We start from the raw sequence: 144,179 nt of genomic DNA, 5'->3' as shown, positions 1-144,179 counted from the left end.
ATTTTTTTTTTTTTACATTCCTTGTTCAAGGAATTAATTTCTCAACCATCTGGTCAAATATAGAAAAAAGCAACGCACAAAGACAAAAAAAAGTAACATGGAGAGTGAGTTATATTTGACATTCCTCTCGGATATGTAAGCCTTTCCATTTTCATTGCTGGCATAGGTAATTTGCAGTGGATATCTTGTGTGTGTATGTATATATATATTTATTTGTATCATGGTCACTATAATGTCATGCATTATTTACTTTAAATAAACAAAGACAAAATGTAGAAGTTTTAATACTTACACTTTAACATCTCTATAAACTGTATTAGCAACCAAAACAATAACATCAAAAAAGAAAGAAAAAGGAAACAGAAATTTAAAGGGAGAGGCCTTGTTCTTCTACAGGGTGCCAGGGTTGGTGATGTGCAGAAAGATCTATTATATTCCCTCCAGATAGCACACACAATTACATTCATGAAGCACATATTCTTTTAAATGAACTTGACTGGATAGAATATTCAACAAAGCCTTTGTATCCACAGGCGCACCTAGGTGCTTAAAGACGTCCTCCTGTGTCATGGGTAAAACCCAGTCAATCAGTTGCTTACAAAGAAGCCCCTTATTTCATTATGTCTCAATCACACAGTGCCATCAATATCACATGAGCAATTCTTTAAAATCATTCAATATAATCACTATATTAATATTTTGCACATATTCATCCAGATACTGAAATGCTCTGGGATCAATATTAAGCATAACTTTCACTTTTAGAAAACATTGTACCCCACCCAAGGACTTGAAAGTCAAAATTAAAGCTTTATAATTCAGACAGAGTGAACAATTTTAAAATACTTTCCAACTGAGTTCTATTATCAAATGTACCTATCTTTTTCCTTGTATTCACAAGATCATTCTAACTTAGGCTTGGGAGCATGTAATATTGTAACAAACAATGCTGATAACACCCTCCTGCCATATAGTGCTCAGGACACACACATGGTTACATCTAATCATAATTTATTTTATTTAAATTATATGTTGTATCAAAATTATGAAAGTTTAATTTTGTCTTTGATGCTAATGCCTCTTTAACGTAAGCATAAATAACAAATGTAATGTTAAATGGTAACACTTATATAACACTCCTGTAACCCTCATATTATGTTGCTGGGATTTAACATTGCTGCTTTTACTTTTTGTTCTGATTCTGCATGAATAGCTACAGAAAACAATGACAAGCTCAAGTTCAGAGGTTTCAGAATGTCAAACTGCTTTTATAAAAGGACATAACAAGTTATTCTGTTTATGTGTTATGTTTTGTATTTTTCAACAATTAATGGTGGTGTGACACAAAAATTTATATAAAAATAAATGTTATAAAACTAGTAATTTTAGAGTATTTTTATAATCCTTTAAAAAAAAGGATCAATTATATTTTTCTACACAATTGGCCACATTACAAGTGGTGGGCAATAATAGATATATACATATAGATAGATGTGTATACATGTGTATTTATGTGTTTATATTTGTATATGTTTTCTTCTGTTGGACTCAATGGGGGGTAGTTATCAACGCGTCTACTTTTCCTGCCTTCGCCGGCCCAATACGCCCGCCTAAGCTCGCCTCACATCGCCGCCGCGGACCTGCAAAAATTCGCCTAAGTTATCAAAAAAGCTGTCAAACAGCCGTGCACCAAGTACGGGGCGATGAGCAGCGAATTGTGAGTTATCACTCATCCGATCTCGCTGCTCTTCGGCTTTTTTACAGCTTTCTTGCTAGCCTGTCACTAAGCACCCACACTAACTACTTCTACTAACTGTTCTACCCCCTATACCGGTTCCCTCGGAGCCCCCCGCAACTAAATAAAGTTAGTAACCGCTCCTAGACCCCGCCGCAACTCTTATAAATGTATTAACCCCTAAACCGCCGCTCCCGGACACCGCCGCAACCTACATTATACCTAGTAACCCCTATCCTGCCCCCCCTATACCGCTGCCCTCTATAATAAAGTTATTAAGCCCAATCCTGCTGATCCCGGACCTCGCCGCAACTAAATAAATAGTTTAACCCCTAAACCGCCACTCCCTGACCCTGCCGCAACTATAATATATGTATTAACCCCTAAACCGCCGCTCCCGGACCCCGCTGCAACCTATATTAAATTTATTAACCCCTATCCTGCCCCCCTACACCGTCACCACCTATAATAAATTTATTAACCCGTATCCTGCCCCCCACTACACCGCCGCCACTGTAATAAAATTATTAACCCCTAAACCTAAGTCTAACACTAACCCTAGCACCCCCCTAACCTAAATATTAATTAAATAAATCTAAATAATATTTCTATTATGAACTAAATTAATCCTATTTAAAACGAAATACTTACCTTTAAAATAAACCCTAATATAGCTACAATATAAATAATAATTATATTGTAGCTATCTTAGGATTTATTTTTATTTTACAGGAAAATTTAAATTTATTTTAACTAGGTACAATAGCTATTAAATAGTTATTAACTATTTAATAGCTTACCTAGCTAAAATAAAGAGAAATTAACCTGTAAAATAAATCCTAACCTAAGTTATAATTAAAACTAACACTACACTATCATTAAATTAATTAAATAAATTACCTACAAATAACTACAATTAAATACAATTACATAAACTAACTAAAGTACAAAAAATAAAAAAGCTAGGTTACAAAAAAATAAAAAATAAGTTACAAACATGTACAATTACAATTGTACAATTACACTATTACACTATACTTTAATAAATTATTTCTATTTAAAACTAAATACTTACCTATAAAATAAACCATAAGATAGCTACAATATAATTAATAATTACATTGTAGCTATCTTAGGATTTATATTTATTTTACAGGTAACTTTATATTTATTTTAGGTAGTTAGAATAGTTATTAAATAGTTATTAACTATTTAATAACTACCTAGCTAAAAGAAATCCAAAATTACCTGTAAAAGAAATCCTAACCTAAGTTATAATTAAAACTAACACTACACTATCATTAAATTAATTAAATAAATTACCTACAAATAACTACAATTAAATACAGTTACATAAACTAACTAAAGTACAAAAAATAAAAAAAGCTAAGTTACAAAAAAATTAAAAAAATAAGTTACAAACGTGTAAAAAATATTACAACAATTTTAAGCTACTTACACCTAATCTAAGCCCCCTAATAAAATAACAAAGCCCCCAAAATAAAAAAATTCCCTACCCTATTCTAAATTAAAAAAGTTCAAAGCTCTTTTAGCTTACCAGCCCTTAAAAGGGCCTTTCGTGGGGCATGCCCCAAAGAATTCAGCTCTTTTGCCTGTAAAAGAAAAATACAACCCCCCAACATTAAAACCCACCACCCACATACCCCTAATCTAACCCAAACCCCCCTTAAAAAAACCTAACACTACCCCCCTGAAGATCATCCTACCTTGAGTCGTCTTCACTCAGCCGAGCAGCGATGGAACCGAAGAGGAGATCCGGAGCGGCAGAAGTGATCCTCCAAGGGGCGCTGAAGAAATCTTCCATCCGATGAAGTGATCCTCCAAGCAGCGCTGAAGAAGTCTTCCATCCGATTAAGTGATCCTCCAAGGGGCGCTGAAGAAGTCTTCCATCCGGGCGATGTCATCTTCCAAGTGGGGTCTTCAATCTTCTTCTTCAGGATCCATCTTGCAGACCTCCGACGCGGAACATCCTGCTGGCCCGACGGACTACCGACGAATGAAGGCTCCTTTATGGGACGTCATCCAAGATGGCATCCCTCGAATTCCAATTGGCTGATAGGATTCTATCAGCCAATCGGAATTAAGGTAGGAAAAATCTGATTGGCTGATTTAATTTTTCCTACCTTAATTTCCGATTGGCTGATCGAATCCTATCAGCCAATCGGAATTGAAGGGATGCCATCTTGGATGACGTCCCTTAAAGGAGCCTTCATTCATCGGTAGTCCATCGGGCCAGCAGGATGTTCCGTGTCGGCGGAATGAAGATGGATCCTGAAGAAGAAGATTGAAGACCCCGCTTGGAAGATGACATCGCCCGGATCGAAGACTTCTTCAGCGCCGCTTGGAGGATCACTTCATAGGATGGAAGACTTCTTCAGCACCACTTGGAGGATCACTTCAGCGATGGAACCGAAGAGGAGATCCGGAGCGGCAGAAGTGATCCTCCAAGGGGCGCTGAAGAAATCTTCCATACGATGAAGTGATCCTCCAAGTGGTGCTGAAGAAATCTTCCATCCTATGAAGTGATCCTCCAAGCGGCGCTGAAGAAGTCTTCGATCCGGGCGATGTCATCTTCCAAGCGGGGTCTTCAATCTTCTTCTTCAGGATCCATCTTCATTCCGCCGACGTGGAACATCCTGCTGGCCCGATGGACTACCGACGAATGAAGGCTCCTTTAAGGGACGTCATCCAAGATGGCGTCCCTTCAATTCCGATTGGCTGATAGGATTCGATCAGCCAATCGGAATTAAGGTAGGAAAAATTAAATCAGCCAATCAGATTTTTCCTACCTTAATTCCGATTGGCTGATAGAATCCTATCAGCCAATTGGAATTCGAGGGATGCCATCTTGGATGACGTCCCATAAAGGAGCCTTCATTCGTCGGTAGTCTGTCGGGCCAGCAGGATGTTCCGCGTCGGAGGTCTGCAAGATGGCTCCTGAAGAAGAAGATTGAAGACCCCGCTTGGAAGATGACATCGCCCGGATGGAAGACTTCTTCAGCGCCCCTTGGAGGATCACTTCATCGGATGGAAGACTTCTTCAGCGCTGCTTGGAGGATCACTTCATCGGATGGAAGATTTCTTCAGCGCCCCTTGGAGGATCACTTCTGCCGCTCCGGATCTCCTCTTCGGTTCCATTGCTGCTCGGCTGAGTGAAGACGACTCAAGGTAGGATGATCTTCAGGGGGGTAGTGTTAGGTTTTTTTAAGGGGGGTTTGGGTTAGATTAGGGGTATGTGGGTGGTGGGTTTTAATGTTGGGGGGGTTGTATTTTTCTTTTACAGGCAAAAGAGCTGAATTCTTTGGGGCATGCCCCACGAAAGGCCCTTTTAAGGGCTGGTAAGCTAAAAGAGCTTTGAACTTTTTTAATTTAGAATAGGGTAGGGAATTTTTTTATTTTGGGGGGCTTTGTTATTTTATTAGGGGGCTTAGATTAGGTGTAAGTAGCTTAAAATTGTTGTAATATTTTTTAAATGTTTGTAACTTATTTTTTTTTTATTTTTTGTAACATAGCTTTTTTTATTTTTTGTACTTTAGTTAGTTTATGTAATTGTATTTAATTGTAGTTATTTGTAGGTAATTTATTTAATTAATTTAATGATAGTGTAGTGTTAGTTTTAATTATAACTTAGGTTAGGATTTCTTTTACAGGTAATTTTGGATTTCTTTTAGCTAGGTAGTTATTAAATAGTTAATAACTATTTAATAACTATTCTAACTACCTAAAATAAATACAAAGTTACCTGTAAAATAAATATAAATCCTAAGATAGCTACAATGTAATTATTAATTATATTGTAGCTATCTTAGGGTTTATTTTACAGGTAAGTATTTAGTTTTAAATAGGAATAATTTATTAAAGTATAGTGTAGTGTTAGGTGTAATTGTAACTTAGGTTAGTTTTTATTTTACAGGTTAATTTCTCTTTATTTTAGCTAGGTAGCTATTAAATAGTTAATAACTATTTAATAGCTATTGTACCTAGTTAAAATAAATTGAAAGTTGCCTGTAAAATAAAAATAAATCCTAAAATAGCTACAATATAATTATTATTTATATTGTAGCTATATTAGGGTTTATTTTAAAGGTAAGTAGTTAGTTTTAAGTAGGATTAATTTGGTTAATAATAGAAATATTATTTAGATTTATTTAATTAATATTTAAGTTAGGGGGGTGTAGGGTTAGTGTTAGACTTAGGTTTAGGGGTTAATAATTTTATTACAGTGGCGGCGGTGTAGGGGGGGCAGGATAGGGGTTAATAAATGTATTATAGGTGGCGACGGTGTAGGGGGGGCAGGATAGGGGTTAATAAATTTAATATAGGTTGCGGCGGCGGGGTCCGGGAGCGGCGGTTTAGGGGTTAATACATATATTATAGTTGCGGGCGGGGTCAGGGAGCGGCGGTTTAGGGGTTAACATGTTTATTATAGCTTGCGGTGGGCTCCGGGAGCGGCGGTTTAGGGGGGAAACACTTTATTTAGTTGCGGCGGTGTAGGGGGGGACAACTTAGGGGTGTTTAGACTCGGGGTACATGTTAGGGTGTTAGGTGTAGACAGCTCCCATAGAAATCAATGGGATGTCTGGCAGCAGCGAACTTGTACTTTCGCTATGGTCAGACTCCCATTGATTCCTATGGGATCCGCCGCCGAGCGTACCTGCTAGTTTTTTGATAACTAGCAAAAGTAGTCAGATTGTGCCACACTTGTGTGCGGAACATCTGGAGTGACGTAAGAATCGATCTGTGTCGGACTGAGTCCGGCGGATCGAAGCTTACGTCACAAAATTCTACTTTTGCCGGTATCTAGGGCTTGATAACTAAGGCGAATCAGCCTTGCCACAAATACGCTGCGGAATTCCAGCGTATTTGAGGTTGATGGCTTGATAACTACCCCCCAATATGTGTGTAATTAATAAAGAGTAACATGTAAATACTAATAGTGTTACTGTTTTTATTGGTATAACTGAAAAAAGGGCAACAAATATACTGCTTACATTTAGAAACCTCAAAAGTATTTGTGAGCTATTTTTACAGCATGTGATTTTGATCACCGTATGGAAGTTCAATCGTAGCTATCCAAGGTGAGCACAGTTCAGGTAAGAGCGTCTGAGAGTCCCAAAGAAGCGCACTCACACTTAAACGACAATGGTTCGGGTACCAGCAAAGGTGAATACAAGGACAATGAAACAAGCACTCACTGATCTTTAAAAAATAAGTGACTTTTATTAACGTGACGCTTTGGGGGAGGAAGGGGAGAGTTTCTACGATATGTGACGTTGACACTGAACCCAAATTTTTTCTTTTGTGATTCAGATAGAGCATGCAATTTTAAGCAACTTTATAATTCACTCCTATGATCAATTTTTCTTTGTTCTCTTGCTATATTTATTTGAAAAAAGAAGGTATCTAAGCTATTTTTTGGTTCAGACCTCTGGACAGCACTTTTTTATTGGCCGGTTAAATTAATCCACCAATCAGCAAGAACAACCCAGGTTGTTCACCAAAAATGGGCCAGCATCTAAACTTACATTCTTGCTTTTCAAATAAAGATACCAAGAGAATGAAGAAAAATTGATAATAGGAGTAAATTAGAAATTTGCTTTAAAATTGCATGCTCTACCTGAATCACGAAAGAAAAAAATTGGGTTTAGTGTCCCTTTAATACAAATTCACTTATTGTTTTAAAGACCAGTTCAAAAGTTTGGGGTCATTAGAAATTTAATTGTTTTTCAAACAAAAAGCAAATTTTTTAAAGTAGCAATAAAACTAGTTGAGTATCTGGATCATCAGCAATTGTGGGTTCGATTACAGGCTCAAAATGGCCAGAAAGAAAGAGGTTTCTTCTGAAACTCATCAGTCTATTCTTGTTCTGAGAAATTAATTCTATTCCATGCAAGAAATTGCCAAGAAACTGAAGATCTCGTATAATAATGTGTAGTACTCCCTTCATAGAATAGCGCAAACTGCCTCTAACCAGAATAGTAAAAGGAGTGGGAGGCCCGGTGCCCAACTGAGCAAGAGGATAAATATATTAGAGGGTCTTGTTTGAGAAACAGTTTTGTCAAATCATATAAAGTATCATGACTGGTACAGGTGAGGGTCATCAATATCTACAATGTATTCCTGTTTCTCTATTTTAACCCCTTAATGACAGAGGACGTACCAGGTACGTCATAGGAAAAAACTCCCTTAGTGACAATTGACGTACCTGGTACGTCCTCTGTTGTCTGAAGTGCTGGAAGCGATCACGATTGCTTCCAGCTGCTTCCAAGGGATTGTAGTGATGCCTCAATATTGAGGCATCACTGCAATCCCCCATTTTACATGCCGATGCAGAAAGGGCCACTCTGTGGCCCTTTCTGAATCGGCCCCTGATACTAACAATTTCGTTGGTTGATGGTAGCAGCCTTTATCTGTACTCGCCTTAGTTTTTTACCCCAGCCGATCTTACTTCTTTTCATGTTAGTACCGGAGCGGCGATTGCGGCCGGGGGGCGGGGGGCGGGTGCGCGCGAGTGCGCGTGCACGCAAATTATGCCGAAATTTAAAGTAAAAATAAAAAGACCAATGTGGAAGCAGGGGGATCTTAGCTCTTTAGTAAGGGATCTGGGAGGGGGAGGGATGTAGATTGTTTAGGGGGGCCAGCTACACTACAGAAAACAAGTATTACATAGAAAAAAGTAAAAAAAAAAACTATTTTGGGGGGCAAATTGGGTACTGGCAGACAGCTGCCAGTACCCAAGATGGCGGCAAATAGTTAGAGGGGGAGGTTTAGAGAGATGTATTGGGGGGGATCAGGGAGGTTGTGGGGTAAGGGGGGATCCATCACTGCAGGCTGTATGAAAAAATAAAAAAAATAATAATACATTATTTTTATTTCAGTACTGGCAGACTTTCTGCCAGTACTTAAGATGGCGGTGACAATTGTGAGGTGGGGGAGGGAAGAGAGCTGTTTGAGGGGGGTCAGGTGGGGATCAGGGGGTGGGATGTGTCAGGTGGGAGGCTGATCTCTACGCTAAAGCTAAAAATTAACCCTACAAGCTACCTAATTAACCCCTTAACTGCTGGGCATATTACAAGTGTGGTGTGCAGCAGTATTAAACGGCCTTATTATTACCAAAAAGCAACGCCAAAGCCATATATTTCTGCTATTTCTGAACAAAGGGGATCCCAGAGAAGCATTTACAACCATTTGTGCCATAATTGCACAAGCTGTTTGTAAATAATTTCAGTGAGAAACCTAAAATTGTGAAAAATTTAAGTATTTTTTTTTATTTGATCGTATTTGGCGGTGAAATGGTGGCATGAAATATACCAAAATGGGCCTAGATCAATACTTTGGGATGTCTTCTAAATATAAATATATACATGTCAAGGGATATTCAGGTATTCCTGAAAGATATCAGTGTTCCAATGTAACTAGCGCTAATTCTGGAAAAAAGTGGTTTGGAAATAGCAAAGCGCTACTTGTATTTATGGCCCTATAACTTGCAAAAAAAGCAAAGAACATGTAAACATTGGATATTTCTAAACTCAGGACAAAATTTAGAAACTATTTAGAATGGGTTTTTTTTGGTGGTTGTAGATGTGTTACAGATTTTGGGGGTCAAAGTTAGAAAAAGTGTGTTTTTTTTCAATTTTTTCCTCATATTTTACATTTTTTTATAGTAAATTATAAGATATGATGAAAATAATGGTATCTTTAGAAAGTCCATTTAATGGCGAGAAAAACAGTATATAATATGTATGGGTACAGTAAATGAGTAAGATGAAAATTACATCTAAACACAAACACTGCAGAAATGTAAAAATAGCCATTGTCTTTAAGGGTAAGAAAATTGAAAAATGGTCCGGTCATTAAGGGGTTAAATCACCTTTTCCTCCATTAACATCTCTCATTTTTCTAGGTAAATAGGACACACTAAAAGTGACTATCATATAGCCACCTTGACAGTTTTAATATTGAGGGCTACAGTAATACTTGTGGATGCTTAGTCCGCAACGCACCCATACTACCACTACTCATCTCCCTAACTTTGTTTTTTTATCATGTACAGTATACCCAGAAATGTCATCTAAGATAGAGATACTATGGGACATATGTATCAAGCTCCGAATGGAGCTTGATGCACCATGTTCGGGCTCGCCAGAAACATCAGTTATGAAGCAGTGGTCACAAAGACTGCTGCTCCATAACCAGGCGGACAGAGATCTCCGCAATTCAACCCGATCGAGTACGATCGGGTTAATTGACACCCCCCTGCTGGCGGCCGATTGGCCGTGAGTCTGCAGGGGGCGGCGTTGCACCAGCAGCTCTTGTGAGCTGCTGGTGCAATGCTGAATATGGCGAGCGTATTGCTCTCCGTATTCAGCGATGTCTGTCGGACCTGATCCGCACTGATCAGGTCCGACAGACATTGATAACTAGAGGCCTCTATATGTATTAGTTATTTTGCTTTTCATTAATATAATTTTCTTTCCACTTTACTTGAACGTAAAGAGTGACCTATAACATGCAGAAAAAAATTGCATGCTCTACCTGAATCACGAAAGAAAAAAATTGGGTTTAGTGTCCCTTTAATACAAATTCACTTATTGTTTTAAAGACCAGTTCAAAAGTTTGGGGTCATTAGAAATTTAATTGTTTTTCAAACAAAAAGCAAATTTTTTAAAGTAGCAATAAAACTGGCCTTCATTAGACTAGTTGAGTATCTGGATCATCAGCAATTGTGGGTTCGATTACAGGCTCAAAATGGCCAGAAAGAAAGAGGTTTCTTCTGAAACTCATCAGTCTATTCTTGTTCTGAGAAATTAATTCTATTCCATGCAAGAAATTGCCAAGAAACTGAAGATCTCGTATAATAATGTGTAGTACTCCCTTCATAGAATAGCGCAAACTGCCTCTAACCAGAATAGTAAAAGGAGTGGGAGGCCCGGTGCCCAACTGAGCAAGAGGATAAATATATTAGAGGGTCTTGTTTGAGAAACAGTTTTGTCAAATCATATAAAGTATCATGACTGGTACAGGTGAGGGTCATCAATATCTACAATGTATTCCTGTTTCTCTATTTTAAATCACCTTTTCCTCCATTAACATCTCTCATTTTTCTAGGTAAATAGGACACACTAAAAGTGACTATCATATAGCCACCTTGACAGTTTTAATATTGAGGGCTACAGTAATACTTGTGGATGCTTAGTCCGCAACGCACCCATACTACCACTACTCATCTCCCTAACTTTGTTTTTTTATCATGTACAGTATACCCAGAAATGTCATCTAAGATAGAGATACTATGGGACATATGTATCAAGCTCCGAATGGAGCTTGATGCACCATGTTCGGGCTCGCCAGAAACATCAGTTATGAAGCAGTGGTCACAAAGACTGCTGCTCCATAACCAGGCGGACAGAGATCTCCGCAATTCAACCCGATCGAGTACGATCGGGTTAATTGACACCCCCCTGCTGGCGGCCGATTGGCCGTGAGTCTGCAGGGGGCGGCGTTGCACCAGCAGCTCTTGTGAGCTGCTGGTGCAATGCTGAATATGGCGAGCGTATTGCTCTCCGTATTCAGCGATGTCTGTCGGACCTGATCCGCACTGATCAGGTCCGACAGACATTGATAACTAGAGGCCTCTATATGTATTAGTTATTTTGCTTTTCATTAATATAATTTTCTTTCCACTTTACTTGAACGTAAAGAGTGACCTATAACATGCAGAAAAAAAAATGTGGGTGATGCCATTTGGGAACTGTATTTATCTACACATTTTTTATTGGAAATTGCATCCATGCATCCGTCATTAAATGCCATCTATTAATATGTATAGAGTTCATAATTTAGGTATTTTGTGCTGCTACATGTATTTTAAGTCTATAGACAGAGATTCAGATTAGATATTTTGATTACTTTTTTATATGTTTATATTGAGCTGGGAATTACTATCCTCACTTTTGAGAGTTTCAGTGGGCATTAACATTAATATGTGTATGCATATTTCTTTTGATTTGCTGTCACATAGGTGATGGTTTGGAGACTGAATATATCTTGATTTTGTTGTTATTAAGTTGTTAGTATGGGGGATATATTTTTGTAAATTTGAGTATAATGTTTACAGCATAGCATAGATTAACCAAATTAGGTGAGATTGTAGTTACTGTATAACTGCCTCTTATCTTTAGTCTCAAACTCAAGATATTGAGGGCCCGTGTTTCTGGTGAGTCTGCAGGCTCGCTAGAAACAGCAGTTATAAAGCAGAAAAGACCGCTGTTCCATAACCCTGTCCGCCACGGACAGGAATCACCACAATTCAACCCGATCGAGTACGATCGTGTTGATTGACACCTCTGCAGGGGGCGGTGTTGCACTAGCAGCTCTTGTGCGCTGCTGGTGCAATGCTGAATACAGAGAGCATATTGCTCTCCACATTCAGCGAGGTCTTGCAGACCTGATCCGCATTGTCGGATCAGGTCCGCAAGACCTTTGATACATAAGAACAACACATTGTGTTCCTCAGGGCTCATAAAGTGGAGTTTATTTAACCTTACCTAGGTTTAAAATAATAATAATTATCATTTATTTGTAGATCACCAACAGATTCCGCAGCGCAAAATAATAGGTTCAATGTGTAAACAGCCATAACCCATGCAGTATTAGATACTTCAATGGATTCAGATGCAACTGTTAATGCTCACACAAAAATATTGCAAATTTGTTTCCATTCACTTATGACTTACTATATTAGCTCAACTAATAAATCTCTGTTACATATGCCTTTGTAATCACATACTTCTTAATCGCCTACAAATTTACATGATAATTACTATTTGGATGGTCAATCATTCTGTACCTCTTTTAAATATTTATTTTCTGACTTTCATATGGAAAACCTAGGACCACCAAAAACCTGCCTTGGAATGGCTAGACCCTAGCCAAATCTCTAAAACTATTTACCTTAACCACCTAGAAAAAGACAATGCAATTACACTGACTCTGAATTTCAAATGAGCAGTACCATTCCCATGCTCCGTTTATCATCTGACAGCCATCAGTGAACTGTTGCATCATAAAGTGTGCATATAAAAGACAGAGCACAATTCAGTAATGGAGTAAATTGGATTTAAAAAAAATTGCTTGTTCTATCTGAACTTTGAAAGTTCAGGTTTGACTTTAGTGTCAGTTTAGGATTTTGTTTCTCCTGGACTGCAAAGCCCAGGTACAATTATGGAAAGTTTTGAAAGTATTAAAGTTTTAAGGCCCCATGCACTACTCAACTTGAGAACCTGTCCACAATGCTTAGCATTGAACGGGAGATGACCTTGTGCGTCCCCCTTCTCTCCAATTATGCAAGGGAATGGCCTGTCAATTACTCCAAGCAACCGTGTTTGGGGTGATTTCAATACGCCATCTCGGAGGTGGCAGAGAGTGTAAGATGCAGCAACCCAGTGAATTCTGCTTCTTTCATTGTGGGAAACTGGCTTGCAAGGGCAAGCCTTTACCACAAGGGCTCAAAAGAAGCTAGCGCTGCTTAGTACATTGAGCCTTTAGTTTTTACACTGCTTCCAGAGAGAAAATGAAGGAAAGATAAACATTCCTAAAGGGACACTGAGACCACATTTTTTCTTCCGTGATTCAGATAGAGCATGCATTTTTAAGCAACTTTCTAGTTTACTCCTCTTATAAATTTTTCTTCGTTCTCTTGCTATCTTTATTTGTAAAAGAAGGCATCCCAGCTTTTTTTTGTTCAGGACTCTGGACAGCACTTTTTGGTGGATGAATTTATCCACCAATCAGCAAGGACAACTCAGGTTGTTCACCAGAAATGGGCCGGCATCTAAACTTACATTCTTGCATTTCAAATAAAGATACAAAGAAAATGAAGAAATTTTGATAATAGGAGTAAATTAGAAAGTTGCTTAAAATTTCATGCTCTATCCGAATCACGAAAGAAAAAATTTGGGTTCAGTGTCCCTTTAAGGAGCATGTCTCTGGACTATGAAAAGGTTTGCTAACAAAATTATTTTTAAATGTTGTTAAAACATATTTGCAATTCATGTGTTTTGCAAGGCAATGCTTCATTTTTGATACATATAAAAAAGAAATTAAATTAGATTTTTTTTTTCTATAATGCACATAAAATATCATAATTTAAACACGTTTAATATATGATGTATAAGGAAACATTTAAAACCTTTTAAACTGATATGCAAACAGGAAATGCATGTTTGTTTATTACAATTCTTCACAATATATATTGTTCCACTGTTGATAAATACATATCCTATCCCTCTCTTGGTAGACAAAAAATACTATATCTGTGGACAAAAAGACAAAACAGCAAAACTTATTCAAATATCCTCTTTTATATACAACAAATAAAAAATATACTGTACTGTCCCTTTCAAAATTGGAAGGTCCCATTAAATGAAAATGAGCTCAGCATATCTTCATCTGCAGAATAGTTTAACATAACAATGATTAGAGTGACAAATTAATCATTAGTTGATTAATCAGTGCAGCAGATCAAATAGAAATAACATTTATAAAATAGTGAAATTTGTTCTAGCTCTAACGTAAGTTAATAAATCAATTTCTTTGATAGGGATTTTAGTTTCTTGAGTTATAAACAAAGTGCTGTTTCCCTGGTGACTAGAATTGCTATATTAAATTGTATAATGAAAAAACAATCCTGAAATAGAAAATCAAGTGACCCTTTTGAATTAACTGCTTTATAAGGGCCACACAAATACAGAGAAATTTATATCCCTTCAAATCAAACATTGGCTCCTTTCCAAACTATTGCAATTTGTAAAATCAACCCAAGTATTTATAGCCTAATAAGGCTTATTAAAAGTTACCCTATTCACCAAAGAGGCTATGTAGTTAGAAAGGCACTGTTCCGCCTCCAACAGTATCGAAATGACTTCAAATGAGAGTGTCCAAAGTAGCAATTTGTATATATTAAAAGTGTTTATTACAACACATTAAAAACACAGCAATGCGTTTCTCAGTAACATGTACTGTTTCCTCAGGCTGAATTTCAAATTGAACTTGAATCTGATTGGCTGATTCAATCAGCCAATCAGATTTATCTACCTTAATTCCGATTGGCTGATAGAATCCTATCAGCCAATCGGAATTCGACGGACGCCATCTTGGATGACGTCATTTAAAGGTACCTCATTCGTCGGGAAGTCGTCGTGCCGGATGGATGCTCCGCGGCGGAGGAGCGAAGAAAGAAGATGCCGCTTTGCTTGAAGACTTCACTGCCGCTTGATTGAAGACATCGCCCGGATGGAAGAAGACTTCACTGCCGCTTGATTGAAGACATCACCCGGATGGAAGAAGACTTCACTGCCGCTTGATTGAAGACATCGCCCGGATCGGATGAAGAGTTCTGCCCGGCTGGGTGAAGACAAGGTAGGGAGATCTTCATGGGGGGTAGTGTTAGGTTTTTTTAAGGGGGGTTTGGGTGGGTTTAGAATAGGGGTATGCGAGTGGTGGGTTGTAATGTTGGGGGGGTATTGTATGTTTATTTAAATGCAAAAGAGCTGAATTTTTTGGGGATGCCCCACAAAATGCCCTTTTAAGGGCTGGTAAGGTAAAAGAGCTGTGAACTTTTTAAATTTAGAATAGGGTAGGGACATTTTTTTATTTTGGGGGGCTTTATTATTTTATTAGGGGGCTTAGAATAGGTGTAATTAGCTTAAAAATCTTGTAATATTTTTTTTATTTTTTGTAATTTAGTTTATTTTATTGTATTTTAGTTTAGATATTTGTAGTTTATTTAATTTATTGATAGTGTAGGTGTATTTGTAACTTAGGTTAAAATTTATTTTACAGGTAAATTGGTAATTATTTTAACTAGGTAGCTATTAAATAGTTATTAACTATTTAATAGCTATTGTACCTAGTTAAAATAAATACCAAGTTACCTGTAAAATAAATATAAACCCTAAAATAGCTACTATGTAATTATTAATTACATTGTAGCTATCTTAGGGTTTATTTTATAGGTAAGTATTTAGATTTAAATAGGAATATTTTAATTAATAATATTAATATTAATTAGATTTATTTTAATAAGAATTTAGTTAGGGATGTTAGTTAGAATGGTTTATTATACTTAATCCTATATTATAAAAGACAAGAGTTTGTCTGAAGCCGTCATGCGCAGTTCAGACAAACTCTTGCCGCTGATCGCACGCGCACCCTTGGCCAGCTGTTGATACTTCGCACGCGCAGCTCACAAAACTGATTTGAGCACTTTCACCGCACGCAGATGACCCCCCTTGCAGATGCACCCTCGCACTCACTTAGCCGCACGCGCACGCGAACCCTAGCCGCCTATCACACCCTCGCACTCACTTAGCCGCACGCGCACTCGCACCCACCCGACAGCAGCGCGAGGAAAAAAAATAAACTAAGGGGGACAGTTAGAGGAACGCTGCGGGGCAGCAGGATGTAAGGTTGATATAGAAAGGGTTAACATTGGGGCAGTAAGGGGTACACTGGTGAAGGCAGTAGGCTGAAAGGTTGGCGCAGTGAGAGCTGCACTGTTGGAGGTCAGCAGACTGAGTGGCTGGGGCAGTAAGGGGAGCACTAGGGGCAGCATGCTAATAGGTTGTGGAATTAAAGCAGCAGGATGTGAGGCTTATATAGGAGGAGTATGGGGGGGCATTATTCTGATCGCATGGGGCAGTAAGTGGAAAACTAGGGGCAACAGGCAGAGAGGATGGGGTAGAAAGTGGTACACAGACAGTAGGTAAAGAGGTTGGGGCAAAAAGGGGGGCAGCATTATAAGAGGCTGGGAGTCAGTACTGCATGCCCAGAGGTGAGAGAGAGAGAGAGAGAGAGAGAGGGAGAGAGAGAGGGAGAGAGAGAGGGAGAGAGGGGGAGAGGGGGAGAGAGGGGGAGAGAGAGGGGGAGAGAGGGGGAGAGAGGGGGAGAGAGGGGGAGAGAGGGGGGGGAGAGGGGGAGAGAGGGGGAGAGAGGGGGAGAGAGAGAGGGGGACAGAGAGGGGGACAGAGAGGGGGAGAGAGAGGGGGAGAGAGACAGACAGAGAGAGAGAGACAGAGAGAGAGAGAGAGAATTTAAATTAAATATAACACAACACGGCCCGTGTGAACGGGCTTTAGGACTAGTATATATATAATATAATAACGATATTAACTATATTAATCCTAATATAATTAGGGTTAATATAGTTAATATAGCTGGCGGCGGTGTAGGGTGATTAGATTGGGGTTAATGTGTTTAATATAGGTGGCGGCTGTGTAGGGGGATTAAATTAGGGGTTAATATTTTTAAAATAGATGGCGGCGGGGTAGGAGCTCACTTTAGGGGGTAGGTAAGGTAGATGGCGGCGGTGTAAGGGGCTCACATTAGGGGGTAGGTAAGGTAGATGGCGGCGGTTTAAGGGGCTCACTTTAGTGAGCCCCTTAATGTAGATGGCGGCGGGGTAGGGGCTCACATTAGGGGGTATGTAATATAGCTGGCGACGGTGTAGGGGGATTACATTAGGGGGTTATACTTTTATTGTAGGTGGCGGCGGGGTCCGGGAGCGGCGGTTTAGGGGTTAAACACTTTATTAGGGATTGCGGCGGGGGATCGCGGTTGACAGGTAGATAGACATTGTGCATGCGTTAGGTGTTAGGTTTTATTTGGCAGGTAGTTTAGGGAGTTACGGGGCTCCAATAGACAGCGTAAGGCTTACTACGGTCGCATTTTGTGGCGAGGTGAAAATGGAGTAAGATTTCTCCATTTTCGCCACATAAGTCCTTACGCTGTATATTGGATACCAAACTGCGCTGGTTTGGTATACCTGTCTATGGCCCAAAAACCTACGGGCGAAGGCAGAAATATACGAGCGTAACTTCTAGGTTACGCCGTATATAGGATACCAAACCAGCGCAAAATTCGGTGTTGCCGGCTTTTGTGGGCGACGCTGCATATCGGATCGGGCCCACGATGGGGTCAAGAAAGGTTAGATAGAGCAGGAACAGAAACACCAGGGTCTTCATGACAGAATAACCAAGGACATAATTACACTATCAAAGGTTTTTTAAAACTTCCTGTGTAACTTTTGGTTCTAATTATAACACGGAGCTACTACTGACATTGGCATTACAAATAACATCATCTTTAATATAGGTGCAATAGTCATATCCATCATTAATTCAAGCATGGACATACAAAGCGTTAAGTTTAGATCACTCATTTTCCATAGTGGCTCTAACCTCAGACCTCACCTTAGACATTGGACCAGCAATTAAAACTAATGAGCCGCTTTTTTATTGCAAAACTGTAATATCTCACTGTACTGACCATTGTTTTTGCAATCCCAGTTGGTACAGTATGAAATTACAGTTTTGCAAGAAAGAAGCCGCTCATTAGTTTCAATGGTGGAAATCGTGAATTTTTACAAAACCTGTTTTACAATGTTTAAAAGACCCGGGAAAAGCTGCAGATATTTTTTTTATGAGCGATAATAATATTTTATCTAGAATAAAAAGTCACTGAATTAAAAAACATTTTTTACAATAAATAAACTTTACAAAAATTTACAATATAACACATTTACATTATACATCATACATTTACTATATACCCAGAATGTCCCAACTCAAATGTAAGGCTAATACATTATCATGTTTTGCTATACATTTGGAAGTGAAAAGGTTAATTTCACACATGTAAATTGTCCTTTCACACTGTACAATGGTACAGGTGTGAACACCTGTATTGTAAGGGATATTCATGCTGAATAGCCATTGTGTTAATTATTTTCATAACTGGTAGGTTTCATAACCTGCTAGGTTGTGCTCAAAACTTAATCCTGAGCTAGGAGGGCGCTTACTAGTCCAGCAGAGTGGTTAGGGACCAGAAGGTGTCTGTAAAGGAGCAGGCAAAAGAGTAGTAAAAGCCAAGGCCAGGGGTCAAATCTATTAGGGCTGCAGAGGTACCAGTGGAAAGGACAAAATATTGGGTTAAGATAACAAGCCTTGGTCAAAAGTCCATATGAGCAGAGAAGGTACCAAATCAGAAACCAGCAGATAACAAGAGTCCAAGCCAAATGTCAAATTAATAATACAATCAGGAACAAGGTAAAGCAGAAAAATAATCAAAGGAAATCCTGAGTTCAGCAACATAGGTTAGAAATGGTAAGCCAGACAAGCCAGAGCTTAGCTATAAACAGACAAGGCATTGCCTTATAAGCAAAGCTCTCATTGCTCTATTAATGGCTTGTCTCACAAGCATAAGAAGTTTTTTTCAGTTCAAAGACAGATTGTATTCATTAAAAAACAAACAAACCTTTGCTACATATTAACCTGTTAAATCCCATCTTGATACTTATATGCATCACACAGTCTAGGGCATCACATTTTTGTTTTTTGATTTTCAAAATATCCCTTGTTAAGAAGTTAAATGCCTCTTTTTAAATATTAAAAAGAAAAAAATGACTTTAAAGGGACAGTCTAGTCAAAATTAAACTTTCATGAATCAGATAGGATATGACATTTTAAACAACCATCCAATTTACTTTTATAATCAAATTTGCTTTGTCCTCTTGGTATTCTTAGTTAAAAGCTAAACCTAGGTAGGTTCATATGCTAATTTCTAAGCCGTTGAGGGCTGCCGCTTATCTCAGAGCATTTTGACAGTTTTTTTATAGCTAGACAGCGCTAGTTCATGTATGCCATAAAGATAAAATTGTGCTCACTTCAATGGAGTTATTTATGAGTCAGGACTCTGGCTAAAACGCAAGTGTGTCAAAAGCACTGAAAAAGGGGCAGTCTGCCAGACCAGTCTGCAGAAACCTAGATAAAAGGTAATCACAGAGATAAAAAGTATATTAATATAACAGTGCTGGTTTTGCAAAACTGGGGAATGGGTAACAAAGGAATTATCTATCTTTTTAAGCAATACAAATACTGGAGTAGAATGCTTCCATATTGAGAGATATATATAAACAATAACATTCAGGTGGTTGAGTGAATGAAGGTATCTGCATTATCCATTTCTGGATATTGTCATTCAACGTATACAATGATTTTTCTAGGACATTTTGTCTGATTCGAATATTTGGCAGTTCCTGACAATTTTCTAGCGTCCTACATGCAAGTGCTAAATTGGAAAACTAAATGCATTTTTTTATAAAAGCCAGAGAGCATCTAGTATATCTGTGCTTTCTTTTTAAATATATACTGCAGAATTATACTGTGCGGGAAAAGAGAGATATGCCATTATTTCACAGTTATTATTAGAGACCAGCATATCTGCTTAGAGTCCAGGAATCAGAAACTGGTAATTGCTATGCTAGTCACTAAGACACTTCTAGAAGTATAGTTTGACAATGTTGTTAGTGAAATGGCAAAATTTAAAATAGCAACATAAAAAGTCACAGTGCCAAAAAAGGCATCACATATTTATTTTAAAATTTCCCCTTTTTATAATTAGAGAATGTTAGTGATATTTTAGGTGGAGTTTAATCAGTTGTAATGAAGATCCGCTGTAACTTACTTTTTAATGTAGCACTGGAATTGTAATAACCCCGCTATGGCCACCCACTTCAAAAATATATTTTTTTGTCTTGGTGAGCTGTTTGAACTATTCTCCTATCAGCGCTGTAGCTAGAAATAAAATGCCGTATGGCAGGAGTGCTGATTGGAGAACAGTTCCAACCCTTATCTCACAGAAAAATGTATCTTTGAAGTGGGCGGTGGCGTGTGGGGTATTTGAATTTCATATCTACATTAAAAAGTAAGTTACAGCGCATCTTCATTACATCTGATAAATTAACTCCATCTAAAAAAGCATTTATATTCTGGATCTTATAATACAAAGGGGAAAGTTTACCATCATTTTAAGTAATCATTTCTCATATAAGTATTTTCACGGCCTGATATAAAAAGTTCTATACAGAGCAAGAGAACAAGGGACTGAAGAGCATGCGAAGCATGTGAACCTTAGCAAACTCCTGCACAGCTATAGTGTGTGCCAGTTTTAGGCTTTCATTACTTTCTGATTACAGGCACACTAGTGGTGCCACTCATGTTTGTAGCTGTTAATGACATCTGCTCCGTAAGGAGCATACTCTTCCATATGGAGATTCAGTGCAGACAGAATTACATAGCAGCATACCTTCAGCACTTTTACCTTCACTGTTAAAGGGACTTAAACCCCTCCAAAAATCTTTAATGATTCAGACAGAGCATACAATTTTTAACCGCTTTCCAAGTTAGTTCTGCTATCTAATGTGCTTTGTTCTTTTGGTAACCTTTGTTGAAAAGCACACCTAAGTAGGCTCAGTAGCTGGAAGCTAGCTGCTGATTGGTAGCTACATATATATATATAATTATTATTAGCTTACTAACGTGTTCAGATAGCTCCTAGTAGTGCATTGCCGCTCCTTCAATAAAGGATACCAAGAGAATGCAGCAAAAATGATAATACAAGTAAATTGGAAAGTTGTTTCAAATTGTATATTCTATCAAAATCATGAAAAGAAAATTAGGGGGTTTTATGCCCCATTTAATATCCCTGTTCTAGTAATATTTGGGATATTTAATCCACATCACTAAAGGACATAACTCTGCCCTCGGACTGCCTCATTCTGCACACAGGCTGCACAGACACACCTATGGACGGCCCCAGAGCAACCAGTCACACAATCATACAGATTGTGCCAAATTAACTCTGTCCTTTTACCCAGCATACATGACCCCATACCCCCATGACTAGACATTTATACCACCCTGGCTCTGCTTCCACCTCCTGGTCATTTGATTGCAATACAAAATTTTGGGAGCTACAGAAACATGGTGAGCATCACAGCATTTCCTCCCACCTCTTCTTCTTGCGCCCTGTTCTTCTGCTTCCTACCTGCACATACAGGTACACATAAGTCAATAAAATTCATATATATGTGGAATCGGCTTAAAAGTCACCATTTCTAATATCAATATTCTGATTCTGAATATTAAATAAGAATTATTATGAGCATTCATTACGTATGTTTATCTAATCCACACCTACATTTTATTGACAGATATACCTATTGAGTGTATGACTTACTACAGGTTACAACTAGATGCTGATAGCTCTTTATCTCAAGTCATTTTCCACTATACTAGCCCTCCTCCCCTTATCAAGAGTGGCTCTGGCCCACTGATTCCCCTACCCCCCTTTAAAGGGACAGTATACTGTAAAATAGTTTTTCCCTTAATGTGTTTACAATTGCTTTTTTTACCACCTGCAGAGTAAAAAATGTATGAAAATTAGCTTTTTAAGGCTTATTTGTGTATATTAAAGCTCTGATTTTGTGTTTTGAAGCCACAACCTAATAAAATGGGTTGAGCTTGTAGGTATAATCAGATCTCATTACTGTATCACATTGTGCACATATACCTGCTTCTTTATCTTATATCTGTCCTTAATACAATCACCAGTACTTTGAGAGAACAATGGAAAATCAACATTGTATTACCTTATCTCTGCTATAACTGACTGGGAGTGTCATTTCTTCTGCTGGCTGTGTTTACAAAGCTGGAACGCGCGGCCACAAACTTTCAGAATAGGTGGGGATACCACATGCTAAATCAACAATTTCAAATGCCAATACAAGGGTAAAGGAGCTACTTGTAAACAATTTAATACACTCCAGCAGGTAAAGTGGATCATTGGGAACAAATTAAAGGGGAGAAAATGTTTGAGTAAACTGTCCCTTTAATCCACACAGTTGCTTGTTCTGATATTTGGTGTTTTATTAGTTTGTGTCTGGATTACAAAAAACAAAACAAAAAAAGAGGTCCTTTACACCACTGCACAGATTGCATTTCAATAACATCATTATTTCTTTATCACTCGTAGCCATTTGTTTTTGAATTGGTTAATTTATGTCTATTCATACATATCTAATGTTGTTGACTTCTGTAATGGCATTGCATAGTATACCTCACCTGTGCAGACGGATTCCTGTATGTTAAGTTTTTCCTTTTACCTCAATAAAAAACTATTTTAAAAAAAAAAATATGAAATTTTTTTGTGTGTAAAATGTGAAAAATATGTGTAGATCACTAATATTTGTCAAACTCATATTTAGTGAATAATACGACTCATAAAATTATGATATTTAATTTTGGGGACTAAACATAAAGTCCAAATAAACTTTTTATGTGATAAATAAATAAAGTGAATATGTGAATACAAATAAATGTGTAGAATGGTCCGGTAGATACGCTATAGCTTTATGTATCTGACACTATTTACAATTTAAACCAATATAATATTCTCTACATGTGTCATCTTATATAAAACAAAAAGAACCTAATTATTCTGAGGATAAAAATTATACCTTTTCTTTACACAACGATACTAAAAATTAAAAATTCCAAGACCAAAAAAGCAAAGTGCGGCCGCACAAACATATGCTAATAAAAGAACAAATGCAATTGATACAACTGCTAAAAGCACAAATATATACAGGTAGCCCTCAGGTTACGTTAGGTTCCAGAAGGAATGGTTGTAAATTGAAACCGTTGTAAATTGAAACCCAGTTTATTATGTAAGTCAATGGGAAGTGAGGGAGTTAGTTTCCGGGCCCCTCTCAAAATTGTAATAAGTAACACCTAATACATTATTTTTAAAGATTTGAAATGAAGACTTTAAATGCTAAACAGCATTATAAACCTAATAAAATAATCACACAACACAGAATATATAATTAACCTAAGTTAAATGAACAAAAACATTTGCTAAACAGCATTATAAACCTAATAAAATAATCACACAACACAGACCTCACTTGCATTTTTCTGCAAACAGTTCTTTCTATGCATGCCAATCTGGACTGATTTATAGACAGGAAGATCTTGTTGCTTTGAAATCTGCTCGATAGCTCAGGTCTGGTTAAACTGATTAATTTCAGCTTGCTTGGCTTTGCTGCAACACAAGTGGACAGCTCCACCTACTGGCTATTTTAATAAATGCACTGCTTCTCAATGCTTTTCAATAGCAGTCACATGACTGGAAGAAAAGGTTGTTATTCTGAAACGGTGTAAATTGAACCGTTGTAAAACGAGGGCCACCTGTACTGGTACATGAACAGATACAATTGATATAAATAAAACAGGATAACAATTAATATACAGTACTATATAACAATTAATCTGTGTTGATCATTAAAAAGGATAAAAGTTCAATTGAGAGTCAAATGTTAAGTATACAAATCTTGTTCGTTAGTGAAGGAAAAGTTCCGATATCTGTGTCAGCTGGATCCGAGGCCTTTGAGTACTGTAGGGCTCCCTCAGAACGGACGTTTCCAGGTTATGTTAATGGGAGAAAGGACTCCTTAATGCAAAGTCTATAGCTGTAACGCTTAAGCGTATATCCGTACTTACATATGGGTTAGCTTTATCCAGAGAAGATCTACAGTGTAGATACGATATAACATGCAGACCTCTCTTCATAACTGTGGCAGACACTCTTCCACTGAAATGCAGACAAGCCAAACCCGTGCTGAAACCTAGAAGCAGAGGTATCGAAATGAGAGTTTTGTAGAGCTCCCTTTACAGGGAGTGCAGAATTATTAGGCAAATGAGTATTTTGACCACATCATCCTCTTTATGCATGTTGTCTTACTCCAAGCTGTATAGGCTCGAAAGCCTACTACCAATTAAGCATATTAGGTGATGTGCATCTCTGTAATGAGAAGGGGTGTGGTCTAATGATATCAACACCCTATATCAGGTGTGCATAATTATTAGGCAACTTCCTTTCCTTTGGCAAAATGGGTCAAAAGAAGGACTTGACAGGCTCAGAAAAGTCAAAAATAGTGAGATATCTTGCAGAGGGATGCAGCACTCTTAAAATTGCAAAGCTTCTGGAGCGTGATCATCGAACAATCAAGTGTTTCTTTCAAAATAGTCAACAGGGTCGCAAGAAGCGTGTGGAAAAACCAAGGCGCAAAATAACTGCCCATGAACTGAGAAAATTCAAGCGTGCAGCTGCCAAGATGCCACTTGCCACCAGTTTGGCCATATTTCAGAGCTGCAACATCACTGGAGTGCCCAAAAGCACAAGGTGTGCAATACTCAGAGACATGGCCAAGGTAAGAAAGGCTGAAAGACGACCACCACTGAACAAGACACACAAGCTGAAACGTCAAGACTGGGCCAAGAAATATCTCAAGACTGATTTTTCTAAGGTTTTATGGACTGATGAAATGAGAGTGAGTCTTGATGGGCCAGATGGATGGGCCCGTGGCTGGATTGGTAAAGGGCAGAGAGCTCCAGTCCGACTCAGACGCCAGCAAGGTGGAGGTGGAGTACTGGTTTGGGCTGGTATCATCAAAGATGAGCTTGTGGGGCCTTTTCGGGTTGAGGATGGAGTCAAGCTCAACTCCCAGTCCTACTGCCAGTTTCTGGAAGACACCTTCTTCAAGCAGTGGTACAGGAAGAAATCTGCATCCTTCAAGAAAAACATGATTTTCATGCAGGACAATGCTCCATCACACGCGTCCAAGTACTCCACAGCGTTGCTGGCAAGAAAGGGTATAAAAGAAGAAAATCTAATGACATGGCCTCCTTGTTCACCTGATCTGAACCCCATTGAGAACCTGTGGTCCATCATCAAATGTGAGATTTACAAGGAGGGAAAACAGTACACCTCTCTGAACAGTGTCTGGGAGGCTGTGGTTGCTGCTGCACGCAATGTTGATGGTGAACAGATCAAAACACTGACAGAATCCATGGATGGCAGGCTTTTGAGTGTCCTTGCAAAGAAAGGTGGCTATATTGGTCACTGATTTGTTTTTGTTTTGTTTTTGAATGTCAGAAATATATATTTGTGAATGTTGAGATGTTATATTGGTTTCACTGGTAAAAATAAATAATTGAAATGGGTATATATTTGTTTTTTGTTAAGTTGCCTAATAATTATGCACAGTAATAGTCACCTGCACACACAGATATCCCCCTAAAATAGCTATAACTAAAAACAAACTAAAAACTACTTCCAAAACTATTCAGCTTTGATATTAATGAGTTTTTTGGGTTCATTGAGAACATGGTTGTTGTTCAATAATAAAATTAATCCTCAAAAATACAACTTGCCTAATAATTCTGCACTCCCTGTACAGTTCTACAAAACTCTCATTTCTCATTTGTGTAAATAAAAGGTATAATTTTTATCCTCAGAATAATTAGGTTCTTTTTGTTTTATATAAGAGGACACATGTAGAGAATATTAGGTTTTTAACCTCACATGATATTTATATTGGTTTAAATTGTAAATAGTGTCAGATACATAGAGCTATAGCTTATCTACCAGACCATTCTACACATTTATTTGTATTCACATATTCACTTTATTTATTATCACATAAAAAGTTTATTTGGACTTTATGTTTAGTCCCCAAAATTAAATATCATAATTTTATGAGTAGTATTATTCACTAAATATGAATTTGACAAATATTAGTGATCTACACATATTTTTCACATTTTACATACAAAAATGTTTCATATATTTATTTTTCATATACATATATTTTTTCACTATCACCTTTAGCATTCATTTGCACAATCTATATGCACTTTTTTTCATTTTTGAAATATCACCTAAGTGACTTGGGGGTCACCTTTTTAGATTGTTTGTGTGGCATTCTGCCCTGATCAAATCACATTTTTTTCTAATCACATCAATAATTGTCCATAGTCTGCTTTGTAGCTTCAATGTCAGCTGTACCTATGTGTTTAATCCCTTTGTGTGGGTTGAGCACACTGTTAGCTAGGTTTAGTAATATAAAAATGATACGCTATAGCAAATAATAGCGTGTAATGTTTACAATAGAATGTTTCTTAAGCTAATTATAAAAACCATTCAATCTATACATTTATAGGCCTATAAATACAAATGCATACATAGACTAAGTTGCCTAAAGAATGTACAATATTATTTTAACGGATAAATAAAAATCCTGAGAATAGTATGTAGATATATATTTTGAAGTTTATATGTTGTTTAAATATTGAAGATATAAGTGTAAAAATGTAGTTTCTATAAAGCCCTATAGTTCTATAAAGTAATGGGCTTTTCAATGTTAGAATCTAATTCCCCCCTTATCTATTCTGCTGAGGACATTTAGAGAGTGATATAAAACAGGTAATAAAAAAAGAGTATCAGACAAGTTTGTATGAAAACCTTGTTCTATATTCCACACAGCCTTTTATTGTCTTTTTTATGTTCGTCCCTAACTGTGCTCAGCAGAAGAGATACGTAAGGGGAAAACCAACATGGTGGTATCCATTACTTTATAGAAATTCAGTGGACTTGTGAAAACTAAACATTTTTAATGTTAAATTACAGGTAAAAGGGAGAATATAATTTAACATTTTATATCACACTTTTATATTGTTTAATGTCCCTGTCATTACAGATTTTTATTTATAGGACTAAAACCACAAATGACAAATGCTTTTTAATTTTGGTCAGTAACAAAGGTTTGTTTCCCATTTATAATTTATGACAATTTATGCAAATCCCTTTTACATATATACTGTATTTTTCCAAACCTTACTAAACACAGTATCATACACACAGCTTCTATCAATTTCATTAGTTTGGCTTAATTAAAACCCCTTTTATCTGAAATATCTACCTTTTCTATTTAATTTAATTATTATTTTTTTTTAATCTCAGACTTTTTTGATGTGCCTTGTTAATTCCAAAAATTCTTCAGTTAGAAATAATTTATAACAACCGTCTTGTTACTCTTTTAAGTGTGTTTTTTAATTAGGGACTTTTGATCTAAATATTTCAAATTCATATAGTGAAGGTGCTGTCAGAAGGAGCAGTGTATGCATGAATGAAATACCGGACTTGCTATTTCCAGACAGGATGATACAGAGGAAATGTCTAATTACCGTAATTGATAAGCTACATTTTCAGTGAAATGAGAGGAAAATCTTAATTTTTTTATCTGAGAATTGGATTTATCTTCAGATAAGCGTGCTGTACATTTTGCAAAGTACTCAAGAGTATCTTAATATTTGTTTCCTTTAGACTTTATTTTGTGCTTCACTAAATGAACTTTCGATAAAATAAAAAATTAACCTTTTCTGACTCGTTCTCTCCCCAATATCTCTAGCCCTCTTCCTATTATTTTGCTGTAAAATTGTTTCCCCTCATTTTGTTCCAATTCTTGTTAAACCAGCTTCAGGGTATACAATGTATGATACATTGCTTTATTTGTGTTTATTTTTGGATATGATATAGCTGGTTTTGTCCTTTGAAACCACCACACATTAAAATAGGTTGTTCTTGCAGGGAAAACAGATATAATGGGGCATATTTATCAAGCTCCGTATGGAGCTTGATGCCCCGTGTCTAAAGACCGCTGCTCCATAACCTATCCGTCTGCTCTGAGGCGGCGGACAGAGATCAACCCGATCGAATACGACCTGGTTGTTTGACACCCCCTGCTAGCATCCAATTGGCTGCGAATCTGCAGGGGCAGCATTGCACCAGCAGTTCACCAGAACTGCTGGTGCAATGATAAATGCCGAGAGCATATGCTGTTGGAATTTATCGATGTGCAGCGGACATGATCCGCAATATCGGATCATGTCTGCTCGCACTATGATAATTAGGCCCCATTATCTCTGTCTGATTATGAAAGCACAAAATGTAGGTACAACATTGTATCTCTCCTAACCCTCACGGGGAGTGTAATTTCTTCTGATGGCTATGTTTACACAGCTTTTCTATAGCAAGTAGTGATGTCGCGAATAGTTCCCGGCGAACATAGCATGTAGTTCCCGGTGAACATAGCATGTTCGCGTTCACTGCGGTGGGCGAACATATGCGATGTTCGATCTGCCCCCTATTCGTCATCATTGAGAAATACTTTGATCCTGTACCTCAAAGGCAGCAGGCACATTCCAGCCAATCAGCAGCAGACCCTCCCTCCCAAACCCTCCTACCTCCTGGACAGCATCCATTTTAGATTCATTCGGAAGCTGCATTCTTAGGGAGAGGAGGGACAGTGTAGCTGCTGCTGATTAATAGGGAAATCGATAGCTAGGCTAGTGTATTCAGTGTCCACTACAGTCCTGAAGGACTCATCTGATCTCTGCTGTAAGGACAGCACCCCAAAAAGCCCTTTTTAGGGCTGCTTTTTTTTTATCCTGTGTAATCTAATTGCAGTTGCCTGCCTGCCAGCGTGTGTGTCAGGCTCACAGTGTATACTGTGCCCACTTGCCCAGTGCCACCACTCATATCTGGTGTAACAGTAGTGTAGATTTAAAAAAACAACACTTTTTTGACTGTGTTAAATAATAGCAGTCAGTTTCCTTCACACGTGTGCGTTTCAGTGCCTGCCTGCCAGGGCACAGTGTCACCCCAGTGCAACTCATATCTGGTGTAACAGTAGTGTAGATTTAAAAAAAACAACACTTTTTGACTGTGTTAAATAATAGCAGTCAGTTTCCTTCACACGTGTGCGTTTCAGTGCCTGCCTGCCAGGGCACAGGGTCACCCCAGTGCAACTCATATCTGGTGTAACAGTAGTGTAGATTTAAAAAAAAAAAAAACACTTTTTTGACTGTGTTAAATAATAGCAGTCAGTTTCCTTCACACGTGTGCGTTTCAGTGCCTGCCTGCCAGGACACAGTGTCCCCCCAGTGCAACTCATATCTGGTGTAACATTAGTGTAGATTTAAAAAAAACAACACTTTTTTGACTGTGTTAAATAATAGCAGTCAGTTTCCTTCACACGTGTGCGTTTCAGGGCCTGCCTGCCAGGGCACAGTGTCACCCCAGTGCAACTCATATCTGGTGTAACAGTAGTGTAGATTTTAAAAAAACAACACTTTTTTGACTGTGTTAAATAATAGCAGTCAGTTTCCTTCACACGTGTGCGTTTCAGGGCCTGCCTGCCAGGGCACAGTGTCACCCCAGTGCAACTCATATCTGGTGTAACAGTAGTGTAGATTTAAAAAAAAACCAACACTATTTTTGACTGTGTTAAATAATAGCAGTCAGTTTCCTTCACACGTGTGCGTTTCAGTGCCTGCCTGCCAAGGCACAGTGTCACCCCAGTGCAACTCATATCTGGTGTAACAGTAGTGTAGATTTTAAAAAAACAACACTTTTTTGACTGTGTTAAATAATAGCAGTCAGTTTCCTTCACACGTGTGCGTTTCAGGGCCTGCCTGCCAGGGCACAGTGTCACCCCAGTGCAACTCATATCTGGTGTAACAGTAGTGTAGATTTAAAAAAAAACAACAACACTTTTTTGACTGTGTTAAATAATAGCAGTCAGTTTCCTTCACACGTGTGCGTTTCAATGCCTGCCTGCCAGGGCACAGTGTCACCCCAGTGCAACTCATATCTGGTGTAACAGTAGTGTAGATTTAAAAAAAAAAAACACTTTTTTGACTGTGTTAAATAATAGCAGTCAGTTTCCTTCACACGTGTGCGTTTCAGTGCTTGCCTGCCAGGGCACAGTGTCACCCCAGTGCCACCACTCATATCTGGTGTAACAGTAGTCTACATTTAAAAAAAAAATTCAATTTTGACTGTAATAGATTGAATAGCAGTTAGTTGTCTGCAAGCGTGTGTGTCAGGCTTACAGCGTCTACTCTGCCAACTTCTGCCAGTGCACAGTGCCACTCATATCTGTTGTCACAGTAGCTTGCACGCATAGTACCACTAATCGAAAAAAAATGACAGGCATCGTGTTCGTGTTGCTGTGATTCCCTTTGGCCCTAGAATAATGCCCAGTGTTCAGAGGCCACGTTCCCTGAACTCGAACATTTCTGAGGACATAGTTGACTGGCTAACACAGGGTACCCAATCTTCTACAGCTTCCGCTCGGAACCTTGACGCACCATCCTTCTCCAGTTTAGCTTCGGCACCTCTCAAGTTACCACTTGCCCGCCTGCTGCCACCACCAACACTAGCACCACAGCCGATTCACTTGATCTGTCAGAGGAGTTATTTACACATCAGTTGGAAGAAATGAGTGGTAGTGATGCACAACCATTATTGACAGAGGATGTAGATAACAGGGATATGTCTCAGTCAGGCAGCATTACACACATGGACATAACAGGGATTAAACTGATAAGAATAGAACTACTTAACACACCACTCCTATCTGGTGGCACAATAGATTGCATGCACAGTGCCCCAAATTTGAAGTAGGAAGACCGACCAAGCATCTTTTTCCATCTCCCGGTTCCTAAAATCGATGCCATATACACGTCCCCTGATAGGGGACGTAACAGGGATTAAACTGATAAGAATAGAACTACTTAACACACCACTCCTATCTAGTGGCACATTAGATTGCACGCGCAGTGCCCCAAATTTGAAGTAGGAGGACCGACCAAGCATCTTTTTCCATCTCCCGGTTCCTAAAATCGATGCCATATACACGTCCCCTGATAGGGGACGTAACAGGGATTAAACTGATAAGAATAGAACTACTTAACACACCACTCCTATCTGGTGGCACATTAAATTGCACGCGCAGTGCCCCAAATTTGAAGTAGGAGGACCGACCAAGCATCTTTTTCCATCTCCCGGTTCCTAAAATCGATGCCATATACACGTCCCCTGATAGGGGACGTAACAGGGATTAAACTGATAAGAATAGAACTACTTAACACACCACTCCTATCTGGTGGCACATTAGATTGACCGCGCAGTGCCCCAAATTTGAAGTAGGAGGACCGACCAAGCATCTTTTTCCATCTCCCGGTTCCTAAAATCGATGCCATATACACGTCCCCTGATAGGGGACGTAACAGGGATTAAACTGATAAGAATAGTACTACTTAACACACCTTATAATAACGCAGAGAGAGGCAATGCAGAGAGAGGCAACACAGAGAGAGGAGTCTGAAGAAGAGGAGTCAGAGGAGGAAGGTGGCTTTGAGGAGGTGGAAGACCAAATACAGCAGGCGTCCCAGGGAGCTTGTTGTCACCTTTCAGGGACCCTTGGTGTTGTACGTGGCTGGGTGGAGGAAGAGACCTTCAATGACATCAGTGAGGACAAGGAACGGGACATGGCTAGCTTGGTATCCAACCTTATGCAAATGGGGATTTTGCGGTTGTGCAAATGGACTGTTTGCGGTTGTTTGCGGTGCGTTAAAGGCACAGTCTAGGCCAAAATAAACTTTCATGATTCAGATAGAGCATGTAATTTTAAACAATTTTCCAATTTACTTTTATCACCAATTTTGCTTTGTTCTCTTGGTATTCTTAGTTGAAAGCTTAACCTAGGAGGTTCATATGCTAATTTCTTAGACCTTGAAGCCCACCTCTTTCAGATTGCATTTTAACAGTTTTTCACCACTAGAGGGTGTTAGTTCACATATTTCATATAGATAACACTGTGCTCGTGCACGAGAAGTTATCTGGGAGCAGGCACTGATTGGCTAGACTGCAAGTCTGTAAAAAGAACTGAAAAAAGGGGCAGTTTGCAGAGGCTTAGATACAAGATAATCACAGAGGTTAAAAGTATATTATTATAAATGTGTTAGTTATGCAAAACTGGGAAATGGGTAATAAAGGGATTATCTATCTTTTAAAACAATAAAAATTCTGGTGTAGACTGTCCCTTTAAACGGGAAGTTTGGTCTGTCACTGTGAAGCGGGCGTAACCCTTACACTACCTGATCGATACAACATCATACCTGATGTTTTAAAGCACGTTATTCCAAACAATTTAGGAATGTTAGGTGATTTATGCCCTTTATGGCTTAAAACCAGACTCTGCATCAACTATGTAATTTTCCGTGGGAGTTTTGCCATGGATCCCCCTCCGGCATGCCAAAGTCCAGGTGTTAGTCCCCTTGAAACAACTTTTCCATCACTATTGTGGCCAGAAAGAGTCCCTGTGGGTTTTAAAGTTCGCCTCCCTATTGAAGTCAATGGCGGTTCGCCTGTTCGCGAACAGTTCCAAATTTTTATGTTCGCGACATCACTAATAGCAACTATAGAAGCTTTCAGTAAAGGTAGGTATATCAAGAGTAAAATCAGCTACTTCAAATGCTGAAAATATGGTAAAGGAGCTCTTTGTAAACAATTTTTTACACTGCAACAGGTAAAATGAATAATTGGGTAAAACTTTAAGGGGAGAAAAATTAGGGTACACTGTCCCTTTTTAGGACATTAACGTAAAATATATTTCCCATAAAGGGCCAGATTACAAGTGGAGTGGTATTTATCACTCCCGCTCATCCGCTAACTCCATTTAGAATGTATCTCTATGTTAAACCCTTTGAATGTCTTTTTTTTCTAACTAACTTAAATAATTTGTATTAGTGTTGTTATGAGTGTAACTGTACTTTTAAATGTATTTTTGATGTGTTTTCTGACACTTAAAAGAACACTGAACCCAATTTTTTTCTTTTATGTTTCAGATAGAGCATGCAATTTTAAGCATTTTTCTAATTTACTCCTATTATCAATTGTTCTTCATTCTCTTGCTATCTTTATTTGAAAAAGAAGGCATCTAAGCTAAGGAGACAGCCAATTTTTGGTTAAGAACCCTGGACAGCACTTATTGGTGGGTGAATTTATCCACCAATCAGCAAGAACAACCCAGGTTGTTCATAAAAAATGGGCCGGCATCTAAACTTACATTCTTGCTTTTCAAATAAAGATACCAAGAGAATGAAGACAATTTGATAATAGGAGTAAATGAGAAAGTTGCTTAAAATTGCATGCTCTATCTGAATCACACAAGAAAAAAAAATTGGGTTCAGTGTCCCTTTAAACAGTTAACCAAACAGTTAACCATAGTTTTGAGGTTACGCTATCCCGAAATGCGATAAAAACTATTGCGCTCAAGCGATCATGTTTACTTTCAACTTGTAATACATATACTGCATCCAACTTGCACAAACAGCCATGATAAAGCCGATATCACTTGCGTGTAAGTGTTAGTGCACCACTCGTAATCTGACCCAAAATGATTAAATATGCATAAATTAAACAAAACAGCTTTACATTAATTAGTGTTTTCTGTCATTTAAATCTGATAATTTTTTTATTTTATTGTTCTATTGCCCCATAGAAGCTGCATATGGAATACACAACCCCAACACTCATACATTCTGCACAGTGAAAAATTGATATATGCTATAGCTTGTTTATATCAGTTATATCAACAAGTTTATAAAATTAAGAAAATCTAGGCTACTACAAATGGTGCCTAATATTTGGATACTTGAGCAAATTAACCTATTCTTTATAGCAAAATGGCTACCTAGTGTATCATTTCTATTATTGTACAACTCATTTTCTATTTGATATCATATAAACACATAACAGTTATGCTAGTCTTTCTGATGAGGGTACTACAATATTTGTAAATAAAAAATCTGATTTAAATAAAAATCTGATCTTTTAAAAAAACATTTTTTAAATTTATGATCTAATCTTTATTCAAAGCAAATTATTACAACACAAATAACTAGACCAATTCAAATAAATCTGCATAAATGAAAACATACACACAAGGATCCCAGCTATAGTATCCCATAAAACTGCTAACCAGAAAGTGAAAAAGATTACACATTCACACTTAAAGTGATTGTAAATCTTAGCGTTTGTAAAACGCTAGGATTGACCATTGGAACAAATAAAGGGGACTTCAGACATAAGGTATAAAATACTTCATGCTGAAAGCTCCTTCATTTGTTGGAAGGGTTCGCCGCACTGAGCTGCTCAAGCACCCCACGACAAAACACTATTTGCTGTGAGGTAACGTTTCGAATTTTTAAGAAAATAGTTCCAACTAGCGCCAAGCCGGATACTCAGACTTCATGACTGAAAGTCCCCTTTATTTGTTCCAATTGTAAATCCTAGCTTTTCACTAAGATTTACAATCACTTTTAATGGACATTAAAGTGATGGTATATTTTCTCCTGTGTATAAACAGATCTGTTAGTGATATTTTAGATGGAGTTTATGTTTATCAGTTGTAATGAAGATGTGCTTTAAGTTACTTTATAATGTAAAATACTGACAGTTTAAATTGTTCTCAAAGTGGTGATCTAGCAACAACAAAAAAAAAAGTGCCGTATGGATAGAGTGCCAATTGGAGAAAAGTTAAAAACTTTAGTTCACTTAAAAAAATTAATTTTGAAGTGTTAGGCTGAAGCGTGGGATATTTTTATTTCAGCACTACATTAAAATTATTTTTACCTCTATGATTACCTTGCATCTAAGCCTCTGCAGACTGCCCTCTTCTTTTGAGAGACTTGCATTTTAGCCAATCAGTGCTAAATAAATCCACAAAAGTGAGCACAATGTTATCTATAGCACACATGAACTAGCGCTGTCTAGCTGTGAAAAACTGTCAAAATGCACTGAAATAAGAGGCGGCCTTCAAGGGCTTAGAAATTTGCCTGTGAGCCTACCTAGGTTTAGCTTTCAATAAAAAATACCAAGAGAACAAAGAAAATTTGATGATAAAAGTAAATTGGAAAGTTGTTTAAAATTGTATGCCCTATCTGAATCATGAACATTTAATTTTGACTAGACTGTCCCTTTAACATGTGCCAGTCCTGTTTTTATGATCACAATCCAAATTTGTGATATGTAGCAAGACATTTATGGGCCATTTTTTTTTTTTTTTTTTTACAAATTCAACAGCTAAAAGCACTTGATAAACCCTGGGCAATTCTTTTCAACTTATTACAAAATGTTTTTATATGTTAAATTTGTTTTATGTATAGCCAAAACACACTGAAATTACCAGCTGCCATATTGGATAACATAAGGAAGCAATTGGCTAGATTACGAGTTGTGCGTTAGGGTTAAAAAGCAGCGTTAAGGGGTCCTAACGCTGCTTTTTAACACCCGCTGGTATTACAAGTCTTGAAACGACAGGCTCACCGCTCACTTTTTTGGTCAGAGGCAAAAATACCGCAAATCCACTTACGTCAATTGCGTATCCTATATTTTCTATGGGACTTGCATAACGACGGTATTACAAGTCTGACAAAAAGTGAGCGGTAGACCCTCTCCTGTCAAGACGGATACTGCATTTAAAAGTCAGTAGTTAATAGTTTTATGGGCTAACGCCGTAACATAAAACTCTTAACTAAAGTGCTAAAAAGTCCACTAACACCCATAAACTACCTATTAACCCCTAAACTGAGCCCCCCCCACATCGCAAACACTAAATAAAAATGTTTAACCCCTAATCTGCCGAACCTGACATTGCCGCCACTATAAAAAATATATTAACCCCTAAACCGCCACGCTCCTGCATCACAAGCACTAGTTTAATTTTATTAACCTCTAATCTGCCGTCCCTAACATCGCCGACACCTACCTGCATTTATTAACCCCTAATCTGCTGCCCCCAACTTCGCCGCAACTATATTAAAGTTATTAACCCCTAAATCTAAGTCTAACCCTAACCCTAACACCCCCTAACTTAAATATAATTTAATTAAATCTAAATAAAATAATTATCATTAACTAAATTATTCCTATTTAAAACTAAATACTTACTTATAAAATAAACCCTAAGATAGCTACAATATAAGTAATAGTTACATTGTATCTAGCTTAGGGTTTATTTTTATTTTACAGGCAACTTTGTATTTATTTTAACTAGGTACAATAGTTATTAAATAGTTATTAACTATTTAATAACTACCTAGATAAAATAAATTCAAATTGACCTGTAAAATAAATCCTAACCTAAGTTACGATTACACCTAACACTACACTATAATTAAATAAATTCCCTAAACTAAATACAATTAATTAGAATTTAAAACAATTATCTAAAGTACGAAAAAAACCCCAGTAAATTACAGAAAATAATAAAATAATTAAAAAAAAATTAAACTAATTACACCTAATCTAATCCCCCTAATAAAATAAAAAAGCCCCCCCAAAATAATAAAAAGCCCTACCCTATACTAAATTGCAAATAGCCCTTAAAAGGGCCTTTTGCAGGGCATTGCCCCAAAGTAATTAGCTCTTTTACCTGTAAAAAAAGTACAATACCCCCCAACAACATTGAAACCTACCACCCACACACCCAACCCTACTCTAAAACCCACCCAATACCCCTTAATAAAACCTAACACTAACCCCTTGAAGATCACCCTACCTTGAGAAGTCTTCACCCAGCCGGGCCGAAGTCCTCCACGAACCCGGCCGAAGTGGTCCTCCAGATGGGCAGAAGTCTTCATCCAAGCCGGCCAGAAGAGGTCCTCCAGACCGGCAGAAGTCTTCATCCAGGCGGCATCTTCTATCTTCATCCATCCTGCGTGGAGCGGCTCCATCTTCAAGACATCCGACGCAGAGCATCCTCTTCCAATGAAGTCCAACTGAAGAAATGTGCATGCTCCTGAGCTTGCATCCATGCTTTTCAACAAAGGATACCAAGAGAACAATTAAAATGTGATAATAGAAGTAAATTAGAAAGCTGTATGTGAATCATAAAAGAGAAGTTTTTGGATTTCATGTCCCTTTAATAATAGATTTATACTATTCATATATAAAAATGTCTTTAAGGTCCCTTGAATAGTTTTTGACTGCTTTCCATATATCCTGCATCTTAGTAAATGCATTTGTAAGTAATGATAATGAACAGTCTGTAGAGAGCGCAGAAATGAGACTAAGGAGCATATTTATCAAGCTCCGTGCCCCTTCAGGCTCGCTGGAAACACAAGTTATGAAACAGCGGTCTAAAGACCGCTGCTCCATAACCTGTCTACCTGCTTTGAGGCGGTGGACAGACATCGCCAGAAATCAACCTGATCGAATACAATCGGGTTGATTGACACCCCCTGCAAGCGGCTGATTGGCTGTGAATCTGCAGGGGGTGGCATTGATAAATGCCGAGAGTGTATGCTGTTGGTATTTATCGATGTGCAGCAATATCGGATCATGTTTGCTCGCACAATGGTAATTCGGCCCCTAAGTGACCACAGGGAAACAACTACCAGAGAGTACAAAAGTTGTAGTTGTGTCTCAGTGCTTTGATATTTTCCTTTACCGAAATCATAAGTGCAATTCAGAGTATCTAGGTCATACCCTGGTTTTGCAGGCATCAGATATCATATAAAAAAGAAAAGTAAAAATTGTGAAAAGTAAAAATTGTAGTGAAAAATGACATGCTATAATTTGTTTGAACATTTCATTTTTACACTGCTCCTTCTGGAACTCTATCGGCTAGATTACGAGTTTTTTGTTTTGAGCTGTGCGGTGCTAACGAGCAGTTTATGCTCACCGCTCACTTACAGACAGCGCTGGTATTACGGGTTTTTACAACCCAGGCAAGAAGTGAGCGTTGAGCAAAATTCTGCTCCTTACCACACTCCAATACCAGCGCTGCTTACGTTAGCGGTGAGCTGGTGTAACGTGCTTGTGCACAATTTCCCCATAGGAATCAACGGGGAGAGCCGGCTGAAAAAAAGTCTAACACCTGCCAAAAAGCAGTGTAAAGCTCTTTAACCCAGCCCCATTGATTCCTATGGGGAAATACATTTTATGTCTACACCTAACACCCTAACATGAACCCTGAGTCTAAACACCCCTAATCTTCTGCCCCTGACATCGCCGACACCTACATTAAATTATTAACCCCTAATCTGCCGCTCCGGACACCGCCGCCACCTACATTATACTTATAAACCCCAAATCTGCTGCCCCCAACATCGCCGACACCTACATTATATTTATTAACCCCTAATCTGCCGCCCCCTATGTCGCCGCCACCTACCTACATTTATTAACCCCTAATCTACCGCCCCCAACGTCGCCGCCACTATATTAAAGTTATTAACCCCTAAACCTAAGTCTAACCCTAAACCTAACACCCCCTATCTTAAGTATAATTAAAAGAAATCTAAATAAAATTACTATAATTAACTAAATTATTCCTATTTAAAACTAAATACTTACCTGTAAAATAAACCCTAAGTTAGCTACAATATAACTAATAGTTACATTGTATCTAGCTTAGGGTTTATTTTTATTTTACAGGCAAGTTTGTATTTATTTTAACTAGGTAGAATAGTTATTAAATAGTTATTAACTATTTAATAACTACCTAGTTAAAATAAAGACAAATTTACCTGTAAAATAAAACCTAACCTAAATTACACTAACACCTAACACTACACTATAATTAAATTAATTCCCTAAATTAAATAAAATTAAATACAATTATATAAAATAATCTAAAGTACAAACCCCCCCCACTAAATTACAGAAAATAATAAACAAATTAGAAGATTTTTAAACTATTTACACCTAATCTAATCCCCCTAACAAAATTTAAAAGTCCCCCCAAAATAAAAAAAAGCCCTACCCTACACTAAATTACAAATAGCCCTTAAAAGGGCCTTTTGTGAGGCATTGCCCCAAAGTAATCAGCTCTCTTACCTGTAAAAAAAATAAAAAATCCCCCCAACATTAAAACCCACCACCCACACAACCAACCCTACTCTAAAACCCACCCAATACCCCCTTAAAAAAACCTAACACTAACCCCTTGAAGATCACCTTACCGGGAGAAGTCTTCACCCAACCGGGCCAAAGTCCTCAACGAAGCCGGGAGAAGTCTTCATCCAAGCTGGGCGAAGTGGTCCTCCAGACGGACAGAAGTCTTCATTCAGACGGCATCTTCTATCTTCATTCATCCGGCACGGAGCGGGTCCATCTTCAAGACATCCGACGCGGAGCATCCTCTTCAATCGATGGCTAACACAGAATGAAGGTACCTTTAAGTGACGTCATCCAAGATGGCATCCCTTCAATTCCGATTGGCTGATAGAATTCTATCAGCCAATCGGAATTAAGGTAGAAAAAATCCTATTGGCTGATGCAATCAGCCAATAGGATTGAAGTTCAATCCTATTGGCTGATCCAATCAGCCAATAGGATTGAGCTCGCATTCTATTGGCTGATTGGGCGAAGGATCACTTCGCCCAGCTTGGATGAAGACTTCTCCCGGCTTCGTTGAGGACTTCGCCCTGTGTTAGCCATCGATTGAAGAGGATGCTCTGCGTCGGATGTCTTGAAGTTGGACCCGCTCCGCGCCGGATGGATGAAGATAGAAGATGCCATCTGGATGAAGACTTCTGCCCGTCTGGAGGACCACTTCGCCCAGCTTGGATGAAGACTTCTCCCGGCTTCGTTGAGGACTTCGGCCTGGTTGGGTGAAGACTTCTCCCGGTAAGGTGATCTTCAAGGGGTTAGTGTTAGTTTTTTTTAAGGGGGTATTGGGTGGGTTTTAGAGTAGGGTTGGTTGTGTGGGTGGTGGGTTTTAATGTTAGGGGATTTTACAGGTAAAAGAGCTGATTACTTTGGGGCAATGCCCCGCAAAAGGCCCTTTTAAGGGCTATTTGTAATTTAGTGTAGGGTAGGGCTTTTTTTATTTTGGGGGGCTTTTTTATTTTGTTAGGGGGATTAGATTAGGTGTAATTAGTTTAAAAATCTTGTAATTTGTTTATTATTTTCTGTAATTTAGTGGGGGGGTTTTGTACTTTAGATAATTTTATTTAATTGTATTTATAGTTGTTAAATTAGTTAATTTATTTAATTATAGTGTAGTGTTAGGTGTAATTGTAACTTAGGTTAGGTTTTATTTTACAGGTACTTTTGTCTTTATTTTAGCTAGGTAGTTATTAAATAGTTAATAACTATTTAATAACTATTGTACCTAGTTAAAATAAATACAAACTTGCCTGTAAAATAAAAACAAACTCTAAGCTAGATACAATGTAACTATTAGTTATATTGTAGCTAGTTTAGGGTTTATTTTATAGGTAAGTATTTAGTTTTAAATAGGAATTATTTAGTTAATGATAGGAATTTTATTTAGATTTATTTGAATTATATTTAACTTAGGGGGTGTTAGGGTTAGACTTAGATTTAGGGGTTAATAACTTTAGTATAGTGTCGGCGACGTTGGGGGAGGCAGATTAGGGGTTAATAAATGTAGGTAGGTGGTGGCAATGTTAGGGACGGCAGATTAGGGGTTAATAATATTTAACTGTTTGCGAGGCGGGAGTGCGGCGGTTTAGGGGTTAATATATTTATTATAGTGGCGGCATGTCCGGTTCGGCAGATTAGGTGTTAAAAAATTTATTTTAGTGTTTGCGATGTGGGGGGCCTCGGTTTAGGGGTTAATAGGTATTTTATGGGTGTTAGTGTACTTTTTAGCACTTTAGTTAAGCGTTTTATCCTACGGCTTTGTAGTGTAAAACTCTTAACTACTGACTTTAAAATGCGGTACCAGTCTTGACAGGAGAGGGTGTATAGGGTTATTACACCTAATCTAATAGCCCTATAAAAATAAAAAAGCCCCCCCCAAATAAAAACACTCACCTAGCCTACAGTAAACTACCAATAGCCCTTAAAATTGCCTTTTGTAGGGCATTGCCCTAAGTTAAACAGCTTTTTTACCTGTAAAAAAATAGGTTTATTTAGTGGTGGCGGAATAGGGGTTAATAACTTTATTATAGTGTCAGAGATGTCGGGAAGCGGCAGAATAGGGGTTAATAACTTTATTTAGGTGTCGGTGATGTCGGGAGAGGCGGAATAGGGGTTAATAACTTTTATTAGTGTTGTTAATGTAAGGGGCAGCAGATTAGGGGTATTTAGACTTTGGGTTTATGTTAGGTTTAAATGTAACTTTTTTTTTTCCCCATAGACATCAATGGGGTTGCGTTATGGAGATTTTTCATTCCGCACTTCAGGTGTTAGGTTTTTTCTAACACTCTCTCCCCATTGAGGTTTCTGGGGGAAGGGTACACGAGTATGTCAAAGCAGCCCTTGGCTTTTGTGCAGTATGGAGCTTAACGCCACCATATCACACACATTCAAGAAGTGTAAAAGTGTTAACTTGTACATACTGTGGTATAACAATACAACAAAATCTTTTTATTTATTTTTTTATTTTTTATTTATCCATCAATGTATATCTATATATATATATATATATATATATATATATATATATATATATATATATATATATATTACTTGATATGCCGTGCAGGGCAAACTCTCTTTCAGCAAATACAATTGTATCAACATAATAAATTTAAATGTTAACATTATTTCTTGTTTTAACACATTACTGTTACAAACCACAGAGCATATCATAGTTATTACTTAGCCCAAAAAAAAGAACAGAAAAAAATGGTATACATTGTTGGTGTTTTCCTTGTTTGCAATCAACACATCTTGAAAATTAACTTACACACGAAAAACCTAACGAACAAAACAAGACAAAAAAAAGGGGGACAAAACAAACAAACATCCCCTCCCTCATTTCCTTATACACCGATATAGCACTGAAGACCAACTTATCTAATTATAGTGCCTATTGTTGTGGGACAAACATATAATTATAAGTAGTATAAAATCTGGTGTATTCTTAAGAGGTTGAACAAACTGCCTTTGCACTGGTAAAGGACAGTCTAAAATTAAATTTAGCCAAGTACCTTTTTAACGTTTTTTCCATGCAGGGTTTAATATCATATAGTTCAATGGTCATCTGTGTTTTCATGGTATTGGGGCTTTCCACTTTTTAAATATTAAGATTTGTGCTGCCAAAATGGCCATAGTTCTCAATTGTTTTTCACCTTTATGTTCATAAGTATCAACCAAAAAAAAAAAACCATTACTTGGAGAAAGAGAAACTCTGGCTCGGAGAAATTTATTCAACCAGAAATTCACTTTTCTCCAATATTGATTAATTTTAGGACAGCTCCATAAATACAATACAACAAAATCTAGCGTAGCTTTTGGTACTCTAGTTCCATTCTATACAGTATAAAGTCCAGAAAGTTGGATTGTCTTTGATCCAATGTTGTATTTTGGTGACAAATCGGTTCAGCAGGTTTTCCTGCCTTCCAGTGTCAATTTCTCACTAGTATAAGAGTAAAAAGGCAACAAGACTAAAACATGAAACTTTGCTTCTAATCGTAGCAGCAGGTGGTTGGTAAGACATAACAGTACATTTCAATTCAGTAGATAACGCAACTTTTTTAGCGTTAGTTTCGCACCCTGTTAAGCACAAAACTCGTAATTTAGGTGAAAGTTATACATTTTGCCATTCATTTTAAATGGGGTTTTTTTCCAGGCAAAAAAGTTTTTTTAACATCAAAGTTGCTATGAAACAAATCATAAGTTGATAATGTCTAGATTCAACAGAAACATTTAAAGGCGTGTTTTAACCCCTTAATGACCGGACCATTTTTCAATTTTCTTACCCTTAATGACAATGGCTATTTTTACATTTCTGCAGTGTTTGTGTTTAGCTGTAATTTTCCTCTTTCTCATTTACTGTACCCACACATATTATATACCGTTTTTCTCGCCATTAAATGGAATTTCTAAAGATACCATTATTTTCATCATATCTTATAATTTACTATAAAAAAAAATATAAAATATGAGGAAAAAATTGAAAAAAACACACTTTTTCTAACTTTGACCCCCAAAATCTGTTACACTTCTACAACCACCAAAATACACCCATTCTAAATAGTTTCTAAATTTTGTCCCGAGTTTAGAAATACCCAATGTTTACATGTTCTTTGCTTTTTTTGCAAGTTATAGGGCCATAAATACAAGTAGCACTTTGCTATTTCCAAACCACTTTTTTTCAAAATTAGCGCTAGTTACATTGGAACACTGATATCTTTCAGGAATCCCCGAATATCCCTTGACATGTATATATTTATATTTAGAAGACATCCCAAAGCATTGATCTAGGCCCATTTTGGTATATTTCATGCCACCATTTCACCGCCAAATGCGATCAAATAAAAAAAATTGTTGACTTTTTCACAAATGTTTTCACAAACTTTAGGTTTCTCGCTGAATTTATTTACAAACAACTTTTGCAATTATGGCATAAATGGTTGTAAATACTTCTCTGGGATCCCCTTTGTTCAGAAATAGCAGACATATATGGCTTTGGCGTTGCTTTTTGGTAATTAGAAGGCCGCTAAATGCTGCTGCACACCACACGTGTATTATGCCCAGCAGTGAAGGGGTTAATTAGGGATCTTGTAGGGAGCTTTTAGGTTTAATTTTAGCTTTAGTGTAGTGTAGTAGACAACCCAAATTATTGATCTAGGCCCATTTTGGTATATTTCATGCCACCATTTCACCGCCAAATACGATCAAATAAAAAAAAAAAAAAATTTTTCACAATTTTAGGTTTCTCACTGAAATGATTTACTAACAACTTGTGCAATTATGGCACAAATGGTTGTAAATGCTTCTCTGGGATCCCCTTTGTTCAGAAATAGCAGACATATATGGCTTTGATGTTGCTTTTTGGTAATAATAAGGCCGTTAAATACTGCTGCGCACCACACTGGTAATATGCCCAGCAGTTAAGGGGTTAATTAGGTAGCTTGTAGGGTTAGGTAGCTTGTTGGCTGTCTGCCAGTACCCAATTTGCCCCCCAAAATATTTTTTTTTTACTTTTTTTATATGAAATATTTATTTTCTGTAGTGTAGCTGGCCCCTCTAACTAATCTACATCCCTCCCCTTCCCAGATCCCTTACTAAAGAAAGGAGATCCCCCTGCATCTACATCGATCCTTTATTTTTTTCAGTGGACTGTACATTTTGCGTGCGCGCGCATGCGCGCACACCAGCCTCCCCGCCCCCCCCAGCCGCAACCCTGGCAGCAATCGGCGATAATGATATTGCGAGTGGGCAATACTCACATAAGGTACATATTGCCAAAAGCTGCTCCCACATACCAACGAAATTGTGAACATCCATAGCCGATGCAGATGGGGCCACAGAGTGGCCCTTTCTGCATCGGTATGTAAAATGGGGGATTGTAGTGATGCCTCAATATTGAGGCATCACTACAATCCCTTGTAAGCAGCTGGAAGCGATCATGATCGCTTCCAGCACTTCAGACAACAGAGGACGTACCAGGTACGTCAACTGTCATTAAGGGAAGTTTTTTCTCTGACGTACCTGGTACGTCCTCTGTCATTAAGGGGTTAAATACAGTAAAATTGCAGACAGTTGAGAAGTACGATGAGGTCCCTCAAAGAATTTTAGAAACACAAATTTTACATTGAGAGATGCTTATCTCACTATGCAGGATTCTGTATGTGAAGGAAATACTCCTATATTAAAATAAAGGTGATTTCTCTCCATGGTTTTGATTAACAGGCACTTAGGGGCCGATTTAACAATCCCTATATTGGCCCCAATGCCTCTGTTTATGTGTGAGCCTTCAGGCTCACCGGTAACAGGAGTTAAAAAGCAGCGGTCTTAACTCGAACGCCTCCTCTGAGGCGGCGGACATCAATCCGCCCAATCGCATTCTATCGGGTTGATTGACACCCCCTGCTAGAGGCCGATTCGCTGTGAATCTGCAGGGGGTGGCATTGCACACGCAGTTCACCAGAACTGCTTGTGCATTGATAAATGCAGACAGCGTATGCTGTCGGCATTTATCGATGTGCGGCAGACATGATCGCTACAGCAGATTATGTCCGTCCGCACAATGGTAAATCTACCCCTTAGTCTTAAATCGTAGCTGTCTAATTTCAAAGAAACAAATGCAGCCAACATTGATTATTTTTAAATAAAATCTGCTCCCTAATTAAATATTATAACAAATATGAATATTTAGGGCTAACTGACGTGAATGTTTACTATAATAAAAGTGCTCCTTAACACAACACACTTAAAACCAAAAAGAAAAAAAAATGTAGGAGCAATAAAATGTAATATGTGAAGTATATTTTATTTATATTTTCATGTAAGCTATATATTTTTCTGTGTTAAATAGTAAAATGAATGTTCTTGATTTTTGTAACCTTTTTAATAATTCTAAGCTATAGTGCAACCAACAATATTATAATTACCCTAAACTATATTTGAAAAGAAAAAAAGAAAAAAGAGAGAACTTCACTGTAGTTGAAAATTTTAGCTGTCTCTGATTTTGCTAGCTTGGAATGCTAGCTAACATTTTTTTTTATAATTAATTACATTTTGTCATGCAAAGAAGAATATCAAATTTTTAAGTTTAAATTCATTTTTGTTTCGTGTTATGTGCTGCGTTGACTGATATTTTCATTATTATTCTTTTAATTAAATCTTTGCCAAGAACTGGCTACATCAAAATGGTGTGGTGACTGTGTTAATATTGCCAACTGTTTATTTTCATTTTTCTTTCTTTCTTCTTTGTTTTTATTAAGTAAATTGGTGATTAAAACTTGTCGTTTGATTTTGAGTCCAAAATCCAACAGACTATATGATTTGATAAAGAAAATGTATGTGATGAAACAGATGTTGATAAAAAGGCTTATCATTTTTTCAGCAAAAATAGAGTAAAAAAAAGTAACTGCATGGATGTGTTTATCTTCCATCTGTAGAAATACATACATTTCTTCCAAATCGAAAAGAAGAAGATATGTATTCCTTTATATAAAAATAACACTTTTATTAATAAGCATGTTCTCTCACCATACCTTCAAAAAATACTTTGGGCTCCATTTGTTGTTCCTGAACCCTTGAGGTGCAGACTTAGTTGTGCAATCCTTACAGCTAGAAAGTTAAAGTGAAGGTAAAGTTGCGGCTCTCGGATCATTCACATATGTAGCCTATGCGCTAATATATGAAAACGCTAACTTTTAATAAAATAAAAAAAATTTGTAAAATTATATTTTTTATATATTACTTTTGCTATTGACAGCACCGTCGCTCCACCCTCGATTTGACTTCCTGGTAAGTGCTCTTTCCCATGTAGAAAGCAGCCCCACCCACTTTCTACGTAAGCAGCCAGGCTCACTCCCTATTAACTAAAATGTGCGCATTGTGTTGGGCATGCACTGTAGATAGAGGTGCGGTTTGTCTACACTCATGGCCAGGATTTCAATTGGATGCCGGCGTTTACGTCACCATAACAAAATATGTGACACAGAGCCGGGCATTCCGCTGGACTCTAGGATTTAAGGTTTGCAGTGTTATTATATTGTTTAATATTCAAAATGAAAAAAAAATTATGAATTAAACTTATGTTTATTTTTATTGATCTATCAAATCCTGCTTTTCATATGGCGGAACTTTACCTTCACTTTAAGGGGACAATTTCATACAGTAGAATTACATAATCAACAAATGTTAAATACAAAGACATTACAATAGCACTTTAGGGCCACATATATGAAGTTGTGGAAGCAGCTTTGGGATCAGAGCATTTCACGCTCGCACAAGCCGGCCTGAACCACTAGTTGAAAAGACTTTCCAGTCAAAATTTAAAAGCACACAGATGAATTACATCTTTGAATAGAAACATATTTGTAATATACATCATGACAGTGGGGCTTGTATCAGGTCAACAATTAACAAATTGAGTCATTACCAGATGGTACAAACACTGTAGGCTCTCTGAGCCAGTGCTGTGTTTAAAATGCTGGTGCACAGTGCATACTTAAATACATTTTTGAAACAGCTATAGCTTTAATAAGAAGCAGTTTTGCTAATAAATATATATTACAAAAATGCTTCTGTTTAAAACTGAAATGCATCCATGTGGATTCCAATTTTGGCTGGAATGTCCCTTTAAGTAGCTGTTGCAGGGTTAAATCATCCTGATCAGATCCAATCAGAATGATTGACAAGCCCTGCACAAGTGCAACTGGTTGAGTGAGAGCAGGGGTTTCGGCTGCACAAGCAATGTTACCTGCCGCTGCTGGCTTGCCACAATGCCGGGTGGACGAGGTTCTCAGATGGGAACTTTGTCTGTCCTTACTATGGTAAATCAGGGCTTTAGTCTGAAATTCTAATGAGCAGTAATATTTTTCTGACATATTTCAAAATAACTTTTCCTGACCCCTGTATCATGTGACAGCCATCAGCCAATTACAAAATGCATATATTGTAAACTCTTGCACATGCTCAAGTGTGCATATAATAAGATTGTGCACATTTTGATAGTGGAAGTAAATTGGATTTTTTTTTCCTTTTAAATTTAGTGCTTTAATTCAATGTTTAATTTTAACTTTAGTGTCCCTTTAACTTCTCTCATCTTCAGCTCTGAAGTAGACACGCCCTGCTCTGGTACAATTGTTTAACAGAAACTGGACAGGACTGCACAAGCACTTGCTTGTGTAATGTTATATGCAGATGGTGAATGCCATCATACAAGCCTGGTGGCTTTACTTGTCCACCCACATTTGTTAAAGGGACATTTTCTTTCATGATTTCATGATAGAAAGAGCATACAATTTTAAACCGCTTTCTAATTTACTTCTATTATCTAATATGCTTCATTCTCTTGATATTATTGACAGAAAAAAATATCTAGATAGGCTAAGTAGCTGCTGATTGGTGGCTGCACATAGATGCCTCGTGTGATTGGCTCACCTGTGTGCATTGCTATTTCTTCAATAAAGGATATCTAAAGAATGAAGCAAATTAGATAATAGAAGTAAATTGGAATGTTGTTTAAAATTGTATTATCTACCTGAATCACGAAAGAAACATTTTGAGTTTAGTGTCCCTTTAAATGGACCTTTTATTTTATAAATACCCATTACATGGTATTTATATATGTGAACTGAATTTGTAATGGGGAATGGGAAATGAATGGTTATGTGCTAACTATGCAATCCTTAGGAATAATTTAAGATGACAAGGAATGTGTAACATACATTCAGAATACAATGAATGTGAGATATTTTTCAGAAGCAGCTGGCGCTAGGCAAATAATGTAACTGCCTAGTAAAATGTCTTAAAGCTGGAGAGTCAAAAGTTGTAACCAGAGTAGTATATAAGAAAACCATAGAATGGGTATGGCAGCCAAGTGTTAGAATTGGTAACTACATATTTAGGTGGTGACAGAATAGTTTGGGTAAAGTGTGACTCTATATGCAGCATATAGTAAACTAGACTGGGTATTGTCAGGAAAGGATCAGGTTATATAGCAGGATATATATGAAGGTCTGATATTCTCTGTGAAAACAAAAGTTGAGACAATAACTTATTAGATGAATCAAGCAATCAATATTTATATATATCAAGTATGCTAATCTATTGAGGGCAAAGAACAATTTCAGATTGACAAGCACAGTTGGGAGGTGGATCAAAGGAAATGGAAAGACATGTAGATAAACTGTGTTACTTTTATATACATATAGTTACTATCAGTATCCTTGTATTAAAAACATTCTATTGAGAAATCTGACTTAAAGGGACACTATACACTAGATTTTTCTTTGCATAAATGTTTAGTAGTTGATCCATTTAAATAGCCCACCTGGGAGTGTTTTTGTAACAATATATAGTTTTGCCTTTTTTTATAACATTGTGCTGATTTTCAGATTCCTAACCAAGCCCCAAAGTATCAGATGTAGACCCAAGTCTACAGACTCTTGCTTGCTCCCGTTTGTGTAATGGGTCTTTTAATATGCAGGGGAGGGGGTTCTGCTTTTCCTTCTTTCTCAGCCCCTTTCAGCTTTTAAGTAAGTTTTAAAAGGTTGTATACTGAATTTTTATATCAGTATCGGGGCATATTTTTTACAGTAGTGTATAATACACACATGTATATGCCAATTGTTGTATACTGTCCCTTTAAGGCCTCAGCTTTCTTTTTAAACATTATACTCTAATGTAGATGTCTCTTTGACCCATCTAAAACCCTGTAATGTGAGATAAACTGTTCTCAAGCTAAAATTTCCATTTTTAAAATTATTTGAGGGACGTTGCAGTACTGGTGAGACTTCTTATGGTATCTCCAGACCGGAATGCTGAAGATCATTAGGCCCTTAATGTCTTCCAATAGATTTAAAGTTCCTTCAATTCTATTTAGTGAAAACAGCATCTTGATTTCTTAACATTTCAGGAAATATTTGATATGCAAGACTTAGCTGAATCACCATATATGGCAATGCACATTATTATATTGCTCTCAAATCATGTCAAAAGCTAATTAATAAACATATCCAACTCCCCTAGCTTAATTAAACTGCTTAAATAATATTATACATGGATGTTTTTATTTTTATGATTATATTAATTACAAAAGGGCCAAACTTGCCGTAGCAAAAAAAAGATACATCTCAGAAACTTAGTAGTCACTGTATCCCTTTAAAGATAATACATTCATGGTAATGACATTCCTTTTTTAAGGCACCTTTATGTCATTATACATATTTTAAACAGCTTTAGATAAATCTGGAGTGTCTTTTGGGTACCTGGTGCTTCTATTTATTGGCAAACATACAGACTATGAAACATTTTGTATAAGTCACTGCCCACAGGGAGCCACAGATTATTATTCTTGTAAATGTTTGTAGTAGAAGATTTAAAATGCTTCAGTTTTTTTCTATGCATTTTATAAAAGAAATTACTCCTTATGCTGCTTTAATAATCACACTTTTGAATTTATGTCAGAGACCTCCAGACATTTAAACTATGGTCAATCTTTGATATCTTTTTTTTTTTTTTTTCAAAATCTTTTTTTTTTTTTTTTTAGGTTATTTTCTTCTTTTTGGACTATAATAAAAGACGCACCAGCAAGAAAAATGTTTTCTTTTTTTACAAGGTCGCCAAACCTTTCCACTATCATTGTCAAGAACATTTCTGATCTGAGAAAAACAGAGCAACCAACACAGATGTCCTTTTTACCACTTTGCTCTCAGTGATTACATAAAACCTGACTTTAAAAGGTGCTTTTCCGAGAGAATATGGCATACTAGAAATAATAGGGTGACCTTTTTAGCTGAAGAAGCATATAACTGCAGAGGACTTTGCTATATGATTAAAGCTTTATGAATTGAAAATGTTACAGACTAAGTATTTAATATTAAATAATTTAAGTTGTTTAACCAATAATTAAAACTTTTAAAATAAAGTGAATATTTAGTATTACAAAACAAGATATATCTGCAGTGGTTTAACTCTCACATTGCAAGTTTCCATGGATGAAACAAAATTTAGACTGAAATACTTTCCCCAGAGTATTAACCAATAAAAATAAAATAAGTAGTCAGCTGACCTTTTTAACCAATTATAGAACAAACTTATTTAAAAGGACAGTAAACATAATTTGAAGCTGTAATATATTTAAATTGTTGCAATGAATAAAATGTTTTTGTCTTTAACTGAAGAAAAAGTCTTGTGTTAAATATATTTTAAACACCATTGTAGGTGCTTGATTACCTCCTGCACTGGTTTTTCCTTTCCTTCTGTTATTTTGTTTCATTTTTGGGAAGACTGGTAGTGCAGTCAATGAAGGGCTGAACCAACTGTCCTATTAAAAAGAGAAAGATCATATTCTTAGACTTTACTTAAAGGGACACAAAACCCACATTTTTTCTTTCATGATTCAGACAGAGAATACAATTTTAAACAACTTTCTAATTTACTTCTATTATCTAATTTGTTTAATTCTCTTGGTATCATTTGTTGAATGAGCAGCAATACACTATTGGTCTCTAACTGAACACATGGGTGAGCCAATCACAATCGATATATATATGCAGCCACCAATCAACAGCTAGAACCTAGGTTCTCTGCTGCTCCTGAGCTTATCTATATAAACTTTTCAGCAAAGGATAACAAGAGAAGGAAGCTAATTAAATAATAGAAGTAACTTGGAAAGTTGTTTAAAATTGTATTCTCTATCTGAATCATGAAATACATTTTTTGGGTTTCATGTACCTATAAAGGGACAGTCTAGTTAAAATGAAACTTTCATGATTCAGATAGGGCATGCAATTTTCCAATTTATTTTACCATCAAATTTGCTTTGTTCTTGTAGTATTCTTTGTTGAAAGCTAAACCTAATAGGCTTGATTGCAAATTTCGAACCCCCTTGAAGACCGCCTCTTATGTCAGGGCGTTTTGACAGTTTTTCACAGTTATGCAGTGCTAGTTCATGTGTGCCATATATAACATTGTTCTCACTCCCGTGGAGTTATTTAAGATTTAACACTGATTGGCTAAAATGTAAGTCTGTCAAAAGTTAACAACAGAAGAGAGGGGTGCCCTCTATATACAATAAATAAAATAACAGAGATAGCACACAAAAAAAAAAAAAGGAATCCAAACGTGGACAATGTAGTCCCAAAAAGTTCAAGTGATAAGGGTACTGTCCATAGACATGTGTCGTCCAAAATGAAGGAATCAAATGTGTGGCTGCTCTCCTCTCTGCAGATCAATCCAGATCAATTAATAGAATGGAAACAAAACAGAGGGGCGCCTCATGTGTAGATCAATGATACAACCAGCAGTGTGACATCAAAAAATGACAAATGGGTACTCACATGTTTCAAAAGCACCCTGATGTGCTGGTAGTGACGTGCTGATATCTTAGGGTGTATCAGCTCACCCTATTTCTGGCTTCGAACTGGAACACCAGATACAGCTTCCAAGCACAGTCAGTCACCAGGAACAACGGATAGTAAGGTGCTAACACTTCACTTATGTAAAAAATGGTTTATTAAAAAAAGACTCACATTAAAAACATTAAGCATAAAGTGAAGAGGGCATAGACATATAGCCCCCTGTATGTAACGTGTTTCTCGACTTGTGGAGTTGCTGTTTCATCAAGAATGCCTGATACAAGGTAATCACAGAGGTAAAAAGTATATTAATATAACTGTGTATGTTAAGCAAAACTGGGGAATGGGTAATAAAGAGAGTATCTATCTTTTTAAACAATAAAAATTATAAAGTAGACTGTCCCTTTAAGCTGCAGTAGAACCGATCATGTATGCAACAAGACGACCAAAGCCCAGTGTTGGAGTGTTCTCTCTTTATTTTCAGTGGTGCAGCCAATAAATAAATAAATTAATTAATTAAAAAAAATATATAGACAGAACTGTCTGGTAAAGGAGACAATTGGGTTACAAAGTGGATATTTAGCACAATATTTTGAACATTAGTTCAAGAACAATAGATTCAAATCAGTGAAATGATTTAAACATATTACAGTTTCAAATTATGTTTAATGTCATTTTAAGCAGCTAAAAATACAAATAGCCAGAGTTTGCCTTAAAGGAACATGAAACCAAAAATGTTTCCTTCATGATTCAGATAGAGCATACAATTTTAAACAACATTACAATTTACTTCTATCATCTAATTTGCTTTGTTCTCTTGATATATTTTGTTGAAAAGAATAGGTAGGATCAGGGTCTGGGAGCTAGCTGCTGATTGGTGGCTTATTGATATGTTAAGATAGCCCCCAGTAGTGCATTGCTGCTCCTTCAACAAAGGATACTAAGAGAATGAAGCAAAATTGATAATAGAAAGAAATTGGATTTTTTTTAAATCTATGCTCTATATGATTCATGAAATAAACATTTTGGGTTTCATGTCCCTTTAAAGTACAAACTAATGCAGATAAATATTAGTCCTCTTTCTGACAGTTCTCAATGGGTACAAAAAATGGTAAACATAATACATCAGATTGTAACCATTCATCATTTTAAACTTGTCTATAATTTAGTTTAAAGTCCTCAAGGTTTATAAGATATATGGTAGAGAATAAGTTTAGGAATAGCTATCCAATCATTTTAGCCGACCCCTGATACTTTGTCCTATCATAAGACCTCTTTGAAATTGTGGTTAAACGCTACTAGGTTTTCTTTGTCTTTTATTTTCTTCCCTTTTCATTTTTTTTTTGTTTTACAGATATTTTGTTATGCAGGTTTTAGCATAAAATACCGTTATTTCTCTCTTATGTGTCATCCTAGGAGGTGAACTGATTAGTTCTTGTCAAAGAGATTTCTTAGAGAAGTTCATTAGAAATCTTTTTTGAGTTACAGAGAAAAAAAATACAAGACAATTATAGTTGAATACCTTAATGGGATTACATAATTTTCAAAAGCGGTAGATAAAGCTTGCTATTTTAACAAAAGGGATGTCATTTAAAAGGTTTCAGTGTCATATTTTATGATTTAAAAAATTATAACTTTATTTTTTTGCTCATAAGAATAGAAATTGAAATCTTATGAGAAGTGTAACAATCCCTTATTTTGACTTGAGTTATAAAGTAGAATTTTATTTAATATAATTTGTTTATGGACCGTATCACTCAAAACCAAGTTTTAAAGGTTAACACATTTTTTATAGTTCACTAAAACTATTGAGATTTGTAATGTTTTTAGGGTCGTCAAAAATAATTTGCCCCAAATAATAAAATAAGTTTCTTCTTTGCTTACATCAATCTAGCAATCAGTGAATCAATTATATTTAATCCTGGTTTATATTCTATTTATAAATTGTATGAACTGATTGTAAAAAAAAAATCTCCATTAAAAGGACATGATACCCAAATGCTTTCCTTTCTTGATTCAGATAGAGCATGCAATATTATAAAAGTTTTGAAATTATTTCTATTATAAAATTTGCTTTGTTTTCCTGGCATTCATTTTTAAAGAGAATACCTGGATAGGTAACATGCACACTTCTTGAGAACTGTATGGCAGAAATCACTGCTGCTATCTAGTGCTTTGGCAAATGTATAACATTTTAAAAGCATTCTTGCAGAACTGCTTCCATATAGTGCTCCAGACATGTGTATGCTCCTAAGCCTACCTACCTTATTTTCAACAAAGTATACCAAGAGAAGTGCATAAATCTGATGAAAGAAATTGATTGAATTTTTAAAAAATAAAATTACACTCTCAATCATGAAAGAAAAATGTGGGGTTTAAAGCCCATTGAGATTTTGGTGTTACTTTAAGTCACAAAGTTTAAAACAAGAATGAAACATAGCCCTAGGATACACAAGGACATTACCATACAAGGAAAATAACTTTTTAAATATGGCTAGTACCTGGCAACTTTTGGCTTGGGGGAGCAAGTACTACCCAGGGGCCCAGGTATATCAAATCACCTTTTTAAAATGCTATGTTTCATATCACAAAATAAAAAATGGTAGTAGATCCTTGGTTATCATGTGCCTCCCTTTATGACATGGATGTAGGGCAGCCTACTGCAATGGTAACCAGGAATTCTGGGAAGTACAGGCAGCAATCCGCAGCTAAGGGGCATAGTAAATTGGGCTTTGTGCTGGGCACAGCTCTGTCAATGGCAGTTTAGGGATAGACAGCATTGTGTGAATATATCTACAACTACACATAAACCTTACACACCCATATGTATGTTTGTATAAATACACATCTAGACAGACATACATTTAAAGGGATTACCCCAAAAAAAAATGATGGACACTGCACCTTTTGCACAGGCTCTGATTAAATCACGAAGAATGTCATGGGGAGCTATTGCCACCCTGCCCCCTAGCCCAGTTCACATCTTGCTAGTACTATCCTTAAAGGGAAATGGAAGTAAAAAAAAAACCCAAAACCCTTCACTTTTCATAATGCAGTGTACAACTTTAAAAAAAACAAAAAAACAATTGAGCTGACTTTATGATCAAATTTACTTCTTTATGTTGGTATCCTTAGTAAAAACATATCTTATTTCCATGACAGAATAAATAGGTGAGTTCAGGAATGTTCACCTGACTTAAAGGGATAGTAAACACCAAAAATGTTATTGTTTAAAAAGATAGATAATCCCTTTATTTACCATTCCCCAGTTTTGCATAACCGTTTACCTCTGTAATTACCTTGTATCTAAGCTTCTGCTGACTGCCTCCTTATCGCAGATCTTTAGACAGACTTGAATTTCAGGGAATTAGTACTGACTCTTAAATAACTTCACGTGCGTGAACACACTGTTAACTATATGAAACACATGAACTTACACCCTCTAGCTGTGAAAAACTGTCAAATGCATTCAGATGAGAGGTGGACTTCAAGGGCTTAGAAATAAGCATATGAGCCTACCTAGGTTTAGCTTTCAACTAAGAATAACAAGAGAACAAAGCAAATGTGATGATCAAAGTAAATTAGAAAGCCTATCTGAATCATGAAAGTTTAATTTGGACTTTATAATCCCTTTAACCCCTACATCCCCTTTATGTATAAGATTATTGTATACACTGCTGCCATACAGGAATCAGATCACATGCACATTCCAAAGCCTGTCTCAGTATGTTCTCATGGAAAGGAGCTAAGTTTGAACAGAAGATGATAAGAGAAAGAGGTGAATAATAAAAAAAAGTAAATTGGAACTTTTTAAAAAAAATAATTCTGAATCATGAAAGTCTAACTTTGACTTTCATGTCCTAGCCAGTACTATCCTTAATCAAAGGTCCCTCTTATTTGAAGCCAAATATTCTGAACAACAGTTTTTTATGAAAAAAATAAAAACATAAAAAAGGAATATTTAGATAATGAGGCTATAAAACAAGTTCACATTATGTTTGTTCTTTAAAGAAATAAGAAGTTTTTAGTTTACCAGCTATAAGAAAAAATGAAAAGCAAAGATTTCTTAGTTTGCATCTTCCATTTACTTTTTTAGTCAAATAAATCGCTCTTTTTAGTTTTTTAATTATTTGCACAATCGTTACTTTAAGTTAAAGTTTTAGCAACCTCAGCCTCCAGCATACTCCAAGTTTTGCAAATTAAAAATCTTCCAGTGTTACTGTTGAGGGATTTATAAGTTCTTCAGCAGGTGCCACTTGTTGTGACTCAGGGAGCTTGTCTTTTGGGCCACCCAAAGGCTTTGAGCTAAACCCTAATTTAGAAGTTATTTACCTAGATCAGTAGAACTCAACTAGGTCCCCAAGTGAACAAACAGACCACGTTTTAAAATATCCAGTATGCGTAAAGTCAGTTCTGCAGTGGTTTAAGTAGTTTGTTAAAACTACTTATACTATATAACATTAACATGTACTTTGCATGAAACTATATACTGTATATGTATGTGTACATATATATATATATAACAGATGTCTGCACTAACTGGATTTTATGAGCAGTGGTTTATTAGAAGTACATTTTCCCCTTCCACAGACAAACCCCCCCCACAACTGTTGACACCCAGTTGATACATTGACATAAGGTGCACATAGAAAACAAAGATTAAAGATTTATAGCCTAAAAATAAATGTATTTATTTATTTTCTGTCATATGTGACTCATCACATTTATTTAATATAATATGCACCTCATTTAATTTCAATGTATCATGTGGTATTTGGATACTTTCTAAATGTGTGTTAAATTGGTATTTTAGGTTATATATCTTTTATGTTTGTTTTCTATGTGTACCTTATGTATATTTATCGACTGGGTGTCAACAGTTGGGTTGCTATGGCAACCTGTTGGCGGTTTTAGACTTAGGGGGAACGGTCACAGTTTTAAATTTTGTTTGCTGTATTGCATTATGGTTTGTCTGAGGAAGGGGGAATACCCGAAACATCACATGCTCAAAAAAATCACTGAAAAGCATTGAGGGAAATGGTTTGCTAATATTAAATGTAACAACTATTAATAATATATGGGCTTCATTACCCCCTATATTCACTGGATTTTAACCCCAATAACCATAACCTGTTCCCACAACTGAATGATCACTTGCAAGGAATGCGTCTTGCATGCAATGATAAAATATGGAGGCTGTTCATGAATGAATGGGCAGTCAAACTTTATTTGGAAGGCATATAAATGTTGCAACATCATTTGCAGACATTTGCTTAAAGGGACAGTCAACCATAGAATTGTTATTGTTTTAAAAGATAGATAATCCCTTTATTACCCATTCCCCAGTTTTGCATAACCAACACAGTTATATTAATGTACTTTTTACCTCTGTGATTACCTTGTATCTAGGAACTTTCTTCCAGCCCCCTGATCACATGACTGTGACTGTTTATTATCTATTGTCTTAAATTTAGCATTGTATTGTGCTAGATTTTAAATAACCCCCTGTGCCTGAACACAGTGTTATCTATATAGCCCACGTGTACTTTCTGTCTCTTTGTGTTGAAAAGAGATTTAAAAAGCATGTGATAAGAGGCAGCTCTCAAAGGCTTAGAAATTAGCATATGAGCCTACCTATGTTTAGTTTAAACTAAGAATACCAAGAGAAAAAAGCAAATTTGATGATAAAAGTAAATTGGAAAGTCGATTAAAATTAAAAGTCCTATCTGAATAATGAAAGTTTAATTTATACTTGACTGTCCCTTTAAGTTAAGGGGAATTATGTTTTTTTCTTTCTTTTTATGACATGATTGGAACTTATTGATCTAGCCTTATACACCATCTATATCGTGGTTAAAAAATTGGTACCTTTATCTGCTGCCTTAATTATTTTACCTAGCCCTAGTTTTCTTTCTACCTTTATTTTTTCTTTGTCATTGATATATTTTAGATTGTGTCTGATAGTGTTGTGATATCTTTGCTAACATTTAAGTTGCACTTTTATGCTTTCTGAAACATAGTACCAGCAGGAAGTTCAGATGGCATGAGAGTGGAACTAACGAATAACCAGACAAATACATATACCATGAACCTCTAACTTACCTCATATTGATTATGGTATACAATGTGAATAGACACCCTTGAGGGGACATTTGTCATTCTGAATACATATTTGCAGATATCAACATTGTAACCTTACTATTTTATTTACAAAAATGTTCAGTTTATTCAAACACATACATATAAATAGTAAAACTAGAGTCTGTCTATCTACACGCGCATGCACACACTTATATACTGTATATATATATATATGGTATTTACAAAAGACAGCTACATATCTGAATAAATAAAGCTCTTCTGGCATAATAAAAAAATAGCAGCTTTCTATTTATAAAACTTGATTAAAGAAGAAGCATTGTTTTTTGTATTACTTTCACACATTTTACACTTTTGTCATTAAACATCTTAAGTGATATGAAAATAGATCTGTGGGATAGTTTTTTTATGCATCATTTGTCTTCTTATGGGTTTGTTTGCACTCGGCTGTCAGTGGAAGGATAATGTTTCTTGAGAGTATCTTGAAAGGCATGTTCAACAACTCTTCCATGTCAAAAGGTCTTGTACAATAATCAACACAGAATTAAAAACAGAAATGTTAATAAAAGTCATATACAAAATTCCAAAGCCTTAATCACTTTATTTTTTAAGATGAAGACAAAAAATGTTTTTTCTTTATCAGCTTTTTTTTCCTTTTTAAATATTAACACTCTTATTTAATCCATTATTATAATTTGAAAGCTCAGAAACATTATTATTTCTTTAACCTCTTGAAGTTGGCAGAATACTCTATCATGGATCATTGGTCGGTCTTCAATGCAGCTGTTTCTCTAGGTACTATATCACAGCAATATGATCTTGATGTGCAAGACAAGGGAATCATTCTATGAAGGAAGGGAACCGATGCTTTATTTAGCATGAATAACAAAGCAACTGATACAAGTAATGGAAGAAGGGAAGCATATACTTTTCTTCTTTCTGTGTTTTGATCAGGGTCAGAGAACAGGTTTGAATAAATGTTTTCAATTATGTGTGTTTGGGGATAATATATCATACATTCCATTGATTTTCAGAGTTTAAACACTTTTAAGTATCCTATATTTATAGAAAAAAATGGTTTACTGACTATTTAATACAAGTTCAAGACCAGTTGTCTAACAAAGCTTTGAACATAGTAGTATTAAGAAAATACTGTACTAGCTGGGCGTATTTATTGCTTGCTATAAATTGAGTGCGTATTCCTAAATTCCAAACACTATCAACAAGTATATCAAGACACTCTACTGTAGAAATGGTCAATTAACTTAGTAAATTCACAAAAGGGTTATTTTTTTGTGAGAGTAAGCTTTAAGAGAGCACTGCATATATATATATTTTAGGACAATTTTAAACAGTGACAAAATTCAAGAGAAAGGATGTTTTGTAACAAAATGTTTCATATGGGAAAATCTAAAGGCTATAGGGATAGATTACAAGTGGCAAGCTATTTTGTGCTCCTGTTCGAGTGTTATCTTTTTGCGTGCATCAGGTTAGTGCATGTATCACAAGTTAAAAGTAAAATGTTTGCACACACGCTAACTTCCGGACTTCAGATATTGGCACCTCGCTAACACATTCACCCATTAAACTTCAATAGAGAGCGCAGAAGAAAAAAAACTAATACTTATCACTCGTGTGCTAACCCAGCAGGAGTTATGAATATTTCACATTACTATGTTCTTCATAAAAATTGTATTTTTATTTTTAATACATACATATATATATATATATATATATATATATATATATATATATATGTACCTGTGTATCTATTCCTACAGATATATAGTTATACATATATATTTTACATTAACATTATCAGCTAATGGTAATAATATTTTTTTTTCTATGTAAACTACATAGGAATGTAAAATATGCATTAGGTTCTTCGTGTTTCAGAATTTATTTCCAGCCCAGTGTCGGCTTAGTGCACATAAAAACAGCAATCTTAAGGTGCGTTATTGAAATGTTACATATAAATTATTAAAAATAATAATAATTATTAAAAAATATTATAGCTATATTACATGGATTATTTAGTATGTCTTAATATTTTAATAACGTGCCTTAAGATTACTGTTATCATGTGCTTTTACCCAACACCATGTTATACCTAAATCACGAAACACCAAGCACATTACGCATATTTACATGTTCTTCACATAGAAAAAATTTAATTTATATAATGAAATATATATATATATATATATATATATATATATTATAATGTAAGATATACATATATACCAATAGATATACAGGTATAGGTATATCCATATATATATATATATATATATATATATATATATATCCCAAAATAAAGCACTCACCAAGTCTTCAAATAAAGTATACACAATTTATTTAAACATAGTAAGGTTTCGGAAAGGTTATCCCCGTCTTCAGACCATAAACAACACATAACACAACACACTAAACACCTTAGCCGCAAACCGGAAATCACTTGGCTTTGTGACCGCACCACTGCGCAGGCCCGGCCTTTGTCATGGATACCGGAAATGGCATCACGTGACTAAAAATAGAACACAGGGACATTTACATCACTCACGCTTAGTAATGAATCTTACACAATTCTAAGGCAGAGTTATTATGCAGTTATCTTATTCAGCAGCTCCCCACTCTGGAACATGCACTCGGCATTCTCTTACTTGCTAATTACTGAAAGAATACAATGCATTCTCAGACCTTAGTAGATGATTGCAGACAAGTTTCTATATACCAGTAATGACTATCTATAGTAAGCTACTATCGAGGGATATACAATATAGAGTGGTATGCAATATAGTATATTATATAGCAACACTACACAAACGATACCTATTAACTAAACTAATCTAGCATAAGCATTTTTGATTTTTTTTTAGAAGTCTATTTAATATATTTAAATAGCCCAATGTTAAGACAACAATTTACGAGGAAGCTTATTCACAAAAATGTCTTTGTAATGAAACATTTTAAGCTACTTAACATATTAAAACAATTTAGACATTGCTAAGGCAAATTTAGACATTGTTAAGAAAAACAGATAAAAAGGCAACATGTTTAGAGAAAACAATGCCAATCTAGGTATGAATTCAAACCCCTGGGTGCCAACGCCCCCAGGTTGAATATCCAAATAGATTCGCACTGCAGAAGCAATTTACCTCTATACCCTCCTCTAATCAGAGAGGGGACATGATCAATAATCACATATCGAAGATCCAAAATCATTTGGCCACTCATCGCAAAATGCCGAGCAACAGGTTGTTTTGATTCCTGATTTTTTATGACAGCTCTATATGAGGTGCAATGATTGGCCATGCAGGTCCGCAGGTCATCCACAATTTTTCTGACATAGAATAACCCCCAAGGACAGTGTAACAAATATACAATAAATGTAGTAGTGCAGGTTACTCTATGCCGGATCTCAATATTTTTGTTAGTTCCAGGATGGGTGAAGAATCTAGTGTTCTGGAGACCATTACAAGTTGTGCAGCCAGCACATCTATAGCAATCAGACTTTACTTGCTCTAACCATGTAGTAGTCCTGTAGGTCTGTATTGGATCCACTTTTACCAGAATGTTTCTTATAGATCTAGATCCAATTTTTGGGTGCTGCATATTATTAAATTGTAGATTCTTATCCGACTCCACAATATGCCAATCCTGTTTTAGCAAGTGGGGAAGTTCTTTTTTTATCTGCAGTGTATGCTGTGGGGAAGATCATTCTATCTGCCTGTTCTTTTTGCCTGGTATTTATTAGAGCCATTTCTTGATCCATATTCTTAAAGATATTGAAATGTTGTTGGATGTGTTTTTCTTTGTATCCACGTTGCAGAAATCTCTTTTCATTTCTGTCAACTGTACCTGAGCTAAGGACATCTTGCTATTATTCAGAATAACCCTTTTAAACTGAGAGATTGTCAGGGCATTTTTTAGAGAATCAAAATGACAGCTTGTGGCATTAAGTAAAGAATTCCTATCTATCTCCTTTCTAAATAGTGAGGTGCACAGTTGTCCTTCTTTGAAGTAAACTCTTAGGTCCAAAAAGTCCAAAGTATTCGAATTGTGTGTCATTTTGACTTGTAAAGATGGAATGACCCTATTTAGTGCCTCAAACCAGCTCTGGAGTTCTGCTGCTTCTGTTTCTTCCCACATCATAAATAGATCATCTAAAGTATTTTATTTGATGATGTTGAAATAGGCTGGTTCCAAACTGCTCAAATTCAGCCATATAGAGGTTGGCATAGGATGGGGCCACATTGGACTCCATCGTTATGCCCATAAGCTGCAGGTAAAAAAAAAAATCTCAAATTTTAAATAGTTCCTTGTCAGGCACATTTCTAGCAACTCCAGAATCAATTCAGCCGGAGGGCCCACATAGGGGTATATGTTCAGATGTTTCCAGATAGCCATCAGCCCTAGCTTATGTGGTATCAGTATACAGGCTCACCACATCGAGCATCACAAGTAGTAGTGGTTCCTTAATTGAAGGTAACAATTTCATCTCCTTAATTAAACTCATAGAATCCAGTAAGAAGGATGGCATGTTTCTCACGAACGGTTGAAAACTGCTATTGGTTGCATTAATTAACCAATGGATTACACAATCGGCCTACCAGGGGGACAAGTCGGATGTTTGTGCACTTTTGGCAAAGTGTAGAAGACTGGGATACGAGGGAATTGTACCTTTAAAAAATTTAACAGATCCCGGGCGCAGCGTCACGTGACTAAAAATAGAACACAGGGACATTTACATCGCTCACGCTTAGTAATGAATCTTACACAATTATAAGGCAGAGTTATAACGCCACGCCCGGCATCAATGGCAATGGCCAGGCCTGCACAGTGTTACGGTCACAGCGCCGAGTGATTTCCGGTTTGTGGCTAAGGTGTTTGGTGCTGAGGTTTTAAAAATACAGGTATGTGTTATGTGTTGTTTATGTTCTGAAGATGGGGATAACCACTCCGAAACATTACTATGTTTAAATAAATTGTGAATACTTTTATTTGAAGACCCGGTGAGTGCTTTCTTTTTGGGAGTTATGGATCACATTTAAATGCACCCTGGGCAGCTGCAGGTGAACTAGAGTGTATGAATGTATATATATATATATATATATATATATATATATATACTGTATATATATATATATATATATATAATGCAAATAGTATTTTCCTGTATGTGAAAAACATTGGAATGTGAAATATTTACAGTTAAACGCATTGTTAAATATTTTTACGCAATTATTTAGACACATACACATATATATTAAAGGGCTTTGCATACATGGCCATATACTGAACCCTTATAAATATTGTTACTTAATATTTTTATGACTAATTTTTATCAGAGAGTGTTTATATGAATTATATGAATTATATGAATATGAACAGTTTATTTTATTGCTTTTATATTGTGTTTGGTGCAACTTTATATTAACTCACTACCACTTACGAAAGTTTGTCAGTCTTGCTCACTCGACAAGCGTAAATTGTGATTGTGCTCTCTTGTTCGTGTTTACTATCGACTTGTAATAATAAAAGCAGAAAAAAACAATATCGCTTGCACAAATGTTAGCACACCACTTGTAATTTAGCCCATAATGTAATAAGATAGTAATTGTTAAGATAAAAAATAAAAAAATAAGCAAACAGGCTTAATCGATTAATACCAGATCAACAGCACACAAAGAGCACAAAATAGCTAGAAAAGGCCAAGTGCAACAAATTCAGAAGCACCTTTGACAAATTGTTGAAGGGCTAGGAAACAATGCACTTAAGTAAAAAATATATATTAAATCAAAGTAAACATAAAAAGAGAAATATTGTGTTAAAGAAACAGCATACACTTTTACACATTCTCAGGGCTCGATGATTGAAAGCTCTCTGGGCTGGCGAGATTATTAAAGAATGTTTGCCAGTCCTTCTATTTCCCTGGTGGAATTATCTAAAGCCACTTTTTACCCTAAAAACAGGGTGTCTCGCTAAGGGGGGCGTATACTGCATTTTCATATGAAATGTGCGCAACAAAATTCAAATTTTAAACAACATCCAAAACAAATATTTGAACCATTCACACAAAAATAAGCAGGGAAAAATTGTATTGTTAAGGTGCATCAAAAATCGTAACAAAATTCTTCACCAAAAATTGTATGTTATCAAAAAGTAAAATTAGTATGTAATTTACACAGGAATAAATCAAATTAAATATGCACAGCGTAAATCGTAATTGTAGTACACTGGATGTGCAAAAATCACACAGAAATTTGAATTTATAAATACAAAATGCAAAGCGTAATTGTTATTTTTTCATAAAATGGGCTGAACATGGGCGTTCCATGGGCGTATATGACAATGTCTCTCTAATCCCAGCGTAATTCTATAAAGATTTTCACACTGCAGATCTCACAGTTTTTTCTCGCCAACTAAAAGGTGGCAAGCTTTTCTCAAAACAATACGAACGCTTATAACCCCAATAGATAAACAAATGCATACTAAAATATAGGCGAATGTAAGATGCTCTATCCAGAAGGCAGCATAATGTTAGTTATATTGGCTGCAGGATTTAAATTTTAAAGTGCTCCCCCTGCTCCCTGATAACTTTGCACTAAGGAGCAAAGTGTCCCTATCCAGCGAGCTTCATTACTTTTAATAGGAGCCATCTCACCACTTGCAGGGATTGCCCCTTTTTTACGATCATTGCACCGGGGCAGCCCTGCGAGAGTCAGCGAGAAAAAGTAGGTTTGAGCTGGCAAAGATTATATAATTAAAGGAACATTAAACCCAACTTTTTTCTTTCATGATTCAGATAGAGAATACCATTTTAAACAACTTTCTAATTTACTTCTATTATCTCATTTGCTTCATTCTCTTGAAATTCTTTCCTGAAAAGCATATCTAGATAGGCTCAGTAGCTTCTGATTGGTGGCTGCACATAGATGCCTCCTGTGATTGGCTCTCCCGTGCGCATTGCTATTTCTTTAACAAAGCATATTTAAAGAATGAAGCAAATTAGATAATAGAAGTAAATTGGAATGTTGTTTAAAATTGTATTTTCTTTCTGAATTATGAAAGAAAGAATGTGGGTTTAATGTCCCCTTAAGCCCTCAGTGTAGCCACTGATTATAGCTATTTAAAGGAGCTAACATGCTTGGAACTTAGGTTGCATTCAGCCTCTGCTAAGCATGGGCAAAAAACAGATTTCCTCTTTCACTTACATTCACTGGGCAATAAGCCTGCTCAAGTTTCTCGAGAATATTTATGACATCAAGCTATATATGACTTCCTGTAGATACCCTTGCCCCCTTGTGGAGCTGTGACAGGAAATAATGAACCATGCACATATTAAGTAAAAAAAAAGTAAAAATAATAATAATAATAATAATAATATATATATATATATATATATATATATATATATTTTAAATGGTAAATAATACGTTTCTATGGTTTATATTATGTATAGCCCTCCGCTTAGTGCTTTTTTTTTTAACAACTATGAAACAGACTGTTTTATATTTATTGAATGTAAATATTTGTAAAATGTAAATTTATGTAAATAGGTGTAAAATATTCATGTCTGTTTGTTTATGGAAAAGTAGTCTTGCTAGATAGCGCAGAAGATTTCTCTGAGAGCCTACAGATATAAAATATAATACCAATGACATAAAACTTATATTATATTTGTTTTCTCTTGTGCCTTGTATCCAAACACTGAGACTTAATTATGTTATTATTATTTTATTATCAGGTATTTGTAGAACACTAACAGGTTCTGCAGCGCTATGAACATAGGTGGTATATAAAAACAATTACAGGGATCAAATGGGTAGAGGGTCCTGCCGAGAGCTGCACTGTTGTAGTCGGCTCTTATGAAGGTGGGCAACAAACAGCTGGGCCCGTAGGCTTACATGCTATGGGGTTTAAGGGGATAGAAGTGGAGATAGGAAAGTTAGTGTAGTTTGTATGCGTCCCTGAATAGTATAGTCTTCAGGGAGCACTTAAAACTTTTTAAAACTAGGGGAGAGTCTTGTGGAGCGAGGCAGAGAGTTCCATAAGATGGGAGCCAGTCTGGAGAAATCTTGAAAACGGGAATGTGAAGAGGTAACAAGAGAGGAGGAGAGTAGGAGATCATGAGCGGAGAGAAGGGGTCAGGAGGGAGAGTATCTGGAGACAAGTTCTGAGATGTAGGGGGGAGCAATGCAATTGATAGCTTTATAAGTCAGAGTGAGAATTTTGTGTTTAATCCTGGAGGCAAGAGGAAGCCAGTGAAGGGATTGGTAGAGAGGTGCGGCAGATGAAGAACGATGAGTAAGGAAGATGAGCCGGGCAGAGGCTTTCATTATGGATTGTAAAGGAGCTAGGTGGCAGCTAGGGAGACCAGAGAGGATTGAGTTGCAGTTGTCGAGGCAGGAAAGGATGAGAGAGTGGATTCAAATCTTAGTTGTGTCTTGTGTAAGGAAATGTCTGATTTTAGCAATGTTTTTAATGTGGAAGTGGCAGGCTTTAGCCAAGGACTGAATGTGAGGAGTGAAAGAAAGATCTGAGTAAAGTGTGATCCCAAGACATCGGTCATGTGAGGTTGGGGTAATGATGTAGTTATCAACAGTTATAGAGACATGGGGTGTGGAGATTTTTGAAGCAGGGGGGAAAATAAGGAGCTCAGTTTTGGAGAGATTTAGCTTGAGGTAGTGAGAGGACATCCAAGATGAGATATGAGAGAGACAGTTAGTGACACGGGTTAGCAAGGAAGGAGATAGTTCTGGTGCAGAGAGGTAGATTTGGGTTTCGTCGGCATACAGATGATAGTGAAACCCGTGGGGCTTTATTAAGGAACCTAATGAGGAAGTGTAGATTGAGAAGAGAAGGGGACTGAGGACAGAGCCTTGCGGTATCCCAACAGAGAGAGGTAACGGGGCAGAGGATGCCCCAGAGAAGGGTACACTAAAGGTACTGTTACACAGATAGGAAGAGAACCAAGAGAGAGCCATGTCGCAGATGCCAAATGATTGGAGGGTATGGAGAAAAAGAGGGTGGTCGACAGTATCAAAGGCTGCAGACAGATCAAGGAGGATAAGTAGAGAGAAATGGCCTTTGGATTTTGCTGTAAGTAGGTCATTGGTAACCTTAACAATTGCTGTCTCTGTTGAGTAAAGGGGGCGAAATCCAGATTGCAGTGGATCAAGGAGGGAGTTTAATGTAAGGAAATGGGATAGACGTGCATATACTAATTTTTCAAGAAGCTTTGAGGCAAGAGGGAGTAGGGAAATAGGGCAGAAGTTGGATGGGGAGGTTGGATCGAGAGAAGTTTTTTTGAGGATAGGTGTGACTAATGCATGTTTAACAGATGTGGGAACTATACCAGTGCTGAGGGAGAGATTGAAGATGTGTGTGAGTATAGGGGTAAGTGTAGAAGAGAGGGAGGGGAGTAGTTGTGAGGGGATGGGGTCGAGAGGACAGGTAGTGAGGTGAGAGGATAGTATAAGGGCAGAAACTTCTTCCTCTGTTATCAGGGGCAAAAGAGCCAAATTTATGGCTATGTGGGTTTTGGATGATTGTGAGTTTTTGAGGGGGTTGGAGACCGGTAGTATGTTGATTTTATTTCTGATGGAGTCAATTTTGTTGTTGAAGTAGCTGGCAAAATCTTGAGCTGAGAGAAAAGTTGTGGTGGGAGGTGGGTGTTGGCGGTGAAGAGTATTGAATGTGGAGAACAGTTGTTTTTGGGTTGGAAGAAAGAGTAGAGATAAGAGTGGAGAAGTAATGTTGCTTATATAGATTAAAGGCAGAATAGTATGAGTTCAAGATGAATTTATAGTGAAGAAAGTCAGCAGAACTCTGAGATTTCCTCCAGTGTCGCTCAGCAGTTTGGGAACATCTACGTAGGTACCGTGTCAGAGGAGTATGCCAGGGCTGAGGATGAGTGTATGTTTACCGAGCTATGGTAAGTGGGGCCAGATTATCAAGGACCAAGGTAAGGGTGGAGTTATAGTGTCAGATAGATTTATCAGGACAGAAAAAAGAGGGGATAGAAGAGAGAAGAGTTTCAAGAGAGCTAGCGAGCTGTTGCTGATCTAGTGATTTGATAGTTCTGCGAAGTTTAGTCTGAGGGGTAGAAGGAGGGAGAGAAGGAGGGATAGTTGTAGGGAGGGAGGTGATGTTACAAGTGAGGAGGTGGTGGTCAGAAAGAGGAAAAGGTGAGTTTTAGATGCATCGATAGCTTAAAATCAGATCAAGGGAGTGACCATCTTTGTGAGTGGAAGAGTCAGTCCATTGTGACAGGCCGAAAGAGGAAGTGAGTTGCAGAAGTTGTTTTGCAGAGGAGGCAGTGGGATTATCAATAGGGAGGTTGAAGTCACTGAGAATGAGGGCAGGGGTATCCGAGGAAAGAAAGTAAGGTAGCCAGGTGTCAAAGTGATCTAGAAATAGAGTTGCTGAGCCAGATGGCGGGATATGACTGCAACACGTAAAGAGAGGGGAGAGAAAAAGCGAATCATGTGTGTTTAGAATGAAGAAAATGTGAGTGAAGAGAAGGGCTGCATTTGTTGAAAGGTGCAATGAGAGAAAAGTAAAATACCAACACCACCTCATTTTTCTATTGTCAGACCTAGGAGTGTGGCTGAAGTGGAGACCCCCATGTGACAGTGCAGCAAAAGTTCCAAAGTGTGCAAGTGAAGGGGGTGGTGGCTTTAGATGCAAGAGGAATGAGATTAGGGTTACCAGAGTTTTGTTTTTGAGGTCTATTGAAGGGTACACATGGGTGTGCAGGGCAAGAAAAATGTGGGGGACCAGGATTAGGGGAGATGTCACACCAGCAGCTAGTATGAGCAAGAGGAAGAGTGACATGAGATGCGGATTTGCAGTAGTGAGATTGTTTTTGTGATGAGTTGCAAGGGGGATAGAGAGTCTTTAGGAATGTGTGAAGTTCATGAATACAAAAGTAAGGTGAGGTTAAGAGAGCTAGGCTAATGAGCAGTGCAGGTGGTGAGGGGGTAAGGAGTAATTGAGGAAAGTAGTTTGTTAAACAGACAAAAGGTGGCAAAAAGGAATATGAAGATATTTAGCATTTTTTACAAAATAGTCAAACAGTGTATAAAACTCAGTATTAAAACAGAACTTGCCTTATCCCTTGTTCAATTCTTGTATAATTCATTGTTACACCATGGTAGATCAAACTTAACATGGAAAAAAAAAAAGATTAGCAAATTGGGGTGTTTGGAGAATAAAAATCTCACCGATATTAAGCAACTCAGGAATCGGTCACTTTAGCTTGTAAATTCAACATTTTTACTTAACAAAATTCTTCATCTGGCTAAAGAAAAAAATACTTTGGATTTCTGTCTTGGTGTCAGTGACTTTAGACATATGAGCTTCATATAAAGAGAAATAAATGCTCAATTTAACATACACAACAGTAAATGTCAAATTCAGGGGTCAATCATAATCCTTTAGAAAAATGTATCTAATGATTTTCAATAGAAAATCATCATTAGAGTTTTTGGATATTGTAGATAAATAATTTTCCTCAGTTAGAAGCAATTTTGCAATATAGGTAGAAAACCCTTTATCCAAACTGCTTGGGACCAGAAAAGGTTTTAATTTCTGAATAGTTTGGATTTTGGAATATTTGCATCTTTAAAATGGGACAGTTTGGAGAGGGGATGGGACAAGTGTAAAAAAACATATTTTGTCATTTAGGCAATATTTACATATCATAATGCAGCTTATACACGCAACCTTAAAGGGCCACTAAACCCAAAATCTTTCTTTCATGATTTAGATAGAACATACAAATTTAAACAACATTACAATTTACTTCTATTATTTATTTTGCTTCATTTTTTAGATATCCTTATTTGAAGAAAAAGCAATGCACATGGGTGAGCCAATCACATGAGGCTTCTATGTGCAGCAACCAATCAGCAGCTACTGAGCATATCTAGATATGCTTTTCAGCAAAGAATAGCAAGAGAATAAAACAAATTAGATAATAGAAGTAAATTAGAAAGATGTTTAAAATTGCATTCTCTTTCTAAATTATGAAAGAAAAAAATGTGGGTTTCATGTCCCTTTAAGGTAATTTTACATCATTTTTAATACCTCTGTATACACAGTAAGATCAGAAAGATAGTGCAGTACTGTAATCAGAAAGGCTGTATTTGTTGTTTTAAATAAATGTAGACTATTTGTATTTTAGAACTAAAAAAAAATAAAAAATATATAACAGACACAGGCAAAGTAAAATGTAATGTGCAGGTTGGGAAAATAGTAATTTTTGTTCTTTTTTTTTTAAATATTTATAATTTCAGAATAAGTTTGGGTTTTGGAATTCTATATTTGGGGATTTGTATACCTGTATACTTTCCTTTGAAATAAATCCTTCCTTTAAAATGTATTAATGTGAGATAAATTAAGGTAAGATATATGCGTAAAATATATATCCTGTTGGTTTTCCTAGTTGTTGCAGCACTGTGATGTCCAAATGCGGTGTTAGTCTCTTATACAAAGTACATAAAGCTGGCCGCACTTAGAGATTAGTCTGACGTCACACGCAACCGTCCGCAATTGGACAGGAAGTAAAAATACGCCCACCTCCTGTCTTTTAAATTACCACAATGCTGACTTTTGTCCATTCTACTTTTGAACCTCTGACGAAGAAGTGAGTTACCACTTCAAAACGCGTAAGGATCGATAGAAGGTGGGCAGACATTCTTTTGTTCAATTACGGCACAGCATCGCAGCATAACTAACGGGTAACCGTTTTTAAGCCAACATACACTTGTTATCTCTAATTCATGCCATCACCTACTATTACCATAGACAATGGCTGGTGGTGTATCCCCCGTACAAAGGTGAGAAGCACACCCACATCCAGTCCCCTTCCACAACCATACAGTGCCCCATCCTATTTGTGACACACTACAATGACACTTTATGTTAATGCACCAAAGTCAGGCAAAGAGTTTAGTCCTTTGGGATTGACTTGTCTGTTCCTTGCCCTGTGCTATCTCCCCACCAAATGGCTGTTACGTGCACATAGCGTGGCACTCTGATAGGATAACAGCTCCATACATATGAAATTCTGGGTGGTGATCAGTTCACAGTAAAGGGGCAGCAAAAATGTATGTTGAATCATGGCCCACAAGCAGAACCACCAAGGCTGGTACTGGGCCACGGCCCAACTGTTGAGAAACCCTGAACTAGATAACAGGACATGTGAAGAAGCACTACTGTAAAAAGTGCCAGATAAGTAATATAACAGAAATCCTTAAGATATTAGCAATGCAAATGTGTTAGAGTTTTAAGAGTTAACAAAAAAAAAAAAAAACCCAGGAAAGAGGAAAGATGTTTCTGTAGATCTAGGGAAGAAAATAATCATGTTAAATGGTTTGGTATTTGCTTTAATTATAACATTTAAATAACTGAGCTTGCCATTTTCTTTTTGTGCAAACAAACACTGTTTTAAAGTTAATTGATGGAATTTAAAATGATATACAAAATGTATTATGTTACCGCAAGAAGTGAAATCTTCAATTGAAGGGTATTTTAACACTGGGGGAAAAAAGCAATTTGTGCTTTAATGCAAATATTTATAATGTATAAAATGAAATACAATAGTTTTTAAGTATCAGTTCTTTCTAGTTTTGTTGGCCAATAAACATAATTACCTAATTGCATAATCATGTCTAATCTAAGTAAGAAGTTAGAATTGCAATTTCTGTAATCAAGGAAAGAGGTAAATACATGTAAACTGTTTATGTTTAAAGCCAGCCGCAGCCAGTTGTTCTCAGTTGTCAGTTAAGGAACATTGTAATAAAAAGATAATATATTGTGGTCACTTAATTGAATCTTTCTTTGTAACATATTATACATAAAGGGGAATTTAAGTTAAATGGTTTAATTTTTCAGTGTTTTCTATCGTCCATGTACCTTGTTTTGCAATATTGCGTTGATCTTGATATATACTTACTGTGAAAATTCTATTTTCTGTAGTTAAGCCTCTATATATTACATATTGGATAAGTTAGAGGGACATGAAACCATTTTTTCTTTCTTTCATTATTTAGAAAAGAACATGTCATTTTAAACTTTCCATTTTACTTCTATTATATCATTCGATTCATTCTCTTTATATCCTTTGTTGAAAAGCATATCTAAATAGGCTCAGTAGCTGCTGGCTGGTGGCTGTCTTATGTGGTTGGCTCACCTATGTGCATTTATATTTCCTCAATTAAGGATATCTGAAGAATGACGCAAATCAAATAATAGAAGTAAATTGGAATGTTGTTTAAAATTGTATTCTATATCTAAATTATAAAATAAATATTTTGAGTTTCATGTCCCTTTGTTTGCACACAGTAATGAAGTTTTTTTTTTTAATTATGGAAATATTGATCTCCCTATTGTAAAATCTCTATTAGGTATAATATGATTCTATCTTAAAAAATATCCAACAATATTTTTAATTGTGTTTTTCACATTAAGTAGATATACTGTATCTGTGAGTGCAATACCATATGTGGGGTGAAAGAAACCCAAAGTCAGAGACTTTGCAGGGAAGTTACTCTTTGGTTTGGAGTATATTGTTTTTTTGGAGATCAGAGTCATACAGGGAAGGTAACAATATGAAGGAGGCAAAAAATCAGAGGATGTATATCATGGGATTTATGCAAAATACTACAACATTGACATTTTGAGTCTTTTTCTAATAATAGGTTACTTATGACTCTGGTATAAAAAAAAGTACAATTATTCTAGGCCTCATTTTTTTGCTTAGGTATCTATTACAGCTTTGTAACTCATATGTGTCAAAATCTTCATCTCATCCTGGTATATATGTACATATCTGTTGTTCATTTTTCTTTTCAACCTGTCTTGGAAATTATATTTTCTCCTTCCTAACAGACTGGGAATAGCTTAAATGCTAACTCATGGATAAATAACTGGATAAAAGACAAGGAGAAACAAGTAGTAGTAACTGGATCATACTCAGATTGGACAAAAGTAATTAGTGGGGTCCTCCAACGATCAGTGCTGGGCACTGTTTTAATTAATAGTTTAATTAATGACTTGTAGGAAGGATTAAATACATCTCTTTTTTTGCATATGATACAAAGTTGTGTAAGGTTATTAGGTCAGCGCAAGATGTAATTGTTTTGCAACGGGATTTACAAAAATTGGAAGAATGGGCTGGCAGATGGTAAATGAGATTTAATACTAGTAAATATAAGGTTATACATTTTGGAAGTAAAAATATGCAGGCTACCTATTATTTAAATAGACTATACAAAACAGAGAGGTAAAATGATTGTTTATTAAAAAGAATGTTTAGATGTTCGATAAATTTGTGGTACAACCGCTAAGAAATGTGTTGCATATACAGGGGCTCCATTGCAAGGATGGCCCAGTGTTATTTTTTATTGTTTTTAATAAAGTGATATTCTTTACGTTATCCAATCATGTTGCTGCTATTTGTTGGGAGCTGGAGGAGCAGTAGCTGCACCTCTCAACAATGGGAATATACCTGAGAGACAGTGTGTTGGACTGCTGCAAACTATTCAGCCTGCAACTACCAGCACATCTGTGTGCTTATTCTTTTGTGAGTGTATGGACTGCTGATTACATATCTTGAGTGGTATACTGTTCACATGAGTTGCCACCTTCTTTTCATTCCCTTTTAGGGTTTTGGTCATTGGAAAACATAGTTAAAGGGACAGTCTAGTATAAATTAAACTTTCATTATTAAGATAGGACTTTTAATTTTAATCAACTTTCCAATTTACTTTTTCAAATTTGCTTTTTTCTCTTGGTATTCTTAGTTTAAACTAAACATAGGTAGGCTCATATGCTAATTTCTAAGCCTTTGAGGGCTGACTCTTATCACATGCTTTTTAAATCTCTTTTCAACACAAAGAAACAGAAAGTACACATGGGCCATATAGATAACACTGTGTTCAGGCACAGGGGGTTATTTAAGATTTAGCACAAACCAATGCAAAATTTAAGACAATAGATAATAAACAGTCACAGTCATGTGATCGGGGGGCTGGAAGAAGGTTCCTAGATACAAGGTAATCACAGAGGTAAAAAGTATATTAATATAACTGTGTTGGTTATGCAAAACTGGGGAATGGGTAATAAAGGGATTATCTATCTTTTAAAACAATAACAATTCTATGGTAGATTGTCCTTTTAAGTTGTTATATAAATCCCTAGTAAGAAGTTCAGAGCAATGTTTTTTTCACTTTAAGGCCAATTAAATTGTTGAAGTCATTACCTAAGTATGTAGTGAATGCCAATACCTTAGATATATTTAAAAAAAAGTTTTTAGATACATTTCTAGATTAAAAAAAAAAAAAGAATTCAGGGGTATGATTGCTTGTGTTAAATGAGCCAGTTTTCTTATTGATTTAATTTAAGTTAAATTAACATCTAATTTATTGTAAATAAGGTAATATCTATGTAGGTTGAACTTGATGGACTTAGGTCTTTCTACCTCATCTGCTATGTTATGTTACTATGGGACGATCACCATCCTTAAGAACAATGTATCTAATGGTTTATCTACAAAAATCTCCATAGACTCTAACCACTGGACACACTTAGGATGTTCCATGCCATCCTAACAGCACTAGACTTTAACGCCCTTAAGATGCTGTCATGAGATGCAGGACATATGCAGGACACAGCAATGATGGTACAACTCTATTTTATTACAGAGCATAGCAATACACATCCAGACAGGTTGATTGTACTAAACTCACTGCGACACAGACACCGGACCCAAGCCCCGCCCACATGCTAGTGACATCACATCCTGCTCTCATCACATCTTCCCCTTTTTCAAAGGCAAAGCATACATTCGCATATATTAAATAACAAGGTACACCAACAGGGTATACAACAACATTTTGTTTTTGAACATTATAAAAACAGATAGATTAGAAAACATGAACAAATAAATTACATCCTGACTTGGACATCGGGGTAGACTACCCTAGTCCACAGTGACCATGGGATTATTCTGCCCATACTTCCGGTCACTGTTCTAGCTAAAGTCAGTCCCTGTATCGGGCCGGAAGTTTCACCACTCTTCCGCTTGATGTAACTTTGCATGAACTGTCCTCTGATACAGAAGATGGTGAACAAGAGTCTGCTGGAGGCAAAGATATATCCCCGCTATGATCTTGCTGAGGGGAAGGCACCTCTCTTAGAACAGGGGATCCCACCGGCGGTGGTACTGAGGTATCCGGTTCCAGACTCTCAGGTACAGGCTGAAGATGTCTTCGGTTACGGCGTGTAACCGTCCCTCCCTCTGTAAGGACTGTGTAAGACCTTGGTTCTGGAGAGCGGCCCACTACCGTAGCAGGCGTCTTCCATTTCTTCTCATCATCCAGTTTAATTCTGACACTTTGGCCCGCTTTCAGTTCCTGTAAAGGCCTGACAGAATGTCTCCTGTCGTAGAAGAAACGATAACCCTTTTTGGCCTCTTCATCCCTCCTAAGGACTTCGTCCCGAGGAACAGGGCCAGGCGGCTTGAAGACACCCACTGAGGGTAAAGTGGTGCGAATCTGGCGTCCTAGCATCAGCTGTGCCGGGCTAAACCCGGTGGCTTGAATGGGCGTCGCCCTGTATGACAAGAGGGCTAGGTACGGTTCAGATTGCTTTAGAATGAATTTTGTTGTTTGAACTGCCCTTTCAGCCATTCCGTTGGCCTGCGGATAATGTGGACTTGACGTGGAATGTACAAAATCATATTCCCTGCTGAAAGCACTGAACTCTGTAGAAGCGAACTGCATGCCATTATCACTCACCAGCTCCATTGGAATGCCCCAGCGGGCGAACAAGCTCTTCAGGCGAATGATAACGGCCTGACTTGTGATATCATTCAGGGGTGCTATTTCCAAATACCTGGAATAGTAGTCGATAACAACAAGAAACCTTTTCCCGTGCAGTTCGCACAAATCAGCAGCTATTTTCTGCCACGGCCCCGCAGGCAGCGGAGTAGACATTAAGGGCTCCCTTCTCTGAGTAGGCCGGCGTTCCCGGCAAAAGGCACATTTAGACACGTGATTTGCAATGTCGGAGCTGATCCCAGGCCACCACACAGCTGTAGCTACTCTTTCTCTGCACTTTGTAATGCCTAAGTGGCCATCGTGAATCCTGTTTAACATCTCCTTCCTCATGCTGACAGGAATTACAATACGGTCTTGGAACAGCACCAACCCCTCCAGCTCCGTGAGCTGCGACCTCTCTGGCTGGTAAGCATTTAAAGACATCCAGGCTGCCCGGCTCTCGGGCCAGCCATCTCTTATGTACCTTATAACTTCTTGCAGATCTGTGTCCAAATATGTCTCTTTCTTTATCTCTTCCAGTTTCCTTGAAGAAATGGACTTAGAGGCCAGAACTGAATCAACATACACTTTTACATCCGACTCTGTGGAGGATTCTTCAGCAGCAGCCAGCGGGAGCCTGGACAGTGTATCTGCCACAACCAGCTGCTTCCCCGGCACATGCACTGCCTGAACATTGAACCTGAGCAGTCTCATTAAAAGTCTCTGGCATCTCAAGGGTGTTTTGTCGATGTCATAAGAATTGATAAGAGGGACTAGCGGTTTGTGGTCAGTTTCCAGACTAAATTTCTCCAAACCCACTAGATAACGCTGAAAGCGCTCACAGGCCCAAACTGCAGCCAGGCACTCTTTCTCAATTTGAGCGTATTTTGACTCCGCAGCCGTCAGTGTGCGGGAACAGTAGGCGATGGGCTGTAGTTTGTTGTCATTCAGCTGCAGGAGTGCAGCCCCCAACCCATAACTGCTTGCATCAGCACTAACCACAGTCTTTTTTGAAGGGTCGTAGAACCCCAGCACTGGGGCAGACCCCAGCAGGGACTTAGCATGCAGGAACGCTTTTTCTTGTGAGGGTCCCCAGACCCAGGCAACATCTTTCTTAAGCAACTCTGTGATAGGGTGCAAAACTGTAGATAAATCTGGAAGAAACTTGCCCATGTAATTTACAAGGCCCAATATCTGTCTCAGCTCATGTACATCAGAAGGGCTTTTCATCTGTTCGATAGCCCGAATTTTCTCGGGGTCCGGCTTGATGCCATCCCCGTTGATGATATGCCCAAAGTAGCATAATTCAGTTTTCCTAAAATGACATTTTTCTTTATTCAGCTTCAGCCCAGACTCTTTGATAGCCTGCAGCACACAACTCAAACGCTGATCATGCTCCTCCACTGTAGACCCATACACTAGAATGTCGTCCATGACGACTGCTGTGCCCACGTGGCCACTCAGGAGAGAACTCATTTCCCTTTGAAAGATCTCAGGAGCGGAGGATATCCCAAAGGGAAGTCTGCAGAAGCAGAACCGACCTACCGGAGTGATAAAGGTAGTCAGTTTGCGGCACTTTGGATCCAGGGGGATCTGCCAAAAGCCGCTAGAAGCGTCTAATGTGGAAAAGAACTTCGCCCCAGCCAACTTCGGGGCTATATCTTCCAACGTCGGCAGCACAAATCTCTCCCTCTTCACTGCCTCATTCAACCTTTTCAGATCCACACAGATGCGCACCTTCCCATTTTTCTTTGCAACTGGAACAATGGGGGCACACCAATCAGTTGCTCAACAACCTCTTCAATAACCCCCATAGACTTCATGCGCATGAGCTCTTTCTCCACTTGAGGCATGAGCGGGAACGGAATTCTACGAGGAGTAGAAATACTGTATGGGACTGCATCACTTTTAAGTGCTATACGGACAGGTTTGCAGTTCAGTAGGCCCAACTCGCCAAACATATCTTCAGAGACCTCATTCACTCTGGCCACGAGGCCCAAATCACAGGCTGCTTTTCTGCTCAATAAACTGTTAACACACTGACCTCGGATCACATGCACCCACATGGTGAACTTTTTTTGTTTGTACTCACAGCTGGCGAGAAATTTCCCCACACAATCAATGCGGCCACCAGGACTATGGACGTTTGTCGTAACCTTCGCCAGCTGGGGCTGTCGAGGCAGTTTCATAAATTCAGCAAAAGACATTACAGTGATATCAGCTCCTGTGTCAATCTTAAAATCAACATTGGCTCCCATTACAGTAAAAGTAACTTTCCAATCTTCCTCTGAGCTTGTCCGTTCCACAACAGACCCCACAAAAGACACTTCCTGACCCTCCTGGTCACTGTCCACCTGCATCTCCTTAATGTATTCAGTTTTACACACCACTTCAAAATGGCCTATTCTGTTACATTTTCTGCATCTTTTATCTCTGGCCGGGCATATGGCACTCTGATCATGAGCCCGGTAGCACCGTGTGCATCGGCCATGTTGCGCCCATCCACTTCTAGGCCTTTCCAGTACTTTTGATCTACCGCTCACACTGTGCCTTTCACTAGTAATTTTTCTAGACTGTTGCACTTCATCCACAATACTCTCAGACCTCAGATCAGCACTTTGCTTTTTCACCAGTTCACTCTGGCGGGCCATCCTAATAGCCCCTTCTAACGTTAAATCAGGCTCTAACTGCAGCTTCAGGGAGACTTCAGCATCTGCAATTCCAATAACTATTCTGTCTCTGATTTGCTCTTCTTTAGCAACACCAAACTCACAGAATTCAGCTAATTCATACAGGCTGCGCACAAATGACTCCACAGATTCTCCCACACGCTGATTACGTTTGTGAAAACAAGCTCTCTCATGAATCACATTTCTTTTGGGCACAAAGTGGGCACTGAGTTTATCCATAACTATATCAAAGTTAACTTCTTCCCCTTCTTGAAAAGTAAAAGCATTGAACACTGGCTCTACATCTTTCCCCATGGAGTATAAAAGAGAATTAACTTGTACTTCACCACTCTCCTTGTTCAGTTTGGATGCAATCCTGAAGCGCTGAAACCGCTGACGCCATGTGGGCCAAGCTGCAGGCTGAGAAAAGTCAAAAGGCTCAGGTGGGGTAAACTTTGACATTGCAATCGATCAGGAACAGAAGCGCAGTCCAGAACTTCTGACACCATGTCATGAGATGCAGGACATATGCAGGACACAGCAATGATGGTACAACTCTATTTTATTACAGAGCATAGCAATACACATCCAGACAGGTTGATTGTACTAAACTCACTGCGACACAGACACCGGACCTAAGCCCCGCCCACATGCTAGTGACATCACATCCTGCTCTCATCACAGATGCCATACAACTTCATAACATTTGCAGCATCCTGCTCCTTTCCCTATAAAGACTTCAGTGGATCCGACTTGGGGACGTGCCTAGCAACGCAGGAAGTCCTCCAGGAGCCAATTAGGACCATTTCTCAGTGATCGTCATGTGACTTATTTTTCCAATTTTATTTTGGCCTCCGTGGTGAATTATATATAAATTGTAGCTTATCTGAGTGGTTCTTAAAAGTTTTTCACAGAAACTTAAAAATGTCTATAGCTTCATAAATCAATAATTAATTTTAACAATATCTTTGTCACAAATTCCTCATGTGCAATTGAATACATTCTTAAAAAAATGCTAAACACTTTACTTAACCATCTTTCTGTTTCATATGGTGCATGTCTGTAAGACTATTTCATAATGAAGTAGATCATTTAAAGGGACAGTAAACACCAACATTGTTATATTACAGTTACAGTACTTTATAACATTTAAACCTCTAAATGTCTGCCTGTTTGTAAGCCACTACAGGCAGCCTCTTATCACATGCTTTTTTTATTTGCTTTTCACAACAGGAGACTGCTATTTCATGTGGGCCTTATAGATGACTTTGTGCTCATGCCCGTGAAGTTGGCACAACACAGCACTAATTGGCTAAAATGCAAGTCAATAGATAATAAATAAAAAGTCATGTGATCAGGGGGCTGTCAGAAGAGGCTTAGATACAAGGTAATCGTGTTGGCTGTGCAAAACTGGGAAATGTGTAATAAAGGGATTAGCTATGTTTTTAAACAATTTTTTTGTGTTGACTGTCCCTTTAAATTAAAGGAACAATAGAAAGATGGTGCTACCTTACCTTTAGACAACCATAAAACACCTAACAACCATTATTTGCCTTTCCTAACATTTACAATCCACTAAAAAAATTAAAGATTTTATAGGAAAGAACCATAATGTAATATTAATGGCCCTCATTTATCATTCCTTCTTCTGTCAGTCCAGGTGTTATCTCAAATCAAAGTAGGTGCAAGGAAACTAATGCACCATATGATAAACTGAACCGTTCTGCAACACTTGATGGATGCACTTTCTCTTGTTGATATAGCATTACACAGCAATAAAAGGGAAATGAAACTTAAATGTTTTCTTTCATGATTCAGAGAGAGCATATTATTTTCAGTTACTTCTATTATCAAATCTGCTTAATTCTCTTTGTATCTTTTGTTGGAGAAGCAGCAGCAATGCACTACTTGGAGCTAGCTGAACACACTGGTTGAGCCAATGACAGCTAGCTCACAGTAGTGCATTGCTGCTCATGAGCCTATCTTGATATGTTTTTCAACAAAAAGGTACCAAGGTAAACAAATTACAAAAATAAAATGGAAAGTTGTTTAATATTTTATGTTCTATCTGGATCATGATAGAACAATGTGGGGTTTCATGTCTCTTTTAAGTGAATGTAAAGTTGAATGAATGAGTGCCTGGTTTTTAAAAATACTTTTAAAAACAGGGGCACTTTCATTTATTAAACTTTACACTGCTGCGTTTTTTTAAAATACTTAACTTTTTCTTTAGGAAACCCAGACTGGCGATCCTTCGCCTGCAGCTCCTCTGTACTTACCTCAGCAATGATGAAACCGGCTTCCTCCAATAATGGCGTGCACACCAGAGCGTCCATCTTGTGAGGCGACACAACGATTGAAGGAAGCCGGTTTCATAATCTCTGAGGTAAGTACAGAGGAGCTGTAGGATCGCCGGTCTGGGATTCCTAAAGAAAAAGGTAAGTATTTAAAAAAAAAATGCTGCAGTGTAAAGTTTAATGAATGAAAGTGCCCCTGTTTTTAATAGTATTTTTAATTCATTCAACTTGACATGCACTTTAAGTCTCATATGTTCAAAGTTATCATTTATTAAATGAATCCATCAATTTCTAGAACCAAGGACCTAAACTCTTGCAGTTTTCACATCCAATATTCCGCAAAAGCTCCTTCATCTAAATTCTTTAAATCTTTCTATATCAGTGTGAAGTCAGCCACAAAATAGCTTTGAAAACCCAAAACTTATTGGCATTCCAGTCCTATTTTCTGAACTTATCCAAACAAAGAACATTTTTTTGCTATATCTACTTTGTTCTTACATTATTCAGACAGAGCCATATAGGTATCAATCACAATTTTTTAAAGAAATGTATCCACAAATTTATCTTCAAAAAGCCCCATACACTTTTCATTTGGAGGGCATTGTGATTGCCCTCCATTTACTTCTATTTTCAAAATTTGATTAATTCTCTTGGTAACCTTTGTTAAAGGAGCATCAATGTGCTACAGGCAGCTAGTTGAATACTTTGAGGCTGATTTATCATCGGTCTGTCCAACATGATTCACTCATTGCTTGTGCAATGCCGCCCCCTGCAGATTTGCGGCCACTAGCAGGGGGTATCAATCAGCCCGATCCTATGAGATCGGGCGGATTGATGTCTGCAGCCTCAGAGGCAGCAGACCAGTTATGAAGCAGCAATCTTAAGACCGCTGCTTCATAATTGCTGTTTCCGGTGAGCCTGAAGGCTCGCGCGCAAACAAGGGCATCAGGGGCCATTCAGCCCTTGATAAATCGGCCCCTTTGAATGAACCAATGAGATTAAGCATATATGTGCAGCCACCAATAATCCGCTAACTCTCTCAGTAGTGCATTGCTCCTCAACTCATTACCAAGTTATGCATTTCAACAAAGAATACCAAGAGAACAAATAACCTTTTTTATAATAGAATAAATTTGACTTTTGTTGTTTTTTGTTAAATATATGCTATATCTGAATCATGAAAGTTTAATTTTGACTTTAATGTCCCTTTAATCTTTATAATGAGATATGAGCCGACTCAATGGGCTTTTGGTTCTATGAAAAAAATTTGGTTTTACATGTTTATGGTTTAAAAAGAAAGCACATTGCTTTCAAATGTGCTTGACAAGATTAACATTAGACTGAAGCAATTTTTCTTGGTAGTTATATAAACAATATTTTCATAAGTAGGGAATTGAAAATGATAACTTGTTGTTGGTATGTTTTATGCCAAAATATAATAATTTAGCAGACATTAAGCTGTATATATAATACATTATCATTGTCTGCACATTAAACAATTCAAATATTCTGATTTCATAAAGGAACATAAACATTCAGAAAGAAAATGCTTTTCATATCAGTAGGATGCCAAATAAATACGGAAGAAAATGCTTAATCTTGTAGAATATTTCCTTCTTCTTTTTTCTAACCAATAAAATGAAGATTTTATCATTTCAAGCACACATTCTTGCTCATACATCTGAATGTGAGTCATATTGTATAGCCTAGAGCAGTAGAAATGAAAAATAATGAGACAAATTAGTTAAATTTTACACAACAGTAAGTCCCACCAGAGTCTGATTTATAGCCTCTGTGCCTGGAATTTCAGTAAACCACATTCAAAGCCACGTTATGTAATTTTCTATTCAAAAGTGTTTTCGTCTAACCTCAAATTATAGGTTTCTCAAAAAGCTTTTTAACGTTATTTCTTCTCACAAGTATGGGGTGGCCTTTGCTTAATTTTTTTTTTCTCATGTCAACCCTATTTTTAAATTTTTTTCCTCTCTAATTATTATGTTTGATAAAGACCTTTTCTTTGCAATATATATACCGCATGAACTAAGGATTAAACTGACTGGCACTTTTTTGTACCCAACAATAAGCAATTTCAGTTTTACGGTGGTGTTTTTTTGAGAGTCACATACTTCTTTATTTCTCAAGCTCTTTTAAACTATAAAACATAATAAAATAAGAAGATTCAGTGTGTCGCTAACCAGTAAAAATGTAACTGCAGGAAATCCACCATATTGCTTATTCCCAGCTGTACACTCCAACCATCCAATTGAGCACTCAGACAACATATTTGGATAAAAAATGAGCACAGCTGTAATAAAAACAAAACCTTGCCAAAAGCAGTGGTACAATAATGCAGTAAATGAACATGTTATACTTTGACTCATTGAGTTCATGTAATGACAGACACCAGCAAGGCGCCTTTGGGCATTCCCTAAAAGCCAGCAACTTGTGATGGCTGAGAGCACATGTTGGCAGTTGCTTCATAATGCTGAATGTGACTTTCATACCTGGAGAACAACTTTCCAGGTTGAAGTGTTTATTTTCTGGATAAATGTATATGTTTATTATAAATTAATATAGTTTAGTTTATTTATTTATTCTGTCTAGAGCAGTTATATACACGTTTATATGGAAACATAAACAGATAAAGAACTCCCAACTGTATACAAAAGCGACCCTTTTATTATACTGCTTATTAAAAAGGTTCCCAGTAAGGGAACCTTTCTGTCTGTGTTTATGTAGAAGAAGGCAGCATTTGCTGTCTAAAATGTAATATTGCACAATCAATCACTTGTGAAGCCCCCTCCTACCTCTTACGCAATCAATTGCGTCACAGACTGACCTTCCCAGGGTGTTTTAAGTCTGCCACCTATGAGGTGGCAAAGAGATTAGGAACTTGCAGGCTCGGATCTGCAGCTTTAGAAATAGGGGTATACTATTGTATTCTGAATTGTTTTATTTTGGTCAGCATATGTCTCTAAGGTTGCAAATATTGTTTAACTAGATGCAATACATATAAAGTATAAACCGGTATGGGATACCTAGTTATATTTAAGCAAATGTGCTTAGGCTAAATATTGCATAGGTCTGAAAATATAGCATTATATGACACATTGTGTATTTGCAGTTAATTAATCTGGCATATGTACAGATGCTGAAGAATTTATATGATATATGCATAGTTATGAAAATTCCACCAGTTTAAAAATAAAAAATTATGGGATAGATTACAAGTGGAACGCTATTTAACACTCCTGCTCAAGCGTAAACTTCGCTCAACTTTGGATTTTTTGTGTGTGTCTGTTCTGTGCCTGTTAAAAGCAAAAGGTTTTGCTTGTGCACTAACCTGACACAAGCAAAAAGGCAAACTTACAATATCATGACTGCTTTAACGTACTCCCCCACTGACTTCAATGGAGCACGAAAAGAACAAAAAAACTAACACTCATACTTGCATGCTAATCTGCATAACAATAAGCACCGTACTCTAATAACCCCTAAAAAGACACATAGCCCACCACAAAGTACCCCACTACACTATTAACACCTAACTGGTGGATTTCTGGAATAAACTTCCAATTAAGGTGGTTAACAAAAAAGGGCCCAATTACAAGTGGAGCATTATTTAATGATGACGCTCGAGCGTTAACTGTGCTAGACGTAACCTTTTTATTCGCATTAGGTTGCGCTTGTATTAGGAGTTAAAAGTAAACTGTTTTAACTTGTGCGCTAACTCGACGAGCATAAAAAGCTGAACTTAAAGTATTGCGTGTGCAATAACCTACTCCCCTTAGACGTCAATGAAACAACAAAAGTGGGAAAAAAAAACTAACACCCAACTCGTGCGCAAACCTGATTGCATATTCTCATGTGCAATTACACGACATGAAAATGTAAATATTTCACATTCCAATGTTCTTCACGTAGAATAATTTGTTATATGTATTCATAAATAAATATATATATATATATATATATATATATATATATACACAGTATATATATATATATATACACTGCTCAAAAAAATAAAGGGAACACTTAAACAACACAATGTATCTCCAAGTCAATCACACTTCTGTGAAATCAAACTGTCCACTTAGGAAGCAACACTGAGTGACAATCAATTTCACATGCTGTTGTGCAAATGGGATAGACAACAGGTGGAAATTATAGGCAATTAGCAAGACACCCCCAATAAAGGAGTGGTTCTGCAGGTGGTGACCATAGACCACTTCTCAGTTCCTATGCTTTCTGGCTGATGTTATGGTCACTTTTGAATGCTGGTGGTGCTTGCACTCTAGTGGTAGCATGAGACGGAGTCTACAACCCACACAAGTGGCTCAGGTAGTGCAGCTCATCCAGGATGGCACATCAGTGCGAGCTGTGGCAAGAAGGATTGCTGTGTCTGTCAGCGTAGTGTCCAGAGCATGGAGGCGCTACCAGGAGACAGGCCAGTACATCAGGAGACATGGAGGAGGCCGTAGGAGGGCAACAACCCAGCAGCAGGACCGCTACCTCCGCCTTTGTGCAAGGAGGAACAGGAGGAGCACTGCCAGAGCCCTGCAAAATGACCTCCAGCAGGCCACAAATGTGCATGTGTCTGCTCAAACGGTCAGAAACAGACTCCATGAGGGTGGTATGAGGACCCAACGTCAACAGGTGGGGGTTGTGTTTACAGTCCAACACCGTGCAGAACGTTTGACATTTGCCAGAGAACACCAAGATTGGCAAATTCGCCACTGGCGCCCTGTGCTCTTCACAGATGAAAGCAGGGGCACACTGAGCACATTTGACAGACGTGACAGTCTGGAGACGCCGTGGAGAACGTTCTGCTGCCTGCAACATCCTCCAGCATTGCCAGTTTGGCAGTGGGTCAGTAATGGTGTGGGGTGGCATTTCTTTGAGGGGCCGAACAGCCCTCCATGTGCTCGCCAGAGGTAGCCTGACTGCCATTAGGTATCAAGATGAGATCCTCAGACCCCTTGTGAGACCATATGCTGGTGCGGTTGGCCCTGGGTTCCTCCTAATGCAAGACAATGCTAGACCTCATGTGGCTGGAGTGTGTCAGCAGTTCCTGCAAGATGAAGGCATTGATGCTATGGACTGGCCCTCCCGTTCCCCAGACCTGAATCCAATTGAGCACATCTGGGACATCATGTCTCGCTCCATCCACCAACTTCACTTTGCACCACAGACTGTCCAGGAGTTGGTGGATGCTTTAGTCCAGGTCTGGGAGGAGATCCCTCAGGAGACCATCCGCCACCTCATCAGGAGCATGCACAGGCGTTGTAGGGAGGTCATACAGGCACGTGGAGGCCACACACACTACTGAGCCTCATTTTGACTTGTTTTAAGGACATTACATCAAAGTTGGATCTGCCTGTAGTGTGTTTTTCCACTTTAATTTTGAGTGTGACTCCAAATCCAGACCTCCATGGGTTGAAAATTTTGATTTCCATTTTTTAATTTTTGTGTGATTTTGTTGTCAGCACATTCAACTATGTAAAGAACAAAGTATTTAATTAGAATATTTTATTCATTCAGATCTAGGATGTGTTATTTTAGTGTTCCCTTTATTTTTTTGAGCAGTGTATATATATATATATATATATATATATATATATATATATATACTGTACTGTATATATATGTGTGTGTGTGTGATATTTCTTTGGTACGATATATATATTTATATTACAATCAAAAGAACCAGCAAACATCACTCGGATAGCACTTGAAAACACTGATTTATTAAATGGATAGTAAAAGAATTAAAACATCCAAATCGTCATTAGCATGCCAAGAGTCTTCTGCATTTCAGCATGTATGGAAACCTTAAACCCATTTGAGTATAAAACATCAGTTAATTAATTAATCTCTTCACTAAAAGTATATCACCTTCTATATTAAAACCTTGTGGTCGTCTGGTTCTAAGTTGGAATATACAAAATGCCTCCCTGTGTAATAGGTTTGCTTATCTATCACCCGCTCTGGGAGTCTTTTGGATACATTCTATCACTTATGTTAGTTTTTCCTGTAATGTTAGGTTTTTTTATTTTATGTAATGTAAGTTTTTAATTTTTATGTAATGGTGTTTTTTTGGTAGCATAGGGGGTATTAAGTTAGGAGTATTTGAAAGTTAGGGGCGTTAGAGGTTAGTGGTTACTTTTCGATGAATGTTGTGGCAGTTTACGGGTTAATAGTGTGGCAGAGTAGTTTGAGATATGGGGTGTAGCAGTTTAGGGGTTAATAGCGTAGTGGGGTACTATGTGATGTGAGGGTGTGGCAGTTTAGGAGTTAATGGTGTAGTGGAGTATTTTCTGATGTAGGGGTGTGATGGTTTATGGGTAATAGTGTAGCAGGGTACTTTGTGATATGGAGGTGTTTCGGTTTAGGGGTTAATAGTGTACTAGGGTACTATGCGGTGGGATATGTAATGGTTTAGGGCTTAATAGTATAGTTCAGTGCAAGTTTTTACACAAACTTTCAAGCTGCGTAAAAAGTTAGAGCGTTAAATTAAATTGCTTGTAATTGAAGAGTACATTTACTCTCAACACCGCCCATTGAAAATATGGGGAGTGTAAATTAACTCAAGTTGGGGTCATTTTAAACAGCGGGCCCCTTGTAATATGGATTAGAGCGTAACAATAGTGCGCCACTCATTGTAGTGTGTTCACCTTAGGTAGAAGTAAATACAATATATTGTAGTGTGTTCACCTTAGGTAGTAGTAAATACAATATATTGTAGTGTGTTCACCTTAGGTAGTAGTAAATACAATATATTGTAGTGTGTTCACCTTAGGTAGTAGTAAATACAATATATTGGGCCAGATTACAAGTGGTGTGCTAACTAACGCTCCCTCTCGAATGTTAACTGCGCTAGAAGTAATTTTTTTGCGCTGCCAGGTTGAGTTCTTATTATATGAGTTGAAATGAAACTGTTTACACTCGCGTGCTAATCTGATGAGTGCGAAAATCTAACTTAGAATATTGTGTGCCCGATTATGTATTCTACCATAGAAGTCAATGGAGAAGAAAAGTGGAAAAAACCTAACATCCAACTTGCACATATACCCAATTGCATATTTTCATGTGCGCTAACCCGAAATGAAAATATGAATATTTCACATTGCAATGTTCTTTACATAAAAGAATATATTCTATTTATTCCTAAATAAATATTTTATATATATATATATATATATATATATATATATATATATATATATATATATATATAATATAATGAATATATTTGTGAAGTTTATATACTGTATATCTGATGTTTCTTTGGTACAATATTTATCTATACCTATATATATATATATATATATATATATATATATATATATATATATATTTAGAAATACATAGAACATATTCTGCTATGGCCAGAACATTGAAATCTTTACTGTAAATACATATTTAAATCCTTTATAAGAATATTGCATAAATATGTTTTTTCATGTTCTTATCTACCTAACTGCAAAGGGCTCCAATACACTTATTTTTTTTAAAAAAAATATTTTTTTATATTCAGCAAAATATCCCAATTATAATATTGACGGCTTGCAATGCAAAACAATAAGAAGAATACATTACAAAGTAGAGCTGCAACAACTAATCGGCATAATCGATAATAATCGATTATGAAAAAAGTTGTCAACGAATCTCATAATAGATTAGTTGGTTTGCAATTAGTTGGTTTGCACACAGCACCAGCTGCTTTACTCCAATGAGATCCTGCACATGGTATTGTGTTTTATGGTTATGCCCTTAGCCTTAAAGGGACAGTCCAGGCCAAAATAAACTTTCATGATTCAGATAGAGCATGTAATTTTAAACAATTTTCCAATTTACTTTTATCACCAATTTTGCTTTGTTCTCTTGGTATTCTTAGTTGAAAGCTTAACCTAGGAGGTTCATATGCTAATTTCTTAGACCTTGAAGCCCACCTCTTTCAGATTGCATTTTAACAGTTTTTCACCACTAGAGGGTGTTAGTTCACATATTTCATATAGATAACATTGTGCTTGTGCACGTGAAGTAATCTGGGAGCAGGCACTGATTGGCTAGACTGCAAGTCTGTCAAAAGAACTGAAAAAAGGGGCAGTTTGCAGAGGCTTAGATACAAGATAATCACAGAGGTTAAAAGTATATTATTATAACAATGTTGGTTATGCAAAACTGGGAAATGGGTAATAAAGGGATTATCTATCTTTTAAAACAATAAAAATTCAGGTGTAGACTGTCCCTTTAATGACGTCTACAGACATTTTACGTTTCCCTTTTTCAGGACACTATCAGTTTTTTTTAAGTTTACATCTACTCCTGGCTTATGTGCAAACCAGAAAAAAAATAGGAGTTATAATTTGTATTGTTTATATTAAATCAGGTGATTTGGGACTATGCTTTGCATGTGATAGTGCCCAGCTTGTTATTTACACCTAGCCCTAGATTGATAGGATTTGTTATATGAAATGATGTCACTATTACCTGTTTGCACAATTATTAGCGGATCGCTTGCTATTGCTGATTATATGTACTCTATAGATAATTGTGTAAGGCTGTGTCCTGTTACCTGTTTTTTCTTCTATATTTTTAATTAATGTAATATGTACCAAATTCATCCTCTGTAAGTATATATCTGTTAGTTTAAGAGTGGACTAAATATATTTTTCCCTAACCTTATAGCTGGTTGTTTACCATTGCATATAGATATTCAAGATTATTTTAATGTCAGAATGAAGTCCAGGCTTACTTTGTTAAGAGGCCCCTTGCATTGGTGGAGAGCTAACAAAGATAAATAGCCCACCTTAGGGAAATTGGCAAAACCCTACTTATACATCTCAGGCACCTCAACACCATCTGAGCACCTCTTCTCTGCTGCAGGAAAAATAGCTTGCAAAAAAGAGAGCTAGCCTCAGTCAGGAGCATGTGGACATGGTGACATTTTTGCTGTTCAATGCAAAGTTTCTGAAAGAGTGAATAACAGAATGTTATAAGCATTGGTAGTCTACCTATTACTAGTTCTACCTCTTTTCAAACAGTTTATGGTTTTGATTAATTATAAAAAATTTGTTCTGCTGCTTAAAAAATTGGACCAATAGTTGTGTTTGTGTTTATGTAAAGTTTAAGTCTGAAGTTTATATTTGTAACAATCAGTATTTATTTATTTTTTATCCGATTAGTCGGTTAGTTAGTTAGAAAAAATAATCGGCCAATTAATTGATAATGAAAATAATCGTTAGTTGCAGCCCTAAACCAAAGCTCTGAGGACGCGGTAATCATTCTAGCGTAAATCGTTATTGCACTCAAGCGATTGTGTTTACTTTCAACTAAAACACCCGCAATAAATTCCTTATCGCTCGCACACATACATTTGTGCTCCACTTGTGAGTCAAACACAGCTGAGATTTTTTCCGAACACCTGAGACCTCATATCTTTGAGTCCTTATAACTTTTGTGTGCAATATTCTTTTGAATAATTTTATTAGATGGTGTTATTTTGAGTGTAAGTGTACTTTGTAATATATGTTTGATGTGTTTTGTGACACTTTTTGTTTTTGCGAAACAGATAAGAGTTCTGAGGACACGTAATCATTCAAGCATAAATCTTGATTGCGCTCAAGCGCATTTACTTTAAACTCGTAATACCAACGGTAAACCTGACGAGCACAAACACCCATGATAAACTCCTTATTACTCGCACGCAAACATTTGCGCTCCTCTCGTAATATGGCGCATAGGAGGTTGATTCCAATCTGATTTTTTTTTTTTTATGTTGGGAAATGGAAACATTTCAAAACTTCACTCACACTGTACAGAATGGGGTTTCTCTTTGCCTCATTTTTAGAACTGTAAGAATATTAAATTTTTAAACAAACAAGATTCAATGGCAAATATTTCACTCCCGATCAGAGCTATGCGATTGGCAAGAGAAGCCCTATTCCAATAGATGAGAATACTGTACTTTGCAGTGCCAAAAATGCAAGTATGAAATAAAAACAAAACTATTAAGAGCGAAACTAAAATTTCTCGGTTACAGTTGTGATTTCCATTTTCTTGCGCTTCCTGCAGATCTCGTTTGCTGTACAGGAAATACCCACTATCTATTAATTACATGTTCATAAGTAAATGTCTGTCCCACCCACTACCAAGGGACTATACAATAGTGTTAAATATAGGTTTAACGAATCTAGACAATATATTGAAATATACATCTAAAATTGTGGCTGTGGTCATTTCAGAGTGTATAGCACATGGGCAAGATATTAGAATGATTCCAAATTGTCTTGGAATATTGTCAAACATGTAGAAAAGTCCAGTGTGGCACTTTATCAAATCCCTTTGGGCTAGATTACCAGTAGCGCAGTATTTAAAAAACATTTTTGCATAAGCAAAAACTCGGCTTCGATTTTCATTTTTGCACTTGCTGTGTTGCAAAAAAAACAACTTAATTTGCGCTAGCATTAACCCGAATAGCGTGAAAAACAAACAATTTTCCGCATGTATTACCCCATAGAGGTCAATGGAGACAAAAATGGGGGTTAAAAACTAACACCCGAGAACGCACAAACTCCATTGCCTTTTCACATTCCCAATAAAAGTCAATGGAGAGAAAAAAAAAATGTTGAAAAAGAAAACAAACACCTATAGCTCATATAACATAGCATATTCACATTAGTAAATGTGTAATATTTACAGTAAATACATAGTTAAAATCTTTATATGTGACTGTAAATAATAGTATGTATATATGATATATATATATATATATATATATATATATATATATATACTCACAGCAGTAAATGAAAATCCAGTATGACGGGGCGGAGCTAACCGCCATACTGATCAGACGCATGTGGAAAGAGCTCTGTGCTTTTCAACAATAAAACGTTGACTTTCTACTACAGATCTGTCGCAAAACGCCTGCCACCAGGGTGAGACTGACCCCCTGAATGACCTAGAGACCTTATCTGTTGACAGATCTATCTCTGAACCTGAATTTAGGGCGAGACGCTGGGGCCCTTCCTGCCTAACAATTGGTCCTTGCCTACTCCGGACCTCCGATACTAAACCGGCCATCTGCCTTCTCACTCCGGAGGGTCGGGGCTCCGCTCCGGAGTGATTATCTGTGGCCAGAGACAAAATTCCAGCTCTCTGTATGTGGACAGGAGACGTCCCCCTCCAAACCAGCTAGAAGATTCAGATATCGGCTATCGGGAGGTACTCCGGAATTGGCGGAATCTAAAGTGCAGCCCTCAGAGCCCACAGATATCTGGGCTCTGTTATCTACACCCGGCAGCATCGAGTATAAGAATACACCTCCCGCCTGAGGCCGCACATACAAGGTCCCCGCTGGGACGACCACTAGCTGCGGGTCAGTGACTTACCCCTTAAGGTCCCTCAAGTGTCTGCCGTTGCTCGTGCCGGTCTGCCGACCAACTCAGGAGGGCAACCTGAGTGGACAATCGCATGAGGGTGGCCTCGCTGTGGGGTTCACCTTAGAAAGCCCAGCAGATGCAAATTGGCGCGAAGAGCCGCCATCTTTCCTCCCTCCCGGCTTCTTCCTCACGGAGCTTTGTGCTCACAGCTGCCTAGGAACAAGGACTTGTCACGAGTGAAGATTGCCAGGATCCGGTAAGAGCCCTTACCCCTGCCCTGCCTACCCTTGACCAGGGAGACTCTATAGAAGTGTCCCCTTTACACAAGCCCCTTGAATCACGCTACTTATGACATTGGGCCCCTGTAACAGCCTGCACTCACAGGCGACAAGCTGATACGCATCCCTCCTACTGTGCCTCACACCATCCTCAGAGCACAGTGCCTAGGCCTGGGCTATTAAATCTACTAAGAATCCAGAATATTGATACCCCCCTCAGAAAAATCCCACCAGACACTGTATGAGGGAGTATTAGGAGAACTATCCTCATTAACTGACACGGTACTCAGAGCAGGCCCCCTCAGGACATTTATATCCTATCTGTTTTACTACCACCAGTGGATTTGTGAACACCGTCGTTTGCAGTGAGTGGTGGGGGGCTATTTGTTTTGCCACCTAAGAAAACAGCTCTTGTGTCCACATATTCCCCCACAAGAAAATATTTGTGACAGCAACTATCATTTAGGCCTGCACTGCTGCTTGTACTCATATACTATACAGATATGACTAAACCCTGAGGTGCTGCAGCCTTTTAACAGATATACCTTTGCAGCATATACTCAGAGGGGGGCTACAGAGCCTGTTTTGTCACAACAGCCTGTCTCACTATTGTGTGAAACCATTGCTGCTGCGTCAGCCTATGTGTCTTTGGGCTCTCAGCCCAAAGTGGAGTGTTATTTCATTTGAACATCTGTCTAACGATTACTTTTATCCTTCCTACAGTAATAATTTTAAGATCTGCAATCTACATTTTGAGCATTTAACTGCTTGATTCATTTTTACAGTTCACAGGCTTTCTCTCCCCAATTCTATTAGCGCTGTAGATGTGAATTGTGTGGCAATATTGTAGCGAATTAACCATTGCTTTTATCTACAGGTCCTATCTACAGCAGTAAGCCTATTATCTGCAATTCACAGGTTAGGAATTTAACTACTTGATTTTATTTGTCTCTGCATAAAACGTTGTGTTACCACTGTATTGTTATTAGCTGGTTAGATTCATATCCACTGCCTTAGATACACTAGTACAGGGGGGGGGGCGGAGGATTAGGCCTGGTTCTTCTGGCTCCCCTATCGCACCTCCCCCTTTCCGATCCAGCTTGTCTGGATTGGTCACGTCCCACATCCTTTTTCCCTTCCTTTTGGTCGAATCCCACTTCCTGAGGTGCGCGGGGGGATCCTGGGGCCCTCCCCCTCCCCCCCCCTCTGCATCCCCCCTAGAGGACTGCTGCACTGACTTGTTCTGAACAGCTGACTCAGTCAGCAGCTACCATGTATTAAATATTAATATCTCCTATGGGTTATACCTGGCCCCGCTCTCTATCTCATTTATATATTACTGTATTGAAACACTAAACCTTGGTTATTGTAACTCTTACTAGCTAGTTCCTATGTGTTAGCGGCTTCTCTCTCAGGTCCCGGAGTGGTCAAGGTGGACTATCATTCCAGTCAATAACTGCTCCAAAAAAGTACTAGCCATGCCTCACGCATCTAAAAGAAACCCTAGAACTCCCGCAGCAATCAAGAAAACGGTGCTCGACCATTTCTCTCAACCTCATAAAGACTCTCTTCCTCTGCGGAAGGAAGTAAGCGACCCAGAGTCGCAAGACGAGGACTCCCAATCAAGCTCCCACTCTGGAGCCCACTTAAACCACTACATTACAGAGAGCACACTACAAAAGATGCTAGCGGCCCAAACCAAATCCATCACAGCCGAGATTCAGAGGAGCTCAGCGGAACTTAGGAAAGACATCGGTGAGATGGGTGACAGGATCGACACCTTAGAGAGACAACATGATGACCTAGCCACAGACAATTCCAACATCCTTGCATACGCTGAAAACCTAGCAGAACAGATCTCCCAACTCGAACTAAAGCTGGCAGATGTGGAAGATAGGGCCAGAAGAAATAATATAAGATTTAGAGGTATACCCGAGTCAGTTCTGCCGGGGAACTTGCAGGAATTTCTCATAACCCTCTTCACTGCTCTGCTTGGCCCCCTACAGGGCGATAGTCACAGTATGGAGCGAGCACACAGGGCTTTGAGACCAAGATCAATGTCTTCTGACAGACCACGAGATGTGGTGGTCTGCTTTCACAACTTCAAATTTAAAGACCGCTTGATGCAGGCATCTTATAACAAACCCAGTCTACCTGATGACTTCAAAGATATTCAATTCCTCCCTGATCTCTCATCGCATACACTACAACAGCGCAAATTGTATGCTCCTATCACTACACAACTCAGGAAAGCCAACATCAAATATAGATGGGGATTCCCCACTAAATTAATAGTGACAAAGGACAATCAGTCTCATGTTATTTCCTCTCCATCGGTAGGCAGTACTCTCCTGGCTAACTGGGGTCTACAACCTGCGGCTGAACCTCAGACAGTTATCCAATCCAAGCTTCGTGTCTCAGCCCCAATTTGGTCTGTTAGAGAGCAGAGACCCAAACGCCAAAAGCCTAATCCACCTGACCACATTCCGAGGCCTCAAGCCTCACCTACCTGATATTCCACTGGACACATGTTCATATGTTAATTGGTTTTTGCTAACACTTATTATGTGTATATAAATGTTTGTGTTTATCTGTTCAGAGTGATGCGGGTTGGCTGGCCTCTGGTTGGACCGCCGGATCTGAATCTAGCCAGCATCCACATGGAAAATTACCATGAACGATGTGGCGGTCCGGACAGATGACTAGCCTCCCTGTATTCTTTTAGAGAGCGGGGCTATGCGTTTATTGGCCCATTCTGTTGGTTTGGTTTAGCTCCCCCCCCAGACTTTGGAACCCACGCCTGGGTCCCACTTAGGTGGACTACTTCCACCAGCCTCCCTCTCCTCACCTTCCCTTCCATACCCCTTACCTCCCCTACTGATCCCCCCATCTACCTTAACTTTTCAGAGTTTAAAGTGCACAAATGGTGCCCCTTAGGTTTCTGACACTAAATGTAAGAGGTCTAAACACCTTTGGTAAACGTAGCTTGCTAACTAGAACACTAAAATTCCACAAGGCAGATGTAGCCTTTCTTCAGGAAACGCACCTCTTAGGTGATGCCTCCTCAAGCCCGTCATTCCGGGATTATCCCATGGTAAAAACTGCCTCTTACTCTAAGAAAGCCAGAGGCGTTGCTATCCTCATTAACAAAAGAGTGGCCTTTGAACTGCTTCATGAGTTCAGAGATCCACAAGCAAGATACCTTATCCTGATATGTAACCTTGACCATGTCACTTACACCTTAGTATCTGTCTATTTGCCTAACACCCTCCAGCCCAGATATCTGAAGAAAATCTTACATAAAGTGGACCAAGTTAGACAAGGCAGGGTGATAGTGGCAGGCGACCTGAATATGGTGTGGGATGGCGACCTTGACAGACAGACAAAATTACCTAAAAAGAGCTCCTCTTGCCCAGAGACCATTAGTCGTAGATTCCGAGAGCTTATGTCCCAATTTAATTTTTTCGATGTTTGGAGATCTCTACATCCTATGGACAGAGACTATACTCACTATTCTATACCCCACTCCACACACTCTAGACTGGATTACATGTTTTGTCACCCAGACTCCTTAGACCTTATACTTCGCACTAAGATCTGTGCGTGCCCATGGTCAGACCATGACATGGTCTTAATGGACATAGAGTCGCAGAACACCATTAGGACCAGACCCAACTGGAAACTACCCCACACCCTACTATCCGACATCCCCTTTAGAGAGGAACTTAGGAAAGAGATAAACTTCACCTTACAAATCAATGACACACCTGGAATCCGGGAAGATACTCTGTGGGGAGCCTTTAAGGCCACCACTAGAGGTTTCTTTATTCAAAAACAAGCCCACTTGAGGAAACAGGCAGGCCTCTCCTTGTCTCAAGCCCATCGTAAACTTAGAGATCTTGAATCGCAAAGTCACAAAGCAGATAACATACAAATTAAGGAGGAGATTAGAAATGTGAGGAGACATATATGCAAGCTGGAATATACCAAAACCCAAAATAACTTACTCAAATTGAAACAGCTATTCTACACTAAGGGTAATAAGGCTGACACAATCTTAGCGAATAAATTAAGACACCGCACTAGTAACTCTCGCATTCACGAGATTAAACAAAGTGCTCAATCCTACAAACTCCCATCACATATAGGCCAACAGTTCAACAAATATTACTCAACACTGTATAACATCCAAAATGATACCTCATTCAAGCCAGCCCCTTCAGAGGCTATAGGCCCCTTCCTGCGCTCCTTAAGATTACCTACTCTAGATGAGGCTTCTGCTGATAGCTTAGATGGCCCGGTCACGCCCCTGGACCGGATGGTTTTACCGCAATCTTCTATAAAACATACCTCCGGGAGATTGTCCCCATCCTGACCAGATTCTATAACTTAGCTAGAGACGAAGGAAAATTCCAAAGAGAGTTCCTAGAGGCCTCCATCACCACAATTCTCAAGCCCAACAAGGACCCAACACTCTGCGCTAGCTATAGGCCCATATCTTTGATCAATACCGATGTTAAAATATATGCAAAAATTTTAGCAAATAGGCTCGCAAGACTCCTCCCCTCACTTATTAACCCTGACCAGGTTGGCTTCATCCCTGGAAGAGAAGGTCCTGACAATACGAGAAGGCTCCTTAATATTCTCCTAGAAACCAAAAGACTCAACAAACCAATTGCAGTACTCTCGATGCTGAGAAAGCATTTGACCGGGTCAGATGGGACTTCCTGTGGGAAGTTCTAAAGACCTTTCACTTCCCGGCCTCCATCATCCAAGCAGTACAAGCTTTGTACTCGGCCCCTACGGCCTCAGTTAGGGGTCTGGGATTTCATTCCTCTCCTTTCCCTATCTCTAATGGCACCCGACAGGGTTGTCCTCTATCACCCATCCTATTTGCGCTGGCCATTGAACCGCTCGCTGCTGCCATTAGAGCTGACAAAGAGATATCTGGAGTTATCCTGCATGGAACAGTCCACAAAGTGGCTCTGTTCGCAGATGACGCCACCATATTTTCCGCAAACCCCCTCAGTGAGATACCTAAACTCCTATCTACACTAGACACTTTCAGTAGCCTATCCTTTTATAGGCTAAATCAATCCAAAACCGAACTCTACACACAGGGTTTCCCGGAATCTGTTACTAATTCACTACGAGACAAATACAACTTTGTTATCAACAATACGTATGTCTCCCACTTAGGAGTTAAACTCTCTAACTCCATCCCCAATCTTATCTTGAATAATTATAAGCCCCTTTTAACCGAATTACATACTCTGACCAGTCAATGGAATTTTCGTTCCATTTCTTGGCTGGGTCGGGTAACAGCCCTTAAAATGAACTATCTACCAAAACTAACATATATCATGCGCTGCCTCCCTATTAGAGTACCTAGAGCCCTACTCACTCAGTTTCAGGGCGCCTGTACCAAATATATATGGCAAAATAAACCTCCACGAGTAGCCCATAGGCTCCTGCAATATCCTAGAATACATGGGGGAGTGGCCTCCCCGTCCATATTCAGATACTATGAGGCCGCCATGCTCACGCACATCACCCAATGGGGCGTAAAGGACTCTGATAGTAGATGGAGGTCAATTGAACAGGCCTCCCTACCCTTTGACCTTACCCTGAGGGACCTGATTTGGACCCCTCCACACTGCCGAAGAACCTTAGGTATAGAGAATCAGATAATCCGAGAATGCCTAGCCTCTTGGGAACTCCTGAGACACTACTCCCAGGTGGCCCCCCACCCATCCCCTATCACTACATTAACTGGCCTCTTATCTGGTCTTCCTGACTCCCACCCCTCGACGTGGCTGAGACTAGGTGTCTCGAGAGTGGCTGACCTCTGGTCCTCATCTTCTCACGATTCGTTTGTACCCTTTACCCAAATTGGCGGCTCAGCACCTCCCCCGCGTTATATGTGATTCGAATATATAAGAGTCCTCAGCTTTCTGACTAGCTGGGGCTTTAAACCATCTCTCTCTAGACCACCAACCATCTGGGAAGCCAGATGGCAACAAGGATTGAGGCTGGGTAAGCCACTATCTTTCCATTATTCCATCATGGAGGGCGCATCCCCTACAGACAAAGCTACGCATATCACTAAATGGGAACAGAAACTTGAGTTCATTGCCCCCACCAAAGAATGGCACCGTACATTACTCCTCACAAATAAAACCCTCCACTGTGTCACTATGCATGAGAACTACATTAAATTGCTCACACAATGGTACTTTGTGCCTGCTAGATTAGCTACAATTTTCCCTGGGGCATCTCCTAACTGCTGGAGAGATTGCGGTAGAGTAGGAGACATGGCACACATTTGGTGGACTTGCTCCAAATTGAGGCCCATTTGGAATAAATGTTTCTCAACTCTTATGTCTATGGGTATTTCCCTTCCCAATACACCGGAAGTCGCCTTACTCCACATAGGTATCTGCAAACTCCCTAGACACTATGCTTCATTAAGCATCTATTTCTTTTCGGCTATCAAACTCAATATAGCTAAAGCTTGGAAAAGAACTAGCCCCCCATCTTGGTCTGACATCACCCAAACCATGGCCTATATCTACACCATGGAAAAACCTATCTACTACTCCAAGGGTAAAGTCGACTTTTTTGAACTGATTTGGGCAGAATGGAAAGATAGATTTGACACGACTTGGCTCCCTAGCTTTGAGACTTAGTCTATTATACCCTCACTCAGTAATGTCGGTACGACATCCCACACCTATCTAGTTTGAATTAGTGTCCATTATAGGTTTATTCCCTTGGCCTTAGACGCTATCCTCCCCCCTCCCCCCTCCCATGGATGACCCCCCCCCCCCCTTTTTCCTTTTTTTTTTTTTTTTTTTCAAGTTACTTCTGACTTAAGTGAAAATCCAGTATGACTTTATATAGAATACAACAAAAAAGATTTCACTGAGTTTTAAAATAGTAGTTTTACATTGAATATGGTGTACCAATTAATGCATTACCTAAACCTGATAGGTTGAAAAACTAGCAGTAATCCGGACAGTTATTAGTGTCAGTTACTTGATTATCTGCACTTCCAGGTCTGCAAAACAGTAACAAGTCTGTAAAATCTTACATGGCAACTTATCAGGGTTTTAATGTCTTGTCTATAAGTTTGTTTTTTTTAATGAGATTTCAGTAAGATGCTGTCCTTTCTAACTTGATTCAAAGTAATGAATCTTATTCTTTGAAAATGTATTTTGAAGCTTTTTATGTGTATTGACATTATTGAAGTTCCCTGTGTACTAGACTATAAAAGAGTAATGAATGCTTTGCCTGGTGTTTGCATCAAAACTTCCATTTGGTTCTTCAGTGACACAATTCTAAGATACATTTTACTGATTTGAGAATTCTGTAGCTGTTTTACATTTTCTGTTTTCTTTGTATCCTGTGCACATTTCTAAATAGCATAAATAACAGAAATTGGTTTTTTTTTTGTAATTTAAGACACAAACCTAATGTAATTTTTTTTAAAATGTTAAAAAATAATATAATTTTAAGTATATTATGATATCATTTAATTGACCAACATATTAATAAATTAAAAAGGCATGGGTCCCATTTATCAATAGGCAGGAGGACAATATTCCCAGCTAGGGAACCTGTCTGCTCATGGTGAGTGAGCAGTGGGCGAGCTACATCTGCTGCCCATATTTATTATTGCACAAAGCAACTGCTTGTGCAATGCCACCATTACTGATCCTGTCAATCACCCCGGGTGAGAGAGTTCATGATGATTTAATTCCTTTACCTTCAAGGTTCAATGACCACTGCTTTTTAACTTGCTCTAAGCAGGCAATTGGCACCTATATACATATCTCTTTTATTTTATTGACCTGAGACCAGGGCACAGAGTCAGGGTGTTCCTGAGCAGTGTCTTGAATGTCCAAGGGTAAAATAATCCATGGTCATGATTGGGCCATTTGACTGTGGTCCATGGGTGTGGCTAGGCAATTCTGAGTGGGGCTTAGTTGATCCCTGGTTTAATTTGTTTTTTTTTTAAATATGGTCTTAATGGGACATTGAATTCAAAATATATTTCTTTGTGAAAGATTTAATTCTACATTATAGTTAAAATTCTTTCAATATACATTCTCCTGCTTTTCATGTAATTTAAATTTAAAAAAATGTATAGAATGTAGCGGATCATGCAGTAATGTAGCAAAACATATTATCAATGTTCATAAAACTTTGAAGTGGCAATATTGTGGACAGCAGCCTTCTGCAGCTACAATGTAGTTGCTGCATTAGTTTGTAGATAACATCATGTCTAACAATATTGTGTTTGAGGTATTTAGGGAGAAGAAAATCAATATATGCCTTTTTATAAGTATATATGCCCTATATGTTATGAAACTAAATAAGCTGTGCATGCAGCTGGACAAAAAAAACATACAAGGTGACATAGCATGACTATGTATAATAATAAGTTATGGATAACTACTTTAAAAAAAACAAAAACTGTTTTCTGGGATAATCAAGCAGACTCAAGCGTTGATAAATGTTACCGTTTCATATTGGTGTCTTATCTTCTCAATTCAGTAGTACAGAGTGTGCAGGGCAACAAGTAAATAACAAGTTGGCTAATCACTAATTGTCCAGATAAAGGATAAAATAGCCTGAATTTTGGGAATGCAAACAAGATTGTTTTGTCTCTCCAGTGTACGCTCACTTTACTGACTGCACTGGCTTTTATTGTTGTTGTTGAAATTTAGTTGTAAGCCTATAACCTTTGATTAATTATGCCCAAGTGTCTTTTGGCAGGTAGATTGAGCTGTAAGTGTTTTTACAATTGCTATAAAGGTGGCAATAAACATAACCCATAAAATAGGCGTAAAAAAGATGAAAAGCTCAAACTATAGCACCAGTTCTCTAATATAATAGCATTATATATACATGCAGTTGAGCAACACAATATATAAACACAACTGATTTTTATGTTACTTCATTTTAAGATTTTATTGTCCAATATGAAAGCAAATTGTTTAGTAGAAATTTTGGATGGATTTGACATGAATGTTCATTTGAAGCAGTTCACAGCTTTGGGAATGTTATTGCTGCCTTTTATTGCTTGTACGATGCCTAGGCTGGGATTGCTTGTAATAAAACTGTGGCAGAACTTTATACTAAATGTAGGTATTACTGGTCACATTTACAATATAAGGGGCTTATTCTAAAAAGTGTCCCATCAGGAAGATGACACCGTAACCCAGGTAATCAAAAATACTTGATTTATGGTTCTTTTTTTTTTTTTAATTTTAAAGGAACAGTAAAGAGAAAATTAAACTTGTATAGTTTAGATAGTATATACACATTTAAATAACTTTCCAATTTACTTCCATTATAACATTTGCTTTGTTCTTTTGGTATCCTTTGTTAAACATTAAGTTAAGGTAGGTTCATAAGAGATCAGGAGTGTGCATGTTTCTTTAGTACTCTATAGCAGCAATGATTGCAACAATTTATAACGCTGCTACTCTTTTACAAAGGATACCACAAGAACTAAGTCAAATTTGATAATAGAAGTAAATTGGAAAGTTGTTTACAAATGCGAGCTTTATCTGAATCATGAAAGTTTAATTTTGACTTTACTGTTCCTTTAATATATTTTGCATATTCTTTTTTTCTTATTGAGTTGTGGCTGTTTGTACTTTCCAATACTGTTGGATAATCAGAAATATTACAAAGGTTATAGATACCTAACACAGTTTTAAAACAATTGTTTAAAACAGCAAAGAGGCGCCCATGTGTGTATCTATAAGAAGGAATCATAGATAGACAAATTAAAAATGAGGGTACTCCCATTTAGCAATAGCAGCCCAATGTGCTAATAGGAGCCGACTGGTACTTCATAGCATACCAGCTTGCTGACTCGAACACTCCAACCGTCCAACTGAGGCAGTAAAGTAGCTGTATTGTACATGCACAAGTCAATTTACAAGGATTACTTTGATAAAAAAAAGTTAAAATAAAAACAACCATAAAAGATACTCATAAAAACAAAATACAAGTGTAAACAGGGTGTAAAAAGCCTACTCCCTTGTAATCTCTGCAATGCGTTTTGCAGCATATAAATCTGCTGTTTCATCAGGCAGATACTGCCGTGTGTACATGGCCTTTAAATTACGATCCATCTACCAATCGCAATCCATCATGCTCTCAATGGGCATGTGTAAATACATGTCGACCAATATCATAGTACAGATGTTTAAAGATGTTTAAACACCCAACAGTATCATCATAATAACAAATAAAAATGACCCGGTGGGCGTGTGTAAATACAGTATCATTATAATAACAAGAATTACAATTGACCAGAAAAACTACCAAAATCAGGTATGTGAGGTGTCGTATGTTATAGGGAATATATGTTAAGTATATGTTTGCTCATGATGTCTGTATGACCTGATCACATCTACCTCTGAATGCTAAAGAGGTATTGTTCATCTGACAATTGTTCAATTCTTTTGAATAAGGCATAAATCCGAGCTTTATATTATAAAACATACTTTGATTGTCCCATTGACAGGATCTCATTAACATAATGTTATTTATTACCATTCAGTGAGGCCTATTTATCATAGGTCTTGCGGACCTGATCCGACAGTGCGGATCAGGTCCGCAAGACCACGCTGAATGCGGAGAGCAATACGCTCTCCGTATTCAGCATTGCACCAGCAGCTCACAAGAGCTGCTGGTGCAATGCCGCCCCCGGCAGACTCGTGGCCAATCAGCCACCAGCAGGGGGGTGTCAATCAACCCGATCATACTCGATCAGGTTGAATCCCGCCGATGTCTGTCCGTCTGCTCAGAGCAGGCGGACAGGGATATGGAACAGCAATCTCTAGACTGCTGCTTTATAACTGCTGTTTCTGGCGAGTCTGAAGACTCGCCAGAAACACAGGCCCACAAGCTCCATCCAGAGCTTGATAAATGGGTCCCAGTGACTTTTAATAGTGGCTTAAATGGAATAAATATTTGTTTAAGTAATATGGCTATATAATGCATTGCAGTGCACACTAGTGTTTTGAAAGTCATAGATCAAGCTATGAAAAATAAATAATTTAACTTGTGTTCGATTCCCGTTTTTTTGCATGTCACCTCCTCTGGCTTAAACAGTATTTGAGTTCTTCTTCACTTTAGTGTAAATTTGTACCAGCTGACACTAAGTGCCAGATTTTCTAAATTTCACTAGCATGTAGAAAGATAGCATGCCAACCCTTGCATGGACAGTCCTCATTTAGGCCCAGATTACAAGCAAGCGCTATTAAATGCTCCCGCTCGTGCCTTAACAGCGTTAGAATAAATCTAAAAGTTTAATCAAAAGGTTATCGCTCACATGTTAACCCAACTCATGTAAAAAGCCGGACTTACAAGATTGCGCATGCGATAACCTATTTACCCATAGTAATCAATAAAGCAAATTTTTTGGGGAAAAATACAATGCGCTAACCCGACATGAAAATATGAATATTTCACATTCCTATGTTCTTCACATAGCAGAATATGCTGGAGTGTCTATCCTTTTTTTCCAATAAATGTGGTCACAATGGGTTCATTTAATTGAAAATGATCTCTATACCACCTCTCAGCTATTTATAAACGTATTTGATTGTCATTGCTGTGTTACATACCTGTGAGATTAGTTTAGTATGATGCAGAAGTGTGATAATCAAAATCACCAGATTAGAAGGATTTCCCCCCCCCCCCTTCTCCTTGAATATTTTCTTATTACCCTGCATCTCCTGTGACAGGACTTTTATGGTGTGATTGTAACCACATTACACACACACAAAAATAATATGTATACTGCACCTTTAATGAATACCCCAGGTCAAACCTACTTTGCAACATGAATACACAGTTTGTAAAAAGAATACTTTAATTTCAAAGGTTTTTTTTTTTTTTTTTATAAATGGATTTCTTACCTTTGTATTCACTATATCCTTTATTGGGCTAGATTATTACTCGCGTGCGCTCACATTTATGCAAATTGAGATTTTACGGGCACACTCATAATTTTATTCATATTACAAGCTGTGAGTAAATGCTATTGTGCCATTGTGATCACGCTTTGTGCTTTGATTAACACCGCTTTTGAAAATCTTGTGTTAATCAAAGCGCAAACCTAAAAATTTGCACATAGCACATTAAAAATACATTGGACAGTACATTAAAAATACAAGGGGTCAAAGTTATGACATGTCAGATGTTAGGAAAAAATGTCCTGCAAGTGATTTTACATTGGTATCCTTTGGTGCACATTTACTATTATTTCTATTCCTTAAAATATTTATGTATATATATATATATATATATATATATATATATATATATATACACACATATACACACACACACAGGTGGCCCTTGGTTTACGCCGGTTCAATTTGCGCCATTTCAGAATAACAAACTTTTTTTTCAGTCATGTGACTGGTATTGAATAGCATTGAAAAGCAGTGCACTAATTAAAATAGCCAGTAGGTGGAGCTGTCCGCTTGTGTTGCAGCAAAGTTATGCAAGCTTAGCAGACTGAAATTAATCTGTGTTCACAGAACAGACATTAGCTATTGAGCAGCTTTCAAAGCAACAAGATCTAGCAGCCACTTCCCTATTATCTTCCTGACCAGCTGGTTGAGGTGAAGGTGTCTAACTGCTTAATCAGTCCAGATTGAAATGCATAGAATAGGTGCAGACCCAATATTATCTAACATGCTAACAATGCAGAGAACTGTTTGCAGAAAAATGCAAGTAAAAAAAATGTTTTTGTTCATTAAACTTAGTTTCATGATACAGTCTGTTGTGTGATTATTTAATTAGGTTTATAATGCTGTTTAGCATTTAAAGTCTTCATTTCAAAGCTTTAAAAATAATATATTAGGTGTTACTTATGTCAATTTTAGGAGGGGCCTGGAACCTAACTCCCTCACTTCCCATTGACTTACATTATAAACTGGGTTTCAATTTACAACAATTTCAATTTACAACCATTCCTTCTGGAACCTAACCCTGGTGTAAACTGAGCGCTACCTGTGTGTGTGTGTGTGTATATATATATATTATTATTTATTTATTTATTTTTTAAATTGCAGTCGGGATTACAAAAACTGTGGATGTGGGGCTGTCATAATGAAAATGAGGCTCCATTGAACTCTACGGGTGCGTGTTCGCAATTACAATTTGCGTGCATCAATGCAGTCGTGAGGTCGCGGAAAAAAAAATGAAACCCATAATCTCGCTCTCAGAACCACTTACATAAAACACAAAAACAAAATTTAACACAGATTATGGGTTAGTGGAAGCATTCCATATGTAATCTAGTCCATTGTTAGTAATCTTGGTATTTTGATCAGCTTCACTGCAATTAGAAGTCTACCTTGTGCTAAAATAAATAAATAATACAGGTAGAAAACCCTTTATCAAAACTGCTTGGGGCCTGAAAATGTTTGGATTTTGGAATATTTTATCTTTAAAATGGGACAGTTTGGGAGAGGGGATGTAAACAACATGCCATATCATTAAGGCAATATTTAAATGTCATAATACAGGTTATACATCTAGCCTAAAGGTAGTTTTACATAATATTAATACTTTTGTATATATAGTACCCTCAGAAAGATAGTATAGTAATGTAATCAGAAAGGTAATAGTTGTTTTAAATAGATATAGACACTTATTTGCATCTTAGAACACAAAAAAAACAAGCCATAGACACACACAGACAGAAATGATTGGGACTTACAGGCAGGGAAAAATAGTAATATTTAATATATATATATTTTTTAAAGTTTTATTTGTTTGACTGGAATTTCAGTATCAGATGGTCCACATGCAGTGTATAGGGGTATAGAGTTTTTGTGCCAAGTTTTAAATAAATAAACTATCTTTTTTTCATTATTATTATTGTTTTGTAATGGATTTCAATTTGAAAAACTTGCAAAAACCTATACACATTTATTAATTGCAAACAATGTTCTCAGGCAGGGAACTTGTTTGTCTGAGCTCTAAGGGAGCAAGGCAACATTTGCTACCCACATTTTTCAATGCACAAGCAAATGTTCATGGAGCCCTTTCTCACATGCAACCAATTGCTTGAGAATAGGGGTTGTCAATCCCCAGATCAGATCAGTCTGCCACTGCTGTTTGTTAACCCCTTCACTAGCGGGAATTTCAGAGAAAAGCTTGCCCAAAATACCAGAGAATTTTTTGCATTTTTGCCATTACTCTATTTAACCAGGAATAGGGCCTTATTTTTTATTTCCCTATAAAAACTATATATTTTTTAAGTAGAAAACCTAGGTACCCTAGGCCAATTTTGGTATATTTCATGCCACTATTTCCCCGTCAAATGTAATCATATATAAAAAAAAAGTTAACTGTTTCACAAACTTTGGGCTTTTCATTGAAATTATTTACATACCACTTGTGCAATCATGACAAATGATTGTAACATCTTCTCTGGGAACTCCTGTGTTCAGAAATAGCAGACGTGCATGGCTTTGTCATTGGTTTTTGGTAATTTGAAGGTCGCTAATTTCAGCTGTGCACCACAGTCCAGAAATTCCCAGCAGTAAAAAGGGTTAATTAATTAGCTGGCAAGAGAAATACAATATTATTGTAGGTATTACACTCCTACCTGACATCTCCCACCTCTCTTTCTCCCTACACCCACACCCATCCCTACTATCTTTTTTTCATTATTATTTTTCTGCAGAATAGTGATCCACCTCAACCTTTCCACCTCCCTAATCCCTTCCACGCAGCTCTCTAACCCTCCTACCTCCCACTAGTGGAAGTCATCTAATTTGTGGGGGTTTTAAAAAAAAAAAAAAATCTGTAGTGTAGTGGTCCCCCACCTCTCCTCTCCCTGCAATCATTATGTAGGGCACCCACAACCTCCAATTTTACCCACCCATTTTCTGTAATGCAGTGCCCCATCGCTCCCTCTACTTTTAAAAACAGTTTTCTGTAGGTAGGGTTCCTCCCACTCAACCCCTCTGGGGCTGGGCCGCCCACCTACCCACCTCCCTCCTTCCCTCACATACCTCCCAACCACACCAGCAGATAATTATAACAGACAGTGTCACTGTCTGTAATGATCAGGCATCTGCCTTCATATGGAACTAGAGCACCGACCGTGCTCCTTTACCATATAAAAAGAGATGCCTGCAACTCAGGAATAGCAACTCTCAGCAGCAACTCTCAGCAGCCAAGGGTACTGTAGCTTCTTGCAGCTGTGATATATATATATATATATATATATATATATATATTTATTATGTGTATGATGGCCAAGTACCACATGATGTGTATATATGTGTATATATATATATATATATATATATATATATATATATATATATTTGCTTAAGGGGTTAAAGGGACATGAAACACATTTTTTTTCATGATTAAGACAGAGCAGACATTCTTTTGGTATCCTTTGCTGAGAAGCATACCTAGGTAAGCTTGGGAGAAGCAATACATTATTGGGAGCTAGCTGCTGATTGGTGGCTGTGCACAAATGCCTCTTGTCATTGTTTACCAGATGTGTGCAGATAGCCCCCAGTAGTCATTGCTGCTGTTGAGCAAGGGATGCCAAAAGAATGAAGCAAATTGGATAATAGAAGTACATTTGAAAAATGTTTAAAATTAAATGCTCTATCTGAATAATAAAAGAAAAATGTTGTTTTTTATGTCCCTTTAACTTGTGCTTGCAGCCTTGATTGAACAAGTCTGTACTGTAATGGTTCTAAAGCTTCATAAATAGAGACCAAACAATTCACTTTTCAAGGGAACTCATATTTGTTGGCATGGAATCCATTGTGAGGTTAAAGACTGCACTCTTTTCAGTTTTCATATAAAGGGCAAAACTGTGTGAAATTAAAATCTAAATGGATTAATGGACATTAATGAATGTACCCAAGACAAACCATCAGCATTGCCCTGCAAAAGACCAGCCCTGTGCTTGACAGTAAAATTGAAGGGTTGCAAGCTAAGAAACCACCTAGTAACCCTTGTATTTGTTTCCTTATTCTGGCTCATTCATGTGAGAGGAACTTGATCTCTTATTAATTTAAATTTTCTTCCCAACAGATAGTACCTAAGGGTCTCTAAAGCCCACTTAATGGCAAGGCATTCTTTCTTCACTATAGAATAGTTTTTTCCTGTGGGATACGTTTTCTGCTTAGGAAAAGGACAAGATGCTCTTCTCCCTGACACTCCTGCGAGATAACTGCTCCTAAACTAACATCAGAGGCATCTGTCTGTACAATAAAATCTTTAGAGAAATTGGGGGTTACCAAAACTGGATGGTCACAAAGGGCATCTTTCAAATGCTTAAAAGCTTGTTCTGCTTCTGGGGATCATTTTATCATAATTGGGGCCCTTGCTTTTGTGAGATCTGTCAAGGGTGCCGCAATTGTAGCGAAATTCGGGATGAACCTTCTATAATAACTAGTTATGCCAATAAAAGCTCTCTTATTTTTTAGTTAGAGGCTGCTGCCAGTTCTGTATGGCCTCTACTTTTGTTGTCTGAGGTTTAACTAATCCTCTACCAATAGTATAACCCAAGTACTTAGCTTCCTGTAAACCAACAGTACATTTTGCAGGATTGGCAGTTAACCCAGCAGATTGTATTGCATCAAGTACTGCTTGAAATTTTGGAAGATGGGATTCCCAATCTGTACTATAAATTATAACATCATCCAAATATGATGCCACATAACGAACATGGGGTTTCAGAATTCTATCCATCATTCTCTGGAATGTTGCCGGGACCACATGTAAACCAAATGGCAATACTGTGAACTGGAATAAGCCCTCTGGGGTTGAGAAAGCTGTCTTTTCCTTTGCTTGATTAGTGAGAGGCACCTGCCAATACCCTTTTGTTAAATCCATTGTAGTGAGATAACATGCTTTTCCTAGCCTATCAATCAATCTACTCTAGGCATTGGATAGGTGTCAAATCTGGAAACACAATTAAACTTACCATAGTCATTACAGAATCTTAATGAACTATTCGGCTTTGGAATAAGCACTATTGGACTGTTCCACTCACTTTGTGTTTCCTCAATTACCCCAAGCTTTAACATTTTTTCTGCCTCCAGTTTAATGGCCTTTGTACAAGCCTCAGGGACCCTATAGGGCTTAAGGCAGATTTCTTCCCTGGTTCTGTTATTGTGTCATACTTAATAACATTAGTTTTTTTCCTGGTACCACAGAAAATACCTCTATGTTTCTCCTAATAAAATCCTTGACCTCTAACTTCTGATGTACAGAGTTTTAGATATATTTACCTCTGGTTCAGTGACAGGGAGTTCCGTAGGTTTTAAGGCAACTAAAACTTCCCTATCTTTCCAAGGTTTTATATGATATATTTGCCCAGGTTTCCTTCTCACTGGCTGACTTACTTTGCAATTGACATCACCCACTTTCTCAATTATCTCATATGGGCCCTGCCAAGTAGCAAAGATTTTTTTTTCCAACTGTAGGGACCAGAACTAACACCCTATCCCTAGGTTGGAACACCCTGGCTCTAGCATTGCAGTTATAGCTGTACTTTTGTGTTTCCTGTGCTTTCTCCATATGTTCCCTTACAATGGGCAAGACAGCTTCCATATGGTCCGGCATTTGGGATATATGTTGAAGAAAACACTTTGATAATGTGTTGTGTCTTGCTCCCATGTCATTTTAATTATATCTAGTACTCCTCTGGGATGCTGTCCATATAACAGTTCAAATGGGGAAAAACCTGTAGAAGCCTTGGGAACCTCCCTGATAGAGAACATTAAAAAGGGTAACAAAAGGTCCCAATTTCTCCCATTGGTATCAACTTAGCATACTCTTGAGAGTTTTGTTAAACCTTCCACCATCTGTCTGGAGGTGATATACTGAGCTCCTGATGCCAAACAACTTACACAATTCTTTTGTAACCCTGGATATAAATGGAGTTCCTTGGTCTGTCAAAATTTCCTTAGGTTTTCCAACCCTGCTAAACATTAGCATGAGTTATCTTGCTATGGACTTTGTAGTGCTGTTACGAACGGGAACTGCCTCAGAATAGTGAGTAGCATAATCAAGGAATACCAGTATATTCTTATGTCCTCTAGCAGATTTAACCAGTGGGCCCACCAAAACCATAGCAATTCTCTCAAAAGGCACATCAATTTTAGGCAAGGGTGCTAAAGGGTTATGAAAATCTTTAGCAGGAGCTGTAAGCACAATAATCCTTGATGGCTACAAATATCCCTGGCCAATAAAACCTTCTAAGAACTCTCTCTTTGGTTTTCTCAACTCCCAAATGTCCCCCTAGAATGTGGTTATGTGCAAGATTTAATACAGTGTTTCTAAAAGTCTGGGGCACCAAAAGTTGTTTAACACTGTCTGTTCCTTTTCTTTTCTACACAATATACCAAATCATGAACTTCTTCGAAATAAGGATAGGGTAATAAATTTTCTGGCTGTGTCACAACACCATTTATAACCCTGATATTATTTCTTGCCTCTACCAATGTTGGATCCTCCCATTGGGCTTTTTTAAAATTACCAGGGCCACCAACTATATCTATCAAATCATCAGTATTTTCTGAGCTAGTACTTGGTACTTCATTACTCTGAAAAGGTTGATCACCTACTAATACAGGCATATGGCAATACATCCTTTTCTCCTTTTCAATGAAAACCGCTTCAAAATCAATTTCAGAGAAAGGAAATACATAAATATCAGTAGTTTTACATATTTATGGAGATTCCCATAACTCAAGAAATTTTGGAAAATCTCTCCCTATCACCACCTCATGGGCTTAATTTGGTACTACACCCACACAATATTTTAATTTTCCACAATGAGTCTATATCTCCACCTCAGCTGTGAGATATTCATGTTTATCTCCATGAACACAGATAATTCCCATTTTTTCCACATAATCTAATACTGCATCAGGTACTATAGATTTAGCCACTAGTGTGACCATACTTCCTGAATCAAGCAAAGCCCTAGACACTTTACCATTAACCTTCACAGTACATCAATAGTGAATGTGCAACAGTACAGTCCATAAGTTCATCTTTATCACAGTCTCTGGCAATATGACCAACCTCATTTCATTAAAAACATTTTACAGGTTGGTTATATTTAAATGTTCCCTTAATTCCTGGGGAAATGTCTCTGGTGTTTTGCATATACACCTGCTGCTCTCCTATCCCCTTTATCCCCTGAACAGTCTTACCAGTTCTTGTAGAGTTCTGGGACATGGGATTGTGGGGCTGATCTGCTGAAGACTGTTGCAAAGCTTCTCCTACATTACTGAAACTAGTCCATCACCAGTAGTTCCACTATTTTGGTAGCCAAATTAACCTCTGGTTGCAGCCACTTCCTGGCAAGGTGTATAAGGTCGAACATCTGGTATTTTACAGCATTATGAGATGAAAACATTCAGGAATGGAATCTTTGTGCACGGACTGCCAAAGTCACCCCCAGGCGTGCAAGGATTTCCACTTTCAATTTCTCATAGACACTGGCTTGTGCTGGCTCTAAATCATAGTAGGCCTTCTGAGGTTCACCACTAAGAAATGGTGCATGTATACTTGCCCACTCAGCTGCCGGCCATTTTTCTCTTTCTGCTGTGCGTTCAAATGCCAAAAGATATGCTTCAACATCATCAGCTGCTGTTATCTCTGGAACCTTGACTGTCACCAACATAATCAGAGTTCAGTTTTTCTGATATGGCTTGAACCTCTCATTTCAGAGTTTGTGTATCACTTTGTTGCCCTTCCCGGGTCTTCCTGAATGTCTCGGCTTGCACAGCGGCCACCTGTTGTATTCACATTTCAGTGTTCTCAGTCTGTGATTTAGCCAGCTGCATAGCACACAATGACTGGGCCAAGACCAACTATTGCAGTTCTGCAATATTTTCAGCAGCTTTTCAGTTAGTCTCCTGCTGTATAGCGTTAGAATAGATCAAACTTTAATGACCTCCTCCATGTTGCTTGCATATTATAATGCCCACAGACATACAATGTGATTACCCGGATTCTCCACCAAGTGTAACAGGAACACTTTTAACCACAGTCTTTTAGGGCACAAATGCAGCACAGGACAGTCCACTGTAGTTTGAAAGGCTTTTGTTTTTAACAGCAACAACAAACAGGCAGTTCAGTTTCAAAAACAGGGTAATCCTTTTAGTAAGAAGCAGTACTTACAATCATGTCCCAGCACTTCACAGCATTTCACAGTGCTTTGCAAGAATAATATCATTTTTAGTAGTTGACAGAAACAAAGGTATTTTAACACACACTGTAGCTGGGTCACTCTCTCACTTAGGTATCAGTCAGGCTCCTATTTAAATTCTCACAGCTTCTAATTAACCACACCTGCTTAATCAAATGCCTGGACTGGACAGCTTCATAGCTGTATGGGATAATGGCCTACCCTTCTCCCAATTATCCCAATCCCAGGGACCCAGAACACAGTTTACCAACTGCACAATCAAATACACACTCTCTCTCTCTGGGATTTTTAACTGAAAGGAGAAATACCATGTATAATACTCGGTCTTAAATATCTTCCATTTATAACAAGGCCTTGCATTCTGTTACAATATATATATATATATATATATATATATATATATATATATATATATATATATATATATATATATATATATATATATATATATATTTATATCCATATATATATATATTTTATATATATTTTTATAAATGTGTAATATATATATATATATATATATATATATATGTGTGTGTGTGTATATGGCATTTTTCTTTGAACCAAGACCATTTGTAAATAAAGTACTGATAATATCAATAATAATCTTCTATGCTTTGCTGTTTATTTCTAATTGCTATATAGAAATGCAAATAACTATCTACCAATCAAGGATATGAAACTGCAAGGCTCTATGTGTTGTACTATAATTACTATAGACATTTCATCATGCTGTGTAAAATTAAAGAAGCAAAAAAACTAGTATAAAAAATATATAATGGTATTTATTTGGTGCAATTAAGGTCAGTGGGTTGTTGTTTTTTTAATATTAATCATTACCACATTAGCTTTTCCTTTCTTTTTTAGTACAATCACTCTTTATATATACTTCAACAAATGCTCACAAAGAATTATTCTATTAGAAATTAACTATGGGGCAGACATATATAAAATATAATTAAGTAATATTGAGGGTATGTTAGTGGAACAGGAATTTAAAAGAAATTATTAGCAAAACTGTCTTCACTTTTATTAGAATCAACTATTTTTTTTCTCTTCCTGTAAATGTCTAATTATTCCGCATGAATGGTTATTTTATGGATTTATGTCAGCAATTTCTTCCTGTGGCTTAGTACAGTGTGCGCCCTTGGTGAGCATTTACATCTTGCCAAATAGTTTTCAGTCTTATTGGATACAGTAAAAAAAAAATCCAAATTCCCAGCCGTAAAAAAAATATATATAAATAAATAAAATAAATTAAAATTCCATATCTCCTGAATTCTTTAATCGGGTGCAAGTCATTATGTGCTTTGTTGATTCTTAAGTGCAAAGATAATTGCAATGGGCAGCATGAAAGTGGTTTGATTATTGCCTGTCAGCTCTTGTGAATTCTAATAGGTCTAATTGCAGAGCATCAATTCATCATCTCAGCATCACTTCTTTTTATTATTAGCTCTTCGGAATTGTAATGTGCTCATAAAGCAGTGTTGTAGTATATCAGTGCTGACATGCTACCTGGCCTATTGTCATTTTTTGTTCTTACCTAATGTAGCAATAGAAATTTAACATTTATCATTGTGCATCTTTTTTTCCTGAACCTCATTTAAATTTTACTTTTCAGGTAAAATAGATATTATATATTACCTTTTGAATTAAAGGGACACTGTACCCAAAATTTTTCTTTCATGATTCAGATTGAGCATGACATTTTAAGCAACTTTCTTATTTACTCCTATTATCAAATTTTCTTCATTCTCTTGGTATCTTTATTTGAAATGCAAGAATGTAAGTTTAGATGCCGGCCCATTTTTGGTGAACAACCTGGGTTGTCCTTGCTGATTGGTGGATAAATTCATCCACCAATAAAAAAAGTGGTGTCCAGAGTACTGAAACCAAAAAAAGCTTAGATGCCTTCTTTTTCAAATAATGATAGCAAGAGAACAAAGAGAAAATGATAATAGGAGTAAATTAGAAAGTTGCTTAAAATTGCATGCTCTTTCTGAATTACAAAAGAAAAAAATTGGGTTCAGTGTCCCTTTAAGTTTGGTTTTACATTCATTAAAGGGACATTAAAGTTTTTTTCATTAAATCTAAAAAAGGGCATTTTCATATGTAATTTTGTTTAGTTTTTGTTTTGGGGGGGAAAGGGTATAGGGGTAGATTTATTAAAAAACTGAGCGGACATGATTTGCTGTAGCAAATCATGTCCACACAACTTCGCTAAATGCCGTCAGCATACGCTGTCAGCATTTAACATTGCACAATCATTTCTGGTAAAAATGCTTGTGCAAATCTGCTCACTGGCAGCCAATCGGCCGCTAGCAGGGGCTGTCAATCATCCCGATCAGATCAAGAGGATTTCAATCTGCCACCTAAAACATGGCGGACAAGTTAAGGAGCAGTGGTCTTGTGACCGCTGCTTCTTAGCTTACGTTTTAGGAAAGTGTGAAACTATGGGGCTCCGAAGCAACATCCGCTGCTTAACAAATGGAGCCTATAGAGTTGTGATGAAAAAATAATAAAACCTAATAGATCTATAGGACTTGTCTTTTCTCTTCTATATTATTGAACCTGTTGTACACAAACACACACTTCCTGATTCAGTACCAATTTAAACAACAGTAACAAACTATTTTCATTTATAAATAATGCACTGATATCCTTTTAAAGAAAAACTAAACTTTTTAAATATATACAAATTTCCCTTCTTATTTTTACATGAACATATCTTTTTGCACAAGCATTTTAGAGGAGAATACTATACAAAATCAAAATACTTTCTATGGAAAATATGTAAAAACAAATAAATATATACATTGTGTGCTAACGTATAAATATACGTACAAATACAGACAAATACCTATACACCGCTGGTTTTTAGACCTGCCCTCAGGCCTCCCCAATGGTCCAGGTTTTCAGGATTACTTTGGAAGAGAGCAGGTAAAATAACCAAGTGACTAATCAGCTGATTGTTTCACCTGTGCTCTATCTCAGATATCCTTAAAATGTGGCCTGTTAGGGAGGCCTGAGGGCAAGTTTGAAAAGTGCTTTACACCTTTGAGCCCTTTTCAGTCATACACCTTGTCATATACCAAATACCTTTTACTTAGCGTTAAAAGCTTTTTTTAAAAATAAATCATTTTTAATTTAATATGTATAAATATGAGTTCAATACCTTATTTTAAGATATTACACACGTGTTTTGTTCTTCAGGTATCCACGAACACTAAATTTTCTAGAGCTATTTTATGTTGCGCTTAAAGTAAAGGTAAATCACGTGAAAGTGCCCGGTTTTTAAAAAAAACCTTTAAAAACTGGGGCACTTTCATTCATGAAAATTGACATTGCACCGGATTTTAAAAATACTTACCTTTCTCTTCTGAAACGCTGGATCGCCGTTCTGAAACGATGCCCCACCTGCTTCTTCCTGGTTAACTTACCCAGCAATGACGAAACCGTCATTTGAGGATGCCAGAATCGTCATTGCTGATGTATGAAGAGGCTTGCGATGGGTTGGTGAATCGCTGGAGCAGGTTCAAGAAGAAAAAGTAAGTATTTTAAGAAAACGGATTAAATGTAAACTTTCATGAATGAAAGTGCCCCTGTTTTTAATATTTTTAATAGTATTTTTAAAAACCAGGCATTCTTGAAAGTTTACCTTCATTTTAAGTGCAACACTTAGCAATAAACATCCTGTGTTATCCAATCAAAGTATAGGACACACTAAAAAAATGGCACCTGCATTAAGATTCTCTAGTAAACCTTTGTTTTTCCATTCACTTGTTATTCCAGTTGCAATATGGATCATAATCAGTTGTGCTTCACTTGTAATCTAGATTTCATAGTCTACAACTGGTCCAGCTGGTCCAGCTAGTCCATGGAATAGAAGCAGAAAGATAATTCTGTTAGTGAACAGTAAAGCCCTGTACAATCAGCATAGTGACATCTCTTTTTCCCCCCCAAAAATAAGAACTATATTTTAAAATGCCCTGTTTTATATACAAACAAATATATTTACACGTATATTTTATGCTAAAATGACCACTAAAATCAGTAGAATTGCATAATTAACATGTGCATAATAAAAAGACAAGACAATAACACCTACTCTGAATTTCAAATAAACAGTATATATTTTTCTAACAAATGTATTTTTTCTCCCATTCTGCCAGCCCTCTGCGTCATGTGACAGACATCAGCCAATCACAGACTAGTATACATATACCCTGTGAGCTTCTGCACATGCTCAGTAGGATCTTGTTCCCCAGCAAGTGTGTATATAAAAAGATTGTGCATAGCTCTACTATTTCATTTTACTATACGGGGAGTTCGTTCTCCTTTCTTTTGGAGACTGATGGTTTCTCCCTCTTTTGTTTCTGTTTAAACTTTTGTATCAACAATGACATCCTTTTGTACCATGCTGCTGAATAATGATAATAAAAATGAATAAATAAAAAAAAAAAAAAAAAAGATTGTGCAAAATTTGATAATGGAACTAAATTGGAAAGTGTCTTAAAACTGCATGTTCTATCTGAATCATAAAAGTTTATTTTGGCTTGAGTGTCCCTTTAACTAACTAGTTATAAAAATATTATGAGTTGTCATTTTTTTATTAATTAAAAATGATGGTTTAATATTTTTGACAAATGTAGAATGGAATGAAATGTTAACATTTTGTAACGTGACACTTAGGGCTAGATTTATCAACCCTGAGGCGTACAGGGGCGCGTATACGCGCCCCTGTACGCCTCAGCTCACCTGTGGCGGGGCACAATTAACCGCAGGTAATTAACATTGCACACGAGCGCAATTTTGCGTTCGCGTGCAATCCCGCCCCTGCCCGCGCACAGCCAATCACGCGCGGGCAGGAGCTGTCAATCTCCTCGGTCGGACTCGACCGAGTAGATTGAATTTCGCCAGAATAGATAGAATAGATAGAAGATATTAGGGAAGCAGCGGTCTGGTGACCACTGCTTGATAAATCGCGGCGAGCAAGTTCTTGTGAGAACTTGCTGCCGCAGGGGCTTGATAAATCTAGCCCTTAGTATAGCTGCACACTTTCTGTTCATTGAGTCAAGAAGCTCAGAATTAAATAGATCCAGTCTAACATATCCTTTTGTATAATGAGTGCATTGCTAATAGTGATAGGCTTAGCAGAAGGTCAGATAGTGATTGGTATAAATCAAGAAGTTTGTGAAGACAATCCCTTTGGGCTTTGAAAACTCTTCACTTCACCGCAAGATCTCTTATTTTGGGCTATTAATCTTAGACCTTTCATAACAAACTTTATTTTCACCAAAACTAGCATGAATAGCAATCATTTTGTCAACAATTTAACTATTGATAAAAAAAATGTACATTTATTTACATGCAATATCTGATTAAAATATAAAAGTATTTGTAAACTGAGATCAATTACTTTACCTGCTATATTCCATTAGTGTTCTCCAACTAGCCTTGAATTTTGTTCTGCATTTTTGTCAGAGCTTGTAATATTTATAAATGTATCTAAAGCAGCATCTATGTATTTCTTTAAAATTGCTAATCTTGCTAGTGCAGTTGGCATAAAATTGAATGAAATGATGCATGATATCCAATCCACACCCCATTTATTTGTACTTAAATAGATTCTTACACCATACATTTTTTGTTCTTCTAAACAAAGTTAGTAAAAAGTTATATGGCATGAACAAGCATTTATGGTCTGCATTTGATAATGGTATGCAGAAAAGGGAATATTGATAATAAAAAAAGAATTATAAGTATTAGTCTATCTAATGCTGTTAATTCAACTTTAAATTTGTTTTTATTCATCTTTTTTCTAAAGTTCTTGTTTTTGTTTTTTTAGCTTTAGTAAGGCTATTAGGATAGTTGTTTCACAAATATTAAATAAGATATACCATTTGTCTTACTGTATAAAAATCAATATCTCTGCCTTTTAATTGAAATTCCATGGCAAGCCTAAAAAATGGATAACACAAAAAAAAACAAATAAATAATAATTATGATATAACGATTAACCACTTTTATACATTTAGTGCTGATGAAGACCACGTCTTCATCGCATTCAGAATGGATTGTGACTCCTTTACTGCACTAAAAGCTTCTACGAGGTGACAGACCAGGTTAGCATTGCAGGGGAAATCTGGGACTACTGGTGACATTACCACATATAGGCATGGTGATGTCACCAAGCCTCGGAAACCTAAAAGTGCTGGCATGTTACAAGAGAGCTGGATGAGAGTAGGTGAAAACTTTTCAATCTCAGGCCCCTTAAAGTCCGAACTTGGAGGTATACAGTTTTAGCATTTTTTTAGACAAAATAAAATTATATTTGTGCAAGCTGTGGGTATCTAGGAATTTATAATAGGATCCTAGAGACCTCCAAGATCTATTTTAAAACACGTAAGCACCTATTTAAAATACAATAAATAAAAAGCTTATATAGGTTTTAATATCCAGGTGATCACTATGGTATATATAAAACCTAGGTGCAAGAAGAAGAAGGTAACTGGCCATCTTAGAAAGGATAATGACATCAAATAAAGCAAAATATATTGTAATAACCGTAATTAGTAGAAGAGGTAGGAATGGGAGAACTTCATGCAGAGTAGATAAAATGAAAGGGATATAAAACCCAATTTTTTTTCTTTCATGATTCAGATAGAGCATGCAATTTTAAGCAACTTTCTAATTTACTCCTTTTATCAATTTGTTTTCATTCTCTTGGTATCTTTGAAAAAGCAGTATACCTGGGCTTTGTAGCTAGCCCATATTTGGTTCAGCACCTTGGGTAGCGTTTGCTGATTGGTAAAAAATTGATAATAGGAGTAAATTAGAAAGTTGCTTAAAATTGCATGCTCTATCTGAATCATGAACAAAAAAAATTGGGTTTCATATCCCTTTAAACCAGTTTCAAAAGAACATTGAATTATGTTGTTTTATATATATATGCATAGTACTGACAACTAAGAATACAGAGACATAATTTAAAAGCATTTAAAACAAGAAGTAAAATAAAATGTTTCCATACCCCTTCTAAATAACATTTTTTTTTTTTTTTTTAACACATTTTACATGTTCAACTTTAAGGACAAAGTGTATTATATTATCATGATATGTATTATATTATTTGTTCCACAAAAGGGATATTCGTTTGATTTTAATTAAACGAATTTCCGAAAGTATGCACAGGGAAAATGAATGAAAACTAATGAATATTGCCGAATATTTCTTTGCGTTCTTAAAAAATGTTAAAATACTTACCTAGAAGCACTGGAGAGTGGGCTAACCCCCTACTTTTCACTCCAGAGCCCAGCCCGTGCTAACTGGAGGCTTAGCACGCTCGGCTCCCGCGGCCTAAACTAACTTTAGTGCAGGCTATGGGAGCAGAACATGCTAAGCCTCCAGTTAGCACGGCCGGGCTATGGTGTGGAAAGGGATTGGTTAGCGTACTGTTCGGCACATCTAGGTAAGGTTTCTTTAGTTACAGGTCAATTTTTTCACCTGTATTTTTTAAACATTTACATTCGTTTAACGAAAACAAATGAAAAATGTTTAACTAGCATTCGATATTTGTTTCTTTTTAAACTAAACAAATACTGAATAGTTCAGCCAATGAATATTTGTGGGAAACAAATTTCCCTGAATATTCAGTACGAAAATTTCAGATGAACCAAAAATTGTTTTGCTGCACATCTCTATTAAGAATATTAGATAATGGTTATATTTTATGATTAGAATGGCATAAAAAAGACCTGTAAGTGGAAGAGGAACTCATTGTGCTGCTCTCCTTCAGTATTCCTGATTCATGGTCATTTTGTTTTCTTTAAATGTGATTAGACAGAATTCAGTCTTTAATTTCTTGCATACATGTGGTGAAAGTCAACGGTCAATTACTCCTTGGAATTACTCTTCCTGAACACTAGGAGACAAAGATCCCCAAACTGCAAGAGCCTTATAAAAACCCCTCCCTCCTCTATGATAATTAGTCTTATCTTTGCCTCTGCTGGAGGTAGGTGAAGTATGAAGGTGCTCCAGATGTTTTGCTATGAAAGGGGTTCTCAGACTGACTTGATGCCCATTTTCCCATCAGAGTACTGCTGATCGATGGAGGGATGTATTGGAAGTATTGGATAGTGGCACAATTACACCTAAAGGGAGTTTGTGACAAGCCTGCCACAAGTGTTGCAGGGGCCTGTCCTTTGCCTCCTCCTGTTTTCTACTGGATCTCTGCTTATTACCAGTAGCTGGGTGCCTATGGGTAAATATTTTTTTTGTTTGTTTATATTTATTTTATCTTTAAGCCTAGTAGGCTATATTACTGTATATATTATACTATTATAGTTCAGGGAAAGTTTTTTTACTGTTTATTTGTTAATATAGCTCCTTTAATTTTTTAAGGTTATATCCCTTTAAATATTTTACATGCCTTTTTCTTTTGTTTGTAGCATGGGTTAGGGTTTGTGGCACACATCGGGATTGCACGCGTCCGCTTATCAGGTTTTTGCACGCCAGCTAGCGCACATCGGCTGTTTTGGCTAACCCACATCGCCTGTTCAGGATAGCGCATGCCAGTTCTTTTGCACACAATTATATTTTTTCCTCTGGCTTTTTACATGCATTTCATTCTCTTTTTGGGCACACTATTGAAGGTGGATTCTTAATGCACTTTGCTTTTGGAAGCATTATTTAATATTTTTTTTATGTTGGATTAGTGCTCCTTGGCCTATATGTACAGTATTTATTTATTGCTTCTGCCTGAAGAGGGTAAGTTTTTCCCTTACTTTAATAGCTCTATTTAAGGGAATATAGCCTCATACTTGTGCATTATATTTCTTTATAGTTTCCTTTTTTTTCAAGATAAAGCAGTGCTAAGGACTAGTTTAATTTCTTGTCAAAGGTGATATCTTCAGACTTTATTAATCAGATGATTATTGTTTCTTTTTTTCTTAATTCTAGAATTTTAAGGTGAGGCTTCTCAATATTTTTGTATGTTGTTAGAGCATTGAAATATTATCGACAGGCTACTAAGGATTTTTGTCTTTGTTAATTTTTTTGGTTTAGAAACGGGCAGAAAGCTAGGGTTGTGGCTATAGCTTATTGGTTGTAGCATTTGATTCAAAGAGCTTATTTGTAGGTGGGGCAGTCTCCACCTAGTTTGATCAGGCTTCTGTTGATTTCTGCGGCAGTTATGTTATCTTCTTTGCATACTTTTGATAAATCATTTGATGTTTATGCTTCCTCAGAAGCAGCCTTTGATTTTAATATATTTTATATATAAATCTATATATATATAGATTTATGCTAACCTGATTTAATGTTATGTTGGCCCACTGGGATGAACTGTTTTTTGTTTTTGTTTTTTTATATCAATTCATATGAACATTCAATCAGCGTGTGTCATATGAGAATTTTGAAGTCCAGCCCTTTGAAAGCTGTGAAGAGTGGGTTGGACTACTCTCTATGTCACAACCCAGCCAAAAAGAGAAAAATAAAGGGGGCAGAGAAACAGAAGATACCCAGTAGAATTATAAATCTTTTATTATAAAAAAAAAAAATATATATATATATATACAGTTTTTTTTAAAATAATTATGCAGTTTTGCTTGTACACTAATAGAGTGCTCATTGTAAACTTCTGAAATTTACCATCACTTAAAACTGCTTTCAGCGTAAGTCTTTGAATCATAACACTAAAAGGTCATGTGTTTAAATGTACATTTTGAATGGTTGACCAGCATTCTAGCAAATTAATGTGGGTGTCAACATTCAATCTAAAAAACAAATGTTACAAATATTTTCATTGAGACTAAAACACAGCATGAGAACTAGCGCAGCGAAGGAAGTAAGTCGTTCAGCGATGGGCAGCAAATATAAATGTATATGAATATATACATATATATTTAAGTGTTAAAATGTGTGTATACACATATTAACACATACATATATTTGTATATAAGCATATAAATATATATTTACTGGGAACACACAGTTTCCATAGACCGCTATGTAAAGGCACTTTTCAGTGCCGTTTTTTTTTTATAACACCCCACTCCCGCAAATTTTACCCACAAAAACTGTATATTGCCTGGTAATGCTCATTGGCCTATAGGTACTTCCTTTAGCTTTTCTCTGAGAATTAGTAGGAAGTATCTTTTAGCCTATGATTATTATTATTATTAATAATAATATAATTGTAAAGTGACGCCAAATTCTGTAGCATTAGTTAAAAGTAACCAAATCATACTTGTATATTAGTTTGAAATTAGATTGTAAATGTTTTACAAAAACAGCCAACAAGTTTAAATGCTGCTTTTAAGAATGACAGAAAAATATTTGAGCACAATTTGCCATTAAGTCATTTCATTCTATTTCTGTTACAACAACATTGCTATTATACTTTATGTATTTTTATCAAAATAAAAAATAGCATGATGTATATTAAAACTATCCCCTTATGTGGGGATGAAGTGATTGAAAATGAACACTTTTTTTTTTGGAACATTTTTAACATTTAAAAAGTATGTAGTACCAAAGAGAACTGCTCACCAATCCAGGCATTTCTTGTCTATCAAGAAGGATTCTGCTAAATTATATTTGACCTTGATGAAGCACAATTAGCTCCCTCAGGCTGAACGACAGTGTGTTACTGAACAAAACATTTAGGTACAGCCTTCTAGCACTAGAAGAGATGAAAAAGACTGTCTTTCTTGTGAAATGGATTATTTCCTTATAAGAGAATCACTATTAAACTTTCTTTTGTCTTCTCCATCCACTAACTGAAGAATTTGAAGAAAAAAAAAGATTTTCTGATGAGTGTTAGATGTTAAATTTATTCTAAATGTGACAACGTTATAAAGCAACCACAGCAAGCACAGATGTTCATTTAATTGGCTATCTTTGAAAATGTGAACTTAAAAAGGTACCATATGATATCCAGCCTATTAATATAGCTTTCCGCAAAGATTATTTTATATTCCCCCCCACATGACTGATTTGATTTAAGAACCAAGGGGTTGTGAGCACCGGCCTTAGTCATAGATCTCATTTTTCTTTGTAAAACTTCAAACACTTGACAACAGGCCACCCCATGTGAAGTAGCAGTATAACATTTATATATAACTTGCTAACTTTACGAAAATGCATCTATTATTATTTTATTATTATTATTATTATAATCGGTTATTTGTAGAGTGCCAACAGATTCTGCAGCGCTATAAACATAGGCGGAATACAAGGAAACTTTTTTAGAGATCAGACTTGTAGAGGGCCCTGCCATAAGTTGCACTTTTGTAGTCAGCTCTAAAGAAGGTGATCTACAAACAGCATGGCTCTGGGGCTTACATGCTAAGGAGGTTCAAGGGGATTGCAATGGAGGAGAGGAAATGGTATAAAGAAAGGTTAGTGTAGGTTGTATGTATCCCTGAACAGTAGAGTCTTCAGGGAGCGCTTGAAATTTTTAAAACTAGGGGAGAGCTTTGTGGAGCGAGGCAGAGAGTTCCACAAGATGGGAGCCAGTCTGGAGAAGTCCTGTAAGCGGGAGTGTAAGGAGGTAACAAGAGAGGAGGAGAGTAGGAGGTCATGAGCAGAGTGAAGGGGACAAGAGGGAGAGTATCTGGAGACAAGGTTTGAGATATAGGGGGGGAGCAGTGCAGTTGAGGGCTTTGTATGTCAAATTGAGAATTTTGTGCTTAATCCTGGAGGCAAGAGGAAGCCAGTGAAGGGATTGGCAGAGAGGTGCAGTAGATGAAGAGTGACGTGTGAGGAAGATGAGCCTGGCAGAGGCATTCATTATGGATTCTAAAGGAGCTAGGCGGCAGCTGGGGAGACCAAAGAGGACAGAGTTGCAGTATTCGAGGCGGGAAAAGATAAGAGAGTGGATTAAAATCTTAGTTTTGTCTTTTGTAAGAAAATGTCTAATTTTAGAGATGTTTTTAAGGTGGAAGCAGCAGGATTTAGCCAAGGACTGAATGTGAGGAGGAGTGAAAGAAAGATCTGAGTCAAGTGTGACCCCAATAATTCAGGCATGTGGGATAGGGGTAATGATGGAGTTGTTGACAGTTATAGAGAGATTTAGCTTGAGATAGTGAAAGGACATCCAGGAAGAGATGTGAGAAATACAGTTAGTGACATAGATTAGCAAGGAAGGAGATAGGTCTAGTGCAGAGAAGTAGATTTGGGTGTCATTGGCATACAAATGACATGGGAACCCGTGGGACTTTATTAGGGAACCTAATGATGACGTGTAGATTGAGAAGAGAAGGGGACTGAGGACAGAGCCTTGCGGTACCCCAACAGAAAGTGGTGACGGGGCAGGGGAGGCCCCAGAGAAGGCTACACTAAAGGTACAGTTTGACAGGTAGGAAGAGAACCATGAGAGGGCTGTGTCACAAATACCGAAGGATTGGAGAGTTTGGAGCAAAAGAGGATGGTCAACAATATCAAAGGCTGCGGACAGATCAAGGTGGATAAGCAGAGAGAAGTGGCCTTTTGATTTTGCTGTGAGTAGGTTGTTGGTAACCTTAATGATTGCTGTCTCTGTGGAGTGATGGGGACAAAATCCAGATTGCAGTGGGTCGAGGAGGGAGTTTAATGTAAGGAAATGGGATAGGTGTGCATATACTAGCTTTTCGAGAAGCTTTGAGGCAAGAGGGAGAAGGGAAATAAGGCGGTAGTTGGGGAGGATGGATCAAGAGAACATTTTTTGAGGATAGCTGTGACCAGTGCATGTTTCAGAAATGAGGAAAATATATTGGTGCTACCGGTGCTGAGGCAGAGGTGTAAAATGTGTGTGAGTATACGGGTAAGGGTAGAAGAGAGGGAGGGGAGCAGCTGTGAGGAGATAGGGTCAAGGGGACAGGTAGTGAGGTGAGAGCACAGTATAAGTGCCGAAACTTCTTCCTGAGTAACAGGGGAGAAAGAGCTAAATTTATGGCTATGTGGATTGTGGTTGATTACGAGCGTTTGAGGGGATGAGATAATGGAAGTATGTTGAGAGCTGATTTCATTTCTGATGGAGTCGATTTTGTTATTGAAGTGGCTAGCAAAGTATTGAGCTGACAGAGAAGTTGTATTAGGGAGTGGGGGTGAGGGTGAGCAGAGAAGAGTATTCAAAGTGGAGAACAGACGTTTTGGGTTTAAAGAAAGAGTAGAGATAAGAGTAGAGAAGTAATGTTTCTTATAGAGATTAAGGGCAGAGTAGTAGGAGTTCAAAATGAACTTGTAATGAAAGAAATCAGCTGAACTCCAAGATTTTCTCCAGTGCTGCTCAGCAGTACGGGAACATTTGCATAGGTACCGTGTCAGAGGAGTATGCCAGGGGTAAGGATGAGTGTGTGATTTCCAAGCAATGGTAAGAGGGGCCAAATTGTCAAGGACTGATGTAAGAGTGGAATTATAATGGCAGATAGATTGGTCAGGGCAGGAGAAGGAGGAGATGGATGAGAGGAGAGGTTCAAGGGAATTAGCAAGCTGTTGCTGATCTAATGACATAATGCTTCTGTGAAGTTTGGTGTGAGGAGTAGAAGGAGGGAGAGTTGTATAGAGGGGTGAGATGTTGCAAGTGAGGAGATGGTGGTCAGAAAGAGGAAAATTAGAGTTTGTGATGTTTTAAATAGTGCATCGATAGCTAAATATCAGGTCAAGGAAGTGACCATCTTTGTGAGTGGGAGAGTCAGTCCATTGTGACAAACCAAAAGAGGAAGTGCGTTGCAGACGTTGTTTTGCAGAGGAGGCAGTGGGATTGTCAAGAGGGATGTTGAAATCGCTAAGAATGAGGGCAGGGGTGTCTGAGGAAAGGAAATAAGGTAGTCAGGCAGCCAAGTGATCTAGAAATTAAGTTGAGGAACCAGGGGGTCGGTATATGACAGCAACACGTATAGATAGGGGAGAAAATAAGTTAATCATGTGGGTTTTGAATGAGGAAAATGTAAGGGAAGAGATGGGATGTATTTGTTGGAAGGTGCAACGAGAGGAAAGTAAAATACCTACACCATCTCCTTGTCTATTACCAGACCTAAGAGTGTGGCTGAAGTTGAGACCCCCATGTGACAGAGCAGCAGTGGATGCTGTGTCTATGGGAGCCAGGTTTCTGTTAGAGCCAGAAGGTTGAGGGAGCGGGAGATAAAGAGGTCATGTATAGAAGTGAGCTTGTTGCAAACAGAACAAGAGTTCCAGAGTGCACAAGTGACAGGGGTAGTGGCTTTAGATGCAAGAGGAATGTGAGTAAGGTTACCAGAGTTTTGTTTTCTGAGTCTATAGAACGGAGGGGTGGAGCAGTGCAGTTGAGGGCTTTGTATGTCAGAGCTAGAATTGTGTGTTTAAAACTGGAGGCAAGAAGAAGCCAGTGAAGGGATTGGCAGAGATGTGAAGCAGATGAAGGGTGACATGTAAGGAATGTGGTTTTGTCATTAATTATAAAGAACAGTAAAAACTAAATAATATACAGGTAGAAAAAACCTTTATCCAAACTGCTTGGGAGCAGAAAATGTTTGGATTTTAAATAGTTTAGATTTTTGAATATTTGGATTTGTAAAATGGGACAGTTTGGAGAGGGGATGGAACCAAGTGTAGACAACAATGTAATTTAGGCAATATTTATATGACAAAATACATCTTATACACGCAATCTGAAAGTAGTTTTATATCACTTTTAATATGTTTGTATACACAGTGTCATCAGATTAAAGTGCAATACATCTCCATTCTAATGTATTATATTTTTTTATTCTTAGATAAACATGAAAATTTGTTAATAGATTTACCTGAATGGATGCAAATTTTAGAAAAATATGGTTGTAGTCTGCAGCATATCGTTTTGAATCTAGCTGTCAGTGGCCATTTGTAGGAAGTATAATGTGAAGCTTGTATTTAATGTCTTGCTAAATGACTAAACAGGGAAGGGGTTCAACACTTTAAATATCTTTAAAATATACACTTTCTAATATAAAAATTTTTCATTTTTAAGATCAAATACTTGAATTCAATGTATGTATGTATATATATATATATATATATATATATATATATACCTGTGTGTGTGTGTGTATATATATATTTATATATATATATATATATATATATATATATATATATATATATATATATATATATATATATATATATATATATATATATATATATATATATATATATATATATATATACCTGTGTGTGTGAGTATATATATATATACTTGTGTGTGTGTGTGTGTATAATTGAAGAGGGTGGAAAAATGTTGTTTAACTTTTAATTGCCTCTATTTGAACCGATTTTAAATATCCTGGATGATGACAATTTAATAAAACAGCTGGTTTCTAATTTTAGGTTAATCTAATTATTTTATGAGGTTTGTATCATCGTTGCATAGTCATGGAGCCTAATAAGAGTATTTAACAAATTCTTAGCAGGAAACAAGATACTGTCTTCAGACTTAGTTAATCTAGATAATTGTCAATTTTATACTCTTCTACTATTTTAAGTCATTATATTTAGATACTATCTCTTACATTGTTCTTTTACTGACTTTTTTTTAATATTATAGATATATATTTTTCTGTTGCTCAACTTTGCTGAGATTTAGATGCAGCTGATATACTCAGTATATAATCTGAATCTTAATTAGCTGCTCTGTGGGGGAATTTTCTCCTTGGTTACTTTGAGAATCTTAAAGGGACAGTAAAGTCCGAAAAAACTTTCATTTTTCAAATAGGGCATGTAATTTTAAACAACTTTCCAATTTACTTTTATCAACAATTTTGCTTTGTTCTCTTGGTATTCTTAGTTGACAGCAAACCTAGGAGGTTCATATGCTAATTTATTAGACCTTGAAGGCCGCCTCTATTTTATTTACTTTTCACAGCAGGGGAGAGTAAGTTCATGTAGGCCATATAGATAGCATTGTGATCACACTCGTGGCTAGTGGCAGACACTGCACTAATTGGCTAAAATGCAAGTCAATAGATAATAACTAAAAGTCATGTGATTAGGGGCGGTCAGAAGATGCTTAGATACAAGTTAGTCACAGAAGTAAAAAGTGTATTAATATAACAGTGTTGGTTATGCAAAACTGGGGAATGGGTAATAAAGGGATTATCTATCTTTTTAAACAACAAAAATTCTGGTGTTGACTGTCCCTTTAAAGGTAACTTTTGAATCTGCAGAATGCCACTTACACATACATTGAACAAGTTTGAATGACAATGTCTTTTTTTAATATGAACAATGTTTCTGGTGCATATAATTTGTGTTTGTATGCATTAAGCTAATAATAATGTTCTATATAAACAACCTCTTTGTGCAAATAATTTCCTAGATTTTTTTTTTCTGTGTGTTGAAACCATGCCCCCAGTTAGATCAAATAATAATCCTATATAATAAAAGTCCAGGTATGTTTGTCTGACGCAATAGAGACTGCGTGAGACGAGACAAACATACATGGCTTTAAGGATCAGTGTGAGTAGAGACTGCGTGAGACGAGACAAACATACATGATCTTAAGGATCAGTGTGAGTAGAGACTGCGCGAGACGAGACAAACATACCTGCCTTAAGGATCAGTGTGAGTAGAGACTGCGTGAGACGAGACAAACATACCTGGCCTTAAGGATCAGTGTGAGTAGAGACTGCGTGAGATTAGACAAACATGCCTGGCCTTAAGGATCAGTATGAATAGAGACTGCGTGAGACGAGACAAACATAACTGGCTTTAAGGATCAGTGTGAGTAGAGACTGCACGAGATGAGACAAACATAACTGGCTTTAAGGATCAGTGTAAGTAGAGACTGCACAAGGAGAGACAAACATACCTGGCCTTAAGGATCAGTGTGAGTAGAGACTGCGTGAGATGAGACAAACATAACTGGCTTTAAGGATCAGTGTGAGTAGAGACTGCGCGAGACGAGACAAACATAACTGGCTTTAAGGATCAGTGTGAGTAGAGACTGCGCAAGATGAGACAAACATAACTGGCTTTAAGGATCAGTGTGAGTAGAGACTGCACAAGACGAGATAAACATACCTGGCCTTAAGGATCAGTGTGAGTAGAGACTGCGTGAGATGAGACAAACATAACTGGCTTTAAGGATCAGTGTGAGTAGAGACTGCGCGAGACGAGACAAACATAACTGGCTTTAAGGATCAGTGTGAGTAGAGACTGCGCGAGACGAGACAAACATACCTGGCCTTAAGGATCAGTGTGAGTAGAGACTGCGTGAGATGAGACAAACATACCTGGCCTTAAGGATCAGTATGAATAGAGACTGCGCAAGACAAGACAAACATAACTGGCTTTAAGGATCAGTGTGAGAAGAGACTGCGCGAGATGAGACAAACATACCTGGCCTTAAGGATCAGTGTGAGTAGAGACTGCACAATACGAGACAAACATGCCTGGCCTTAAGGATCAGTGTGAGTAGAGACTGCGTGAGATGAGACAAACATACCTGTCCTTAAGGATTAGTGTGAGTAGAGACTGTGCGAAATGACACAAACATAACTGGCCTTAAGGATCAGTGTGAGTAGAGACTGTGTGAGACGAGACAAACATAACTGGCTTTAAGGATCAGTGTGAGTAGAGACTGCGCGAGACGAGACAAACAAAACTGGCTTTAAGGATCAGTGTGAGTAGAGACTGCGCGAGACAAGACAAACATACCTGGCCTTAAGTATCAGTGTGAGTAGAGACTGCACAAGACGAGCCAAACATACCTGGCCTTAAGGATCAGTGTGAGTAGAGACTGTGTGAGATGAGACAAACATACCTGGCCTTAAGGATCAGTATGAATAGAGACTGCGCAAGACAAGACAAACATAACTGGCTTTAAGGATCAGTGTGAGTAGAGACTGCGCGAAACGAGACAAACATACCTGGCCTTAAGGATCAGTGTGAGTAGCGACTGCACAAGACGAGACAAACATACCTGGCCTTAAGGATCAGTGTGAGTAGAGACTGCGTGAGACGAGACAAACATACCTGGCCTTAAGGATCAGTGTGAGTAGAGACTGCATGAGATGAGACAAACATACCTGGCCTTAAGGATCAGTATGAATAGAGACTGCGTGAGACAAACATAACTGGCTTTAAGGATCAGTGTGAGTAGAGACTGCGTGAGACGAGACAAACATAACTGGCTTTAAGGATCAGTGTGAGTAGAGACTGCACAAGACGAGATAAACATACCTGGCCTTCAGGATCAGTGTGAGTAGAGACTGCGTGAGATGAGACAAACATAACTGGCTTTAAGGATCAGTGTGAGTAGAGACTGCGTGAGATCAGACAAACATACCTGTCCTTAAGGATTAGTGTGAGTAGAGACTGTGCGAAATGACACAAACATAACTGGCTTTAAGGATCAGTGTGAGTAGAGACTGCGCGAGACGAGACAAACAAAACTGGCTTTAAGGATCAGTGTGAGTAGAGACTGCGCAGGACGAGACAAACATACCTGGCCTTAAGTATCAGTGTGAGTAGAGACTGCGTGAGATGAGACAAACATACCTGGCCTTAAGGATCAGTATGAATAGAGACTGCGCGAGACAAGACAAACATAACTGGCTTTAAGGATCAGTGTGAGTAGAGACTGTGAGAGACGAGACAAACATACCTGGCCTTAAGGATCAGTGTGAGTAGAGACTGCACAAGACGAGACAAACATACCTGGCCTTAAGGATCAGTGTGAGTAGAGACTGCGTGAGATGAGACAAACATACCTGTCCTTAAGGATTAGTGTGAGTAGAGACTGTGCGAAATGAAACAAACATAACTGGCCTTAAGGATCAGTGTGAGTAGAGACTGTGTGAGACGAGACAAACATAACTGGCTTTAAGGATCAGTGTGAGTAGAGACTGCGTGAGACGAGACAAACATAACTGGCTTTAAGGATCAGTGTGAGTAGAGACTGCGCGAGACGAGACAAACATACCTGGCCTTAAGTATCAGTGTGAGTAGAGACTGCGTGAGATGAGACAAACATACCTGGCCTTAAGGATCAGTATGAATAGAGACTGCGTAAGACAAGACAAACATAACTGGCTTTAAGGATCAGTGTGAGTAGAGACTGCGCGAGAAGAGACAAACATACCTGGCCTTAGGGATCAGTGTGAGTAGCGACTGCACAAGACGAGACAAACATACCTGGCCTTAAGGATCAGTGTGAGTAGAGACTGCGTGAGATGAGACAAACATACCTGTCCTTAAGGATTAGTGTGAGTAGTGACTGTGCGAAATGACACAAACATAACTGGCCTTAAGGATCAGTGTGAGTAGAGACTGTGTGAGACGAGACAAACATACCTGGCCTTAAGGATCAGTGTGAGTAGAGACTGCGTGAGATTAGACAAACATGCCTGGCCTTAAGGATCAGTATGAATAGAGACTGCGTGAGACGAGACAAACATAACTGGCTTTAAGGATCAGTGTGAGTAGAGACTGCACGAGATGAGACAAACATAACTGGCTTTAAGGATCAGTGTAAGTAGAGACTGCACAAGGAGAGACAAACATACCTGGCCTTAAGGATCAGTGTGAGTAGAGACTGCGTGAGATGAGACAAACATAACTGGCTTTAAGGATCAGTGTGAGTAGAGACTGCGCGAGACGAGACAAACATAACTGGCCTTAAGGATCAGTGTGAGTAGAGACTGCGCAAGATGAGACAAACATAACTGGCTTTAAGGATCAGTGTGAGTAGAGACTGCACAAGACGAGATAAACATACCTGGCCTTAAGGATCAGTGTGAGTAGAGACTGCGTGAGATGAGACAAACATAACTGGCTTTAAGGATCAGTGTGAGTAGAGACTGCGCGAGACGAGACAAACATAACTGGCTTTAAGGATCAGTGTGAGTAGAGACTGCGCGAGACGAGACAAACATACCTGGCCTTAAGGATCAGTGTGAGTAGAGACTGCGTGAGATGAGACAAACATACCTGGCCTTAAGGATCAGTATGAATAGAGACTGCGCAAGACAAGACAAACATAACTGGCTTTAAGGATCAGTGTGAGAAGAGACTGCGCGAGATGAGACAAACATACCTGGCCTTAAGGATCAGTGTGAGTAGAGACTGCACAATACGAGACAAACATGCCTGGCCTTAAGGATCAGTGTGAGTAGAGACTGCGTGAGATGAGACAAACATACCTGTCCTTAAGGATTAGTGTCAGTAGAGACTGTGCGAAATGACACAAACATAACTGGCCTTAAGGATCAGTGTGAGTAGAGACTGTGTGAGACGAGACAAACATAACTGGCTTTAAGGATCAGTGTGAGTAGAGACTGCGCGAGACGAGACAAACAAAACTGGCTTTAAGGATCAGTGTGAGTAGAGACTGCGCGAGACAAGACAAACATACCTGGCCTTAAGTATCAGTGTGAGTAGAGACTGCACAAGACGAGACAAACATACCTGGCCTTAAGGATCAGTGTGAGTAGAGACTGTGTGAGATGAGACAAACATACCTGGCCTTAAGGATCAGTATGAATAGAGACTGCGCAAGACAAGACAAACATAACTGGCTTTAAGGATCAGTGTGAGTAGAGACTGCGTGAAACGAGACAAACATACCTGGCCTTAAGGATCAGTGTGAGTAGCGACTGCACAAGACGAGACAAACATACCTGGCCTTAAGGATCAGTGTGAGTAGAGACTGCGTGAGACGAGACAAACATACCTGGCCTTAAGGATCAGTGTGAGTAGAGACTGCATGAGATGAGACAAACATACCTGGCCTTAAGGATCAGTATGAATAGAGACTGCGTGAGACAAACATAACTGGCTTTAAGGATCAGTGTGAGTAGAGACTGCGTGAGACGAGACAAACATAACTGGCTTTAAGGATCAGTGTGAGTAGAGACTGCACAAGACGAGATAAACATACCTGGCCTTCAGGATCAGTGTGAGTAGAGACTGCGTGAGATGAGACAAACATAACTGGCTTTAAGGATCAGTGTGAGTAGAGACTGCGCGAGACGAGACAAACATAACTGGCTTTAAGGATCAGTGTGAGTAGAGACTGCGTGAGATGAGACAAACATACCTGGCCTTAAGGATCAGTATGAATAGAGACTGCGCAAGACAAGACAAACATAACTGGCTTTAAGGATCAGTGTGAGTAGAGACTGCGTGAGATGAGACAAACATAACTGGCTTTAAGGATCAGTGTGAGTAGAGACTGCGCGAGACGAGACAAACATACCTGGCCTTAAGGATCAGTGTGAGTAGAGACTGCGTGAGATGAGACAAACATACCTGGCCTTAAGGATCAGTATGAATAGAGACTGTGCAAGACAAGACAAACATAACTGGCTTTAAGGATCAGTGTGAGTAGAGACTGCGCGAGACGAGACAAACATACCTGGCCTTAAGGATCAGTGTGAGTAGAGACTGCACAAGACGAGACAAACATGCCTGGCCTTAAGGATCAGTGTGAGTAGAGACTGCGTGAGATGAGACAAACATACCTGTCCTTAAGGATTAGTGTGAGTAGAGACTGTGCGAAATGACACAAACATAACTGGCCTTAAGGATCAGTGTGAGTAGAGACTGTGTGAGACGAGACAAACAGAACTGGCTTTAAGGATCAGTGTGAGTAGAGACTGCGCGAGACGAGACAAACAAAACTGGCTTTAAGGATCAGTGTGAGTAGAGACTGCGCAGGACGAGACAAACATACCTGGCCTTAAGTATCAGTGTGAGTAGAGACTGCGTGAGATGAGACAAACATACCTGGCCTTAAGGATCAGTATGAATAGAGACTGCGCGAGACAAGACAAACATAACTGGCTTTAAGGATCAGTGTGAGTAGAGACTGTGAGAGACGAGACAAACATACCTGGCCTTAAGGATCAGTGTGAGTAGAGACTGCACAAGACGAGACAAACATACCTGGCCTTAAGGATCAGTGTGAGTAGAGACTGCGTGAGATGAGACAAACATACCTGTCCTTAAGGATTAGTGTGAGTAGAGACTGTGCGAAATGAAACAAACATAACTGGCCTTAAGGATCAGTGTGAGTAGAGACTGTGTGAGACGAGACAAACATAACTGGCTTTAAGGATCAGTGTGAGTAGAGACTGCGTGAGACGAGACAAACATAACTGGCTTTAAGGATCAGTGTGAGTAGAGACTGCGCGAGACGAGACAAACATACCTGGCCTTAAGTATCAGTGTGAGTAGAGACTGCTTGAGATGAGACAAACATACCTGGCCTTAAGGATCAGTATGAATAGAGACTGCGTAAGACAAGACAAACATAACTGGCTTTAAGGATCAGTGTGAGTAGAGACTGCGTGAGAAGAGACAAACATACCTGGCCTTAGGGATCAGTGTGAGTAGCGACTGCACAAGACGAGACAAACATACCTGGCCTTAAGGATCAGTGTGAGTAGAGACTGCGTGAGATGAGACAAACATACCTGTCCTTAAGGATTAGTGTGAGTAGTGACTGTGCGAAATGACACAAACATAACTGGCCTTAAGGATCAGTGTGAGTAGAGACTGTGTGAGACGAGACAAACATACCTGGCCTTAAGGATCAGTGTGAGTAGAGACTGCGTGAGATGAGACAAACATACCTGGCCTTAAGGATCAGTATGAATAGAGACTGCGCAAGACAAGACAAACATAACTGGCTTTAAGGATCAGTGTGAGTAGAGACTGCGCGAGATGAGACAAACATACCTGGCCTTAAGGATCAGTGTGAGTAGAGACTGCACAAAACGAGACAAACATGCCTGGCCTTAAGGATCAGTGTGAGTAGAGACTGCGTGAGATGAGACAAACATACCTGTCCTTAAGGATTAGTGTGAGTAGAGACTGTGCGAAATGACACAAACATAACTGGCCTTAAGGATTAGTGTGAGTAGAGACTGTGTGAGACGAGACAAACATAACTGGCTTTAAGGATCAGTGTGAGTAGAGACTGCGCGAGACGAGACAAACAAAACTGGCTTTAAGGATCAGTGTGAGTAGAGACTGCGCAGGACGAGACAAACATACCTGGCCTTAAGTATCAGTGTGAGTAGAGACTGCGTGAGATGAGACAAACATACCTGGCCTTAAGGATCAGTATGAATAGAGACTGCGCGAGACAAGACAAACATAACTGGCTTTAAGGATCAGTGTGAGTAGAGACTGCGAGAGACGAGACAAACATACCTGGCCTTAAGGATAAGTGTGAGTAGAGACTGCACAAGACGAGACAAACATACCTGGCCTTAAGGATCAGTGTGAGTAGAGACTGCGTGAGATGAGACAAACATACCTGTCCTTAAGGATTAGTGTGAGTAGAGACTGTGCGAAATGACACAAACATAACTGGCCTTAAGGATCAGTGTGAGTAGAGACTGTGTGAGACGAGACAAACATAACTGGCTTTAAGGATCAGTGTGAGTAGAGACTGCGTGAGACGAGACAAACATAACTGGCTTTAAGGATCAGTGTGAGTAGAGACTGCGCGAGACGAGACAAACATGCCTGGCCTTAAGGATCAGTATGAATAGAGACTGCGCAAGACAAGACAAACATAACTGGATTTAAGGATCAGTGTGAGTAGAGACTGCGCGAGACGAGACAAACATACCTGGCCTTAAGGATCAGTGTGAGTAGCGACTGCACAAGACGAGACAAACATACATGGCCTTAAGGATCAGTGTGAGTAGAGACTGCGTGAGATGAGACAAACATACCTGTCCTTAAGGATTAGTGTGAGTAGAGACTGTGCGAAATGACACAAACATAACTGGCCTTAAGGATCAGTGTGAGTAGAGACTGTGTGAACGAGACAAACAGAACTGGCTTTAAGGATCAGTGTGAGTAGAGACTGCGCGAGACGAGACAAACAAAACTGGCTTTAAGGATCAGTGTGAGTAGAGACTGCGCAGGACGAGACAAACATACCTGGCCTTAAGTATCAGTGTGAGTAGAGACTGCGTGAGATGAGACAAACATACCTGGCCTTAAGGATCAGTATGAATAGAGACTGCGCGAGACAAGACAAACATAACTGGCTTTAAGGATCAGTGTGAGTAGAGACTGTGAGAGACGAGACAAACATACCTGGCCTTAAGGATCAGTGTGAGTAGAGACTGCACAAGACGAGACAAACATACCTGGCCTTAAGGATCAGTGTGAGTAGAGACTGCGTGAGATGAGACAAACATACCTGTCCTTAAGGATTAGTGTGAGTAGAGACTGTGCGAAATGAAACAAACATAACTGGCCTTATGGATCAGTGTGAGTAGAGACTGTGTGAGACGAGACAAACATAACTGGCTTTAAGGATCAGTGTGAGTAGAGACTGCGTGAGACGAGACAAACATAACTGGCTTTAAGGATCAGTGTGAGTAGAGACTGCGCGAGACGAGACAAACATACCTGGCCTTAAGTATCAGTGTGAGTAGAGACTGCGTGAGATGAGACAAACATACCTGGCCTTAAGGATCAGTATGAATAGAGACTGCGTAAGACAAGACAAACATAACTGGCTTTAAGGATCAGTGTGAGTAGAGACTGCGCGAGAAGAGACAAACATACCTGGCCTTAGGGATCAGTGTGAGTAGCGACTGCACAAGACGAGACAAACATACCTGGCCTTAAGGATCAGTGTGAGTAGAGACTGCGTGAGATGAGACATACATACCTGTCCTTAAGGATTAGTGTGAGTAGTGACTGTGCGAAATGACACAAACATAACTGGCCTTAAGGATCAGTGTGAGTAGAGACTGTGTGAGACGAGACAAACATACCTGGCCTTAAGGATCAGTGTGAGTAGAGACTGCGTGAGATGAGACAAACATACCTGGCCTTAAGGATCAGTATGAATAGAGACTGCGCAAGACAAGACAAACATAACTGGCTTTAAGGATCAGTGTGAGTAGAGACTGCGCGAGATGAGACAAACATACCTGGCCTTAAGGATCAGTGTGAGTAGAGACTGCACAAGACGAGACAAACATGCCTGGCCTTAAGGATCAGTGTGAGTAGAGACTGCGTGAGATGAGACAAACATACCTGTCCTTAAGGATTAGTGTGAGTAGAGACTGTGCGAAATGACACAAACATAACTGGCCTTAAGGATTAGTGTGAGTAGAGACTGTGTGAGACGAGACAAACATAACTGGCTTTAAGGATCAGTGTGAGTAGAGACTGCGTGAGACGAGACAAACAAAACTGGCTTTAAGGATCAGTGTGAGTAGAGACTGCGCAGGACAAGACAAACATACCTGGCCTTAAGTATCAGTGTGAGTAGAGACTGCGTGAGATGAGACAAACATACCTGGCCTTAAGGATCAGTATGAATAGAGACTGCGCGAGACAAGACAAACATAACTGGCTTTAAGGATCAGTGTGAGTAGAGACTGCGAGAGACGAGACAAACATACCTGGCCTTAAGGATAAGTGTGAGTAGAGACTGCACAAGACGAGACAAACATACCTGGCCTTAAGGATCAGTGTGAGTAGAGACTGCGTGAGATGAGACAAACATACCTGTCCTTAAGGATTAGTGTGAGTAGAGACTGTGCGAAATGACACAAACATAACTGGCCTTAAGGATCAGTGTGAGTAGAGACTGTGTGAGACGAGACAAACATAACTGGCTTTAAGGATCAGTGTGAGTAGAGACTGCGTGAGACGAGACAAACATAACTGGCTTTAAGGATCAGTGTGAGTAGAGACTGCGCGAGACGAGACAAACATGCCTGGCCTTAAGGATCAGTATGAATAGAGACTGCGCAAGACAAGACAAACATAACTGGATTTAAGGATCAGTGTGAGTAGAGACTGCGCGAGACGAGACAAACATACCTGGCCTTAAGGATCAGTGTGAGTAGCGACTGCACAAGACGAGACAAACATACCTGGCCTTAAGGATCAGTGTGAGTAGAGACTGCGTGAGACGAGACAAACATACCTGGCCTTAAGGATCAGTGTGAGTAGAGACTGCATGAGATGAGACAAACATACCTGGCCTTAAGGATCAGTATGAATAGAGACTGCGTGAGACAAACATAACTGGCTTTAAGGATCAGTGTGAGTAGAGACTGCGTGAGACGAGACAAACATAACTGGCTTTAAGGATCAGTGTGAGTAGAGACTGCACAAGACGAGATAAACATACCTGGCCTTCAGGATCAGTGTGAGTAGAGACTGCGTGAGATGAGACAAACATAACTGGCTTTAAGGATCAGTGTGAGTAGAGACTGCGCGAGACGAGACAAACATAACTGGCTTTAAGGATCAGTGTGAGTAGAGACTGCGTGAGATGAGACAAACATACCTGGCCTTAAGGATCAGTATGAATAGAGACTGCGCAAGACAAGACAAACATAACTGGCTTTAAGGATCAGTGTGAGTAGAGACTGCGTGAGATGAGACAAACATAACTGGCTTTAAGGATCAGTGTGAGTAGAGACTGCGCGAGACGAGACAAACATACCTGGCCTTAAGGATCAGTGTGAGTAGAGACTGCGTGAGATGAGACAAACATACCTGGCCTTAAGGATCAGTATGAATAGAGACTGTGCAAGACAAGACAAACATAACTGGCTTTAAGGATCAGTGTGAGTAGAGACTGCGCGAGACGAGACAAACATACCTGGCCTTAAGGATCAGTGTGAGTAGAGACTGCACAAGACGAGACAAACATGCCTGGCCTTAAGGATCAGTGTGAGTAGAGACTGCGTGAGATGAGACAAACATACCTGTCCTTAAGGATTAGTGTGAGTAGAGACTGTGCGAAATGACACAAACATAACTGGCCTTAAGGATCAGTGTGAGTAGAGACTGTGTGAGACGAGACAAACAGAACTGGCTTTAAGGATCAGTGTGAGTAGAGACTGCGCGAGACGAGACAAACAAAACTGGCTTTAAGGATCAGTGTGAGTAGAGACTGCGCAGGACGAGACAAACATACCTGGCCTTAAGTATCAGTGTGAGTAGAGACTGCGTGAGATGAGACAAACATACCTGGCCTTAAGGATCAGTATGAATAGAGACTGCGCGAGACAAGACAAACATAACTGGCTTTAAGGATCAGTGTGAGTAGAGACTGTGAGAGACGAGACAAACATACCTGGCCTTAAGGATCAGTGTGAGTAGAGACTGCACAAGACAAGACAAACATACCTGGCCTTAAGGATCAGTGTGAGTAGAGACTGCGTGAGATGAGACAAACATACCTGTCCTTAAGGATTAGTGTGAGTAGAGACTGTGCGAAATGAAACAAACATAACTGGCCTTAAGGATCAGTGTGAGTAGAGACTGTGTGAGACGAGACAAACATAACTGGCTTTAAGGATCAGTGTGAGTAGAGACTGCGTGAGATGAGACAAACATAACTGGCTTTAAGGATCAGTGTGAGTAGAGACTGCGCGAGACGAGACAAACATACCTGGCCTTAAGTATCAGTGTGAGTAGAGACTGCGTGAGATGAGACAAACATACCTGGCCTTAAGGATCAGTATGAATAGAGACTGCGTAAGACAAGACAAACATAACTGGCTTTAAGGATCAGTGTGAGTAGAGACTGCGCGAGAAGAGACAAACATACCTGGCCTTAGGGATCAGTGTGAGTAGCGACTGCACAAGACGAGACAAACATACCTGGCCTTAAGGATCAGTGTGAGTAGAGACTGCGTGAGATGAGACAAACATACCTGTCCTTAAGGATTAGTGTGAGTAGTGACTGTGCGAAATGACACAAACATAACTGGCCTTAAGGATCAGTGTGAGTAGAGACTGTGTGAGACGAGACAAACATACCTGGCCTTAAGGATCAGTGTGAGTAGAGACTGCGTGAGATGAGACAAACATACCTGGCCTTAAGGATCAGTATGAATAGAGACTGCGCAAGACAAGACAAACATAACTGGCTTTAAGGATCAGTGTGAGTAGAGACTGCGCGAGATGAGACAAACATACCTGGCCTTAAGGATCAGTGTGAGTAGAGACTGCACAAGACGAGACAAACATGCCTGGCCTTAAGGATCAGTGTGAGTAGAGACTGCGTGAGATGAGACAAACATACCTGTCCTTAAGGATTAGTGTGAGTAGAGACTGTGCGAAATGACACAAACATAACTGGCCTTAAGGATTAGTGTGAGTAGAGACTGTGTGAGACGAGACAAACATAACTGGCTTTAAGGATCAGTGTGAGTAGAGACTGCGCGAGACGAGACAAACAAAACTGGCTTTAAGGATCAGTGTGAGTAGAGACTGCGCAGGACGAGACAAACATACCTGGCCTTAAGTATCAGTGTGAGTAGAGACTGCGTGAGATGAGACAAACATACCTGGCCTTAAGGATCAGTATGAATAGAGACTGCGCGAGACAAGACAAACATAACTGGCTTTAAGGATCAGTGTGAGTAGAGACTGCGAGAGACGAGACAAACATACCTGGCCTTAAGGATAAGTGTGAGTAGAGACTGCACAAGACGAGACAAACATACCTGGCCTTAAGGATCAGTGTGAGTAGAGACTGCGTGAGATGAGACAAACATACCTGTCCTTAAGGATTAGTGTGAGTAGAGACTGTGCGAAATGACACAAACATAACTGGCCTTAAGGATCAGTGTGAGTAGAGACTGTGTGAGACGAGACAAACATAACTGGCTTTAAGGATCAGTGTGAGTAGAGACTGCGTGAGACGAGACAAACATAACTGGCTTTAAGGATCAGTGTGAGTAGAGACTGCGCGAGACGAGACAAACATGCCTGGCCTTAAGGATCAGTATGAATAGAGACTGCGCAAGACAAGACAAACATAACTGGATTTAAGGATCAGTGTGAGTAGAGACTGCGCGAGACGAGACAAACATACCTGGCCTTAAGGATCAGTGTGAGTAGCGACTGCACAAGACGAGACAAACATACATGGCCTTAAGGATCAGTGTGAGTAGAGACTGCGTGAGATGAGACAAACATACCTGTCCTTAAGGATTAGTGTGAGTAGTGACTGTGCGAAATGACACAAACATAACTGGCCTTAAGGATCAGTGTGAGTAGAGACTGTGTGAGACGAGACAAACATACCTGGCCTTAAGGATCAGTGTGAGTAGAGACTGCACAAGACGAGACAAACATACCTGTCCTTAAGGATTAGTGTGAGTAGAGACTGTGTGAGATGAGACAAACATACCTGTCCTTAAGGATTAGTGTGAGTAGAGACTGTGTGAGATGAGACAAACATACCTGTCCTTAAGGATTAGTGTGAGTAGAGACTGTGTGAGATGAGACAAACATACCTGTCCTTAAGGATTAGTGTGAGTAGAGACTGTGCGAAATGACTCAAACATAACTGGCCTTAAGGATCAGTGTGAGTAGAGACTGCACAAGACGAGACAAACATACCTGGCCTTAAGGATCAGTGTGAGTAGAGACTGTGCGAAATGACACAAACATAACTGGCCTTAAGGATCAGTGTGTGCTGAGTCATTTTGGCCCGTGTACACAGGCTTAAACACTAGCAATCAATAATTGGCTAATTTCTCTATTTCCTAATGTTATAACTATTTATCAGTAGAGAAATAGCTGTAAATAATGTTACAAATATCCCTTTTTATGTACATTATAAGCCAAACAAGCTAATTGTAATATTTTGTTACCAGATCTTTATATAATTCATTTTTCAGAAAGTGCTAAAAAGCATAGTATAGTTGTTGCAATACAATAGGTTCAAATAAAAAAATAAAAACAACTATACAATATTCTGATATACCAGCAGCATAAAAATACATGCACCAAATATTGCAGTATAACTAGTAAGCCTCCCATAATGTATATGTACAGTAATAGTTATATGTTTAGTACTTTCTATAATATTCATATAAAACTGTGAGATTAACATCCTCCATTTCATAAAAATAAGAACCAAAAAGCGTATTTTACAGCCAATTAGCAAATCAAGGCAAAGATCCTAGCTTGTCTTCAAACAAGTGGTCTGTATACATTGTTACAAATGTTTTTTACTTTTATAAAACAGGGGATGTTAATCTCACATTTTTATCTTCACTTTAACTTAAACAAATATTGATTTTTTTCCCCCCATGGAAATAAGCTCATTTAGCAGTAAATCAGACCTATATTCTGCTGATGGTATTCTGTGACCAGATACAGTATGGAAAAAATAAATACAATTATATATTGTATATCTTGTTTGCATATCTTATCCAGAGTTCTCTGTTGCATGGTTAAAATGTATACACACCACTTCTTTGGGAAGGCAAGTGGGGATACTTGTGTAGAAGTGCTAATTGACTATACAATTGTTTTTGTGGTTCTTACTTTTATGAAATAGAGGGTTTCAGTCTCACAGTTTTATCTCCACCATAACTTAAATTAATATTGATTTTTCCCTTGAAATAAGCTTACTTAACAGTAAATCAAACAGCTGTCCAGAACAAGTTTTGGTATTGTGCAAATTACCCCATAATGTGATTCTGTTGCCAGATACAGCATGGAAACAAAAACTGTGAGATATTATATATCTAATTTGCATATCGTAACCAGAGTTCTTTGAGGGGGGAGATAAAAAAATATATATTATGCAGTTTTCTCTATTACATTATTTATACTAAAATATCTTGCTTCACCAGTTTTGTTCACATATATATATAAGTATATTAGTATACCAAATTTAAACCTTAAAATACTTTACAACAATAAAGTAACTGCCTTCCAAAATACAATTATTATTATTTTTTAAAGTTTTAATTAAAACATTTTTGAAGAAGGTAAAGTAATCATTCTAAATACACATAATTTACAAAAAAATAAATAAACTCAAAATGTAAAAATTTGCACAAAAATGTGGCAAATACCATGGCCACATGTATAGGCAATTGACTCCATTAGTATGAGAAAATACTGACCTCATATAAACTCCCAGAGTCATGGGCAATTCGTTTAAAAAATAGGGAAACTTACAACACCTCCATAGAGGACAACCCCACAAAGAGATATAGGGATCTGTTGCCTATGTAGTAACCCATGAAACTAAGCATATATCCAAGACAGAAACATATATAGTAGAGTGGGTCACAAAAACAAACTATCTAGAACTAATTCCACAACAGCAATAAGGTTTGTGTGCAAGTAAGGGTGTTAGTTTTTTCCCCCACTTTTCGAGCTCCATTGAAGTCTATTGGAGAATACGTTAACGTGGTCGTGATATTCAAACTTTGTCTTGTTGCACATGTCGAGTTAGAGATCGTGCGAAAACTTTTTTTCTTTTAACTTGTAATAAACGCACTACCCAATCTATGCAAAAATCCCCCATCT

Source organism: Bombina bombina, chromosome 4 (assembly GCF_027579735.1).
Source record: "Bombina bombina isolate aBomBom1 chromosome 4, aBomBom1.pri, whole genome shotgun sequence".
NCBI classification, from domain to species: domain Eukaryota; kingdom Metazoa; phylum Chordata; class Amphibia; order Anura; family Bombinatoridae; genus Bombina; species Bombina bombina.
Note: the sequence above shows the minus strand (reverse complement) of the source record.